Consider the following 144,179-nt stretch of genomic DNA (forward strand, 5'->3'; position numbering starts at 1 on the left):
AACATGTATCAGTACTTCATTTCTTTTTATTGACAAATAATATTCCATTGTATGGACATACCACCTTTTGTTTATCCATTCGTCACTTGATGGACATTTGGGTTGTTTTAACTTTTGGGCTATTATAGATTAATGGTGCTCTGAACATTCATGTACAAGTTTTTGTGTGGACATGTTTTTATTACACTTGGGTTTATACCTAGTTGTGGAAATGCTGGGTCATTTGATAACTCTGTGTTTAACCTTTTGAAGAACTTCCAAACCACCATTTTACATCCTACCAGTAAAGTCTGCAGGTTCCAATTTCTCCACATCCTCACCAACACTTGTTATTGCCCATCTTTTTCATTATAGCCATCCTAGTGGATGTGAAGTTGTATCTCTTTGTGATTTGATTTGCATTTTTTTTTTTAATTTTATTTTTTATTTATTTATTTATTTATTTTTGGCTGTGTTGGGTCTTCGTTTCTGTGCGAGGGCTTTCTCTAGTTGTGGCAAGCGGGGGCCATTCTTCATCGCGGTGCGCGGGCCTCTCACTATCGCGGCCTCTCTTGTTGCGGAGCACACGCTCCAGACGCGCAGGCTCAGTAATTGTGGCTCACGGGCCCAGTTGCTCCGTGGCATGTGGGATCTTCCCGGACCAGGGCTGGAACCCGTGTCCCCTGCATTGGCAGGCAGATTCTCAACTGCTGCGCCACCAGGGAAGCCCTTGATTTGCATTTTCCTGATGCCTAAGGATACTATCTTTTCATGTGCTGATTGGCCATTTGTATATTGTCTTTGGAGAAATGTTGATATATTTTAACATTTAAGAGTTGTTGATACATTTCAGTTACAAGTTCCTTATCAGATATATGATTTCCAAAAAACTTTTCCCTTTCTGTGGCTTGTTTTTTGCACTTTCTTGATGGTGTTCTTTGAAGCACAAACATTTTTAATTTTGATGATGTTGACTTCATCTATTTTGCTTGTGCTTCTGGTGCTATACCTAAGAAACCATTACTTAGTCCAAGGTCACAAAGATTTACACCTATGTTTTCTTCTAAAACTTGTAGTTTTAGTTTACATTTGTGTCTTGATACATCTGGGATTAATTTTTTTATATGGTGTGAGAGAGGGGTCCAACTTCATTCTTTTGCATGTTTCCAGTTGTCCCAGCACCGTTTGTGCAAAAAGACTATCCTTTCCCCATTTACTTGCCCTGGCACCTTGTCAAAAATCAACTAAGTGTGAGAGTTTATTCCTGGACTCTCCATTCCATTGATCTGTAGGTCTATTCTCATGCCAGTACCACACTGTCTTGATTAACATAGCTTTGCAGTTAAGTTTTTAAATTGGGAAGTATGAATCCTCTAGCTTGTTCTTTTTCAATATTATTTTGGCTATTCCAAGTCCCTTGATTTTCTAGATGAACATTTGGATTAGCTTGTCATTTTCTACAAAGAAGCCAGCTGGGGTTTTGATAGGATAGCACTGAATCTGTAGATCAGTTTGGGGGGTATTGCCATCTTAACACTAGTAAATCTTCTGCTCCCTAAACACAGGATCTTTCCATTTATTTGTGTCTTCTTTTATGTCTTTCAACAATGTTTTGTAGTTCAAAGAGTAAGTTTTGCACTTGTTAAATTTATTCCTAAGTATTTTAGTCTTTTTTGTAGAAACTTGTTCATTTCATCGGAATTTTCCAACTTACTGTCAGAAAGCTGTTTAAAAGTCTTGAATTAGTCAGTGTTCAACTGGAGAAACAGAACCGGTAGGATATATATATTGATTTATTGCAAGAAATTGACTCACATGATTATGGAGGCTGGAAGGCAGGTCTGAAATCCCAAACCACAGGGGAGACCTTCAGGAAAGGAAGGCTGAAAAATCTCAAGGCATGAGTGGAAGCTGCGATCTACAGGTGTCGTATCTTCTTCTCCCTCAGGGAAGTATCAGTTCCTCTCTTAAGGCCTTTCAACTGATTGAGGTGGGACCATGCAGACTATCTAGGATAATCTCTTAAAGTCAACTGATTATGAACTTTAAAACAATCTATAAAATTACCTTCATAGCAACACATAGGTTAGTGTTTGATTGAATAACAACTGTAGCCTAGCCAGTTGACACATAAAACTGACCATCATAAGCCTCTTACCTTTAAAAAATCTGTACTGTTTTTGTAGTTAATAATTTCCTTTTCATTCCTAACATTATTCATGCTTTTCTCTTTGTATCATGATTAATTTTGTCAGATATTTTTCTAATTTATCAGTCTTTCAAAGAACCAACTTTTGGCTTTCTGATTCCATTATGTTTACTTTCTACTCCATAAGTTTTTGCCCTTTATGACACAGCTCCAGAGCAGGTAGAAATTGGTGTCAATTACAGGAACACTACAAGCAAAAGGCCACACTTTAAACTGCAGGCTTGAGTTTTTTCCTTTTCCCTTCTACTTAGCATGAATTTGGACTGCACACCTATGTAAAAAAACAAACAAAAACCACATATACAGAAAAAAGCCTAATGACATACACAAAAATCTTAACAGTGGTTATCTCTGGATATTAGGATTAGGGATGATGTTCTTCCTCACGCTTTCCTGTATTAAAAAGTATATACTTCTAATAATTAAATACAATTCAATATTCTTTTTTAAAAAAATATTTTATTTGTTTATTTATTTTTGGCTGCATTGGGTCTTCATCGTTGGGTCTTTGTTGCTGCATGCAGGCTTTCTCTAGCTGTGGCGAGCGGGGGCTACTCTTTGATGCGGTGCACGGGCTTCTCATTGCAGTGGCTTCTCTTGCTGTGGAGCACTGGCTCTAGGTGCACAGGCTTCAGTAGCTGTAGCACGTGGGCTCAGTAGTTGTGGCTCACGGGCTCTAGAGTGCAGGCTCAGTAGTTGTGGTGCAAGGGCTTAGCTGCTCCACAGCATGTGGGATCTTCCCAGACCAGGGCTCGAACCTGTGCCCCCTTCATTGGCAGGCGGATTCTTAACCACTAAACCACCAGGGAAGTCCCAATTCAACATTCTTGATTGATCCTAGATTTGGGGGGAAAAAGGCTAAAAAGGGCACTTCGGGGGAAATTTTTTTATTAAATATATATTTATTTATTTATTTGGCTGCGCCAGGTTTTAGTTGCAGCATGTGAACTCCTAGTTGCAGCATGTGAGATCCAGTTCCCCAACCAGGGATTGAACTCAGGACCCCTGCATTGGGAGCATGCAGTCTTGCCCACTGGACCACCAGGGAAGTCCCAAAGATTTTTTTTTCTTAAAAGAAGTTTAATATTATATAGAAAAGGAATAAGTATGATATTACTTGGTTTCAAAGTTCTGATTTGTAAGTTAAACCAGGTCCATACAAAAACCTTCCTTCAACCAAACAAAAGTAGATTAAAAAAACCTTTTGCAGGGACTTCCCTGGTGGTCCAGTGGTTAAGACTCCACACTTCCACTCCAGGGGGTACGGGTTCGATCCCTGGTCCGGGAACTAAGATCCTGCACGCCCCATGGCGAGGCCAAAGGAAGAAAAGAAAGAAAAAACCTTTTGCAAATCCTTGGTGTTATCAGGTTCCTATGGATCTGAAATATAACACTCAAGGATTATATCCTTAAGTATTATACACTGTGGTAATAAGTAAGTTGAGGAAGTAAAAACAAAATACATGTCAATAAACATGCTTTCCAAAGTAATATAAATAAACTTTTACTTCAGGATCTTGAAATCAAAATTAATTCATACATAATTAATTCAGAATCAAACCTAATGACAAAGCAAGATGAACCAGCCAACAGCATAGTAACCATAGCTGATATGTATATAAAACATTACTATGTGCCAGGTAAGTGCTTTTACCTCATTTAATTCTCATAACAACCCTCTAAAGTAGTTACTATTAACATACCCATTTTACAGATGAGTGGACAAAGGCTAGAACTTGCCCAAGGTTACTTAGCTGGTAGTACTGCAGTGGTCCTTTGAGCCCAGGTAGTCTGGCTTTGAAATCTGTGCTCCTAACCTCTATGCTACAATGTTTCTCAATACCAGCTACTAACTAAACAATCAGAAATGTATTCCTTCCCAACCTTAATCATCATGAGACAAGGAATATCCTTTGGCTCCTACACATCTAAATTTTCAACATATTTTGTTCCTTCCAACCTATAAAACTACCCTTGATTTTGAGCCACCTGATTTTACTACTATCCCCCTACCCCAACCCCACCCCTTGTACTTTGCCCTCATTAAGTGGCTGCATTTGTATTAAGTTCTGCTTAGAATACTAACCAAAAAATGTATGAACTACTTAATTAAATCTTGTTTGTTCAAAATAAAAGAGGAGTTAAACACTTCCCATTACTCTTCAACCACTCTCTTATCGAGGCTTCAAAGACTTGCTCAGAAAAGTACTGCTGATGCTGATAACCAGAGTAGCTTACCAGGAACACATTATGCGCTGGGCTGCAATGCTATCAAAACAGTATCTTCAATTCTCTTCTGTGTGTATACTGTGTAATAGGATGGGGGGTGGTAGAAATTACGGTAATCAATATACAATATATTTTCTAGAAACACTTCCATTTCGTGGAAATACAATGTGAAGGCCATATCAAGCTAAATATGGAAATGTGAAAGTTTTATTTAAAAAAAAAAAAAAGGCTACACAAATAATTAAAAGTAATATATGAAGAAACTGCCAAAACAAACAAAAGGTCTCATCTACAAAATTATTTACATGTTTAGGGCCCATATTAAAAAAAATACATGGTCCCCTGGGGCCAGTATAGACATAGAGAGCAGTCTATGGTAACACACTTGGGAAGAGGACTTCTGTAGTACTTCCCAGTACATGACATGAACCAAACAAGGAAAACCCTACAAGGTACTTCAATGCTCAGAGGTTTTAAGACCTTGGCTTTGATGATTTTGAAGGTAAGAAACAACATCAAATCAGCTTCCAATAGGACATGACAGTGGCCTCCAGTCAGTGACCATGACCACAATGCTTCTGAATGGCCCTCCATTTGGGGACAAAGCAATCTGAAGACATGATAGTTTTTACAGATGCCCTGCTACCTACACCGATATAATTACTACATTATCTTATAAAGACAAACAGCAGTCTTTAAACTCTTTTAAAAATATATAAAGAGTTTCCTAAAGATTTTTTAAAAGGTCTAGATTCATCAAAGATGAGTAAAAAATCCATTACTTTCCTAAGTTCACTTCCTTACTCTATTCCTGATTAAATGCAAAAGCTGACAGTTTCTGATTTGTAGAAAGATCTAAAGGTTTTTGCTTTTTAGGCAAATTCAGATTCTCCTTCGTTCTTTCTTTCTGGTTTTCAGTTTCGTGACTATCCTCGACCACACGTTTTCGTTTCTTTTCTTCAGCTCCATCACTTGCAGTTCCTCCTTTGGCCTTGGCAGCCCATGCCTTTATAAAAATATTGCAGGAGAAAAGTTTTTAGGCACTAACAAAGAAATAGGAAGGACATGATTTTGTTACTTTTGCAGGCAACATTCCTTTATGTAAAGCAGCATAATTAGCACTTGAATTGTTAAACTAATCATTAAGGGTTCTCGTTTTTTTTTTTAAACAAATCTCTTATTACTTAATTGCAGGGCACCTTAAAAAATTTACATTCTACCTCTATAACATTTCAATCTAAACTCTGCTTGTATTTAACCATATTAAGTGCAAAACACTATAACTGCAGGTACTTTTTTAAAAAGAAAACCTTTTATTTTAAGATTATTATAGATTTCCATGCAGTTGTAGGAAATAATACAGAAAGCCACCATGTTCCCTTTACTCAGCTTCCCTCAATGGTGGCATCTTGCAAAACTGTAGTGCGCTATTACAACTAGGATATTGACATTGATAAAATCCCCTTTTTTATTTCTACTTGTTTGTGTGTGTGTGTGTATAATTCTATTGTAGGCTGTGTATTTACCACCGCATTCAGGATACAGAACAGTAGTTCCATAGCATGAGGATCCTACATGTTGCCCCACCCCACTCCTCTCCCAGGCCCTAACCCCTGGCAATCAGTTCTCTGTTCTTCATCCCCATCACTTTGTCATATCACGAATGTTATACACAGTATACGCTCTTTTGGGATTGGTTTCTACTCACTAAGCAAGAACCTAACAAGCTTCACTCATTTCATTTACCTCTTAAACCTCTTTTAATCTATAACAATTCCTCTTCCTCCTACTTTATTTTCCTTCCTAGTCATTATTGTTGAAAAGGGACCATCTGACCTGTAGTATTTTTCACATTAACAGACTGGATTTAAGAAATGTTTAAGGTTTACACTAAAAATATTGATTACATTTTTAAGTATTCAAAAACACAATCACAACTTTTGCCAAGTCTCTTCCTCTTTTCCTAATATGGTCTTATTCACTCAGATGTCATTTTATCTAATTCTTTACGATTTTTATCCTTTTATAAATACTTATAAAAAATGAGAAATACAAAGATGCTAATGAGATTCTAAAGGAGGCTAGAGGTGGTAAGACCAGTTTCTAGCTTCCTCATTTTGCAATACTTTTATTTGTAAAAACCAGCTTATCAAGGTAAGTAACTATGTCACAAGGTGCCCATGCTGCACGCAGCCATTCCTAGGGAAGGGAAGTCTGAGATTTATTGATACGACACACACAATCCTTCCCCTTGCAAAAGAAAGCTGCTCTTAGCCTTCTTTCACATGGCAGAAACTGACATGAGGAGCAATAGGTACAAGCCACCTGTCCTAAATTTCACATGAAAGGCTAGAATAGAACATCAGATTTTTCCCCCCAAAGCAGTATTCTCATTTAGTATTCAATGTGGAAGTAAATAGCATTTTAAGAAATTCTGCTTACAAGGACTTCAGAGTAGTAGTCCAAAAATGTGAATTAATTTCATTTTTACTTATTAATCTTTTTTGCTTTTGATAAGTAATGCACTTTTTCTTGGGGTATTCCCCTAACTTACAATATGCAGAAACTTATACGGATGTAAGCAGTACATCTGCCAAAAAATTAACCATCAGCACTAAATAATAATTATTATATATCCACAGGTTCAAAGCTGACATTTTGCTTGTTGTACTTCCTCTCCACCAAGAGTTTATCAGAATGTATTCAATTTCTAAAAACAGAAAAAGGCACTTTCTTTAAGAATTTTTAAAACCTGGGAATTCACTAAAGTCCCCATCTCAGTACAATTATCCTTACAAATGGGACCTAATGAAACTTAAAAGCTTTTGTACAGCAAAGGAAACTATAAACAAGATAAAAAGACAATCCTCAGAATGGGAGAAAATATTTGCAAATGAATCAACGGACAATCAAAGGATTAATCTCCAAAATATATAAACAGTTCATGCAACTCAATATCAAAAAAAAAAAAACAACCCAATCAAAAAATGGGCAAGACCTAAATAGACATTTCTCCAAAGAAGACATACAGGGGCCAAGAGGCACGTGAAAAGCTGCTCAACATCACTAATTATTAGAGAACTGCAAATCAAAACTACAATGAGGTATCACCTCACACAGGTTAGAATGGGCATCATCAGAAAATCTACAAACAATAAATGCTGGAGAGGGTGTGGAGAAAAGGGAACCCTCTTGCACTGTTGGTGGGGATGTAAACTGATACAGCCACTATGGAGAACAGTATGCAGGTTCCTTAAAAAATTAAAAATAGAATTACCATATGACCCAGCAATCCCACTACTGGGCATATACCCAGAGAAAACCATAATTCAAAAAGACACATGCACCTCAATGTTCACTGCAGCACTATTTACAATAGCCAGGTCATGGAAGCAACCTAAATGTCCATCAACAGAGGAATGGATAAAGAAGATGTGGTACTTATATACAACAGAATATTACTCAACCATAAAAACGAATGAAATTGGGCCATTTATAGAGACGTGGATGGACCTATAGATTGTCATACAGAGTGAAGTAAGTCAGAAAGAGAAGAACAAATATCGTATATTAACGCATATATGTGGAACCTGGAAAAATGGTACAGATGAACTGGTGTGCAAGGCAGAAACAGAGACACAGATGTAGAGAACAAACGTATGGACAGCAAGGGGGGAAAGCGAGGGCGGGGGGATGAATTGGGAGATTGGGATTGATATATATACACTAATATGTATAAAATAGATAACTAATAAGAATCTGCTGTATAGCACAGGGAACTCCACTGTACAGTAGAAACTAACAGAACATTGTAAAACAACTATACCCCAATTAAAAAAAACAAAAAAAAAACCCCTGGGAATTCACTCAAGTCTCAATCTCAGTACAATTAACCTTACTTACCTTCCTTTCTTCAGTTGACAATACTCTAAATCGAACCATTCCTTCTTTTATTATGTCTGCTTCATCTGAAAAGTCAGGATTGTCAGACAAAATATTACATCTGTTTTCTTCCAGCCACATCTGGAACCCGGTCTTTGGCCTAAAATAGCAGTTATGTAAAAAAATTTTATAATTAAGACACAGTCTTAAAGTGCTTCATGATTTTTCAGGTTAGTGATTAACCATTAGCATACCTATATATAAAGTAAAAGAGACACAGTTAATTACACTTGTTAATATTCATAATTACATATTACTTAAAACTGCCTAGAGACTGCAGGAATAATGAGCTGAAAAAATCCTTTATAAGATCAATTCAAAGGGATTACTCACATTTGTATCTTCCAAGTGCAGCAAAACTCTGAACTTTCAACTCTTTTATGAATGTTGACAGGCTCAAGGTCTCCAATCCTACTTAGCCCCTCTAGCCCAATATAACCCTTCCATGTATCTTTGGTAGCCTTTCTCCATTTCCCAAACCAGCTATTTGAAATCGTCACAACTTCTCTCAAGCTCCTCACCCCTGCCCTCACAGCTGACCTGGGAGTGTGGGTCCTTTCTTGTACCATTATTATGTAAAGCATGAACAGAGCATACTTGTCAGTTTTATTAGATTTCAGTTCTGACACAAACTGTCTTTAGGTCACAAGTGAAGATTTAATGCAAACATTTAATATTTACTGAACACTTTTTTTCTGTATAGCCTGTTGATAGTATAAAAAATGGAATCTTCTTAAATAAAAATTTCAGTGTTTAATATCTAAATTAAATTCAGAACAAAAGAGGAAAAATAAAAACCACAGCTATCCCTTCAAATTAAATTGGTTAACATGAGATATTGGTTAAATGAGATACATAACACTAAAAATGAAATGGTGACTTTTGCAATTTAGCTGATGTATTTTAAATAAATCTAGCATACAAGAGATCAAGAAATCTGGTAACACTGAGTTGGCGGACAAACAGGATATGGACAAATAGGAACTCTCATATTGCTGGGGGTGTACAAAATAATACAACATCCATGCAGAACAATTTTGCAGTATCTATCGAAATTACAATTGTACATTAGCTTGAACCATACAGGAATCCATCTTACAGCTATAGGTATATAATATTCATATAGTTATTCACTGTACTACTATTTGTACTAGCAAAAGACCAGCAACTACCTTTTGTCCACCAGTAGAGAACTAAATAAATTATGGTATAGCCATTCAATGGAAGTAAAAAGATTAAAGAAACTCTTCATGTAGTAATAAGAAATCATCTGCAAAAGCTATTAAATGAAAAAAATAAGGCACAGAACAATGAGTATACTACCATTTCTGTAAAACTAAAAAAAATAGATAAATCTAAGTGTACATGCATAGGATAATTCCAGAAGGCTATATAAGAAATTTGTGCAGTGACTATTTGTGGAGGGGAAACTGGGTGGACAGGGAAAAGATTTACTCTTCATCACACATCTTTTTCTATCTTTTGACTGTGTTTCTCCCATGTAACTATACTAACGATTTAAAAACAAACAAATGAAAAAATGAACTAATTATAAAATATAGTGTCCCAGCAAAACGTATCCACAATTTAAAACATGTATGCAGTTTATCAAAGCATACTTTAATAAGTAATATAAATAGACATTAATCAATATTTGTGGCTTCCCTAAAGTTACAAGTGTTCAGAATGCCTACTACCTGTGCCAATGTAGTATTTACATGAATGAATAATAGGGCCACATAATTTTGTATTGCTACTTCTGTATGCCTTTTATTGGAATACTACATCTTGAGAACACTAAATTTCTCTATGTACTGACCTTTGATTTTCAGTGTTTTGAGGACACACAGCTGAGGTTTCAGATGATGGATTTTTAGGATTTTCTTCTTTTACTTCCTCAGTCCTATCAGCTTGGGAAGTTCTTTTCTGGAAAAAGGATGCTGCAGATGCCTGTAAAAACAAACATAATGAATACCGCAACAAAATCTAGTATGATTTTATATGTTACAAGCAAATTTTGAAAAATGTGGAGAAATATTTATAATTATTTAGAATTCTTACACCAACATGTGAAGTCCCGAGAGGTTCTCTGTTGAAAATAAACATGTATAAACACACACACAAAACCCAAAAAAACTGCACCTCAAATTTCATGTATTCTAGATGAATAAAATTATATGAAATGGAAAATACAAACGGCAGGTCTATTTTACTGATGACAAATCTGTGATAAAATACCAAAACTGGGACAAAATCTGGGAGGCAAAATCAGAATACAGAACAAGGAAGGATTAGGTCCAGGTACTAAACCAGCTGTCATTAAATAGGGACATGCATCAGAACCACTTGGAAAATGAAAAAAAATACAGATAGATGCATGAGTCCCTGTCCTGGGTCTACATATTTTTAAAAAGTGATTCTGATGCAAAACCAGAATTGAGAACCATTGCCCTCACTAGACAATCACTTATAAACAACTGGAGCCTCGTGTCTCATACCTGAAAGAGTGAATAGAACTAAAGTAAGACAAACAGACTATGAGTTGTGTACTGCAGATGGGGGCAGGTGAAATCATACCTGCTTAGACTTTGGTTTTGGAACCAGAGGCTTTATAACTGGAGACTTTTCATAATTTGTAGCTCGATTAAGTGCAGTAGATTTCTTGGATGATTTGTTCATATTGTCTAAAATATTAGTTGAACGTACTGAATTCACTGAAATGGATGGCTCTTTGGAATTGCCTGATACCTAAAAAGCAAACTAATATTAGCATTTAATGTTTAAAGAAGAAAAAAAAAATGCCAAGAGATTTATTTTTCCTTTAAATTTCTGTTAAGTTTGTACTGTAGTCTCACCTTCGGAATTGAATATATTTGGTATAATCCAAATTAAGACTTATGCGCATATTCCCAAATACCACATCCCCAAGTTTTGAAAACCTTCAAAACTGTAGGTTCTCAGAAGATAAGTAGAAAATGTAACTCTTGGTCCAAGCAGGAACTAGTGCTGCTTTCATCTTTGTTTATTTTAAAATATTTACTTATTTAAATATTTTAAAATTTAATCTGTTGTAGTCTTTAATGCCTCTTAAGTCTGGGGAGGGTCATCTGGTAGTTTGGAAATATTTCTCTGTATGGAAATGTATTTAAATAATAGAAAACATCGCTGGAAAGAGTTTACCTTGAAGGGGTTTATTCGTCCTTGGTTGCTAGAGGTAGCTGCACCTTTCATAAGAAAGAAACCCTCACTTAATAGTGGTAAAACTCAGAAGACTTATGACTTCTATAAGAAGAATGGAATATTTTAATCTGTATTATATGAAAATAATGTACTTTGCAACTTTAAAACTATTAATAACTATATATGACCTCCTTCCTATTTCTAAGTCAAAATAAAAGCTATTAGATGATGGGAACTATCCCAATTTGCCACTATGAAATATACAGATACAATATGTAGAGATCCATTCTTTTCTCCTGTTACCAGGGAAGAATGGTGCCTTATTTTAGCTAGTTAATAATTCCTCTACGAATGCTCTAGATCCCACCCACTCCTGCTTTTCAAGAAACTTGTGCTATCAATGGCTACATGTGTCATCTTTGACTTTTCCTTCTTTATTGGCTCAAGTTTTCCAACTTAAAGAAACAAACAAAAACCAAACACGCTCTCTGCCACATCCCCTTCTCGCCCCCCACATAATTTTCTCTCACCTCCCCTAAGCAGCCAAATTTCTCAAGAGTTGTCTACATAGCTATTCCCATTTCCTCACTATCCATATGTTCCTCCATCCAATACATGGCTTCCAGCCCTACTACCCTGCAGAATCTGCTCTTGCTAAGAACTCAGTAAACTCTATGCGGCCAAAACTGGTGGATCTTTTCCAGCCATCACCTTGTTTGACCTCTCATCAGCACTCCACACAGCGGAGTGTTCCTTTCTTCTTGATACTATCTCCCCTTTGACTTCTGAGATACTGCATTCCCTGGCTTACCTCCTTCCTCATTTTCTTTTGATGGTTCGTCCTCCTCCTCCTCCTCCTCTCTATGCCTAACCTCATTTTCTCCTCACTTGGATCCTCCCCCAGTGCTCACTCACCCATACCCATGGTTTAAACTGCTATACTTATGTCAACAATGTTCACTTTATATCTCCATCCCAGAGATACTACTTTCCTGAGCTCCTGACCCAAACAGCCAATAGTAATTCATCGTCCTCCTATCTAAACCTACGTTTCCCTAGTGTTTCCTGACTCGGTAAATGGCACCATCATTCACTCAAGCACTCAAGCCAGAAACTGACAGTTATTCTTCACACCCTGAACTTCCATACTCTCTATATCATCTTCAGAAACACCTCTTCAATTCCTCCCATTCTTTCTACCATCAATCACCACCACCCCAGTCTATTCAATCTCACTTGGGACTACCTCAGAAGTCTCCTTATATGCAGTCCTCCTCTTCACAGTGTGCCATACTCTGCCCCTGATTAAAACCTACAACAGCCTCCCAGCAACCTCAGAATAAAGATCAAAATCCTACCATGGCCTACATGGATCTGCACAGTTTGGCTCCAAAACCATTCAGCACCCCTTTCTCTTTGCTCTCTGTGCTCTTCAGGCCTCTCTTACAGTCTTCACACATGCTGTTCCTTAAGCCCACATGCTTTTCTTCTGCTCCCACCCACCTTTGCCTGGCTGACTCATTCATCCTTTAGATCTCTGCTTTAAACATTCCACGTGGCGGCTTCCCTGGTGGCGCAGTGGTTAAGAATCCGCCTGCCAATGCAGGGGACACGGGTTCGAGCCCTGGTCTGGGAAGATCCCACATGCTGCAGAGCAACTAAGCCCCTGCGCCACAACTACTAAGCCCGCGTGCCACATCTACTGAAGCCCGCGGGCCTAGAGCCCGTGCTCCGCAACAAGAGAAGCCACTGCAATGAGAAGCCCGCGCACTGCAACAAAGAGCAGCCCCCGCTCGCCGCAACTAGAGAAAGCCCGCGCACAGCAACAAAGACCCAACACAGCCAAAAATATATTTTAAAAATAAATAAACATTCCATGAGGCCTTCCTTGGGGTCCCAAACCATCCCCCACCACTGACTAGATTACAGCCACCTGTTACATGCTTTTTTTTTTTTTAATTTATTTATTTATTTTTGGCTGTGTTGGGGCTTCGTTTCTGCGCGAGGGCTTTCTCTAGTTGTGGCAAGCAGGGGCCACTCTTCATCGCGGCGTGCGGGCCTCTCACTATCGCGGCCTCTCTTGTTGCAGAGCACAGGCTCCAGACGCGCAGGCTCAGTAGTTGTGGCTCACGGGCCTAGTTGCTCCGCGGCATGTGGGATCTTCCCAGACCAGGGCTCGAACCCGTGTCCCCTGCATTAGCAGGCAGATTCTCAACCCCTGCGCCGCCAGGGAAGCCCCTACATGCTCTTTTAATAATCTGTACACATGTAAAAGTATATTAAAATCAAACTTATATATATATATATATATATATACTTTTAAAAGCCAGCTGGTACTATAAGGTTTATGCAGGGATCAAACATGCATGTCTACTTGACCGCTGTAGCCCCCCACCCCAGGCAAATACTAGACACAAAATAGGCATTTAATAAGTATTTGTTAAATGACCACTGTTTCACAAACATTTCTGATTAAAAACAACAACAACAAAACAGGCCCTGAAGAGTAAGGTGTATTTGAGTAGATGTATCACTGTAAAACCTACTTCAAAATTTTCTTGATATTACAAAATCAAAATTTTCTTACCTGACTTAATAGCTGGCATATCAGAGGAATTTACACTTTTGAAAAATGGGTTTTCTCCTACAAAATAATTAAGATAAAACAATACAGTGTAACTGGGAAGATAAAGTCATCTTCTGTAATCAACAATCAGACAGGAAAGATGTCTTGAAAAAGTATGGGTATTCAATTTCCCTCAGCCAAGTAAAAGGGGAGAAGTCACACACATGACACATCTCATCTTTAAACTGCCTTAAAAATGTTATCTTACCATGTTTGTGTATTTCTGGTTTTTCTTCTATATCATCAGCTTCTCCAGTATCCCCTGAATCTTCTTCAACTTGATTTCTGAGCCTTGGCTGACTCCACTCTGTAGGAGTATTACTGTAACTAAAAGACAATGATATTATTCAATAAAGAGCTATAAAAAGACCAAGTCAACATTCAGGATGGTAAAACTCAAACATTTCTTACCCAGCATTCAACTTTTTTCTGAAATCCTCTTCTTCTTCTTCCTCTTCTTCAGCTTGGGTGGCTGCCGATTCTGCTGCTTTCTCTACAGCCAGTTCACTAAGTCTCTGGGCCAGTATTAATCTCCGAGAACGAGAAGCATATTTAATGGCTAAATTCACAGCATTTTGAGTCATTAGATCAGCAAGTTCCACACAACGAAATTCCCTCTCCAGTTTACAAGAAAGCTAAAGGAAAAAAAGGGGGAAAAAAGTCAAATTATGTTGAGTAAAACTTTTTAAAAATTAAAGAATGATATTACTAGTAGAACTGAGAAAAGTTTTCTAGATACTGTATCCCTGATTCTAAGAGGCACATTTTTACACATTTTAACATCTCTCTCTGAAGTTGAGAAGTGTCTTACAATTGATGGTGAGTCAGTTTAATTGGCAGCATTTCTTTCTGTCTTAGTGACTTAAATAAGTAAAATAATGGTGCATTTTACAATCAACAATGAAATATGACATATCATTTCAAGTTATTGGTTGCAAGGAGAGTAAGAGATTTATTTAAAAATTCAAAAATGGTCCTCCTAAATTTGTTTTCCTGCCCATTCCACCACCTGCACTCACAAAACAGGGTAGCAAATTGAAAGAAAGAATAAATTGTAAATGATTTGTTATTACTTTGCCTAGAATTGGCACACAAATGCTACTAAGTGAATGTGGGTAGGCAAATAGATTCATCCATTAGCTTTTTAAGTATGACTGTCCATGATCTCTAACTACCAGAAACAGTTATACAACTTCCAAATTAGCAAACAACCTCCTTTTTCTTGCTCTATTTTTTATACTTACAATATAAAATGAAAAACATTCATTTATCATGACTTTTTCTTTTGGTATGAATTTTGACGACTCAAAGTGAGGCAACTGAAGTACAATGTGAGGAAAACTAATACTTCGAAGACTACTAAAGGTCTCATAATTCATACAAGTATTACTTTGTTACTTAGACATGTCAAGTCTGACTCATCAGCACAGATGCTTTAGATATTTACCTGCATGTCCTTCTCAAGTTTTCCAGAATCACTTATCTGTAAGCAGTACTTCTCAATCAGGGTGGTACTCTGCCTCAGAGGGCATTTGGAAATGAAAGTAGTATGGTTTTCCCAGTAATTAGGTGGAACTATGGGCATCTGCCTGGGGGCAGGAATGCTAAAGAACTAACAGGGCGCTACTAGCACCCTGCTGAGGAACACTTCACCCCAGTGGAAAAGCTCCTCTAAGGCTAAATGTTAAATAAATCAAACATGTTTCCTTACATATGTTGTAGGAAATAAAAAGGTTACTAGTTCATGTTGGTGTACAAATGGGACTTTGTGAATGGAACAAAACTTACTCTATAGTAAACTAATTAAATTTCTTTAACACTAAATGCAAGGCAGTGTTGCATAGAGGTGACAGTAGTCAATATCACCTTTTGGAGACAAGTTACAATAAGCTCTGTGGTCTCAGATATCACTTTTCCCTCAGGAGTTTTTTTCCTCAACTTTAAAATGAAAAGTCTGGGCCATTTACTCTCTTAGGAAATACTGAGGTGCACTATGTATCAGACACTACATCAGTGCCTGGCATACAGTAGTGAACAGGACATGGTCACTGCCCTCAAGGTGTTTACAGTCTAGTGCAAGAAGAGCACAGAAGAAATTACATTATACTCCTCCTCATAAGCCAACCTGGAATGAGGACACAAACTTATAAATCTTATGTTTCAAAAAGTTCTTTTGTCTCTAAAGATAAATGTACTTAAATATCCAGGGGACCAAACCTGGTCACTGGGTACAGACAAACTTTTACCTAAGAGGATAACAAAAGGCAGGCATATCTAAAACCCTGATCAAAGTTCTTAAGACTGCTCAGCCTGCAGACCTAAAAGTCTACACTCAAACTTTATTTGCTGCACATGATAAGAGAGGAGCTAGAGCCAGTTCTCAAACTTTATTAATAAGCATCTGAATCACCTACAGGGCCTATTAAAACACAGACCAGTCGGCAAAAACAAAAAAGGGAGGTAGCACCAGAAGAGTTTATTTCCTCCTATGATCTTTGATACAAGGCAATGTCTTAAATATTTTAACTGCAACGTGAACTGGGAAACTGAACTTTTAAGGGAGAAAAACACCACCAGATACAACTTAAGAATTCTAGGTTGTGGAACCTGGTGCTAATTCACATACCATTAAGAAATATATGTATAACTGATTCACTTTGTTATAAAGCAGAAACTAACACACCATTGTAAAGCAATTATACTCCAAAAAAAAAAAAATTATCAGACAGAACTAGTAAAAGATCACTCTGAAGAATATGCCCCTGGAATACTTCCCCTACGTTTGGGTCATTCCAGGAACAATAGCAGGTACTAAACTGTATGGGTAAAAGTCAAAGGTACAATAAAGAGATGTTTCCTATACATAGGGGCTCTTGGGTACAAAAATTAAATTTCAATAATTGTAATAAAAAATGGGAATGATTAACAACCTCTAAGTGGAATTTTTATCCTATATAAGTAGAATTTAATATTCAGTTCACATCAGCACAGTATGATGTTAAAGACCAATTGATTAAAAAAAATAATAATAAATAAATAAATTCAACCTAGGGAAAAGCAATTAACTTTTCTTCCCCACTATACTTATTTTACTCACCGCAAGCATTTTCATTAAAAGTTCCTGTTGTTCTTTTATTGCTTGAATTTTAGTGCTCTCTTCATATTCATAACCATTTTTAGCTAAATAATCAAGGTGGTTGTGAAACGTAACTGAACGCCAGTACTGTTCCTGCAAAAGTGGAAAAACTGCTTAGAGCCAACTATCAGCTGAATACCACGCAAGTGTTAAACATTTATCATACGATACCAGTTTCTGAATAAAATATTTTCTGAAATATTCCTTTCTACAGCTTATTTTACAATTCTAATGTGATATTATGCCTTGACTTAATCTTCTATCCTTAAAAAAAAGAGGGAAATACAGTGACCCTTGAACAATGTAGCAGGTAGAGGCGCCTACCCTCTGTGTAGTTGAAAATCTGCATATAATTTATAGTCAGCCCTCCATATATATGCGGTTCCTCCATATCTGAGGTTCGGCATCCTCAGATTCAACCAATCTTGCATGGTGCAGTACTGTAGTATTTACTACTGAAAAAAACCCATGTATCAATGGACCCACACAGTTCAAACCCATGTTCTTCAAGGGTCAACTGTATATAGCATTTTAAAGTTTCCTAGCTATCATAGCTGATGCTCAGAGAACTTGGTAAACTAGATTTTTATAAGCTGATTTGTTTCTTGTTTAGAATAACTAACTGCAAGATAGCGAATGACTTTTGATGACACAGGGCTAGGAGTAAGGTGAGGCAAGCCTGGCGCCTAAGGGAACAAAATTCATGGAGGCACGTCCTCTTAGGCACTTGTCCAAGCCCGAGAGTGAGCGCCTTACCCTAGTGAGGCCCTGACAGTCACACCCATTTACCTCTTAGACAAAGTCCCTGGAAGCAGCCCTCTTCCCTCACAGCTACTGCTATTTCTTTAATTATAAAGTAATGAATACTCAACACTGGTCATCAGAATAATTTTAAATGTCTGTGTCACAGGCAGGGTATTATCAAACTCAGAGTGTCAAGGTAAGATTTGTGCATACCTCCATTTGTCCTTTCTCTGTGGCAGTCTGACAGTAAGGAAGCTTAAAGGATAATACAGCTACAGCAGGGCGTGGAAGGGTGGGAGGAAATCGAGAACCTTTGCAAGGAATACACCTGTCAGGAAAGAAACAGTCTCACCATAAAAACTTTCTAAAATATCATAAAAACTGCTACATTATAAATTTTCCAAAAGTTAGTAACTTGGAATATTATTCCAATAGCTGGCTTAATAATATACAAAAGATTCCTCTTTTAAAAAAGTACTTTAGGCCTGATTAAGTATCAAAATTATCCCTCCACGTACTTCAAGAACTTCAAAAATCCCTCCTCACATCAGCTTTATTAAATTAACAATCACTAAAAGTGAAATCAGCTCTTTTCAGATTTTCCTTAGCAAAATGCCCACTTTCAAAATACAGAAATTGTGCCATAAACACTTGTTATGGGATCCATGTTATAAAACAGACCGCCCTAAGATAAAATGCTGATAAAGCATATTCACTTTCATTCATCAGTTGGAAATACTTGGTACTGTTGGTAGAAAGTGTCATATAAGAGAAAAAGAGGGTGAAATGTCCAATAAGTGTTTATTATTAGATATTGGTGAGAGTGAAGCAGAAAATCCATTATCATTATAAAAAGGTTATACTGTATATCTGCTCTGCTAAATGAAGGGTTGCCTTATGTGGTAATAGTTCAGTTGGCAAGGACTTTTCTGACTAGAATATGTAAGGCACTCATATATGCCCATCAGGATGAGTACCAATGCAATTTATGAATTAAAAAGCATTCATCAGAGTGATTTATATACGCAGAATACTCTTTTAATGTATATACTCCAAATTATTTATAAGAAAAACATAATTGCACACTCTAAGTACTATAGACAAATTTTCTAATTTTTATAAAGTCATTTAAAAAACACAGACCCTTGTTCAATACTTCCTAACAGCCATCCGGTAATACAGCCTTTTCATCACGGCTTTAAGTTATGACTTTCTTGAAGGAAAATACTAAGTAGAAATTAGGCCCTTAGGTTTAAAATTTTTTTCATAAATATCTTCTAATATTATCAAATGTCCACTAGAATAGTTAAAAAATAAATAAGTGGCATTACCCAGGAATATTACATAGGCTCCCTTTCTAGTAAGATTTAAATACTCTTTCCTTCTTTTTGTGAAAATTTAATAAAAACAAACATGTTTTTAGAGTTCCAATATTTTTTAACATAAATCCTCATTTCTTTCTACCTCCTCCCCTTTTATGATTTCACATAAATCAGTGGTTTTCACCACATAGTATGAGGTGGCAATGTAAATACTCAGCGTTTGAAAAACCTCTTGTAGCAATTCTGTTATGCACCTATTCACAAAACCATTTTAGTCATGCAAAACGGAAGACAGAACATGTGCATTCAGAAAGGACGAGTGCAATTACATACACATATATGTACATTAACAAAACTAGGAGGAACATTGGGAGTAATCTTAATTGCCTTAACATTCTTTTTTCTATAAAGTGACTTACACTCTCCTGTTTAAAAACACTTTACAACTCTAATACTTTATTTAGTCATAGTAAGCGATTATCATAAAGAAAAATTGATAAGGATTTTACTAGTAGCTTTTTTAAAGCCACATTTACATCAAAGCAGAGCACCAATTCACATTTCTTATCCTTTTCTTAGCTTTAAAGACTTGAAGTAAAAAGACCTTTTCTCTGTTAGGTATCTCTTTCATGGAAGAGGAGGAAAAAACAAACTCATTTGACTGCTAATTTGATGGGTTTTGCCTACAGTGAATGAGTTTCCTGGAAACTGTGGCTAAACCATTTGGAGGATAAAATGTGAAAAAATAAACCACAGTTTACTAAGGAGACAAAATTACTTCAATTCCTTTCCAAACAAATCACAAAATTTGTTCTCTTATATTAAAGAGTTGAAAAATATCAAACTGGAGAAAACTGGGGCCAATGTCCAGATTAAGTTTCTAAGAGTTAGTGAGTTTTGCTTGTCTTCTGTGTTGCATGGGACTCTTTTAGTGTTCGATGGGATTTAACTCTTTTAGAGCACTGACTCAGGAGTAGATAATGATTTTACCAGCCAACTCTTCAAGGCTGCTGGCCCAATTTAACTTCATGTAGCATAGGACATGTAGTCACTACTTTTAGCAAATGCTTGTTAAATGAACATAACTTGCAAAAAAAAGTTTGTTTTCAAGTGCATTAAATAACTCTTAAGAGTTTTTAAAAACCAAAGAGAATGCCTGATATGATATGAAGTGCCTGCATAAAATATCGTTAAATAAATAAGTTCCAATATCAAAAAGTAAAGCAGAATAAGGTAAAAAAACAAAAACAAAACTAAACTAAACTAAAGAGAAAAGGAACGCTGATGTTTGTAGAAAGCAAATTAGATTGTGGCATGAAAATTAGTAAACTCTCAGTTATGTATTAACCAGTGGTGACAATAAAAAAAATCTTCAGAGGAAACCATAAAGACAGTTTCTGCTAAACTGAAGTTCATTTCAAACAGAGGTAGGAAATCAGATACGCTACACGGCAGTAATTAAGGGCAGGTGTTTTGTACTGATTCAAATGAATCTTTTAAAAATTATTTTTAACAAAATGTATTTCCTCACCAAAAAGAAAGCATAAATACTGCTGAATCTAGGTTAGAAAATGTATTTTAAATGGAAAGATTATAGAAACATAATCATTAACCACGAAATACAAGGCTAAATGCCTTAAAGTAGTGACAGTAAGAAAACTACTGTTGTTATTAACAACTGACATTCAATGAACACTCACTAAGGGCCAGGCACTGTTCTAAGCACTCCTACATCACTTCATCTTCACATTAGTTCTTTGAGATGGGTACTAGCTTCATCCTGGTTTTAGAAATGAGGAAACAGAGGCACAGAGAGTCTAAATGTCATGGCCAGGGCTACACAGTGAGCATTTCAGCCAGGATACTGCAGCAGGCTCCAGCACTGGACCATTATGAAATGCTGCCTTTCCAGAGGAGCAAGTGGTTTGCTATCTTTACCACGAACACTGAGAGCAAACGGAAGCGTTAAGAGATTTAAATAAATATAAGAATGAATTTCTTGATAGCAAGGATAATTAAGTCTCATTAAACACAGCAGCAGGCTACTAAAGATGGTTGTACAGTTTTCTTCCCTGGGCTTTCACGGACCTCTCTATCAACAGGAAGGAAATTAATCATCCTCTACATGTGTCTAAATGTAAGGAAAGCTAGTATGAGAAGTGCAGTAGGCCATACTGAGAAATGTAGCTTCCAATCTTTGAAAAACATTCTTATTCAAGTTGATTCTTCCAGAATAAAGCCAGGAAAAAATGAAAAACATCCTGATCAATTTATCACGGTATATACAAGTACATATATTTTTCAGCATTATCTTCTCAGTGTATCAAATGTCAGCCGTATGAGATTCCCCTCAGTAATTCAATTATTCCCCTAGAATAAGCCAGTCCTTAAGGGATAAGTTTATTCTTTCAATCTATTTATCAACTCAACTGCCACTGTTCCTGTATTTCAACAGAGAAAATATAGGAACTTTTTTGCTACTAACTAGCTGTGTGATCCCAAGTTACTTAATCTTTTTGGGCCTCAGTTTTCTCACCTGTAAAAATTGGGGAAAAGGACCAGGAGTAAAGACAGAGCACAGGAACTAGACCAAAAGAAACTGGTGGTTCTCACTTTTTTTATCCCTGTAGGGCTGCTGAGCTTTGCAAAGTGACTATGCATTCACACAGGCACCATGAACTGTCTACAGCATGAATAAAAGAGCTTCCACTTTATGTACAAGAATTTTCACATGCATGTATATGATGTAACTTACAATACAAATTTATGTTCAAATATAATCTTTAGGTCTATAGAAACTTTCTGCTATTATGGATTTTCTCTATCAACTGATACTCACTGTACAAGCCGCTATCATTTGTAGGTCATGAAATGCTTTGACATTTAAAAGGACTCTTATGCTTAAAAATGTCAGGAGCCACTGGCCTACACAATTTCTAAAATCCTTCCAAGTCTAAAAACTGTAATTTAGAGTCCATTATTTTTTTTTATCCCATGTTGAATTTTTTTTTTAATTAATTTATTTATTTATTTTTGGCTGCGTTGGGTCTTCGTTACTGCACGCGGGCTTTCTCTAGTTGTGGTGACTGGGGGCTACTCTTTGTTGTGGTGTACGGGCTTCCCATTGCGGTGGCTTCTCCGGCTGCGGAGCACGGGCTCTAGGCGTGCAGGCTTCAGTAGTTGTGGCTCACGGGCTTCAGAGCACAGGCTCAGTAGTTGTGGCGCACAGGCTTAGTTGCTCCGTGGCATGTGGGATCTTCCCGGACCAGGGCTTGAACCCATGTCCCCTGCACTGGCAGGCGTATTCTTAACCACTGAGCCACCAGGGAAGCCCTCCCATGTTGAATTTAAGTTAAATGTTACCAGCTGTAATTATCATGTCTTTTAATGAGAGTTAAAACTCTTCACAGATCTTAACTATAAAAGCAAGTAAGAAAAAAAAGCCAGCTGTACAAATTATTAGAGGGTGTAAAAATTGAACTTGATAAAATAGTTTTAATATTAAATGAAAAACCAAAATTATTCATTACAAATGAATAACTTCACATACTTCCTTAAGATAATGATATTAACAAACAAAATGAATCATCTTACTTGAATAAACATTAGATGGAGTAGTAAAAATCCTTCTAGGTTCAAAACTAAACCTCTGATTAAGATAAAATATGAATTCTTTCATTCAAGTTACTAAAAACTTGATTCCTGGAAACAGACATGTAAAAAAAAAAAATCCCTGAGAACAACCTACACTCTAAGAACTGTTAGAAACAGTTAACTAGGGACTTCGCCGGCGGCGCAGTGGTTAAGAATCCGCCTGCCAATGCAGGGGACATGGGTTTGAGCCCTGGTCCGGGAAGATCCCACATGCTGCAGAGCAACTAAGCCCATGCACCACAACTACTGAGCCTGCGCTCTAGAGCCCGCGAGCGACAACTACTGAAGCCCGCGTGCCTAGAGTCTGTGCTCCGCAACAAGACAAGCCACCACAATGAGAAGCCCATGCACTGCAACGAAGAGTAGCCCCCGCTCACCGCAACTAGAGAAAGCCCACGTGCAGCAACAGAGACCCAACGCAGCCAAAAATTAATTAATTAGAATTTTTTAAAAGTTTAATAAATTCCTTCTGATACTAAATATGTCAATAATGGACTATCTGGAGACTTTGAAAACACAACATACAGAAATTATAACCAGCAATTCCTCTATGATTTTCTACTAAGTTCAATTTCACATTAAGAAGACTATGTCTTCTCAAACATCCACACTGCCAACCAATGCCTTCAAAAATACCCTCTATCTTGCTTCAAAATCTGCCACCAAAACAGAAGGCATCAGACAGGAATTCCTGTCACCTTTCATCCACTAAATCTATCTGCATTTGCACCTATCTTCTTCCTTCTCATTACATCCGATAAAATATCTTTAAAAAAATCATGTATATATACATCTTCTTTATCCATTCAGCTGTCGATGGACACTTAGGTTGCTTCCATAACTTGACAACTGTAAATAATGCTGCTACGGACACTGGGATGCATGAATCTTCTGCAATTAGTGTTTTTGGTTTTCTTCAGATATATACCCAGCAGTGGAATTTCTGGGTCATTTCTGGGTTTATTTTTAGCTTTTTAAGAAACTTCCGTACTATTCTCCACAGTGGCTGTACCAATTTACATTCCCACCAACAGTATATGTGGGTTCCCTTTTCTCCACACCCTTGCCAACATTTATTATATGTGTTCTTTTCCATGGATTATACTTCAAATAGCAAGTACTAGTTTTTCAGCAGGATAAATCATAAAGACAGATTCACTGGGTCAAAGGGCATATGCATTTCTAATTCTGATAGTTCTTGACAAATTGCCTTCCGCGGGGATTGTGACCAACTTACACTCCCGTCAGCAATACATAAACGTGGTTATTGCCCCACAGCCTCACCAGCTAAGAGTGTTATCAAATTTTCAGATTTTTCTAATTTAATAGGTAAGAAGAGAAATCTCTTTTTAGTTCTGATTTGTGTTTAATCTTACTTCAAGTGACATCAATCATCTTTTCATATATTTGAAAGCCACTTTTATTTCCCTTTCTGATTATTGCTTCTTGAAATAGTCTCCACTTATAGTTTCTATGACATGACCCTCTCCAGGCGATTTTTCTCTTAATTGCTTAGCTAATCTTCCTTTTTCTCATTCAAAAGCTTCTACTCCAATAACTGACCTCTAAATGCTGGAATTTCTTTGGGGTTGGACTGATACCTTTTGTCTCTTTCTTCTCATTTATTACTATAACTTTATATACCTTCTATAATCTGATGATTCCCAAATGTATATAACCAGCCAAAATTTCTGAGTTTGAATCATATATTCCAATACCTTCCTTCTTTTTTCTTTTTAAAGTTAAGCATTTTCTCTCTTTTTTAAAAAATTTATTTATTTTTGGCCGTTTCGGGTCTTCGTTGCTGCGAGCGGGCTTTTCTCTGGTTGCGGTGAGCAGGGGCTACTCTTTGTTGTGGTGCGCAGGCTTCTCATTGCGGTGGCTTCTCTTGTTGCGGAGCACGGGCTCTAGGTGCGTGGGCTTCAGTAGTTGTGGCATGCAGGCTCAATAGTTGTGGCTTGCGGGCTTAGTTGCTCTGTGGCATGTGGGATCTTCCCAGACCAGGGCCCGAACCTGTGTCCCCTGCATTGGCAGGCGGATTCTTAACCACTGTGTCACCAGGGAAGCCCCCAATACCTTCTTGATATCTTCCTTTGGATATTGTGCAGGCTTAACACACCCAAGAGAGTATACATTTTTATCTTCCTTATTTCTATAAATGGTACAACTATCTATCTAGTAGCTTTAACTAGAAATGTAGGTGTCATTGATTCTTCTCTCATTCCCAACCCCCAAACTACCAGCAAATCCTGTTTCTATCTTGAATCTGCTTCTCCTCATTTCCACTGCCCCACACTAGTTCCAGCCTACTCTGAATGACAGAGTAAGTCCTAATCCTTGTGACAACTAAAAACAATACCCCACATTTCCAAACATCCCCAGAAGAGTGGAAAAACCCCTGGTTGAAAAATTGGTCTCCCTGCTTCCAGTCCTACCCTTGCCAATCCGTTTACCACATACATTTTTCTTTTTATAGTATAAATCAGATTATATCATTCCCCTGGATAAAACCCTTGAATGACTTCTTGTTATACTTCAAAGAAAATCCAAACTTCTCTATCATGGCCTATAATGCAGCCTATGTCTAACTTACTGATATCAACTTGGATTTATGTTCCCTGCTACCCCTTGCTTCTTTGTACTCCAGCCATGTTTACATCCTTTTAATTCCTCAAACACACCAAGTTCTTTCTGACCTCACAGCCTTTGTACATGCTGTTTACTCTGCATGGATTGCTTTTCAATCCATTCTTCCATAACAGACCCCCTTGGCCTCCAGGTCTCATTCTAAGTACTACCTCCATTAAGAGACTTCTATGACTGGGACTTCCCTGGTGGCGCAGTGGTTAAGAATCCGCCTGCCAATGCAGGGAACATGGGTTCGAGCCCTGGTACAGGAAGATCTCACATGCTGCGGAGCAACTAAGCCCGTGCGCTACAACTACTGAGCCTGCGCTCTAGAGCCCGTGAGCCACAACTACTGAGCCATGCGCCACAACTACTGAGCCCACAAGCCTAGAGCTTGTGCTCCACAACGAAGCGTAGCCCCCACTCACTGCAACTAGAGAAAGCTCGTGCGCAGCAACAAAGACCCAACGCAGCCAAAAATAAATAAATACATAAATTTATTTTAAAAAAAAAGAATCTTCTATGACCATACTATCTAGAAAATGCTCTTCTGTTATTCTTCATCATGGGTCTGCTCAGATTAACGGGTAGTATTTATTCTAAGTAGTAATTAATATTTACTTGTTTCTGTTATCTGTCTCCCCAGTCAGACTATAAGCTCCATGAAAGCAGAGACTTCTTTGTTCACCAAGTATCTGTACAATGTCACTGACAGTCTTTTTGACCAAGAAGATGTTTGGTGTCAAAAAAGAGGTAAATACTCAACACAATACTGAATAGAGACTATATGTACTGAGAATTCTGCACTTGCAGTCAACTACTAAATTTCTACTAGCCCACTCCCCTATAACAATAATTAAGCTAAAAATCTCAAAAAGCACCTAAATTATATATTCAATTCTAAATCAAAGTTTAAAATAAAAGGCTATAATAAAAGATGAAATGTGATGTTTACCCAAAATTCCCCTCCCTATCTGGCTGAAATAATGCTAGTCACACTAATAAACTTGTTTTCTTTTCATATTTTTAGGCCATGCAGCTCAGCCTGCGGGATCTTAGTTCTCCGACCAGGGATTAAAACCATGCCCCCTGCAATGGAAGCGCAGAGTCCTAACCACTGGACTTCCAGGGAATTCCCTTAGTTTCTATTTTGCTCAATAGGTTCCAAGTCAAGCAATTGGTTGAAAACTTCAAAGTGAATGTAAACAAATTCCTAATTTAGTGAATATGGAAAGTAAGTAAATGAGCTAAGGTTAAAGATTTTAAAAATACCTTTAAAGATAAGCATAATAAAGAATTTCAAAGTACTTTTTAAAAAGAGTCAACTAAGCATTTTCTAATAGCCCACCTCAGCTGCTGGGGATTTTCATGGATACCAACCACCCAGTAGTGATCAGATTTTCCTTTGCAGTGCTCTCTGGTGTTACATACAGGAGTCCATGTATGACCAAGTCCTCTGTTAAGCATTCGAACAATGCCTTCTGAATCCACATAAAATGGGGTACCTATATACCAACAGAAAAACAAATAACCTGGAAACATAGCTATGTATTTGTTAAATAAATCCTTTTTCAAATACACACACCAGTCAATCAAGTTTCAATTCAAAAGCAAAACAAAAAACAAACAAAAAAACCCAACCAAAAAAAAAACCTCCCCAAAACCAAAAAGACAAATAATCCAAGATTATTTCCCATAAAATTTCACTAACCACATAGAGTAAGACCTAACTGAATAAAAGGAAAAAAAAATTGCATGTGATGTGACTAAAATTTATCCAAAAAAAGAGGAAAAAAAAAACCCTGATCAATTCAGTGAAAACTATGCCACCTGCTGGAATACAGCAGTTTTTTAAAGCCAATTTCAGTAAAGAAGTTAAAATTGAATCTGAAGTTTCCTTGGTCAAGAGAGACTTGGAAAAATGAGGAGAACCTAATGCAAGGTGACGATGTAGAGAAATCTGTCCTTAGTACTCTTCTTCCTCCCCCCTCTCTTGGCCTTGTCACTGTTCTGTTCCCCAACAGTTCCCCACTGTTCTGCTCCTAGACTTACCTAGGAAACAAGTAAGCATCACTGTTTCCCACCTACTCTGCTCCCATTTCAGGAAGTACATGGCAAATTCCCTAATCATCCTTTTTTTATCTGTGACTTCACACCCCTCTTACTCTGCAAACTGCAGTTTCCTCAGGGTCTAGATCTGATTGGTAACTGGGAGAAAAAAATACAGCTATATGAATGGAAGTTATTAATGGTCACATTATTAAAGCATAAGTGACTAATAATATCCCAATAGAAAACACATCCAGAAATGGTTGGGTTTTTTTAAAGACAAACTGGAGTTCCCAATGATATAATTAAAGGGCATGAATCTCCAATAATAGAAATATTTAAGCCAGAAGACAGGGTTAACAGGTGCCTTAAGATAAGGTACTCCTCAGTGTCCTTCAAATCATCTGTCATAACCCACGATTAAGTGAGTCAACAACAGCACACTGTTCAGTAGAAATATCATATGGGCCACAAATGTAATTTTTAATTTCCTTCTGCCACATGACAAAAGGGGAAAAAAAAGTGAAGTTAATTTTAATAATATATTTTGTTAAATCCAATATATCCAAAATATTATCATTTTAACATGTAATCAATGTAAAAGAATTATTGAAATTTTTTACATTTTTTTTTCATACTAAGCCTTCAAAATTTGGAGAGTATTTTATAGTTATAGCACATCTCAACTCAAATTAGACACTTTTCAAGTGCTCTATATATAGCCACATGTGGTTAGTGGTTACTATAGTGGAAATCAGTAGAAAATTCCTGATTTTCATGTAGAATCTTCTAAAAAAGCCAAAACTTGAACACTGATTTGTATCTCCTTTTTGCTAGCTAATAAACTTTCAGAAAAATTTATTTCCCTCTTTGTAAGTTTTCTAATCAGAATTCTGATGAAGAGGGGATCTTATACACAGAAGAGTGGCTACCTCGCCTGGAAATTCCAGTTTCCAGTTCTGCCAGTATATTAAAATAAATAAATTTAAACATAAAATATAGACAATTTATCTTTAAGCAAATTAATTAGGAATAAATAATGAAGCAATTTTCTTCTTGAAAAATGACTTTAATATAAATGAATTTATCTTGCCTTCAGCTGAAAAGCCAACCCATACAAGGTAGGATTTCCTTGTAAGAGGAAGAGGATCCCCATGTAAAATTTGTTTTTTCTTTTTCCCCAGCTCTAGCAGTTGAACTCCAAGGCACTGATCCCCATCAAATCCTGTACCTAGTGAGAAAATGTAAATATAAATCAGGTATCAAAGGTTATTTAGCTATGATGATGCAGTTTAAATTATTTTCTCTGAATTGAATTTTATTTTGTGATAAATTCCTAGATTAATTAGCAGTACTTTTTATAGATAATCCACTTACCTGAGGCACCATTCAGGGATTAGAAGCAGAATAGTATGTTACATGGGCTATTTACATAAAGTGTTTATAAGTGGTAATTCATTCACTCAAGAAGTATTTAAAGAGAGCTTACTTTGTACCGGGTACTGAGGCTACAATGGTAAACAAGACAAAGTCAGTGTTCTCCTGAAACTCATATTCAGGTAGGAGAGGAAAAACTAATTTAAAAAGAAAGAAAATACTAAGTGTCATTATCAAAGATTAAAATACCAATGTGATAGAGTATCAGACTGAGTGGCTACTTTAGATTGGACAGACAAAGGTGGCCTTTTGAGAAAGTGAAATTTAAACTGAGATATGATTTGCAAGTTGGAGTCAGCCATCCAAATGATAGGCGGAGGAGCACTGCAGTAGACAGGGAAAAGCTAATGAAAAGGGCCTAAGTTGGGAACAAGCTTGGTGAGTTTGAAGAACACAATGAAGCCAGTAGGGCCAGAACCAGTAACAAGAAAAAAAAGTGGTAAGAGATGAGGCTGAAGAGGCAGGCAAAGGTCAGATCACGTAGGACCTTGCCACCTGGGATAACAAGTTTGATTTTTATTCTAAAGCAATAGTAAGACATCAGAGGATTCGGAGCAGAAGAGGTAAGTGATTGGATTTATGTTTTTAAAAAATCACCTAGGCTGCTATGTGGAGAATGGATTGTGGCAGGCAAGAATTGAAGCTGAAAAGCTAGTCAGGAGGTTATTCCAACAGTCCAAGAGATGATGTCTGGGTTGCACTGGGGTTTTAGTGGAGATAAAAAGAGACAGATGTGCAATGTGTCGTGTGAACTGACATGATAATGACTTTGCTGACAGAGTGATGTGGGGACGTGAGGGAAAGAAAGGATAACTCTTAACATTTCTGGCTTGAGTAGCTAGATTGATAGTATGCTGTTTACTGAAATGGAAAAACTAAGAAGCAAGTTTGGAGGGAAAAAGAAAGCCCAGAGGCTTTATTGTGACCAAGTTAAGTATGAGATAAATATCAAAACTCTACATACAGATTTCAAGTCGGCAATTGAATATGTAAGTCTGGAGACACAAGGAGGGGGTAGGGCTGGTGATATTAATTTAGAAGTCATGAACACATAGATGTATTAAAGCCATGGGTGTTAATGAGATATCCCAAAGTAGTTTCTCAAACTGCATTTTTTGACCTGTGAGTCATGAAATCAATCCAGAGTTACAACCAGAATTTAAAGAAAAATGAAATCAAAGAGTAAATATTGTCCATGAGACTTGCATTCTAGTTATATCTGCAGGTATGTATAGAATAGCAACATAGAATATATTTCTCACTAGGGCTAAGCAGTCGAAAGACTAATAGCTCCTGACCTAGTGAAAGGAAGAGAAGGGGGCTGTGACTGTGCCCCGGAGTACTTCAGCTAAGAGGGGGGCATAGGAGTAGGAGCCAGCAAAGGAGCTGAAAGAGTTATCAGCTCCTAAGGAAAAAAAATGGGAGAGTGATGTCACAGAAGCCAAGAGAAGAAAGTATTTCTGGTGGAATTATTTAAATAAATAAGCATAAAAAGATCATCAGTAACCTTAATAAAACCAGTCTTAGCACAGCGATGGGGACTGAGGACAGAATATGAAGTGAGGAAAAGGAGGCAACAACTTTTAAGTCACATTCAAAGTTGCTTTGGTCCTTCACACAAGGAGTTAGTTTATTTTTTGAGGCATTTAAACTCTGATAATTCTTATAAGATATAGATATGGAAGCAATTAACCAAACTCTACCTTAGAATTCTTTCTATAGTACAGTTTTTCTATAAATAAAATGTTTTCATTTTCATTGCTATTAGTGAATACAACAAAATTCTGTACAAAGACTATATTGATTCAAATACTAAAATAAATGCAAAAGGAGATACAATCCAAAACAGGGAGGAGAAAAGCTTAAGTAATTTCCATTTTACTTCAGGTCATGGTAAAACTATAAAATAGTAGAAAAAATCTACCTCTGTGATAAACAATGACAAGCTGTTCTCCATGTCCTGCCACTGACACAACAGGCCCAGGGAGACTGAAGACCTCTTTTTGAACACCTCCAATGGTAAACAAGCGAAGGAGCAAGGCGCTAGTGGCAGCAGCAGCCCATCCCTGACCAAGACATATGGCTTCAATGTTTTCATTCTGAGGCATGTCTACTATCCACTCTTTGCTTGAATCCCATGAACTAAAGTGCAGGCAGTGAAGCTTGCTAAAAATTAAAACAAGACAGAAACAATCAAACTTTTACATTTGATATTTTACACATATATGTAACTAATCATTACACCCAGTAACAGTCAAATAGTTTATTTTTCTATTATACACAAATAATACAAAAATGGCTTTAAGAAAGTAATTATGAAATATCCTTAAAATGAACTATGTTAAAACCATTAATAGTCATGTTACTGAAGAATATTGAAAGATACAGGAAAATGCTCACAATATAATGTTAAATGAAAAAAAGCAGGATAAAATCAGTAGAGTGTGATCCTAGGCTGCAAATACACAAAAAATCACAACCAAATTTTTAAAAGGGAATGAAGCATCAAAATGTTAGGCAAGAGTCCTCTCATTGCAAAAACAAAAAGAAAATTTAATATGGGAGAACAAAGAGAAAAAGAAAAAATAAATTCATAATCCCACCAGCAAGATTACCAACCACTGCTAACAATCTGATTTGTGTTTCCAGTCTTTTTTCTTTGCATATTTACATACATGCAAGTTATTATGAAACTTAAGCTTCAAAATGTAGATACCATAGTATTTAGAATCAGAGGCAGTACTGACTTCCTAAACAGTAATTTTAAATTCAAAATTAAAATAAAGGGAGATGAGGGACTTCCTTGGTGGTCCAGTGGGTAAGACTCCGTGCTCCCAGTGCAGGGGGCTCGGTTTCCATCCCTGGTTGGGTAACTAGATCCGGCATGCATGCCACAACTAAGAAGTCCGCATGCTGCAACTAAAAGATCCTGCATGCCGCAACGAAGACCCAGTGCAGCCAAAATAATAAAATAAAATAAAATAAAGGGGGATGGGATTTCCCTGGTGGTCCAGTGGTTAAGATTCCGCGTTTTCACTACCGAGGATGCGGGTCAATCCCTGGTCAGGGAACTAAGATCCCCCAAGCCAGGCAGCTCAGCCGGAAAAAAAAGGGGGGTAGGGGTGGACCTAGAGATTATCATGTTAATCGAAGTAAATCAGAAAGAGAAAGACAAATACCATATTATATCACTTATATGTGGAATCTAAAATACGACACAAATGAACATATCCACGAAACAGAAACAGACTCACAGACATACAGAACAGACTTGTGGTTGCCGAGCGGGAGGGTGGGTGGGGGAGGGAAGGATTGGGAGTTTGGGATTAGCAGATGCAAACTAGAATATATAGGATGGATAAACAACAAGGTCCTACTGTATAGCAGAGGGACCTATATTCAATATCCAGTGATAAACCATAATGGAAAGGAATATGAAAAAGAATATATATAACTGAATCACTTCTCTGTACAGCAGTAATTAACACAATATTGTAAATCAACTATACTTCAATAAAATATTTAAAAAATAAAATAAAAGGATAACATTGTATATGACTGTGAAATAATATATCTAGGAAAACAAAGAGAAGAACAATCATCAATCAGGAAATCATAACAATCTTAACAATCTGAAATCAAAATTGCACATGGAGCCAAGGGGGAAGGGGGATATGGGGGGATGGATTGGGAGTCTGGGGTTAGTAGATGCAAACTATTATATACAGAATTGGATAAACACTGAGGTCCAACTGTATAGCACAGGAAACTATATTCAATATCCTGTGATAAACCATAATGGAAAAGAATATAAAAAAGAATGTATACATATGTATAACTAAATCACTTTGCTATACAGCAGAAACTAACATAACATTGTAAAACAACTGTACTTCAATTAAAAAAAATTGCCAGGGAAATAAATGTTCTAATTATGTAAGATATTCTGAGTTAGAGACACTGAGTCAACAGTGATTATTTTAGTAAACTGATTTAATTCAATAATAAAGTATTGAGTTGATTTTACAATGTGTAAAATTAGGAAACCAATTAAAATATCAAAATGACCCAATTTGGTGTTTCTCAGGCTTTAATGCATACTCTGTCACCTGATGATCTTGTTAAAATGCAGATTCTGACTCAGAAGGTCTGGGTTTGGGTCTGTGATTGTGTGTTTTCAACACGCTCCCACGTGACCCATGCCCCTAGTTTGTGGACCATAATTTGAGCAGCGAGGAACTAATGTATCCAGTCAGAAGGAATTTAATTTCAAATCACCTGGGAGTTAGTAAAATCTATGATCAAGTGTATAACCACTATGATCAGCTGAAAAAATTAACAGGGCAAGCTGGCTGAAATAACAAAGCTGAATAAAATATTTTTTCTTCTTTAAAAAAAATACAGATTCTGCATCCATTGCTTTTCCATCATAATTTTCTTGTCTCTATATCTACCTACCTACCTGGCAACCAACCAATATATCTAAGAAGTCTAAAGTTTTTTAAGTTAAAAAGTCAAAATGACAAATAGTACTAATAACATTTTTAGTGTGTTTTTCCTTTTTTTTTTTTTTTTAAAGAGAAGTTTCAAATCTAATCTATAGTGACAAAACCCACATCAGTAGTTGTCCAAGGCTGGGATTAGATTAACTGTTAATTGTTAACAGTAGTTATATCTGAGAGTAGAATTCTGGGGGGAATTTTCATTTTCTAAAAACTCTGTACTACTTAAGCTTGCTTGTTTACAATTAATCCGTGTATTACTCTTATGTAAGAAGGGGACAATTAAGCAAAAACAGACATATGTTCTGAGGTATTACAGGTGTGCTGCTATTTGTACTAAACTCTTCCTTCTGAAATTCCATACTATAAAAGACATAATTTTTTTTTTTGTCTTACAAACTTTTTGTACTGAATTTCAACATTTTAGTATAACAGTTCAACAGTAACAAATTCTTCCTAATAATCTTGAATTTACCTTGCTAGTTCATCAGTGCTTTCACATGCCAACAAAACAGCTTCATGGGAAAGATCTGCTACTGTATAATTCAAAGTGTTTGATAAGTGTGTTGCATGGTGTATGGAGGTATCATGGAACTCCACATCTATGGCATTGTCTTGCTCATCATTATAGCAGCGAATAATTCCAATAGAGTTCCACACCTACAAACATGTAAGGTTAAATACAGGTCTGAGAAAGAGTAAAGTTCTTAGAATCAATAGACTAAAATACTACAAATTAACAAATAATGTAGTCTGTATCAGGGATTAAGTTATGGGAGCAACCACAGCTTACTTACCTCTAAATAGTTTCAGGTAATAGTAGTAACATCAGAGCAACAATTACTAATTATTCTTTTCCTCATGAGAAGAAGGTACATATATACTTATTTATTAGCAAATGGAATATTTTACCTAATATTTTTAAAAATTATATTACTGTCATAAAAAAATACTTTACAATTCACCTTTGAACAACCGAACAGTTAAATTCCTCAAACAAAACATTTCAAAAAATGTATTTACTTACAAATATGGATATAAATGACTGCATATTTCTTTTGGTCCAACTAACTGGTTTATAGTTATGGCATAAATATATACATTTTAAGGCAGCATAGGACTTCCCTCGTGGCTCAGTGGTTAAGAATCCGCCTTCCAATGCAGGGGACACAGGTTCAAGCCCTGGTCTGGGAAGATCCCACGTGCCATGGAGCAACTAAGCCCATGTGCCACAACTACTGAGCCTGCACTCTAGAGCCCGTGAGCCACAACTACTGAGCCCACGTGCCACAACTACTGAAGCCCACGTGCTCTAGGGCTCATGCTGCAACTACTGAGCCCGCGTGCCTAGAGCCTGTGCTCTGCAACAAGAGAAGCCACCGCAGTGAGAAGCCTGCGCACCGCAACAAAAGAGTAGCCCCCACTCGCCGCACCTCGAGAAAGCCTGCTCACAGCAGCGAAGACCCAACACAGCCAAAACTAAATAAAAATAATTAATTAAACACGCACGCACACACACACACACACACACACACACACACACACAAAACAGGAATTAAAAAAAAAAAAAAGGCAGCATAAATTGATACCATTTGGAAAACTTGTCTTCCATTCATGTACACTACAGGCTCACACTAGGCAGGGTAGGCCCTAGTGTTTCCTTTCCTCTACCACAAATACAACTATAAAGTACTTGACAATATTAGAAAAATGAAGATCTATTACTTGATGATGATCACTGACGGCAATAAAAAGGTTTGTTTTTTTTTTAAATAAAACAACACCTTTAATATTTATCTACAAATTTATGCCAGGACCATACCATTTAAAAAGGACAACCGTCAAAGTCCTCAATGGAAAACCTCAAATAATCAACAAATAAAAATATTAAACTTTTTTAGCGCTCAAACTTAAGACAAAAAGTTAATATAGTCATTCATCCATAAATATATATTGAATGCCTATTGTGCCATACCTTGTTCTAAGTGCTATCAGTAAACAAAACAGAAAAATCTCTGTGCTTGTGGAGAATATATTCCAGTGGCATGGGGAAAAGGGGCAGATAGCTTTTTTTTTCATAGCACTTATCACCTTCTAATAGTATACCATACCAGTGGTTGCTTTCTAAAAAACACCTTCTAACTAGTGTTCTGGAATCAGTACAATCTCCTATATAAAAACTAATATGAGAAGTAAAGTTTGGAAGTATAGCCAAGAGGTACTGCAAGATATACAGTCACATTTATTATGTTCATTATATGTCATTTTGCAAAGCAGAATTTTATTTAACACAACATTCAATAATAAGGTTGAAATAAGATTAAAACTGTGAGTTAACCATAAAATAAATCAAGCACAAAATTATAATCAACCAAAGTGCTCCAGGCCAGTTAACCAAGGTTTTTAAAAAAATATTTTTACCAAACAAAATTAACTACAGCGAGATAAAATGCTTAAAAGTGAGATAAAACTATTTAAAAGTTACATGTAGATGCAAGGCTTACCATGAATCTGTGAGTGAGATGCAAGGGTGTAGAACCTGACTGGAATGGCCTTTGCCGGGGCGTTGGCATAGGACCATCATAAAATGGCCTTTGGGATGTTACAACTGGTAGATTGTGAATGCTGCCTGCCTGATCATCTTCCTCCTCTTCTTTGAGAAAACTAGAACCAGTTTTTATCATTGTAACATCTAGAAAACAAAGGATTATAATTAGAGAATCATAAATACCTATTACCTTGAAAAAGAAAAGCATTACGAAATCTAATAACCTTGTCCATTCATAGTTAATAATACTAACATTTTAATACTATTTGCCTCTTTCACTGTGTTAACATCTGCAGTGATAATTTGAAAGCAATGGAGGGTAAAACTGCTGGTACCTTAGCATGAATCAAAGCAGTGGCACCAATCTGTATTAGTAGTCAGTGTATTGTTAACCAATTGCAGTAAAAATAGTAAAAATATTAATTTTATTAAATCTTGATCTTTGCATAGATTTTTTAAAAATGTTCTCTGTGTTAAAATGGGAAGTGTGCATAAAGAATTGTGATGGGGGATTTCCCTGGTGGTCTAGTGGTTAAGACTCTGTGCTTCCAATGCAGGGGTTGTAGGTTCGATCCCTGGTCAGGGAACTAGATCCCACATGCTGTGCAGCACGGTCAAAAAATTAAAAAAAAAACAACATGCTGCGTGGTGTGGCCAAAAAACTAAAAAAAAAAAAAAAAAAGAACTGTGATGGTTATCTCAAAAAACAAGCATTTCTGCAATTGAGTTGTAAGCTGAACTAGCTAATTTTTTCACGTAACACCATTTTTACTTGAAATACCAGATAAACTACGGTTATACCAACTCAAGTATGTGGCAAACATTTTCTTAAAAATGAAGTGAGCTGGTCATTTAAGAAAAATAACTGACAGAATTTGTGGTCAATGATAAAATCTGAGCTTTCAAGCGAAAATCAGAATAGTGAAAAACGTGTATCTGCCACCATGAGCTTGATTGCTTTGTAATATTTAAAAACTTCTGATGAGATTGGCGATGATACTAACAAATATTATTCTGGATAACGTGTCAATATTAGGAAGGTCTGCAAAGCTCAGGAAACAGTATTTTCCAAATTACCAATGCATATGTGAAAAAATCAAACATGGTAAAAGATCCATTCAAGTTAGACCAATGGATTTTAATGTAATAATAGAGTTGAAAAGTTCACCAAAAAGTTTTCAGATTCCACATCGCAAGTAATCTTTAAGAAACTATCATTTGTTGCGTTTTGGTGCAACATCGAAGAATATCCGCAATTCTTTCAATAGGCTATTAAAATACTTCTCCTTTTTCAAACTACATATTGTGTGAGGCTAAATTTTTTTCACATACTTCAAACAAAAACAAATATATGGCAGTAGACTGAATCCTGAAGCACATGAAAGAATCCAGCTGTCTTCTATGCTAAGATCTGCAAAAGGGTAAAATAATACCATTTTTCTAGAGTTGTTTTATTTTCATAAAAAATGTTATTTACGTTTACATATAATGAGTTTATTAATGTTACTTTAAAGTGAATAAATATTTTTAAAATTTCTCGGTTTTAATTTCTAACATAGTAAATAACAATAAATATAACTCCACAAACAATTTTCTTTGGGGTCCTCAAAAAATTTTAGGAATGTAATGAGCTCCTGAAACCAAACATTTGAGGAGTGCTATCCTATAAACCCTATATGCTTTAAATGCAGCACAACTTACCACTGTACACTGGCATTTCACTTGGTAATGTTCAAATGTGTTAATTTTAGCATATAAGTTTAATAGTCACTTCATTTAAAGGTTTTTCATTACAATCCCAATATCTTTAACAGATACCAGGTAAACTTAACAGGTAAACTATTCAGGTTACCTATTTCTTTTTGTTTAAAAATTTTAATATTTATTTATTTATTTAATTGGCTGCACCGGGTCTTAGTTGCCACGTGCGGGATCTTTAGTTGCAGTACCCAGGATCTTTTAGTTGTGGCCAGGTTACCTATTTCTTGAGTTAGCTTGGTAGTTTGTGTCTTTCAAAGAATTTGTCCATTTTATCTAAGTTGTTGAATTTATGGACACAAAGTTGTTCATAATATTCACCTATTAAACTTTTGTTATTAATAGCAGTGCTATCTTACAGAAATATAATGTGAGTTACATATGTAATTTAAAATTTTCTAGTAGCCATATTTTAAATAGTAAAAAGAAACAGGTGTAATAAATTGTAATAATATACTGCATTTAAAATATAATTTCAACATGTACTCAATGTAAAAAATGACCAAGATATTTTACATTCTCTTTTTTGTACTGTCTTCAAAATCTGGTTGCATTTTATACTTAAAACACACCTCAATTTGAACTAGCCACATTTTAAGTGCTCAAAAGCCACAAGTGGCTAGTGGCTATCATATTGGATAGTGAAGATCTATGGGATACATGGTGATGATACCCCTTTCATTTCTTATATTAGTCATTTGTGTCTTTCCTTCTTGACCAATCAGGATAGAGATTTATCAGTTTTATTGATCTTTTCAAAGAATAAGCTTTTGGTTTTATTGACTTCTCTATAGCTTTTGGTTGTCAATTTCATTGAATTCTGTTCTTTATCATTTCCTTCCTTTTGCTTGCTTGGGGTTTAATTTCCTCTTCTTTTTCTAGTTTGCTAAAGCAGAAGCTTAGATCATTGTTTTGAAACCTTTTTCAACATACGTATTTAATGCTATAGCTACATTCTAACAATCCAGTACTGACTTTAAATAATAGTTTTAATAAAAAATTGAAAATATTGATCAGTAAGATGGATCATCACATTCACAAAGTCAATTCATACCAACTGAGTTTTCATCATCTTCTAGGATATGACTTCGCTGTCTAGGACGACCTGAAGCCAGCATGAGGTCATCATCATCTTCCTCGTCATTTATAATCCCTTTTGAAAAAGAGCGGGTTTCGACTGCATTGTCATTTAGAAAATCACCAGCACTACTTGTATCTTCTCCATCAAAAAGATCGTTATAATCCTTTTCTACTCTGCTAGATACCTTGAACAAATGAATACAAATTAGAAAGTATTAGTGAACTACTTATATAAACACAATTACTCAAAAGGCAATCTTTTAATATGCACCTATAAACTCTACCAAGTAAGCAAGTGCCTTGGTAAAAATAATTAGCAAATATGTTTATGAGGATTGTATTTATATTTATATAAGACCTAGTCCTTACTTTAAATGCCTTATAGTCTACGGATAAGGTGTAAGTATAAGACAGACATGTAAAGAAATACATGTGTATACCCAAATATAAAGCAAGATTTTATTCCTCACAATCATTCTCCAGAAAAGAAGTCACCTATGAGTCCTTACAAAGTCTCTCATTATACGATATTCTTTCATTTACTTTTATTTTGAACAAGATACTGCTTAGGTAAGATGTTTACTTTAAATGATCTCAGTTAAAGCTCGTCTTTGGGGTATTTTTTGATGCTTATAGAAGTAAACAAATAGAACCAAAAGAAAAACAAAAGTGGCAAATAAATTCAACATTAATCATTGATTCCTAGGAATATGAACATATCATTGCAAGTACTGAATGTCACTGTAAACAATTTTTGAGATCACTTTAAAAAGTGAATAGTAAGCAGATACATTGTTGTAAGGATCACAATTATTCCTATAGAATGAATAAAAACTGTACAATGTTAAGTCAATGGAAACTTATAGTTGGGTATAAAAGTCTAATGAGAACACCATTAATGGATTCAAAAGGGACTATATCACAAATCTTTTAGATGGAAGTGCATATAACTGTGTTCTGGAAAGTTGACATTTAAAGAAATGAGAGAACAGAAAAAATACTTCTAAATTCAAAAGTTTAAACAAATGATTTGAATAATTAAATTAATGACTATTGATAAATGCTATAAGAAGATATTTAACTATTTTATCCATAGTCCTAAAAGTTTATGGACTCAAGTTGGTTAAAAACTTTTTTCGGACTTTATCAAAAATGAGGGTTTTAACTTATGGTGAGAGGTGTTGTAACAGAAACATGTACTATGAGGAGTAAAAGCAAAAAGGAGAGAGTGGGCAATTCTGGATAGAAGGGTTAAGGTTTTATAAGAGGTGACATTTGAACTAAAATTTTTTTAATTTTAAAAAATTTTATTGACATATAGTTGATTTACAGTGTTGTATTAATTTCTGTTGATTCAGTTATACATATATGTATTCTTTTTCATATTCTTTCCCATTATGGTTTATCACAGGTTACTGAATATAGTTCCCTGTGCTATACAACAGGACATTGTTGTTGAACTAAAAATTATTTCTCAATTTAATTTTCTTTTTTATCAACATTAGACATGCATATAAATTAGTCAGTGTTATAAGGTTTAATATAAAAATGAAAACAATCCTCTGCACAGCCTCTGACTTACTTCTCTGCTCTCAATTGTTTCTTTTGATACTTTCCTCCACACTTGTAAATCATATTCCAGTGAAATTTTTTGATTTTTCAGTTTTAATTATCTATTTAATAGACATTACTAACTTATTTCTGTTAAGGAAGATGAGGATTTGGTGCCATTTTTCAACCACCACTACTCCCCTTGTATGCATATACACCATTCTCCTACTCCTGTCCACCCAATATAGATATATTCTCATTCTGCTTGGATCAATTTACAGTATTTAGATTTATTATGACCATGTAAATGCTATTCATAGCTGAACCCTAAAGCAAAGGAAATAAAAGCAAAAATAAATAAATGAAACCTAATTAAACCAAAAAGCTTTTGCATAGCAAAGGAAACCTTTGACAAAACAAAAGGACAACTTACTGAATAGGAGAAAATATTTGCAAATGATATGACCGATAAGGGGTTAGTATCCAAAATACATAAACAGCTCATACAACTCAACATCAAAAAAACAAACAACTCAATTAAAAAATGGGCAGAAAAGCTGAATAGACATTTTTGCAAAGAGGAAATGCAGATGGCCAACAGGCACACAAAACGATGCTCAACATTGCTAATCATCAGGGAAATGCAAATCAAAACCACAATGAGATATCACCTCACACCTGTCAAAATGGCTATCATCAAAAGGAACACAAATAACAAATACTGGCAAGGATGTGGAGAAAAGGGAACCCTCCTACACTGTTGGTGGGAATGTAAATTGGTGTAGCCACTGTGGAAAACAGTATGGAGGGTTCTCAAAAAACTAAACATAGAACTACCATATGACCCAGCAATTCCACTCCTGGGTGTACATCCGAAAAAAACCAAATACATTAGCTGGAAAAGATACATGCACCCCAATGTTCATAGCAGCATTATTTACAGTTGTCAAGTTATAGAACCAACCTAAGTGTCCATCAACAGCTGAATGGATAAAGAAGATGTGATATAGACAGACAGATATTGGAATACTACTCAGCCATAAAAAAGAATGAAATTTTGCCATTTGCAACAACATGGATGGACTTAGAGCTTAAGGTATTATGCTAAGAGAAATAAGTCAAACAGAGAAAGACAAATACTATATGATATCACTTACATGTGGAATATAAAAAATATAACAAACTAGTGAGTATAACAAAAAGAAACAGACTCACAGATACAGAGAACAGACTAGTAGGGAGAGGGGTGGGGGGAGGGGCAATATATGGGTAGGGGATTAAAAGGCACAAACTATACTGTATAAAATAAGCTACAAAGATATGTTATACAACAGGGAATATAGCCAATATTTTATAATAACTATAAATGGAGTACATTCTTTAAAAATTATGAATCACTATATTGTACATCTGTAACTTACATAATATTGTACATCAACTATACTTCAATAAAAATAAAAATAAAAAAAAGAATCTCTCTGTTTTGGTTTTTTCTTACACGGATTCCCCAAAGATCTTCCAATCTCCTGCCTGAAAAACATAAGACTGGCTGACAATGCTCTGGGAGCCAAGTATGAAAAGTGAGCTGGGAATTTCAACGTTCAAGTATATACACTTTCATTTAATCCTTTTCAGTACAGTATTCCTCCTTCATCCAACACCACTCAATTGTACCCAGTGTCCCTGGATCAGTGACCTCTGTTTTACCTCATCTTAGAGAAGAAATCTCCAGCTTTCTGCCAGAATGTATACAGGGGTGAAGGAGGGCAGTTACCTAGCTGTGCCCACTGTTGCTGAGATTGGAGAGATCTACTTGCTTGTTAAATCAACCCTCCTGTTTTCAGCCCCACTTCTTTTTTTTTTTTTTAAGGTAGTTGTCAGTCATATTCTTTTTTCCCCCCATAGCTTATGTATTTATTTATTTATTTTTATATTTATTTTTGCCTATGTTGGGTCTTCGTTTCTGTGCAAGGGCTTTCTCTAGTTGTGGCAAGCGGGGGCCACTCTTCATCGCGGAGCGCGGGCCTCTCACTATCACGGCCTCTCTTGTTGCGGAGCACAGGCTCCAGACGCGCAGGCTCAGCAGTTGTGGCTCACGGGCCTAGTTGCTCCGCGGCATGTGGGATCTTCCCAGACCAGGGCTCGAACCCGTGTCCCCTGCATTAGCAGGCAGATTCTCAAACACTGCACCACCAGGGAAGCCCCCCAACTTTTTTTTTTTTTTTTAATATTTACTTATTTATTTGGCTGCACCGGGTCTTAGTTGCGGCACGCAGGATCTTCAGTTGTAGCATGCAAACTCTTAGTTGCAGCATGTGGGATCTAGTTCTCTGACCAGGGATCGAACCCGGGCCCCCTGCATTGTGGGCGTGGAGTCTTAGCCACTGCACCACCAGGGAAGTCCCTTCGGCCCCACTTTTAAGTACCTACTGCTACCAAATTCTGAATCTTTGGGGACTCAAGCAAGCTAAGTGGCACCTCAGGGGAAATAATGAACCAAAACAAGGAAGTATAAAACAAGGCAGCCTGTTTAAAGCAGTTCAGTCAGGCTGTGCAGCTAAGCATAAGAAGTATATAGTTAGCTCTAAGAGTTAAGGCTAATTCATGACAGAAAAACTTAGGCTAAACTAAGTTACAGTTATTAACTAATTTTCATCTATAAAACATTTATTTAATTAAAAACACCTAGAACACCAGGATACTAAAATATTACAGTTTTTTACAAAGGTATTCCTTGGAAAGCCATGAAATATTAATGGATATTATATGGAGGGAAAGAAGTTCTTTAGTAAAATGTATTTGGGAAACATTAGGTTAAACAAGTTTAAACATTCTTTGTGATAGAGCATTACTGGGCATCTAATAACATAAATTATAATTTTCAAAGAAAGTAATGTAGTTTGTGGTGTTTCCCAAATTCATATGACCACAGAAAGACTTTGAAGAAACTGTTCTACCCTATTACTTATTACCTTACTGCTTGACATCTTTCCATTGGGGTCACAAACATTCTCCAGGACTCCTAGATTTCCTTCTGCATCAGTATAAGCTATTTGACCACAAGTAGGATGCCATGACAGGCCACAAATTGCGTAACCTTTCTCATGTTTCACCCTAAAAATTAAAAAGTGAATTCTTAAAACACTGTCAAGAAAAATACAAGCTATACATTTCTTTAGGTAAATTTTAGTTAGAAAAACTTTTGATAAACATAGCTATATGTCTGCATTTTAACAATCTAATGATTGCAGATTTGAAATGTTTAATAATAAAAAAAACAAAAATCTGATAGAAATAAGCAAAAAAGAGACAAAAGATTTACTGAATCATACCTTTCCATGCAATCTTTGGTTTCCACATTCCAAACTATAATTAAACCATTAATACTCCCTGCAGCTAAATATTGTCCACAAGGAGACCAGGTTACTATATTTAGAGTCTAGTAAAGAAAAACAATAAATAAATAATAATTCATATAATTTAAAACTAAAAACTCATTTTATTACCAAATTCAAATTTTTATTGTATGCAATTTCTAATTAAATCTGATACACAAACAGCAAGACAAAGTTTGCTTAACTTTTTAACTTTCTTTTTCAATAATATTCAACAATCAACGTAATAGCAGCTATTACTTTATCACAAGAAAATTACACTAGCACAATTTTAAAAGCAAAAGCTAAAAAATGTTTTTATCCTAGAAAGAAACACAATACAAGTTATCCTCTTAGCAGTCACCATCAAGATGAAGAGAACTAGGAAGTGAAGTGAATCGTACTAAGCCATTGCTGACCTACTGGGCATCTGTTTCCTAACTGCAAAATGGGTATGTATGAGAGAAGGGGGTGGGGGGAGGGAGAGAGAGAGAGAAAGAAACACAGACTAACAATCTTTCCTGCTCTAAAATTCCAGTGTCTATAGTCACAAGTCTCAATGAAACTCACTTAACAATAAACATTACTAATAATGTGAGAATTACCTATTCTAATACTATGCTAGGGTTAAATTTGACTTCTTATAAATTAAAAGATTTTTCTTATCAAATTTCACAAAGGAGAAAGGTCAGATAGGACCTGGCAAAGACTTATCTACTAGTTATTCACTAAGTGAAGAAAGGCTGAGGGGTAGAAGGTGGACACATGCACAGCAGTCCGGAGTTGTTCTCCATTTCCAACAATATTTAGCTGTAATTGTATTAAAGCAAAGTATGCATTAAATATTCCCATTAGCCTACTGAAAGTATCACTTACAAAACCTACCTGAGAGATGAAATTATCTGAAAGATCAAATTGATTACTCCAAGTTTCTCTTCTATATAGCTTAACAGATTTTTCCACAGGAACTGCTAGTAACTATTAGGAAAGATAAATGATTTAAACAAAAGTTTACACTAAATTAAATTTAAAGAGAAAAAAAAGCAGAAAATTCATCTAAATAAGACTACAAAACATAAAAGCAAATTTGTATTTTAATTGGCAACTAACAAAACTCAGAAAGCTACTTAAAATTTTGATAAAGAATGGGTGATGATCACTGTATTGCTTGCACTGAAAGACAGAGAACTTATAGTTACTAATATTTTTAATACTATTTCTTAAGGAATATAAGCCCTTTGGATCTAAAAATTCATCTTATTTGCTGGAAGGAGAGAAACAGAGCCAGAATACTTTGAATATCTTTGGAAAAGGAAACATCTTCTTACATATACTTCCAAAAAACAGATTAGTAGAAAAAATAAAACTGACATATTCTTTCCATGCTTATCAAAAAAAGAAGAAAAATGTATTATTTATGAATAGTAAAACTATGTTTAAAAATTTTTTTTAATTAATTAGATTAATTGATGTTTCATAAGCAAAGAAGAAATACATACTGGATTTCCCAACTATCACTTTAGTGCAGAATGTACCCTTAAAAGTTTACATGACACAAAAGGTCATACATTGAAAAGAAAGTCTCCCTCCAATCCCTAAATCCTATTCCTACTTCCCAAAGGCAAAAAAACATAAGCATAGACTATATAAGAATGCATATGCACATATATACAAGTAGACACACAATTAAACAGTAGCATTATCTACTATCTATACCTACTGCTCTACAGCTTGATGTTTTTAATATATCTAAAGACTGATTATTCCATGTGAAGACACACAGATATACCTCATTCTAACAGTTGCAGAGTATTCCATTTTCAGGAATAAATTCCACAGTTTATTTAACCAGTTCTCTATTAATGAACATTCAGGATGTTTACAATCTTTTGCTACTACAAACAATGATACAACATTTTCATTATACATACTCTGTACTGCATATGTATAAATATGTTTAGAGAATATATGCCTAGAACTAGTACTATTGGTCATTCGTTCTAATAAAAACTGCCACATCCTCTTCCACACAGTATATATCAAACTTCTGATCTTTGACCATCTGACAAATGAAAAATAGACAATCATATTTCAATTTGTATTTCTTTTAGTATGAAAGGTTGCATGTATTTTCATATGTTAAAAGCCATCTGTGTATCTTTGTCTGTACACTGTCTGCTCATGTCCTTGTTCATCTTTTTACTGGGATCTTATTGATTTATAAGAACTCTTTGAATATTAAGGAAATTAGCTCTGTCATATTGTTTCAAACTTTTTCTCAGTTTATCATTTGTCCTTTGACACTGAAATATTTATTTTTTTACTTTTCATATTGTCAAGTTTATAAATTTTTTCTGGAAATTGTCACATATACAGAGAAGTTAAAAAGATGATACAGCAAATACCTATATAATGAGATTCACCATGTGATAGGAAGTCTCCAAGATGGTCCTTGGTAATTCTCATCTCCTGGTATTCATGCCCTTTGCCAGTACATTTATTAAATCTCCTTTTCTCCACCTTTATAATACACTAAATTCCCACATATACTGGATCTATCTCTCTGTTTAATAGATAGCTGTCTATTCATGAATTAGTATCACACTTTTAATCCCCATAGCATTATAATGTTATATCTGATTGAATTAGACTTTACCACTTTTCTTTTTCAAGACTTTCGCTTTTCCATATGGCTTTAGAATCAGTTCTATTTGGTCCCCCCAAACATCTTACTGATATTTTATATTGAATGTTTCAGAACTATAGATAATTCAGGGAAGAACTGACATCTTTATAACAAAAATTCATTTCTAAGAATAGGATATATTTTTCTATGTGTTTTTCTAAATGTTGCCATTTGCAACAACTTGAATGAACCTAGAGGGTATTATGGTTAGTGAAATAAGTCAGACAGAGAAAGACAAATACTGTATGTTATCACTTACATGTGGAATCTAAAAAATAAAAATACGTAAATAAAATGAATAAATATAACAAAATAGAAACAGACTCAGAGATATAAAGAACAAACTAGTGGTTACCAGTGGGAAGAGGGGAGGGGGGAAGGGCAAAACAGGGGTGGGGGATTAAGAGGTACAAACTATTATGTATAAAATAAATAAGCTAAAAGGATATATTATATAGCACAGGGAATATAGCCAATATTTTATAATAACTTTAAATGGAATATAATCTATACAAATTTTGAATCACTATGCTGTACACCTGAAACTAATACAACGTTGTAAATCAGCTATACCTCAATAAATAAATAAATAAATAACAAAAAGAATGGGATATATTTTTTCTATTTAAGTCTTCTTTTACTCTTCTTTGTAGCATGTTTAAATTTTCTTTACGTAGCTCTTTCACATTTTTTGGTAAGTTTATCCCTAGTTATTTTATATTTTTTTAAAATTTTTAAATCTTTTTTGATTTCACAGTTAGTGCATTATTTTCTCTCACCATATTTTCTAAATGGCTATTGTTTGTATATAGGACTATAGGTTTCATATATTAATTTTGCTTCCAACTACCTTACTGAATTTTCTTATTAGTAATATTTTCCCCCAGTTGATTTTCTTGGGATTTCCTCGTATACAAGCATTTCATTTGCAAATAATGAGCATTCTCCTTCCCTTCTTTCCAACCTCTCATATCTTTCTATTGTCTAACTGTATCAGCTAGTACCTCCAAAATGTTAAACACTAGTAGTAAGAGTTGATGTAACAAGACTGTTTCCAAAGTTGTCCCATTAAACAAGAATGTAAAGAAAAAGGTAAAATCAATTCATTCCTGCCAAATGTACTCTTCAAAAAAGAACCTTTAAAAAGTTGAAATGTTTCTTACAGCATTTCAATAATAATTAATTTGCTTGGAGCTCTAAAATTTATAATCTAAATGAAATAGTTACAATTAAAAAAACTATTCTTACATTCAAAGATAACAAGGACTGGAACATATAATTAAAACAAAATAAGGGACTTCCCTGGTGGTACAGTGGTTAAGCCTCCGTGCTCCCAACGAAGGGGGCCCAGGTTCCATCCCTGGTCAGGGAACTAGATCCCACATGCATGCCAGAACTAAAGAGTTCGCATGCCACAACTAAGGAGCCTGTGTGCGGCAACTAAGACCCAGCACAACCAAATAAGTAAATAAATAAATATTTAAAAAACAAAACAAAACAAAAAACAAAATAAGAGTCACTCACCTTCCCACTTTTTGGCTGCCAAGCAAGTCTGCAGATTGATTTTGCATTTATCACATCATTGCATTTTTGCAGCAGTGGCCAACTAATAGCACATGTCTGATTTAAAAAAAAAAAAAAAACAAGAAAATTTAAGTCTTGTGACTGATAATAATCTTTTTAAAAAACTAAAAATGAAAAATAAAATGCCAAAAGAAAAAAAAGAAAATTTATTTCCCCTTATGAAAATTCTCCCAAAAAAAGATATGCAGCACTGAATACATTTAATAAGTGGTTTCTTCAAACTGATAGATAGCTCGGAAAAAAGCAACTTAATTCACTTTAACCTAATTATAATATTTGATTTACCTAAGTTACTTTAAGTTTTTCACAGTTATAAAGAGCACAAGTCTTAAATAATTAACTCAAATAGGAGTATTTCCTATGTAGAATAAGCAAACAGTATACTCACTGAATAAACGTACACAAACAAAAAAAAAACCCCAATACATTAAAATCTTAAAGTAACTATGAAAATAAACTTGAGAGATCTACTACGAAATGTTAAGGTGTCAAAGTCAATCCTTTTAAATAGTTCAAACGTGAGGGAAGAAACTGTGGCTATGAGCTGAAGCATATCTGTGAGGGATGTTTTTCTCATCAGCCGCATCATTCCTAGAGACGCCAAGCCTTCTCTGATTGCCTCAGGAAGAATTCATTGTTCCCTCTGCCAATCCAGAAAGCATTTTCTTCATACCTCCTTTAAAGCTATTACCAGGCTGGGTCAGAGTAAGTTATGTGACTCTCCAAATCAAGTGTGGCCCATGCCTTACTTTCGTATCCCCAACATCTGGGGACCAACATATGGTAGTTAGCTTATAAATATATAATGATTGAATTTCCCTTTGTGATTGGATACAGAATCAATTAGTCTTCAACATATTTACTTTTGCTTAGATTGTTGGGGAATTTGATCACAAAACCAGTATTTAATGCTACTCAAAAGAAACAAACTATGAAGAAGAAGAATTATTAATTTGGTCCAATAATATATTATGTAACGCCCAATATATGATGGAAATAGGCAAAAAGTTTTAAATTCAAATTGATGAGCTTACCTGATCTGAAATTTGCCACACCTTGACAGATCCATCACAACTAGCTGATGCCTGCAGGAATAAAACAATAGATTTCTCTATAGTTACAGCCATAATACTATATGGAGACTGGTTCAACTGATAAATTAAAGAGGCTTTTAACAATTGTGTGAAGCTTTTTGCTAATTCTCTTACAGTTTTAAACATATTCATAAAAAATGCAAAAAGAGAGGGAAAAAAATGATTACCAGAAAGATGTCCTTAGGGTCAAAGGAAAGACTTAAAACAGGTGCATCGTGTCCTCGAAATGTTTTCTGTTGGCTGCAATCCACCACATCCACAACTTTGACTAGAAAATCACTAAGAACAAGAGTAACGTACATCAATAAATGCCAATACAAAAGGCTCTCAAAAGCTATGACCCAAATATTTCAAAGTAATAAGAGTAAATGCCATAATTTCTTTATAGCAACATGTGAAATTTGGCACCCATATTACCTTTTAGTTTTGGTCTATAAAGATGCTAAAAACATAACTCAAGATTTCCCATATGTTAAAATATAAATACTTTTAGAAAGTGGCTTCCTTAGTTAGATCTTAAGCTTCTATTAGTTGCTAATCTAATTACAGCCACAACCATTTTTAAAAGCACTATGCCTTTTACTCCAACTCAGCAATTCACCAATTACATTTTTTTCCTATGACAAATAAACAACAAGAAAAACAACAAAAATCCTGATTGTACAGTCTAGGTTGTACCTAAAATAATTTTTAAAATTTTGTATCCAACTATCATCTTTCCCCAAACTTTTCCAGCATTTACTGAGCAGGCTGTCAGCAAAGCAATATACCTCAATTCACAAAGAAGTACAAGTTGTCATCAAAAACCTTTACCAGAAAGAAGACTTGAATATAATAATTAAATAACAACAACAAAGAAGGAACAGAGTCCTGAAAATGTTACCCTGAATCCAATGAATGAGGCCATTTTGTTCTAATATTATTTCATTTTCTGATATCAAAGAGCCTTACCTAGATCCAGCAGCAATTTTTGCACCATCCCCATTAAAGATCACATGGTTTGCATTTGTGGTGAAGCGAGTCAATATACCATCTGGAACTCCTTCAGGAAACGTGTGCACTTGAACAGTATTGTTAGATACTGCAGTGACCAATTTCCCATTCTAAAAGAAAAATGAAAGAAACATTGGCAAAAATTAGTTAATTAATTGGGAGTCTCTCCATAGTTAAAAATCCCGTAAAAAACAAAAAAAAACTTATAAATGTAGTTCATGTCAAGAGAAAAATAATCAATATATAATTTTTCTGAAATGGCTATTAGCGAGAAAAATTTACTTGCTCCCTTTAGAAAATTTAATTCCCTCTTCATCAGCCAAACTTTTAGCCTCTGATTTCTCTTGTACTTCCGGCAAGAAAAATATTTAAATAGTGTTTTTGTGGATTCCCAAATGTCATAAGAAGGAGACTCAGAACAAGAAAACATAGCTAATCTCAATGAGGGAAGAGCACAATGGACACTATTAGTATTGCCCTGTGTTTCCAGAAAACAATCATTAGATGTCTTTTCAGAGTAGGGTAAAGTCTAAATGCGAATCCATGAATCCATGGCTCCTTTTTTTTTTTTTTTTTTTTTGGCGTACTGCAGGGCATGCGGAATCTTAGTTCCCCAACCAGGGATCGAACCTGTGCCCCCTGCAGTGGAAGCGCAGTGTTTATTTAGTGTTTTAAAAACACTAAATAAATAGAAAGTTTTAGGATCCGAAAATGATCTGCAAACACCGTTGTTCTGCACAGCTTTCAGCTAAGAATCATAAACGGTCAGGGATCTGCCCTACCACCTTAATTTTATTACTTACCCAAGAGGAATTAAGTCCTGATGGACTAAATCATAGTCTACCAACCTCATACACAATTCGATATATCATATGGTCAATTTATTAATTTATATTAAATGATAACTACCAAAGGAAACAAACTACTCAAGTTTGTTAATGAACATACTTTACCCTATAGCAATAGGTCTCAGCCGTATTTGCGCACTTAGGACCCTTAGCTTATCTACAGCGTCTGCTCCCTTTCTAATGGGAAAAGAACCTGGTAATACAATGACATGTTACCATATAGCAATATTTGGGGAAATGTATACATCTGTTCAAATAACAGTATAGATGATTCAAACTTGAACTGTGATAAACACCTTCAAGTTCAATTATTGGAAAACTGGTGAAAAATACTGTTTATGCCTACATTGCAACTACTGTATATAATTAAATTCATAATAAACTAAATTCACAATGTTGAAGTTAAGCTAACAACAATTTAAATGTGAAAACCAGAAGAGAATCAACAAAAAGCTATAACCAACTCAATACAACACTGATGCTGCTAAGTGTTCTTTGGCAATACTGCAGAAACACCAACTATTTATTTGTGTGCATGTACAGAAATTTTGCAACCTTGGCTGTGCTTCACTTCGCAGACAGATTTCTTCGTAGAATACTGACTAAGCATCCTCAGTTAGCTCTAGTGAAGAATCTTGGTAATTCTTTAACAAAACGTTAACTAGCCCTCTATTCATGTGAAAATGTTAAAGTATATAACTGCACTAACTCACCTGGGAGACCTGAATAAAAGGCCTTGCTTTGAAGTCATTTTCATACAAACCTTCTGGGAAATCAAATCACTACCAGTGTACGTAGCAAAAATTTTTAAAAAAGAAACCATGCAAAGGATCAGAGCTGTGGTCTGGATCTGGTCAGACTATTCTTCTCCCTGGTAGATAGGGAGGAATGGAACCCAGCACAGGATGACTTGGGCCCACTGTGTTCCTTACTATGTCATTTGACTTTCCTCTGAGCTTTGATTTTCCCAAGAATAAAATGGAGATAATTCCACGTACCTCTCCTTACCTTTGTTAAAGACAACGTAAAATACTATGCAAGCGTTAACTATTACTACCTACAAATATGTTGATATATCCCAGTTTCACTATTTTGGAGGGTGATTTTTTTTCTGCTTTGTTCTCAAATAAAGCACCTAATTGTACTTCCCTATACCACTGAATCCATAAAGTACGTATTTATAAGCAATTAGGCTTTAAATGAAATTGTCAACTTTGCATGGCTATTTGGTAACATCATTTCATTGAAGAACTGTAAACTCCATTCCTAAAGCCAAACATTTTAGCACTGAATATGAGCCTTGTAGTCGGTTGAATAGTGGCCCCTAAAAGACATGTCTAAATCCTAAGCCCAGGTACCTGCTACCGTAGCCCTAGGAAACTACCATAAGCCCACTTTCATTTTTTTCTTCTTTAAAGTCTTTTTCGTATACAAAAGCAGTACATACTTATTGTAGAAAAAAAAATACGAAACTGTCCTGAGCAGACAGTGAGTTTCCCTACTCTTGAGAAGTAATTTCCATTAACATGTTGGGGTTAAGTCTTTTTAACTTTATTCTATACATATGCAAATTACAGATATTTGTGTACTTAAATCCTTTATTTTAACAAACATAAGACTATTCTGTATGACTGTTATGAAACTCTATTTTTCATTTTTTCAATTAACTGTAAACATCTTTCCAAATGAAGGTATACAGCACTCCCACATTTTTTTAGTGGCTGCATAGTATTACATTATATGACTACCAAAATATATAAAATGTATTCTCTATTCAGGGACACTTCAATTGTTTCTTTTGCTATTATAAACAATGGTTTTACTAATATTCGTGTCCACACAAATGAATGTGTGTACTTCCTTAGGGTAAATAGCCAGAAATGACTGTGTGCATTCTAACTGATACATCATATCAATTTATTCCAAAACAAGTTCATCAGTTATACTTCCAGCAACTGTTGTGTGAAAATACTGTGAAACAGAAAATATATATTGGTCTCTACCCTCAGTTCCTGGCACAGAGCTCCTAAAACCCTTGAACTGTCCTAAGTGATAAGAGCACCAGGAGCATCTTTTGTTCCAAAATTTGGTCTTTGACTGATTCCTGACACAAAGCTCCCAAATCCCTTGGAACCTTCTGGGTGACAGGAATGTCTTTTGTTCTAATGAGGTGCATCTTGGTGGGCTCCTGGATAGCTTCAGGATGGTGGCTGGTCACCAGAAAGATCAAGTCATGATCAGAAGCTTGGAACTTTCAGTCCCACACCCCTATCATCCAGGAAGGGGAGAGGGGCTGGAAATGAAGTTAATAATCAGTCATGCCCATGTGATGAGCCTCCATAAAAATCCCAATAACATGGGGTTCAAGGAGCTTCCAGGTTGGTGGTGCACCCCAACTCCACATCTCCATTCTCCAGACCTCACCCCATGTTCTCTTCATCTGGCTGTTCATCTGTATCCTTTATTATGTAATAAACTGGTAAACGTATTTCCCTGATTTCTGTGAGCTGTTCTAGCAAATGATCTTATCCAAGGAGGGGGTCATGGAAATCCACATTTGCAGCCAAGCTGAACAGAAGTTGTAGGTAATATGGGGACCTAATACTTGCGACTGGTGTCTGAAGTGGGGGATAGTCTCGTGAGACTGAGACCTTAACCCGTGAGGTCTGAGCTAACTCCAGTTAATGTCAAAATTGAACTGAACTGTAGGACACCCAGTATTGCAAAGAACTTATTGATATGGGGAAAAACCCATATATCTGGTGTCAGAAGTGCTGTGAGCATGGTAGTGTGAGAGTAAAGGAGAAACACAGGAGAAGAGTTGTTTTTCCTTTATAAATACTTCTCCAAGCCCTCACTATTACTGGGATCAGGAATATTTTTCATCCTTGTCAATCTTACAGGAAAAAAAATCCAATTGTTTAATTTGCATTTCTTTGCTCATTAGTGAGATTTAGCTCATATTTAATGTACATTAGTCATTTATATTTTTTCTCCTGCGAATACATTTTCCATTATATATGACCATTTAAAAAAAAGTATCTAAAGACCATCTCATCTACCTTAATGAGTCTGGGTTTGAAAAAAATATGAATTCTGTAGAAAGATTTTTTTTTCCTATCCAAATACAATACACGCAACTTAAAATTCATCACAAATAAAAAGGTTAGATACTTAGTTTGCGAAGTCCTTCTGAAAACATATCTCCATTCTCCAAGTAACCTACATCTCATTCCTATATTTACATTACATAAAACATTAGAAATGTGAAATAAGTATGTATCTTGAAAAAGTTAATGAAACAGTCCTTTTTTCCAGTACAATTCCTCAAGTTATCTGAATTAGTGAGCTAGAAATCTGAAACTGCACTGAGTTTTCTTTCAAAGAAAAAAAAAGATACATTTAAATCTCTTAAAAGATAAAGTATAATTTCCTGCATATATTTTAATTGGCTCATCATTACTATCCATTAATCACCTTTAATAAACCATTCAGATTTTACCTGTAAAAGTTTTGGGCAAATTATGGCATTATTACACATTTTTAAATATTATTATTTCATAAGAAAAACGAAAAAGTTTATCTGTATTCAAAACTTCTATAAAAATATTTTTCATCCAAGTATAAAACATCACATGGCAGTATCATTTCATATCAGTTGCTGTAATTGTTTTAATACCTTCAAAGCACATGAATATGCTTTTTCTCCAACATTAATGGACTTAGGATCATCATCATCCAAGTCTTCCCAAATCCTCACATCACCATCACTTCCACAAGTTACAATACAACTGTGAAGGAAACACACTCGTTATAAAGTCACCCAGTTTTAGGCTTATTAATTTTTCTGGAATGCTACTTTATCTCTTTTCTAATAAAATCAAGGTATTAGCCAATATGTTTCCTCATTTTTCATACATAAACCTCAATAACAAGGACTGTTAACCTCCTATTCTGTAAAATGAAAGGTAAGTTTATGCTTTCTACAGTTTCTCCTTGGCATAAAATTCCTTATATATTTGTAACAATGTAAGAAAAATGAATGTAATCTCTGTAACAACAGGGACCAGGTCTACTTTGCTTACCATTGTGTCTCTAGCACAAAGTAGTCTCTGACAAATAGAAGCTTTGATAAATGTTGAATGAATAAATGGATGAATGGAAGAGCTCAATTAACCAAAGCTGATTATTCAAATGGCAATCTGTCAACTTGCAAATCTTGTTTTCTGAGTGCTTTTCTTCATTCGGTATGTGTCCTCTCTGGGCACATACAAAAGCAAATAAAATACAAAAATAGGGCTTCCCTGGTGGCACAGTGGTTGAGAGTCTGCCTGCCAATGCGTGGGACACAGGTTCGAGCCCTGGTCTGGGAAGATCCCACATGCTGCAGAGCAACTAAGCCCCTGCGCCACAACTACTGAGCCTGCGCGTCTGGAGCCTGTGCTCCGCAACAGGAGAGGCCGCGATAGTGAGAGGCCCGCACACCGCGATGAAGAGTGACCCCCACTTGCCGCAATTGGAGAAAGCCCTCGCACAGAAACGAAGACCCAACACAGCCATAAATAAATAAATAAATAAAATTAAAAATTAAAAAAAAAAAAAAAAATACAAAAATAAAATGGTAAATGGTGGAGTCTCGATGTGCAACTGATCCCAGGTTAAGATGGAGCAGGGAGCCAAGGGCCTAAGCCAGTGGCATGTGGCTCTGCACCAGTTCACAGAGACCCGCCCACAGCATTCCCACTCAGGATACTGAGAAGTCAATGTCCATCTTGGACGTGTCTTCATCTCCCGGAAGCAGTGGAGTGCACACCTCTTGGAACCATGGCCCATCAGGCATTCAACATGTTCCTCAGTGCACAGAGCTGGGGAGGATCGCCTTGGTCTCTGCTGAGGCACCCAGGCAGAATGCCAGTGAAATGGGGCCACACTTCAGTATGTCGCTGCCTGACCACAGTGTGAGCTACTGCCCTCAAGTGACTTTCACTCCTTCCCAGATGATGTACACTCAGGGAATGTCTCCTTCCCAGCCAGGAATGATGATTTCCAAGGGGCCCCAGGTGATGCCCTTAGGAGAGCCCAGGATTCCAGGGGTGGCCCCAACCTTTGGTGGAAATCTAAGGATGCCCCCCAGGGGGCCGCCAGTCTCACCTGCCAGTGGAATCCCAATGATGTCCCACATCAGAATGTGAACAATGCCTTATTCTGGCCTCCCAACAGTAACTTCTAACAGAGGCCCTTTAACCTAAAACATTATTGGATCCAACCATGCCTTCCACTGAGGCCCCGGCAATGCTCCCCTCTTTGGATCAGATGTTGCCTCCTAGAAACCCCACAACTTTGGGATGCCCCCAGCTGTATCCCCATTATTGCTGGCTTTGGAATCCCAGGGCTCTTTTGTGAGCCAGCCAGTCTCCCAGGAAGACCCCTTCCTACCTAAGCAGCCCTTACCTGCTCCACGGAGAGTGGAGCAGTACTCTGGGGCCCAAGAAAGGGCTCCCAGGAGGAGATCCCCAGTTTCAAGGCCTTACCGCTGCGACTATGAGAACTGTGAAAAAGCTTATACTAAGCACTCCGACCTCGTGAGTCACCAAAGCAAACACACAGGTGAAAGGCCCTATAAATGCATGTGGGAAGACTGTACTTGGTCCTTCTTCCGTTCCAGTGAACTTAGAAGACATACTCGGATACACACCAAATACCGACCACATAAATGTGACCAGTGCGGCCGACAATTTATGAGACCTGACCATCTCAGGCAACACCAAAGGACTCATATGTGGGTGCCAACATCCCCAGACCCTCCGGCTGACAGTGAACATATGGCTGGTCCTCCTCCTGCTCCTGGTTTTTAGGTCAATCTGCTCTTCCCCTCATTTTGGCTTCTCTGCCCAGATCCTGTCTGCCTCTGACCAGCTAGTCTCTTTGATAGGTGTAGGCTTTGATGAAGACAGAAAGATTATGAGACAGTGTGGAAGCCCATATGAGCTCTGGACCTAGTCGGGGCCCCTCAAAAACTGTCTTGGATGTCCTCACATCTCTGGGGCCACCTACTTTTGTGCCAAGTTCAGCCACATGGGAAGATGGAGCAAAGTAGATTGGGAGCTTTAGAAAAAGCTCTTTATCTTATGTCACTCCCAGCTTGAAACCCTTTAGCCACTCTCCTTTGCCTGCTACATAAAATCCAAGTTCCTTATCTTGGTCTTTGACAGTTTCCAGAGACAGACTATGTTCAAATCCTGAATTTACCACTTACTAGCCATGTGACTTTGGGAAAGGTCTTTGATCATTATGCCAGGTTCCCTCTTCTGGTAAAAGAATAACAGTACTGGACTGTTGTGAACACATCTTATGTACAAAATCAGATTCTCTCCGGCACTCACCAGCCTCATGCCCAGGGTTTGTCTCCTCCCATCATTTCCAGACTTGGATGGAATGCCCCCACAGGACATGGGATCTGGCACCTCAAGTAGCCACTAGCAACCCAGGAATGTGGAAGAGTTAGTGTTCCTGGGGTAACATTTGACTAATGGGAGACGGGAGAAATCCAGGCCGATAAATTCCCTCTTCTTCCCTCCCTTCCCTGAACTGGTGCAAGACACCATTTCTCCCAATGGGGAGACCTCCCAAGTAGCCAGTGGACACACCTTCTGCGCCTCTTCCAGGCTTGTCATGAAGCAGACTCAACCTATCACCTGGCATTGCCTCCCATTCTTCCTTGCGTCGAGTCCCTTTTCTCACTCTCAATGCTCTGTATTTGCATCACCCAAATAAAACATTGGTACTTAAAAAAAAAAAAAAAAAAAAGGTAAATGGGGGGACTTCCCTGATGGTCCAGTGGGTAAGATTCCACGCTCCCAATGCAGGGGCCCCAGGTTCGATCCCTGGTCAGGGAACTAGATCCCGCATGCATACCACAACTAAAGAGTTTGCATGCTGCAACTAAGAAACCCGCAGGCCACAACTAAGAGCCCCCATGCCACAACAAAGGTCCTGCGTGAAGACCTGGTGCAGCCTAAATAAATAAATAATAATTTAAAAAAGGTAAATGGCAAAGAGAAGCCATATAAAAAACTATGGATGTTCAGAAGACAAAACTTAATTCCCACTTGGAAAATCAGAAGGGTTCATAAGCAAAGTATTTACATTGGAAAATTAAAGGACAGGTAGGAGTAGATATGCTGAGATTGGTGAAAAGGACAGTTCCAAACAGACAAAACTACATGAACCAAAATATGAACTTAGCAAAGCATAGGGGAGTTTACATGGAGCAGGCAGGCCAGGAAATTGAGGGAAAAAAAAGTAGATTGGGGTCATCCTATTTAAGATGACCTTAAGGCCAGAGTAAGGAGCTTGGTCTCGGTTCTATAAGAAATAAATAAGAGGACTATGAGTCTCAGTTTGCCCAGGACGTTCCTGATTTATGCATCCAGCTGGTTTGGCATTCGTCCTGATTTTTCACTTTAAAACACATTAGTATTAGTTGCATCAAAATTGGTGAGTTTGACAGACTTCTTTGCACTTCCAGCTTCTGCCATGATCTTGTTTGGTACTATAGCATGTGCAATGAATAGTGTTCTCACCTCAACATGTAGGTAAATCTGAAAGACAACCAGTGATAACCCATCTCTCCCTTTCCAACCCTTTCTTGATGCAACATAACACCTCCTTTCAAGGACAATAGGTGTTAACTGATAAATAACTGGAGTCAGACATGAGCCCCTAGAAAGAGCAATTTCTTTCCATCTCCAGTGGTGATGGGAGGAGCATTTCATATCCCCGTCCCTACTGGCTATTTGGTGTATCAGCTAGGTGCACCGAGGGAGATGTTACAGGTGCCAGATGGAGACGCCAGTGGGAAATTACCATGAAATAATAGCGGAATTAATGAGAAATATATGGAAGAAATAGAGTTAAGCAGTCCTTTGAAGGGCTTTTGGAATAGTCTGAACATTCTTCCTACAATGTTTTGTCATTTACTGTAGGAATAAAAGTAACTACATATTAATTTTATTGTTGGCTATGTTTTCAAAATTTTGCAAAAAAACAAAACAAAACCCTTTCAGTAATGAGATGGAAAAAAATACATCAAGTACATGTTTAATAAAAAATTAAACACTAAATTTCTGCTTCTCGAAAAGTTCATAATGAAAGTATAAGTTGAACTAAATGTTAGTTGACATTCACCATGAGGGGGTGTGGTAATAACACCAACCACAACAAAGTCAGTAGACACAGAACTCCTGAAGAAGCATCAGCATCTACTTCATAACGTAGTAGTCACCTCAAGACTGCCTGAAAACGTTGCTTCTGCAGTAGCACAAAGTGAGTCTGCATCTTGTCAAGCATGACTTTTCATAAGAATTCAGTGCTATTCAACAAAACTTTCTGAGATAATAGAAATGGTCTACATCTGGCTACTAAGCAATTAAAATGTGGCTAGTGTGACTGAGGAACTGAATTTTTAATTCAGCTAATTTTAACTAATTTAAACCTAAATAGCCACATGTGGCTAGTAGCTACTGTATTGGACAGAGCAGTGTTAAAACAAATGACAGTTGTTTAAATTAATTTTGTTCATATTTCATTCTAAGTTTTCTAGTGCAAGTATGAAAAGTAAAGTAATAGCTATCAATATGTTGTCTCCCTTAGTAAAAAGACTTTCCACACAGTTAAATGATACTGGTTTTATATCAATGTTATCAGAGGTTTTAAAAAGAAAATCAGTCAGATATCCTATAATGGTTTGGTTCTCCCTTCAGTTCATGGAAACAAAGTAAAGCTTCTGGAAGTTCATTCCATAGAAATTGAAATATCTGACATTACTGGGGGTTCTATCTAACTTCATTTGAAAAGTTCAGTGCTAAACATAAAATTCTTAATTTTTATAGTAACAATACATATTTTGCTAAAGTACAGCACTGTAGTAAAAACAATATTCTTACTAAATTAAGAAATCTATGTCCTACTGTATAGCACAGGGAACTATATTCAATGTCCTGTGATAAACCATAATGGAAAAGAATATAAAAAAAAAGAATGTTGATACGTGTATAACTGAGTCACTGCTGTACAGCACGGACTGGCACAACATTATAAATCAGCTACACTTCAGTTAAAAAAAAAGAAATCTATGGAACACAAATGTACTTGGAATTGGAATTATAATTCATAACTGTGCCCAATGAATTGTGACAATGTACCAATCAAAACAGAAGCCATAGTTGTCAAGTTCTTAAATAATTTTATTTATACCCAGAATAACTGAATGAAATTTTTGTAACAAACTGATGTTAAATACACAAAAATACTTCAACTGAAGACGATACTTTCTCTGCTGCCTATCATCCATTAGATTTTTTAAATATTTGAGTCTGAAGAGTGATCCTATAAAAGCTGTCTTATAATGATGGTATTATTATTATTATTGGAAGCAAGTTCTCTAAATCTTAGTTTCATTTTGTTCAAAATCAGTTAGAAATCTTTAATCAGAGTATTCAACTTAAGCCTTTGAAGCTTTTAGTGAAATGCAATTAATGATAGCAGAGCTTGTACAGAAGAGACACTGAAATTTAATCTCTACAGAAGCAAATGAGAATTGAACAAGTTGTATATTAAAACGTGAAATGGGGGCTTCCCTGGTGGCGCAGTGGTTGAGAATCTGCCTGCCAATGCAGGGGACACGGGTTCCAGCCCTGGTCTGGGAAGATCCCACATGCCGCGGAGCAACTAGGCCCGTGAGCCACAATTACTGAGCCTGCGCGTCTGGAGCCTGTGCTCCGCAACAAGAGAGGCCGCGATGGTGAGAGGCCCGCGCACCGCGATGAAGAGTGGTCCCCACTTGCCGCAACTAGAGAAAGCCCTCGCACAGAAACGAAGACTCAACACAGTCATAAATAAATAAATAAATAAATAAAAGACCGTGAATTTCTTAAAAAAAAAAAAAAAAAAAAAAAGACTGCAGTTTCAAGGCTTTAAAAAAAAAAAAAACGTGAAATGGTGAATGACTTAATTTTGAAATTCTGTGATTGCTCTTTGGAATATCTTGACTTTTGGGAACAATCTTTTGATACACCTCTTCTTTTTAATTATATAAATTTATGTTCTGTGCCAAAATGAAATGAAGTAGGCTTAAAATTTGTGAAACATTCAAGGGAATCATGAGTAGAGAGAACTTACTTGATGAATTTTGTCTTTAAAAATACTGTAGGCCTTACTATCGAAAAAGGGTATTCTAAAAGCAGGTGAAAAGACAGAACCTGTAAAAATACTGAAGGTGAAATACTTATCCATTTCAGGTAAGGCAAATTTTTAAAAATTGAGACTCTTCCATTTAGTAGAATTTGCTCTAAGCTTACCAGGTATTGAGAACCTAAAAAAGAGTGTTTTCTCATTGAAAAATATTATGATATAAAGAAAAGAATTAACTGAAGGTCTCACTTCAAATTTATTAACCATAAAATGCAACTCTGAAGAAGACTGCAGCCAGTTTTATAAGAAAAATAAATATAATAGTATAGTGAAAAAAACATTTTTCAGAAAAATATCAGCTACATCATGTTAGACAGACTAAAAAAATTGATTAAAGTACATGAATATGTGCCAAGAATGACTATTTTACTTATGTTAATGTTTAGATTGTACATTCAATGTAAAGAAAATTTTTTTAATGTTTTAATGTCAAATTTTTTTTAGGAAAAATTGTTTTGAAATAGTTTTTGAACAGAAATATGTTACAGACCTACCAAAACAGAATAATTTGTCAATCAAAAAATAATTCAAAAAAAACTGTACTTTTAATTATTGTGAAATCCTTCTCCCCATTCTCAATGGTGTGCTGGTTTAGGTGATAAATTAAGAAATCCACTGTAAGTTTCAGAGCAAAGGACTAATTTTTTTTTTTAATTTTTTTTGATGTGGACCAGTTCTAAAGTCTTTATTGAGCTTGTTACAATATTGCTTATGTTTTATGTTTTGGTTTTTTGGCCTGCAGGCATGTGGGATCTTAGCTCCCCCGCCAGGGATCGAACCCACACCCCCGTCTTGGAAGGTGAAGTCTTAACCACTGGACCACCAGGGAAGTCCCATCTTGGAAGGTGAAGTCTTAACCACTGGACCACCAGGGAAGCCCCAGCAAAGGACTACTTCTATCATGCCTTTATCCTCTTTATGACATAACTCTAAGAAGCCAATGATTACCAAGGCATTTCTCACTATCTGGATCCTCCATCCTCCCACAGCAATGTTCTTTCCCTAATCTGACCACCCCTCCCTAACCCTTCCACTGGGCCTCATGAGATTTCATCATCAGGCACCAGCAAAATCAGCTTTTTTCTGAACATTCCTCTGAGGACACCATTTCCTCTTCAGCCCTCTTAAGTGGTGGCTGATTTCTTTTCTACATCCCTCTGGGATCTGGAGGTGGGCCTTTCCTGCACTTCATTACCACTTCCATTCTACTGCCACACCCTACTCTCTCTTTTAAAAAAAAGGCCTGAAACTGTCATCAGACCAGCTACAAATTCCTCAAGAGAAATCCCCCTTGCTCCCTAAAGATTTTTGGCACAAGGCTCATTGTTATTTCTTCTCTAACAACACTATTCCTATCATAATTCTTAGTATTTTCAATAACCATGTAGATGAAACCTTCTGACACTCGATCTTGTCCTCCACCCCATCTCAGACTCCCATGGTTACAGCCTAGATTCTGTCTTTACCAACATTACAACTGCTTCATAATCTCAAATTCAAGCATTCTAATCACTTATCGTTTCATCTTATACCCTTAATATCCTAACTCCAACAATTTTTAAATTCTATTAGGATCTACAGTCTATGGAAACTACCTTTCCCTGTTTCTCACTCCCTCAAATTCTCACATCCCTCCTAATCTGGTTTAGATTCCATAGTCTGTCATTAAAATCACTCCTTTGCATTACTCTCAAATCCCTTGCCCTTCTTTCACTTTGTCATACTTACCCGGAAAAACCCGAACCCTGGTTAAATCCAACTCTCTACCTATTAATAAATTTGCACTTACAGAGCTAAATAGGACTGGAGAAAACACATAACCAGGTTGTTTGATCTCACTTTAAATTCATGATCACTAATTTGAAATAGGTCTTTAGTCCTGCCCTGCAATCCAATTACATTTTCCTAGTCCATTCAACTTTCCCTCTCTACTAACCATCTATCTCATATCTACTTCTCTTTCTTCAAACCTCTACCTCCTGTCCACTCTCGACTAATGACTTTACTTCCTATTTCACTCAGAATACAGAAGCAATCTATAGACATTATTCACATGTTCTCCCTATTCCTCCTAGGTGTTCCTTCCCTCTTCTTATAAAATTGACCATGTTCCTATCTTTGGCCAATCTCTCCTGCTTTTCACTGTATCGTAGCTCCTCTCATCTACTCAAAGACACCACTCCAGCAATTTTCCCTCTTTCTACTCTAACAACAGCTTATCATCCCTCTCTGTTGGATCATCTCCACTCACATATATGCTGTAATCTCTCTCACCTTAAAACAAAAATCACCTTTCCTGACTCCACATTCCTATCCGACTACCCTCATTCTTTGAGTGTCATCCTCATAAAACTCCAATTCCTCCCTTTCCATTCTCCTGAATCCACTGCAACAAAGCTTTTATTAACACTCTTAAAAAAAAAAAAAAAAAAAAAAAAAGCTCAAGCTCATCCATAGCCTCCATATCACTACAGGCAGCATTTGCCATAGTTTATTATTTCCTCCTCCTTAAAATACTTTATATTTGGCTTACTGATACCATTCTTGTGTCTTGGTTTTCTACTTTTCTAGCCATCCCTTCTTATTCTCTTTAGCTGGATCCTCCTTCTCTTACTTAATCTCTAAATATTCTGGAGTACCCAGGGTTTAGCCCTCGAACCTTTTTTTAAAAATACATTCACTCCCTCCCTAGGTGGTTTCATCCAAGTTCATAGCATTAAATATCACTTTTATATTGACAACTCCCCCATTTAGATTTTCAGCCAGTACCTCAATCCTGAATTCCAGGAGGTATCAGCTGAAGATGTAGATTTCTATCTTCTAACTCAAGTTTCTTCTCTGATCTTTAGACCCATTTAACTGTCTACATCTCTAGTTGGATTTCTCAAAGAAATCTTATACTAACTAACTAGGTTCAAATGCAAACTCATAATCTCCACTCCCTGTTCTACCTCTCAAATATGCTCCTCTCCAAATGTTTCAGGTTATCTCCTAATGGCCAATTACTTCCCCAAATATCCAGAAACGCAGATGTTATGCCAGAAACCTCCCTCTTCTTCATCTTTAATATCTGATCCATTCTACTGATTTCACCTTTTAAATATTTCCTAAATATATCCTCTTTCTCCATACCCATGTCTACTCTAGTCCAAGCTTCCATCACACTCAACCAGACTAATACAGATACCTCCTAATAGTCTCTTTGCATCCATTCCTGCTCCTTTTCCAATTCATTCTCTATGTATCTTTTCAAAAACAAGACTGATCACGTCTCTCTGCTTCAAATCTTTAATACCTTCCTACTGCTTTTAGGATAAAAACAGGATTCCTTAATAAAGCCAAAAAGGCCTTGGACAGGATGACCACTCCCTACCTTCACAAATTTCTCTCTCACCAATCTTTTCATCACTCTCTACACTTTAGCATGGCTAGCTTTCTTTCAGTCCTTTGAGAATATCATGATCCCTAACCCCACTAGAACTTTGCAGAGTGTTTCCTCTGCCTGGAATGCCAACATCACCACCCCACTGCCACCATTACCCATCTCTTTATACTTCTGAATGTCTAACTCAATCTTCAGATCTCATCTGAAGAAACACTTCCTCAGAGACGCCTTCCCTGCCTTCTCAAATTAGACCAACTTCCCCTCGTAGATGCTTATCACTGCATATATCACTTAATATTTCTAAGTGTAATTCTAAATGTACATTTATTTTTGCGATTAATCTGTACTCCATGTCTGTCAATCTACAGAGACTTTAAGGTCAATAAGGGAAAAGACTGTGCTTTGTTTGCGCTATTGTATCTCTAGCCCCAGGGGAGTAGACATGCAAATATTTGTTCAATGAATGAATCAATATAGGAGTGACAGCAGAAGCCATACAACTGGACAGTACTGCACAGGAATGGGATTTAGAAAGACAGAAGGGATGATGGAAAAAATATTCACATATTGAGGTATGGGGAAATCACTGTGGCTTATGCATGATTTAACTTAAATCTTATGCTAACCAGATCAGCCTGTCTTATGGCCTGTCAAACATACACCATACACCTGCTTTAACCATAAAAGAAAAGAATACACTTAAAAATCAAAAAGGAGTAACTACCGTTCAGGCATTCAATATGGAGCTGGGTGGCCACTATGGATACGGTTTTAGACACGTTCCTGCATTACTGAGAACTTGAATTTTCTGAACTGTATCATACTCAAGGATATCATCAGCGGTTCTCAAAACAATATCTGAGAGCAGCTGCCAACTGCAACCTTATGGTCTCAAGGTCTCCCCTTATAACTAGGCATCATATTGGACCCTAATCCTTACTTAACAAGCACCCTTACGTCTTGCAACTCCAATTATAATTCTCACAAACAACTTATGTAATTTTGCAGTCGGTGCTGTTATAAGCCTCCCCCATTTTGTAGTCCGACAGAATGCAATTCAAGTGCTTCTTTAATCTGTGTCTCCTGGGCTATAGTCCTCAGATTGGCTCAAATAAAACTCTTTTCTATTCCTCGCACAGATTGTTTATTGATTATACCCCTCCACAGGGGTTAGAATAACCCTGAGAAAATATCACCATTTAGGAATCAAGCAGAGGAAATAAATTAGAAAAAAAGCCGTCAGAAAGTTAAAAACAATTTAAAAAAGGAAAGAGCATCACAAAACGCAAGGGAGGATAAAATACCAAAAAGTTAGAATGGGCCACTAAATTTGACAAGCAGGCAGCTACCGTTCGGACAAAATAACTGATAATGTGAGCTGCAGAAAGGAAGTGAACAAAGGGGAAATGTAGGGAAAAGCTCATATCATTCCAACTCCTCTGGAAGTAAGATTTCACACTTGTTGCCTTTCTTGATATACTAAAACTGCCATGCTGGTCCGAATTAAGCAGTAAATCTAAGAACATTTATGTGCCGTTTTAGATATCAACCTTTTTTCTATTTGGACGAGTAATTTTAGGCAGAACTGCTTACATGACATACAAGAATAACTGTTCTAATGTTCACACCTGAAACGTTCTTTTTGTTTCTCAAAGTACCTTACCTCCCAGAATCATCAAAACAGACATCTGTGTGTCCCTCTGTGTGCCCATATCTCATCGGCTTCTGTGTAGCAGGCATTTTTTCCTTTACCTATCTGAAAATGTTTTATAAAAGTTAGTATTATTTTAAAGGACAGAAAAGCCGGGGGCTGAACAGGAAGAAGGGAGGTTAGTCTCCTGCGGGACACGCCCTCGGCAGCCCCTTTTCCCCCACCCGAGGGGCACAAACAGGGAATAGGGATGGGTCTGTCCAACACTAAGCCGTGAAGAGGACACACTTCTCTTCGTTGGGCCGCACGCACGCGGGCAGCGGGAGGGAGCACTCACCGAAGCTCCGCGACTGAGGAAAGGCGACGAGGAGCAGCACCGGTGGGGTAGCAGCACCAATGCAGGGCGCTTCCCGCGCTCGGCGTGCTCCCACACTGCGCCTGCGCCGGCCCGCCCACGCCCGGCGCGGTCCCGACCCAGGTCGCTGGGCGGTGGCGTCAGCTGCGCGCCCGGCGGCTGGGAAAAAGCCGGTTGCTGGGGGAGTGAGGAAGAAAGGGAGGGACCCGAACACGGAAGTGGTGGCAGCGCCGGCGAAGCAGGTGGAGGCGGTGACTGCGACGTCTGAGATGAGAACCCCGCACCGAAGGGTGGGGGCTTGCAGACGGGCATCCGCCTTAGAGGACCTACATGAGGTGCCGGAGTGGTTGGGTCTCCCTTCTCCAGCTTAGCGAGCACCCAGAGTGATGGCGGTGGTGATGGCGGCAGTCACTCGGACAGCCCCAGTTAAACTGCGCTCCGAGAGGTGAGTGGGGGAAGGGTGGTTGCTGCTTGGCCTTGCCCAGCGGGGTCTGCTTCTACTTTCCGGGCACTCCTCACAGGCAGCCATATCCGGGTCCCCGTACGGGTCCAGCCCCTCCTTGGGACCCGGCTAGAGAACGAGATGTTTGGGCATGTTCTTTCGAGAAAAGGAAGCCGAGACCCTTCTCAAGCCTTTAATCTTGGCATCCTTGGCGCCTTCATCTTGTCATTTCTATACCGGTAAAGGAGGGAAGACTTAATCTCAGTTCATGGTTCCTGGAGGTCTGGCGTGTACATTAATGCTTATTCTATAGGACATTTTACATATATCCCTTAAGAAGAAAGTAATTCGGGTTTCCCTATTCAAACCCAACCTAAAGTTCACTGAAGTGCATATTTAGATATAAAAGAAGAGCTAGAACTAAAGTATATTGTTGAATACTTCCTTCGATCCTTACAATCTTTGCTAAGGTCTTGGCCATTAAGTTTATGCTCTGCTTGGGTCTTCACGTTCTCCATGTTGGGAGACCGGTCTCTGATTAAAACCTTCACAATGATATTTTTCGTGCTACCCACCTTCTAGTCTCAATCGGAACTTGTTTATGACATAAGAGAAGCGTTTTTCTGTTGTAGAGTTTTCCCCATTGTTATTCAGTCTAGTTCCATTGGGAAAAGTTGCAAACACATTTAGACAAACCGTGGTATAGTTCTTACCGTGGTGGCATTGTGAAGGGTGTTGCTTTGAGTACTAGGGCTCCAAATAGGCTTGCTAGACACTGAGGTTTGGTACGTGAATGAAGAGGAAGAGTGATTGGCTGAAAAAGAACTTGGGATTTGTGGAAAAATAACCAACCTATCCTTGATTTCCCACAAGAGCAAAAAATACCTGAGATGATTCTTTCCGCGTGACTTAATTTTATTTGGAGAGCATTCGTTGTTTAGATAGACTGATTTCTAATTTTTTTTAAATCCAATTATCACTGGATAGACGGGTTCAAGAAGAAGTCCGATAATACATCAAATAAATCATCATGAGATTTCAGTGTAGTGCTTTTCAGAGCTCAGCATAAGAAGAATCTGCCAATTTGGAACAAGATTTATAGCTATAAAATGCCGTAACTATAAAATATGTAACACCATGTGACTTTAAAACTATGAATGGTGTTTGCGCTTCTCTCCTTTCACTCTGCTTTAGCAATGAACACGTTTGATTCATAGGGTTTTTTGTTTTGTTTTTTTGTTTTTTGGGGTTTTTTTTTACAAATTTCACATGTATGGAAAGAGCTAGGGCCTTAGAGTTGAATTAAACCCTAGATTTTAATTTTGACTCTGACAGTTACTCGTGTGACCTTGAATATACTTCTTTACTTTTATTGAATGTCAGATTCCTCATCTCTAAAATGAAGATGACCCCTTCTTCCATAGAATTGTTATAGTATATAGAAGATACTCATGGATGTATAAAACTAATTGTCTTGTGTTATTAATGGGGTACTTTGGGTGGGCATTTAATGGTTTCATTTAAAATGGAGTTGTCTGAATCATTATCCAGTAAATTTTTTCAAATGTTAAAAGATGTATTCTTGCTTTTGCCAGTATGTTTTCATGTGTCCATTTCTGTTTCAGTCAGATTTTAAAAAGACAAATTTTAATGTCCTCAGTGAATTCATGATCTTGGTGAGGGAAACAGACATTCAAATAATATGTACAAGACAATAGTGTGGTAATGAAATGTGTAACTTAAATCTTAGTTAAATTGCCTGGTTATTTAAGATAATATAGCTTTTAAAAAGAAACCAGTGTAGCTGTCCGTCACCAATGTGGCTGTCAGGTACATGTCTCATAGGAGTGGATAGCTGAATGGACTCACTGAAAATCATGCCAAGGTCGCAGCTTCAATTGCAGTGAAGGTTAGTTACCGTTTCTCTGTTGTGACCATGCTTAGTACCCTTAGGCTCACAAATATTGTTGTTCTCAAGGACAGTAGGGTGAGAAAGCATGAATATATTACCATTCTACTTGTGGCAGTATTATCTATATAAATAATAATGACATATAATCTTAGTTTACCCAGGAAGCATATCAGTATTGCCTTATGAGAGGAGTTTTTTAAATTCCTTTTTAATAAAATATGTATTGATATTTGATGTAAACATTATTAATCCTATAAAAGATAAGGCTAGAAGAAGAGAGTAATTACAAAACTGAGAACAGAGTATTGAAAAAAAACATTGAAGGCAGTTTAGAAATCTGAAGATTTTTATATCTCTGAAAGTGTCCTGAATCTTACCAGCCTATTTAATTTATTTTTAGGGTAAATAATACTTGTGCATGTATAAACTTTCTAAGGTATAAAAGGGAATACAGGAAAGTCCTACTCTCAACCTACCCAGTTCCTATCCCAGTTTCTAATATTTGACTCTTGTGTTGTTACAGTGGCAGTGGATCCTTACCACAGCGAGACAGATATTATCATTGTTTTATGAATGAAAAAACCCAAGGCTCAGAAAGGTTGTGAGTTGTCCAAGGTCACACACCTAACCAACTGTCTGAACTAGAAATAGAACCCAGGTCTATTAACTTCTGATCCAAGTAGTCTACCATACTGCCTCTCCAAGTCATAACTGTTGCCATAAAACTTAGAATTTAGTTTTATCAGAACATGAGAACAATCTTATTTAATTCTAGAATAACATTATGCTAGTTTGTAGGTAAAACTTGTTAACCCAAGCTTAAATGTAATCATACATAGTTATCATAAAACTATGAAAAGAATAATCTATGATCAGTTTTTTTTTAAAAAACTTTGCCTACTATTTCTGTTGAAATCTGTTTATTTACTAAGTTAGCTTGTAAGAAATTACAAACTTTTGGGGGCTTCCCTGGTGGCGCAGTGGTTGAGAGTCTGCCTGCCAATGCAGGGGACACAGGTTCGAGCCCTGGTCTGGGAGGATCCCACATGCTGCGGAGCAGCTGGGCCCGTGAGCCACAATTACTGAGCCTGCGCGTCTGGAGCCTGTGCTCTGCAACAAGAGAGGCCGCGATAGTGAGAGGCCCGCGCACCGCGATGAAGAGTGGCCCCCCGCTTGCCACAACTAGAGAAAGCCCTCGCACAGAAACGAAGACCCAACACAGCCATAAACAAATAAATAAAAATTAAAAAAAAAAAAAGAAATTACAAACTTTTATAATTAAGTTTGGTTATTTACACCCATACTACTTTTCAAGAATTTAAAGCTTAAAAACACTTTTTAAAAGAACATGTTTAGTATCAGGAGTAATAGAAAGTGCTTTATGATATTTCAGAAATGCCAAAGCATCCTCAGCCTCAGGTTTTTGAGATATGTTTTTGTCTGGATTTTTTAGCCTTATATGTAGCCTTTGTTTCCTTTCATTCTTTTTCCTTAATTTTGCCACTTTCCCATCTCTCATTTTTAGAAATTAGCTTATTCTACATGGAAGGTTCTGAGAAGACAGAACGTTTTACAGAACGTAGTATGTATTCTCATTAAGCTCAGTGTATGCTGTTTTCATAGATTTTAATCCTGGCAGTAAAAACTTGGGGCAGCTGACAGTATCCAGATTTAACAATGTGAACACTGAAGCTAAATGAGATTCTAAAAATCAGGAGAGATAGCTAGTAAGTGACAAAGTCTAAATTTTAGATCATGTTTGATGATTTAGCAACTCATGCTGTTGTTTCATCTGTACCATGCTTCATTTTTAAATATGGTATAGTGAAAAACTAGATTGTTAATTTTTTATAGATCTTTATAACTTAAAAATTTCCTCTTTAGACTAAATTGCACTCATAGAAAGAAAGACTACAAGGAAATTGGCCAAAATGTCTAAATTGATTGCCTCTAGGTAATTGAATTACAGGTTTTTTTCCTCCTTTTTGAACTTTTCTGAATGTTCCATATATTTTATAATGAGCATATATTATTTTTATAATTAAAAAATTACAAATTGAAAGGAAGAAGTACATCTGTACAATCCAGTTTATTCTCTAAGAGTCACAATCGAATATCTTAAATATTCTGGTTTCTAAGATTCTGTTAAGGTTCTTGCGCTTTTAATTTTTTTTTTAATAAATTTATTTATTTTATTTTTATCTTTGGCTGCGTTGTGTCTTCATTGCTGTGCACAGGTTTTCTCTAGTTGCGGCGAGCAGGGGCTACTCTTCGTTGTGGTACATGGGCTTCTCATTGCGGTGGCTTCTCATGTTGCAGAGCACGGGCTCTAGGCGGGCGGGCTTCAGTAGTTGTGGCTTGTGGGCTCTGGAGTGCAGATTCAGTAGTTGTGGTACATGGGCTTAGTTGCTCCGCGGCAGGTGGGATCTTCCCCGGACCCGGGCTCGAACCCGTGTCCCCTGCATTGGCAGGTGGATTCTTAACCACTGTGCCACCAGGGAAGTCCTGGTTCTTGCGCTTTTAGAAGTTTATAGTGCCAGCTCTTAGTTTTCTGTTCCCTCTTCACACTAAATTAACCCTCTTCAGTGACAGGTCCCAGACATTTCTCTTTATCTTTAGCTAGCATGCTCAGGGAATGTACACTTATTTTAATGTTAGCCCAAGTTAATGTTTCTCCCACAGTTTCTTCCACAGAACGGCTCTATGATGAGTTAAATAAAGGAAACTGTGGCTTTAAGCAGGTTTCTTAACTGAAGGACCTCTTGGAACCTTTTGCTAAAGGTGCCTTGTAATCTTTCAGAGGGGAAGTGATTCCCGAACTTGTTTAATAAGGAAACCTGTGTTTCTCTAGAACATGTATATATTAACATCTTTTAGCACTAGTGTACACAGGAGTTCAAATTGGGGGACACTGACATAAGCAAAATATAATTAGGAAAGTAAGTGGAGAAAGTTTGGAGAAGGGAAGTAAGGGTGTAGTGGTGCTAATCAGTGTGTGTGTGTGTGTGTGTGTGTGTGTGTGTGTTTATGTTTGTTTGTTTTGCCAAATAAATCCAGTTAAGTCCCAAGAGCCATGGCTTGGTAGCATGAAAAAGGAGATATTTTAAAATATTTACTGGAAAATGAACCTCTATTGCTTTCGTAATGAGAAAAAAACACTCTATAGTTCAGAGATGTTTCTCATTTGAACAAACCCATTTTTTATGTTTTTTCATTAACATTCCGAGGAATTTACCTATCTTGTACTATCCAGTATATTCCATTCATGGACTCTTAAGTGTTCCCGTAGAATCCGACTCAAATATTAGGCGATGATCAAACATCAAGGGCTCTAACCCACAGAATCCAATTCAGATAACATGCACTATGACCAGAATGCATTCAAGGAGTTGGGGACACATAATGGCAGGTACACTTTGGAATCACAGATTGGATAAGGAAATTCCCAGGGTTCAATAACTTCCAGAATAATAATTTATTTGTGAATTCTTTGTAGTATAGTAAATTATTCTTTATAACATCAAATTTCATATTTACATGAATTCTGGCCTTAGGTAGACATCAGCATCATAGACACAGTAGTTCAATGAATGATTAATATGTACAATAATGCTCTATTATCCAACATCATAGAGAATACAATGAAGTTTCTAGATGAATGAAGTTTAACCCTTTAATTACTGGCTTTAAAAAAAGTTTTCAATGGGAATTTGAATTAAAATCACCTTCCCAACCTTATTCAAGAGTACTAAGTAAATGTTACTTAAATCTGTTGTTAGCATAGAAGGGTCACATTGGGTATTCATTCCTTTATCACTGTTCAGAGCAATTGATTATAGAACCTGGGATCAAATGGCTAGTGAATCCAAGAACTTGATTTTTTGAAAAAGGTTTAAATAAACTTGCTTTAGACATTTGCCTCTTGCTCATTAAGAAATAACAATTTTAAAAAGTCACTGTGTATTCTCCAGGGCATTGTAACTTAGATGCCTTCATAAAAAATTAATTATTGAATCAAGAGTCAAAGCAACTTTCTCCCAAGTGATTCTTTCATCCTCTTTTAAAAAAAAAAAAAGAGCTTCTTTGCAGTTACTGACAAAGATTGTTGATTTGTGAACACTTTTCAAAGTATCATCGTTGATTTCTATACTACATAAAGATGGTATTAAAGTCACTTTTTTCCATTTTGTATCTCATCTACTACCTCATTTCTACAAATTTTATACAAGTTTGTATAAAATTCCAACAATTAATGATGGGGTATTTGAAAGGACTCATTCAGGTTCAGAACCTTACACTTTTTTTTAACATTCAGATTTTACATGTATAGGCAAGACACCAAAAGCACTTTTTTAAAACTCATTTTTAGTCTTTAAAAATAAAAAATTTTGGGGCTTCCCGGGTGGCGCAGTGGTTGAGAATCTGCCTGCCAATGCAGGGGACACGGGTTCGAGCCCTGGTCTGGGAAGATCCCACATGCCACGGAGCAACTGGGCCCGTGAGCCACAATTACTGAGCCTGCGCGTCTGGAGCCTGTGCTCCGCAGCAAGAGAGGCCGCGATGGTGAGAGGCCCGCGCACCGTGATGAAGAGTGGTCCCCACTTGCCACAACTAGAGAAAGCCCTCGCACAGAAACGAAGACTCAACACAGTCATAAATAAATAAATAAATAAATAAAAAAGAAAAGAAAAAAATAAATAAAAAATAAAAAAATTTTTTCACTAAAAATTAATAATGTTAACACAACATTGTAAAGCAATTAATACGCCAATAAAGATGTTTAAAAATTAATAATGTTATTTTTATTGAGAGCAATGTGATTGAATTTTTTTAATTTTATGAATTTTGATTTAATGCAACTTTTGGAAGAGATTAGATCTTTTGCCATCTGTTTGAAGTGTAAGGATGCGAGAGTTATATGCATGATGCATTTTTATCATTATTATGATAAAATCATGTGATAATGAAGGAAATTCTGAATATCTTTTTTTCTAAAAAGATCTCACCATAGCATAAGTTTTTTTTTTAAGTTACCTGAACCATGAAGAGACCAGTTAAATGTTTTGTTTTGCCTTTTTTCTTAATGTATCTGCTAAGTAGCTTCTCAGAGCCACTTATTATCCCAATAAAGGTCATCAAACTTAGAACACTTGTCATTTTGTAAAAGAAAAATACATAACTTGTCTTAAAATTTCAGCAACTTAAGTACTTTGCCCTGAGATAACCAGCAAACCTCGTGTGTTATAAAATTTCTGTGATCATGTCTATTTACAAAGTATTGTAAAGATTCTCTTACGTAAGATAATATAATCCACAAATGTATTCCAGCAACATGGAATCAGTTGCGGTGCACTAAAAGTACACAAAGAAATGGAGAGGGTTGCCATCAAGTCCTTAGCTTTTTGGAGCTCCCACTCTTCCCTCAGGAATAGCACCTCATCAGACAAATAACCATCTCACAATGAGTGATGGGAACATTGTCAATCATATATTCAATATTCATAAATTTTAAGTTTTCTAATTTTTAGACAAGTATAAATAGAAGTTAAATTTTCTTCCTACTTTGAAGATTACAACATTAAGTGACATTCTGGCCCATATAGTGATGCGGTATATTTTACCAAATATGTTTTTTACCATAACAATTTATAAAAGTGGGACTTCTGAAGCATGAACTCAGTTTTCTATCACAAGAATGCTATGTAAAATTTATATAAGGCTGTAGTTCTTAGATACAAAAAGATAACCAGTCAGAAGAAGATTTTCTATGCATTAACTCTTTAAGTACAGGTAAATGTATGGAAAATTCATCTAGGGCAATGGCATTTTTTGCTTTATTTTATGGATCCCTGTAGCATTAGCGTATGTAAGAACAATTAACCTAAAATCCAGAGATACTTGATGGATTGCTACCTATTATGTACAAGTTGGTAAGCCTTGCTAAAGTAAATCTGTTATGTTAGCATGTAAACTTGTTTAGAGTAAGGCTGGAAATCAGTTCTCTGAGGGAAAATGTCAAATTGTTCTATAGCTTCATGGTCTGTTGAGTTTCAGCTATATCTAGTGTATCGATCCTTTTTTATTTTGAAACATTAGTTATCATCCTGAAAATTATATTTGCTCATAAACTTAATAGTTAGCATGGGCTAGAGACAGAGGTATTTCTGTGATTTCTTCCTTTATGAACTATTTCTATAAAACTGGCGTGGGTGCTATAATAAAACATATGTTATATCTGTTTCTTTTTTTAAAAAAGAAAAAATATGTTAAACTTTATTGTATACTTGGTACATTTAGAATCTGAGCTAAGTATATACTTCACACACATTATTTCATTTAATTCCCACCAGCCTAATGAAATAGATAGCATCAGTATCTCCATTTTACAGATGAAGAAACTGAGGTTTCAAGTTCATATGGCTAGTACAAAATAAACTGGACTCAAACTATATTTCTAATGCCTGCCATCATTGTGCTATGGAACTGCATCCTTGTCATGTACATGTACAGAGATACTGAAAATGTTATAATGGTTACTGCTGGGTGGTAGGTCTATGGATAGTTTTTACTTTTTTCTTCATAGCTTTAAATTTGAATTTTTCACAGTGAGTATAAAGTACTGTTATTTTTATTTATGGTCATCAAAATGATATGTGTACATAGGTTCAAGTTAAATTAAGCTGAAAAGCTTAGATAAGCTAAGAAATGCTGCATTCCTCTCCTACCCATCTCAAAGGCTTCTACTTTCATAATTTCTGTTTCTCTGATATTTATCTTCACATTTCTAAATCATATGCTTATACTTCTCTCTTGATGCGTCAATTATTAGACATTATTGGTTGAGTTCCTCTTCTGATTGATGAGGATTTACCTCTCTTTTAGTCTCCTTACTCTCTTTCCATTCTCTTATTACACAAAGAGCCTTACGTCCCTATGTGGTTATATGAACTAGTTGCTCTCTAGCAGCACCAAACACCCTGTTGTCTGGAAACTTCCCTTCTTAATCATCCCAGGAATTCACATTTCCTTTCTCATATGTTAAATACCTTGTTTCCTATGTTATGCCATTTGTTTTGGGTTTACACTCTAATTTTAGAAGAGCACATCCTCCAATATGAGGTAAAATTGTTGTTACTTTGCATGTCTGAAAATTTCTTTATTTTATCCTATTTGATTGATTGTTAGGCTGGTTATCTTCAAGGTTGGAAACTATCCCCTAGCTTCCACTGTTACTTACTGTTGAGAAAACAGATGCTATTTTATTTACAGTCCTTTGTGACTTTTTTCCCTCAGGAAGGCTTTTTTTTTTTTTGGCTGGGTTACATACATAAATCGATTGATTGAACACTGAACACAAGGTCTACTCTCTTTAACAGATTTATAAGCATACAATACTTATAGTATTGTTGTCTATAAGGTAGGAAGACTTTGGTATCACCTCTTTATCTCTAGGGTTCTAACGTTTTAGAATAATGTAACTTGGTGTGTATTTCCTCTTGTGTGGGGCACTTATTGTGCTCCTTCTGTATGGAGACTCGTCCTTCAGTTCTGGGAAATTTTCTAATATATTTTCTTTTATAATTTCCCTCTCCATTTTGTTATTTTCTGTGAAGTGTCTGTATTGATCCTCTAATTTTCTTATCTTCTCTGTCTAGTTAACCATTTTTTCCCTGTTTCCTATTATTTCCTCAGCTTACCTCCAACTTTCCTATTGAATATTTTTTTTCCTGCAATCATGGTTTTAATTTCCAAGTTTTTCTTATTCTCTGATTGTCCCTACCTCATTTTATTCATTGGTGTAATATATTCTCTTAACTTGGAAGAAATCTATTTTATTTCCTGCTGCTTTCATGGTTACTTTTTTCTCCAAGTTCTTTGTTTTAGTCGCTTGTTTATTTTAGAGGCTTTCCTCAAAAGTCTGGTGACCTGTCATATTCTAGAGTAAATGAAGCACAACAGTGCTGCCTGAAAGCACTATGTAAGTAGGCTGGGCTTATGGATGGATGAGCTTCACAGCATGCTGGGGTGGCCCTCCAGCTTTTTATTGGAGGATTTCCAGTTATCAGCATCTATAGGTCTTTTCTCTTTGGCCATTCTGTTTCTCCAGCATAGTATCTTCCAGTCTCCTATTAGGAGGTGTAAGTTTGGCTGCTGGAGTTCTAGAAGCTGGATGGAAGAAGGGAGCAGGGAATTTTCTTTCTGATTTTAGTCCCAAGCCTCCCATCTATCCTCACCATGCCTAGTATCCAAAGTCCTGAGCCTCTCTGGTTCAGTTTCTCCAAATAACATTGATAAATTTCCCATCTCCTCTAAGTATGAGAGTAACAACCAGAGAGATCTAACTGCACGTATGCAAATTTTCAACCTACCTCCCCATTTTCTGCCCTGTTCTCCATCCATACTTTCTGTAGCACCTGGTACCTCTGGGTGTCCTGGACTTTGCCTGCTCTATTGGCTTGCTTCTCATCAACATTGCCTTTGTGCCTGGTGTCACCTTCCTCTCCGCTGCTGAATCAGTCATTGCTCCTCTGTTCATTTTCTGTCCTTGTATTTTGTCACTCAGGTTATAGATATCTGCTAGTTTCATTGAAGATGAGGTTTGTTTTTATTTCTCATTTTCCCTTGTTTTGGGCTGACTTCTGAGAGAAAGATGGAGCAAAAAGATTTTCACATAGCCATTTTAAACTGGATCATTATTTCTTTTATAATTAGAGAAAAACAAAACTATTTTCTTTTTGAGAGGAAATCAAGTTATACTACTCATTAAGAAATTTAATATGGAAAGCAGCAATTATAACTAAAGGAAGCATTGGAATCACTAAAAGAGTTTATAGGAGACTTGGTTGTTTTTGAAGGCAGAGAGAAGTTAAGAGCTAGCAATGGAAGCAGGCCCTGGTAAAGGTGGGAATGTAATCAAGAGCAGAGGTATGGGGTGGGATAGGGAGGGTGGAGGGATACGCAAGAGGGAGGAGATATGGGGATATATGTATATGTATAGCTGATTCACTTTGTTATACAGCAGAAACTAACACACCATTGTAAAGCAATTATACTCCAATAAAGATGTTTAAAAAAAAAAAAGAGAGAGAGTAGAGGGACAGACTTAGCTCTGATATAGAAATAAAGGAAGATGAAGATGCTCACACCCAGTGGAGTAAAGTTGATCATAGAGTTAATAATCTGCTATTTTGATATTTTTAAAGTAAATAAAAACACCAGGTATTTTAAACCTTACATGATATACTTCTCACATTATTATGCTGAATAAAAAAGTTGAAAGTATGTAGTGTTAACAAAAAAATATCTGCTTGGGGTTCCTTTTTAATTTTTTATTTGAAAAATATAAGTGTAAGCTGTTAGTAACAAGTGTCTCTTCTGATCACTGACTCTTCATATTCTTCAGCCTACTTTGTAGCTTCTGCCTGTTTATTTTTGTTCAGTGGAATTTAGTCAATGAACAACCAAGACATGCTGTTGAATATAATTTTGGTATACTAAGTGATGATGTTTCTTTCAAATTTAGATTTTCAAATATTTTTTCCCCTGTGGATTTTAAATGATTATGTACCAGTGAGCTCACTAAATCAAAATAATAAGTATAATCACCCGATGCTATTCATTGTTTAGTAATGGGGTACTTTATATGGCAAGCCTGTATCATTAGTTCACACTTTTAAGTACTTCCCAATCATATTTGCCTCTGCAGATGCTTGTTTCAAACCCTACTGCTATGAAAATAGATTCACATAGCTCTAAACATTTACTTGACTCTTGGGATTGTTAATGTTCCTCTGATATAATCAGAAGCTTAATCATGATCAGAATGTTGAGTACAACTGATTTTCTCAGTCTCAAAATTCAACTTTCACTTGTAAAATATTTGAGATTATAGAATCCCTCCCCCCAGTTCTGGGCTTAAATCTTTTTCCATCTAAGATAGTTTCTACCTACAACCAATCATTACTATTAGTCTTTTTTTTTTTTTTTTTTAAACTCTACAGCTTTTTTTTTTTTTTTTTAATTTATTTATGGCTGTGTTGGATCTTCGTTTCTGCGCTAGGGCTTTCTCTAGTTGCGGCGAGCGGGGGCCACTCCTCATTGCAGTGCGCGGGCCTCTCACTGTCGCGGCCTCTCTTGTTGCGGAGCACAAGCTCCAGACGCGCAGGCTCAGTAGTTGTGGCTCACGGGCCCAGTTGCTCCGCGGCATGTGGGATCCTCCCAGACCAGGGCTCGAACCCGTGTCCCCTGCATCGGCAGGCAGACTCTCAACCACTGCGCCACCAGGGAAGCCCTACTATTAGTCTTAATAAAACTTTATTTACATTATAAATTCTAGTGTATCTAGGCAATTTCATAGGAAAGGCATTGTCCTATAGAACTTTATCTGCTTGTTTTTTGAAATTATCAAGAAGAATATAAGGAAGTGTGTGTGTGTATAAAATAACAAATTTTTATCCAATTCCAAATTTTCTACAAACTGCCTAGACTGATAGTGAAGTTGACCAAATATTTAAATGAGTTGACAAAAATTGCATTGGGAATTCTTGCATGACATTCCTACTATTCAGTGGTGATTATTTATTTAATAAATTCTTAACAGCTTTTGTAACTTAAAACTGTTCGTATTTTCAATCAATAGGAAAGAAAACAAGGAGAGAGAAGGAGGGTAGTGGTCATCAAACACCAGCTCGTAGGTTTCTCATCTCTTAACAAAGAATTTCCTGGTCTGCTGTGAAATTAAAAAATAAGGGGAGGAGAGATTGGCATAAGATGTACCTCAAAACCAGAAATTGTTCACATTTCAGACATATATTTTGGCTGAGAGGATGCTTAGCTTTTTTGATTCACATCGAAACCAGCTGTGGGAAAAGAACTCAGATTCTTGACTCCATGGCACTACGGAATTATTAGCATAAGGTAAAGTAGTTTATTTAAGTGGGAAGAAAATATCTTGGAACTGCCTTCCAACGTTTCCAGTAGTTTGTTTTTAATGTATTAATTATCCTTTTTTATCTTTTCATCTTATGTATAATTGGGGCTTGATATATAATCTATACAATGTTAATGACAAACGTTTAATGATCTTTTTTTTCCTTAGATATATCCAGAAAGTGCCCAGAAGAAACATTCTACCGGAAAAACTGAAAGAGCAGTATTTATAACACTGGAATTTGTGGACAGTTTGTTAAAATGGCAGAAAATAGTGAAAGTAATAGTAAAAATGTAGATGTAAGGCCCAAAACTAGTCGGAGTCGAAGTGCTGACAGAAAGGATGGTTATGTATGGAGTGGAAAGAAGTTATCTTGGTCAAAAAAGAGTGAAAGTTGTTCAGATGCTGAAACAGTGAGTGCTGTAGAGAAAACTGAAGTTCCTTTAAGGAGCCAAGAAAGGAAGCACAGCTGTTCATCTATCGAGTTGGATTTAGATCATTCCTGTGGGCATAGATTTTTAGGCCGATCTCTTAAACAGAAACTGCAAGATGCTGTGGGGCAGTGTTTTCCAATAAAGAATTGTAGTAGTCGGCACTCTTCAGGGCTTCCGTCTAAAAGAAAAATTCATATCAGTGAACTCATGTTAGATAAGTGTCCTTTCCCACCTCGATCAGATTTAGCCTTTAGGTGGCATTTTATTAAACGACACACTGCTCCTATAAGTCCCAAATCAGATGAATGGGTAAGCACAGACTTGTCTCAGACTGAATTGAGGGATGGTCAACTAAAACAACGAAGAAACATGGAAGAGGTCAACTGCTTCTCACATACCAGTGTTCAGCCCTGTGTCATCACCAATAACGATTCTTCAGGTAGAGGTGGTTCTGGGACTGGCTCTATAATGAACCTGGCTTCAAATAACAGTATAGAAGATAGTGATATGGATTCAGATGATGAAATTATAACACTTTGCACAAGTTCCAGGAAAAGAAACAAACCCAAATGGGAAATTGATGAAGAAATCCTGCAACTGGAAACACCTCCTAAGTACCATACCCAGATTGATTATGTCCACTGTCTTGTACCAGACCTCCTTCAGATCAATAATAATCCATGTTACTGGGGCGTTATGGATAAATATGCAGCTGAAGCTCTACTAGACGGAAAACCAGAGGGTACCTTTTTACTGCGAGATTCAGCACAGGAAGACTATTTATTCTCCGTTAGTTTTAGACGCTATAGTCGTTCTCTTCATGCTAGAATTGAACAGTGGAATCACAACTTTAGCTTTGATGCACATGATCCTTGTGTCTTCCATTCTCCTGACATTACTGGGCTCCTAGAGCATTATAAGGACCCGAGTGCCTGTATGTTCTTCGAACCACTTTTATCCACTCCTTTAATTCGGACTTTCCCCTTTCCCCTGCAGCATATATGCAGAACAGTTATTTGTAACTGTACAACTTATGATGGCATTGATGCCCTTCCAATTCCTTCTTCCATGAAATTATATCTGAAAGAATATCACTATAAATCAAAAGTTAGAGTACTCAGGATTGATGCACCAGAACAACAATGCTAGGAAAAGGGTAGGAACACGGGAGTGATTATATACATATTTTCATTTAATATTTTATTTTTCTTATTATGCCACTTTGAATTTTTCTACAGGGGCAGTTGAAGTCCAAAATAAACTTATGCCCTAAATTTTACTTCCAGATCAGTTTATTTTTCTTAGGATACAATAATTGTTTAACAATAATAATTGTTTAATAATTGTTACACACTAGGAATTAATGGATATTTTTGACTAGGTGTTTGGTTTTTGTTTTCACTATGTAGATTGTATACTTAATTTTTTTCTTTTCTTAACTGTAATTTGCATATGATCCAGGGATATTTGAAGTTGGGTAGGCATTGCAAACACAGTTAAATAATCTGTATTTCATACTTTTCTTTAAAAATAATCCTGTCCTTTCTTACATATAAAATGCTTTGTTATCCTATGCCATTGGCATTCCTATACATAAGATATAGTTTCCCCATCATCGTTTTCAGTTGTTTTAAAAGTCTTCAGTAAAGCTGAGTGTGTTGTAATTTACAGTCCATACTAATGTAATTGACTTTTATAATTTACTAATAGGGATGTTAAAGGTTAGCAAAATGGCTTAAAATCAAACTTCATGTGTTTTCATTTTAAATATTAACTGTAAAGCAGAATTACTAAATTTGATTAATCAGGTCAGTAAGAATCAAATGAGGACATGATATTTTGGGGGTGAATTTATTCTTCTATAATGTGGCATGGTCATTTATTATTCCTTGAGTAGATCTTTCTCTCACACTTGGAAGAGTTACCATCTTCAGAACATAAGTATTGTTCCTTTCTCACTGGAAGCTTTAAAAATAATGATAACACTATTAGTAACTAGTAGCTACTAAAGTAATAAAGCAACTGAGGTTTTTCTGTATTTACTTATGAACTGTTGCTTCTGCTTAGCTCTTTTTTAGAAACTCTGAGCCTGTTAGTTTGGAGAGATGCCACAGTTTATAAACAGCCACAAATTTCCATTGGTAACCAAAGAGACCTAGGTAGTTTTTCATTATTTTAAATTGAGCTTGAATAAAGATTCAAGAAGTAAACATGGAGCCCAGTATTCAGGGAGCTTAATATTGGTTTTGATCTTCAGGTTTCAGATAATTATTACTATTTTCAGAACTAGCATGTCTTCAGTATGGCTTCAAAAAAAGGGAAACATTTTGAGAGCTATGTGGCTTATGCCATACTGAACAATACTGGGCACCAGGCGTAATATTTTGAATTTAACATCCCCAGAACAGGGAAATATTTTTAGAAATGTTATAAGATAGATGGTATGATAGCCTACTCTTCTTTCTTAAAGAATCAGTGAATAATAAATTTCCTAGACAGTTATTCCTTCTGGTGAGTTGTTTACCCCTTTGTACAAGTTGGCATTTTTAATATCATAGTAATTGATTTCTTGATGGTAGTTTAGCTCTAGTAGGAAGCTGCTTCTACCTGGATTGAAAGAAATTTGACTCAGATTTCCACGTTAGAATAGATGTTTCTTAAGTATCATTGCTTTTATGTTGAAGTAGCATTTCCCTTTCCTGCAGTTCTGCTGATAACATAAAGATGGCATTTAAAAATAATTGCTTTAAAATAAATTTTTAGCAATTATCACAAAATTAAACAAGAAAATCTGTTACCATTGTCTTCTAGCATATTTTTTCTCAGTGATCTCAAGATTGTCTTGGTTCCAGTGAGGGTTAGCTACTAAAATGGCACCTCTCTTAGCAGTGATGAGGCTCAGGATATCAACACCAATGTCAGGATAAACATCTCTTCTAAAGATGATATTTCCCTTTTACAAAAGTGGGACAGTCTCATACTACCTCATCTTTATTGTGGCGCTTTTGTAGATCACTGAGAAGCTTATCTTATTTACCAATATAGCACTTCCTAAATGTCCATCTTTGGTGAAAGAAAATTAATAGTATGGTAAGACTCTACCCATAATTATAGTTTTTTATCAGAATTTGATATTGAGACTTTCTGTTTCTATGAAACAATGTTGTTTTAAATATTTTTCTTTTAAAAATAACTTTTTATCAATACAGAAAAACCTAAGGAATGACTAGCTAATGAATATTCTGTTAAAAGGTAATTTTATAAAGAAAAATGAAATATTACGTTGTCTTTTATAATGGTAAAAATTAGTATTTATATGAAAATCAAGATCTAAGTAGCCTTTCATATATTCAAACTGGTTGCTTGTGATATATTTTCTCTGGCTTTCTTATTTTTTCAACTTCAAGGTATTGATAGCTGTTAACATTTTCAAAATACTGCCATTTATATAGCCTTGAAGTAGGTGATCTAGTAAATGAGAGCAGGAAGGAGACTCATTTATGCTGAAACGGTTTGTATTTTTTCCTTTGGTATTTGCTACAGAAAAGAAATTGGGAAAGTAGAAATGTAAGATTTGAGAAAGGAATTGTTTACCATGAAGGAAAAAGAAGAGTAATAATAAATTTTTTAAAGCATGAAGGGATTGGAATTTAGAAAGGTTTAACCCTTTCTCAGTGACTTGTGGACACATTTGGAAGAGCATTTGGTATTCAGAAACTTAACTCATTAAAAATGTAATTACTGAAGTTATGTGTAAGTAAATGAGTATAATTTCTGAGAGGAACAATGTGGGAAGATACGAATATATCTAAATATATTGGTTTGGCCAAAAAGTTCGTTCGGGTTTTTCATATTCTATGGCAAAACCCGAACGAACTTTTTGGCCAACCCAATAAATTTTGTAACTAAGCTGGACATGGTGAGCGTTTGAAAAGTGTAAATTTCAGAGTTGAGAAAGCATTCAGCATGGTGGAAATGTGTGGCACTTACTGGTGAGAGAGGATGGGGCTAAAAGAAACAAGATAAAATATTAAAATTAAGACTTTAGGCATTACCTCAGGGGAAAGCCTTGACAGTGAAAGGGGACTACTTGATCACTAATAGCTAGTCTGGACCAGACACTTAAATGTGCTTTGGGACTCATCCTGCCCTAACCAGGAAATAAACTTGACTTTTCTATTTCTCTCTGAAGCTTTCAGGAATACCCCCAAGCCCCCCTCTCCTTTTTTAAGCTACAGCATCTTGATCATACTATAATTCCTGAAACATGCTGAATGGATTTTTTAGGTTCCTTGAGCATTTTTGTATGAAGAATCATATCTGATCTTTCTATAACCATGCCATTCACTTAAATAATTCACTGAGGGAATGGTTTAATTTAAAGGAAGACCTAATAGGAAGAAGATTAAAGGAAGCTTTTAGTCAGTCTGTGGCTAGATTTATTGATTTGGTGATCAGACCTGTGTTCCTTCCTGAATGTCAGCTAATGGCAAACTGTGGTCAAAAAAATGGCTTTCAGTTAAAAGTTTTGACTTCTTATTGTAAATAATATAAAGAATGTCTAAGTAATTAGAAATCCTTTTTAAAAAAGTAGAGCAAATGTGGCAAAAAGGACTCATATCATTACACAAATTACATTTCTTTTTATAAGAAAAACACAAACCATTATCATTTATTCATGAGCCAAAGCCATTAGGAAGATAAATCAAGTTATCAGCTTCCTGTCTCTCTGAAGTTTGGATCATTTTATAGATCCATGTAATAGAGAGCTTCCTTCGTATGAAACAAAAGCCTTGAGACCTAACTCTTACAAATATACTCTTAGTTTTCATTAAAAATCTTTTTTGTCACTTTTAGCTATAATCAGAGTCAAATAGGTTATATATTGATTTTGGTAGAGCAAATTTCACAGGAAGTGGACTTAATTATATAACATTCCTGGAGATAACACAAGGGAAACAGTGTTTAAATGTAAAATAGATTGTGTGTTAGGTAATTTAATGCCCAAATGAATAAAAGATTTTAAGTCAAGCAGATTATTGTTTCTACTTCGGAAGAAAATCTTTACAATCTTAGTTTTACATAATCAGTTTTACATCCATTTTTATTTCTAAAGATTGAACAGAAAGCACAAGAGGTTTTTCTTTTTTAATGGTCTACTAGAAATGAGCAACACTACAGGAGTCTATACTATTCTTAACATGTGAATATATTAGAGACAAAATGGAGGTAATTTTGGAAATGGTTTGGCTTCTAAATAGAAATGTAGACTAAATAGAATAGTAGACTAATGGATATAACCCAATGGAAAGGAATTTAAGGCACATGACTCCTGTTTCAAATAAAGCCAGTCTTTTTGATTTACTTTTTAATTTTGAATAGATTACTCAATCCTAAATCTTTCTTTACTTTCATTTCCTAGCACATAAAATATAGATAATAATACTTGTCTCTTGACTTCCTGAAGGTTAATTCTTCCGTTAAGAGGTGACCCTTGGAGCATACTTGAAAATAATTTCTGTACAGCTGTTAAGTACTAATGTGATGATAGGTTTTCAACATATTCCCTTAGTGGACCCTGCAGATTCACATTCACTTCTTTTAGTCTGTAATAGGCTTTCTTGACTTATTTGACAGTAAAGATAATGTTACAATTTGAATTTATGGTTTAGACTCTGCAATTAGATGAACAGTTGCAATTTCCTCCTACCCTTAATAAGGTTTGTGTGAAATTGATGTTTGCCTAAGTTATTTTAAAAGTTGATTACATTTGCAGGAAGTAAAGATAATCACTTTTGCCATGGTTATAATCAAATCTAAGCTTTCAGACTTGAGGGTGTAAAACTCAAGGAGATTTACTTAAATTATGCTGACTTTGCTAGAATTGGATAAATTCTGTATAAACCAAGTACGCATTCGATATATACTTGAATATACAGAGTTTAAGTAGTAACTTCACAAAGCTATTAGTACTCTTATCAGGCTTGTATCCACCCCTTACCCAAAAAGAAGTAGAGTGTTCCCATTTTTATTTCTAATCCTGAAGTTGAATGTTTCTTCTTGGATGTGAGTTCAAATAAATTGATCTGAATAAATTTTCGTTTCTTATTAATTAAAACTTCATATATAATATCCAAAGGCTTTGCAGTTTGTTTTAAAAACATTGTACTGTATGTTACCTGGCACATTCAACATATATAAGAGAAATTTTAAAATCTGTATTACACATTTTCCTTTCAGTTTTTTGTGTCATTTTGGGTCTTCCAGAAACATGTCAAGATGTGATTAAATGTGCAAGAGATTTATTGAAGGGGGATGGACACCTATGAAGAATAAAAGAGAATGGGACTTCCCTGGCGGTCCAGTGGTTAAGACTCTGGGCTTCCACACAAACACACATACACACACAAAGAATAAAGGGGAAGAGAGCAGGAGAAGGTGGGGAAATCTTCATACCACACTGCAGGTCTGACATCTGTGAAAAGAAACTGAAGGAAGCATTGGGTAGGGTGGGCAGTGTAGTTCTAAAAATGCTAGGCGAGGATGTAGTTCCCAACAGGTTACCTGTAGGAGCCCACATGGGACAGGAATGGCCTACCTCTAGAACTCCCGCCATGCTCAGTTATTGACTGGGAACATGGGAAAAGCTGGAGGCTGTCGGTCACTCTAATGCACGTGAACAGGAGTAGAGTGAGACACTCAACGTGGGCACAAATTTTTTTTGACCATAAACTCAGTAATGAAAATAATTTTTTGTGCAACATTTAAAAATCCGAATGCAAAAAAAAAAGCCCTATGATGAGCAAAATATCAAAAACTTAAATATAGCACTATTTTGCTGACTTACTGTTGCCTCAGGCTTCCTATGGCACTGCTTTCCATGCCACAGGGCACTGCTGATTCACTGCCTCCCATTAGGGCAGGGTAGGTAGTTCACACTAGTGATATCATTTTCCATAGACCACTGCCCCTAACCAAAAACATGTCTTACCCAGGCTTAGGTATTTGAAGTTTCTCTGTTGCTCATTTTTCAGAATGAGAATTATGTGTGCTGTGGAGTAAACCCAAACAAGTCTTCGTTTAAGAAGTTTATAGTAAAATGTCCACCCACCGATCCACTAACAGCAAATGAAAACAAAGAAGTAAAATGTTGTAAGAATATTGCATACTTTTAATTTTTACATTAAAATATATGTATGTGTGTATATTTTGTACACCACATAATTATGACATCTTCATTACTAGCTAGCATGTTCCCTGACGGCTGGGGCCATGTGTCAATCAATCATCTTTTGGACCTGACACAGAGTAGGTAGGTAAAGGTTTATTCAAAACTGAACTGTGGGAGAAGAAATACTGATCAGAAAAAAATCTGCAAAGACATCCGTAGTTAATATCGATTTGTCAAGCCATTTGCAAACGTCTTCCCCTTCCTGTATTGCTTTTAGCTCTCTCCAATTTTGGCCAACGGATCAGTGTCCCAGGGTTAGGCTGCATTCACACCTAGCCAGCTTCGAGGCCTGGCTCTAAAGACCGCAAGCGTAGGGAATCCAGAACCTGCCTTCAACCTTCTCTTCAGGAGACAAGTTAGCCATTTCCGCCAGGCTGCCCAGAACGTCACCGGCCACTGGCGTTTCCTCCAGACTGCTCAGAACTCCGGAACATTGGGGCGCTTTCCTCCCGCCCACCGAGAGAAAACAGCCGCCCGGGAGCGAGCGCAAGGAACAGCCGCGCCGCCGGGGCCGGGCGGGCCGCAGTGCCACCCGGGCCCTGTAGGGGGCGCGCGCGGCCGGGGCCGGCCGACCGGAGGAGAGGCGGAGCGCGGGCGGGGGCAGCGCGCTCGAAGCTCAGCGCTTCCTGTTCCGGCGCCAGGAGGAGTCGCGCGCTGCTGGTGCTGCTGCCGCCTCCGTCTCCGTCGCCGCTGCCGTCGGTCGGGCTGCGCTCAGTTCTTCAGCGCTCAGTTCCCTCGGACCCATTGCCGCTTCTAGACCTTGCTGCGGGTTCGGATCTTGCCGGGTGAGGCTGCCTCGGCGCTGGCGGGGTCGTGGAGGGGAGCAAAGGAGCACGCCCAAGCGGGACGCGGGCGCAGTAACGGAGATGCCTGAGTCGCCTCTTTCGGGGCCGGGGGCTAAGGGTTTTTCCCCGTCGTTTTCCTCCCGGCTGCGGGATGTCGGCTCTCTCGCCCCCCAAGGAGAAGGCGTCGGAGGCGGGTGACGTCGCGCCTGATGGGTTTCTCCGCGCGTGACGTCAGGCCTGGCTGGGGGCGGGGCGGGGAGCGGCCTGGCCCCTCCCCCACCCCTTCCCGGGCAGGCGCGACCCGCTCGGAGGCCGGTTCGCTCCGGTTGATCCCGGACTCCTTTTGTTCGTTTGGCCCTTTAGGGCTGCCGGCCTCCCGCCCCTTGGCCCTGACCCCCTCCCCCACTCAATAATTTCCAATGAAAGGGAGAGGGAGGCCTAAACAGATTCTTGGTGGAGTCTGTGACGCTAGTTTAAGATTTTTCGCATTGTGACGTTTTGGTCATTATTTTCTAGAGGAGTTGCTAGCAGATACCTTAGATGAATACCCCTGACAGAAACGATGAGAAGTGTTGAGTTCTGTAATACTCCCTTTTTTTAGGATTTAGGAGCGCTTGGTGGCTTTGGACCGTTTTCTTCTGAAAACCAAGAGTAGTGCTTTTAATAAATGAGGATTCTAATGTTGAAGCATCGAACCGTACTCACCTGACTGAAAAAAAATTTTTTTATAGCATTGCTACTAAAGAAATACACACTCGTACACGTGGTGGTTGTATGGGCCTCATTACAGGGGAAGGTAGCCTTCAGAAGTCTTTCAGAAGTTCTTTGTTTAGGAGTGTTCATTGGGCAGGGAGAACAGACATTTTTCTTGCTACTGGTGTCTTGAACCTCCTATTCAAAACTAGTTTGTCTCAGAAACTTGAGCTGTGTGTACTGGAATGTCCTTTTCCTCTCTCCAGGAGGAACGGAGACCCAGAGACAACCCCTTAACCGAAATCCTTGCGACCAGTGTGTTTTGGAATTCAGACATCTTTGGATTTTATCTTTAGATTTTAGAAAGACAATAAGGTGCAAAGATGAGAGGTCACACCAGCAGAGTCGGGGCAGCATCCCCTAATCCAACAGTAATATTTGTGCAGCGAATAGGGGAGAATTAATGGAAACTGTAAATAGCCTCACGTCAGGTTTTGCCACCAAGTAAGTTTTATGCCAAACCTGGGAGCATTTATTGCATTTTCAGAGGTTTCTGAACTGAGAACTGTAGATAAAGGTTTGTGGGCCTATCGTAGCAATTTGTAAAAGCTAACATTTGTTGAGTTTTCGCTATGTGCGGGACAGTGACCGAGAGACTTGTTTATTATGTGAGTCTCTCAGCAAATCTATGAGGTGGATGCTACTCCTGTCTGCTTTCACCTCTGGGGTTTGCACAGCTCGGCTTGCGCAGAGCCAGCCAGTGAAGTGCAGTGTTACGTAGTCTGTCATACTGTTGGCGTTCACTCTTTTAACCATAAGCAATATGCCCGTACGCAGAGGAAGACAAGATAATGTGTCTGTTTTCCGGGCACTTTTATTATAGGCACTTGATTTACCAGTCCCATTTAGTCTCTCCTGTGACTGGCCCGTTCTTTATAGTTGAAGTAACAGGTTCATTCAGGTGAGCTGACTCAGACATTCAAACCTTGGTCTAGAGACTCTCTGCTAAGGCTTTCATATTCCTCCGGTTTCTACATTCTAACCAATCTGAACTGCTTACACCAGGGGCCCCCAACCGCCAGGCCACGGACCCATACGGACCCGCACGTCCGTGGCCAGTTAGGAACCGGGCCGCACGGCAGGAGGTGAGCTGCGGGTGAGCGAGCGAAGCTTCATCTGCCTGCCACTCCGCATCGCTCGCATTACCGCCTGAGCCATCCCCCCCACCCCTACTTCCGTGGAAAATTTGTTTTCCGTGAAACCGGCCCTTGGTGCCGAAAAGGTTGGGCACCGCTGGCTTACACTTACCAAAGATCTCCTGTCCCCCTCTCAGCTTTTGTACAAACTGCTCCTTTCCCTAGGGCCTATCGCACCCCATTGTTCTCCCAGACTGCAAAGGCACCACTCCTCGGGACTCCTCGTCTGATACTCCTTTCCTTGATTCCTTTAGGAGCTTTTCGAGGTGCTCCCATAGTGCCCTGCGCTTACCCCAGGTAACCTACTGTTTAAGTGGTAGTTCTCCGCCATACTGTGAACGCCTTTAAGCGTTTATTCCATGCAGTACTATTCATTTCCCCAAGGCCCAACGCAGTACCTGGCACTTATGTTCCAATAAGTATCTGAATGTAGAAAATACGGCTGACATGAGGTTGTGGGGAAAAAAATTTTTTTAATTACATGTTTTTAAGTAATTTAGAATGTTCAAAAACTTGCAGATCCCCAATTTCTTGAGTTGCCCAAATGTAAATTAGTGTATCTGATAAACGCCAATACTAAAATTTATCCTATATGTTCATTCAAAATTTATATTTTCAGTACAATATGTTACCACTACTGTATCCTCTCTCCATACTAAACAAAACCATGCAAAAATCCTGATTTCCCTTAGTGACTCTTAATAAATATGTTACTTGTTTATAACTGTAGATTATTAAATATTTTACTTGTCTGTGAAGTAGTCGGGAATTATAACTGTTTTGCTGATGGGAAGATGGTCTCTGGTTAAAAAGTTTGACTTTGTCAAAAGATTCAGACAAAAGGATTGGTGTCCATGTTTCAAAACTGTGTAGTCCCATACTGTTTATGACTCCACTACAATTTGATGGCCTATTGAAATATTCCTTTTCCAATAGTCACTAGTAATTTATGGAGTTCAACTTTTTTAAACCTCCCCATGATAGAATTACCATTTTTACTCTAAAGGCCATACACTTACAGAAATGTTTTACTTTTCTAGTGCATGTTGAAAGAAATTTTGTACTCTTGTTTTAAAATTGCTCCTCAGAAAATACAATGATTGGGCTTCCCTGGTGACGCAGTGGTTTAGAATCCGCCTGCCAATGCAGGGGACATGGGTTTGAGCCCTGGTCCGGGAAGATCCCACATGCCGCGGAGCAACTAAACCCGTGCGCCACAACTACTGAGCCTGCACTCTAGAGCTCGCAAGCCACAACTACTGAGCCCTTGTGCCACAACTACTAAAGCCCACACGCCTAGAGCCCATGGTCCGCAGCAAGAGAAGCCACCGCAATGAGAAGCCCGTGCACCGCAACGAAGAGTAGCCCCTGCTTGCCACAACTAGAGAAAGCCTGCGCGCAGCAACGAAGACCCAACACAGCCAAAAATTTAAAAAAATAAAAATACAGTGATTATTCTTCACATAATGTGTACTGCCATAAAGTATTAACGGAAAGTTTTGGAAGTGATAGATAGCTTTAGATTATTCTGAAAAGAAAAATTATAATCTTCCTTGATTTTACACTTTTTTTTTCCTAGTTCAAGGTTGCATTGGCCTCATCTTAATTAGCATAATCCATATGTTTGGGAATCGTTTTTTAGAAAATCTAGGGTTTGGAGAATCCCCTGGTGGTCCATTGGTTAGGACTTGGCACTTTCACTGCTGGGGCCCCAGGTTCAATCCCTGGTAGGGGAGCTAAGATTCCACAAGCCACGCGGCACGGCCAAAAAAAAGAAATAAAAAAAGAAAACCTAGGGGTTTTTGTGGGGGTTTTTTTACATTCTGCAACTCTTCTCATATTGGAATAGTGATGTCCAACTCTATTTTTTAACCTTTTTATGATGAAAGTATTCTCCAAATAATAAATTGGAATGTTTCCAATTAATATGAACACTGTTTATTCTAGGCATGGAGAGCAGGTCACTTTACTATGCAGTTCTGTAGAACAGGAAGTGACTTATTTCTAATCCCTTTGGTCAGGGCTTTATTATTTCCTCTGTCTTCCAGGATTTGATTTTGAATTTAAACTTTTGAAAGCCAGAGTTGTGAATCAGTTTGATATTATTAACTAATGGAATACGATATTTTAATGTAATGCTATGATTAATTAACCATAGGTTTTCAAAAACTAAGAGGAAGATGAGTAATTCTGAAAACCCAAACTGTAAGACCACGTGAGATTCAATGAGTTTCTTATTTGGTTAGGTTTTCTGCTCCAGAATTAGTGTGAACTTTGATACAGAACTATTTTCTGTTTCGAAAAGGCTCACCCTGTTTGAAAAGAATGTTAGTCTTAGGTAGACTTTAAACCTGTTGTGCACGGATAAACTTTAGTCCTAAGAATTTACTATTTTGTGATGTGACATTTTAGTATAAAACAAACCTTAACATGGGAATGACTAGGTAATTGTATTTGCTATACATTCATGATGTGTTTTTTAATATTATGAATTAAGAGCAGGGTTATAGCAGTTGCAGCAGTAGGCTTCCTGTTCATTTTCTTTATCACTCCTCATGATAACCAAATCATAAATAATAAATCTATAAATGCAAGGATGGCTCAATATTAAGCAATATATATGTAACTATATTGTGTATTGATGGGACAAAGGAGAAGAACTGCAAGATCAACTCATTAGATGCCAAAAAAAATCATCTGAAGAAATTCAGTGTTGGATTTTTTATTTTTAACTAGCAAAATGGGAGTAAATAAGTCTAGCAAAATAGGCATAGATAGAAACTTTCTTACTGTAATTTTTTTTAAATCTCAAAACTAAAAATGAGTCATATATAAACATTAGAAGCATTGCCAGGAGAGTTGAGAAGAAGACTACTGTGCTCACACTATCTTATTTAATATTTCATTGTTGTTTAAGTCCTAGCTTAGGCGAAAGAGAAAATAGGTGTAAATACTGCAAAGAGAAGGTAAAATTATTTTTTGCTAATGGCATAATTCTTTATCTGCAGATTCCAGAGAGTCAACTGAGAGACTTTCAGGATAAAATAATTCAACAATGTCACTAAAAAAAAAAAAACAATGTCACTGCTTACAAAAGTAATACACTAAAATTTGAAAGGCTTTTCCATATATGAACAACCAATTAGAAAATATAATGGAAGAACGAATTTACAACCACAAGAAAATGTTTACCATTTAGAAATCTAACTCACAAAAAATGTGTAGGAGTCTTGATTTTTAAAAGCTACTGAGTGATAATAAATGACAGTGATGGGAACTAGGAAGACATACCTTGTTCTTGAATGAGAATATTTTATACTTTAAATGTATGAAATGTCCCCTAGATTAATCTGTAAATTTAAAGTGTTTTTTGTTGTGTTGTTGGGTTTTGTTTGTTTATTTGTTTTGTTTTTTTACAAAATGATCTAGAAAAAAATAAGCATAAAATATTCAGGAAAATCTGAAATAAACAGTAATAGTTGGTCATAAAATTTGTTTAAAATTTAAAGCTGCCCTGATAAGATGAGATGTTATAGTGTGGATCAGTAGGAAAGAATAGAGTTCACAATACCTTTGGGAAATGATGGAGGCTCTCTGATTTGGTGGTTAAGAGCCTTGGCTCTGGGGCTTCCCTAGTGGCGCAGTGGTTAAGAATCGCCTGCCAATGCAGGGGACAGGGGTTCGAGCCCTGGTCCAGGAAGATCCCACATGCCACAGAGCAACTAAGCCCGAGCGCCACAACTACTGAAGCCCACGTGCCTAGAGCCCGTGCTCTGCAACAAGAGAAGCCACCGCAATGAGAAGCCGGCGCACCGCAACGAAGAGTAGCCCGCCCCCGCCCGCCGCAACTAGAGAAAAGCCCGCGCACAGCAACGAAGACCCAATGCAGCCAAAAATACATAAATAAATAAATAAATGTATTTAAAAAAAAAAAGAATCTGCCTGCCAATGCAGGGGACACAGCTTCGAGCCCTGGTCCGGGAAGATCCCACATGCTGCGGGGCAACCAAGCCCATGCACCACAACTACTGAGCCTGCACGCCTAGAGCCTGTGCTCTGCAACAAGAGAAGCTACTGCAATGAGAAGCCCGCGCACTGCCAAGAAGAGTAGCCCCTGCTCACCACAACTAGAGAAAGCCCACGCACAGCAACAAAGACCCAACACAGCCAAAAATAAATAAATAAATTAAATAAATTTATTTTAAATATATATATTTTTTTTAAAAAAAAGAGCCTTGGCTCTGCAGTCAGACGATACCTGGATTTGAATCTCTTCTCTGCTTGTCACTAGCTCTGATCTTAAACAGGGTAACTTGCTAAGCTTCCTTTTCTCCAGCTGTACACTGGGAGTGGTAATAGAATCTGCATCTATTAAACGAGGTTATACAACTAAAGCACTTAGCATGGTGCCTGTTCCATGATATATTTACATATATGTGTGTATGTATATATATTCAGTGTTTGTTGTCAATAGCAACTGTAGAATGTGTTAAAGGTAGCTTGTCAAATGGGTTCAAGCCCTGGTCCGGGAAGATCCCACATGCCGCGGAGCAACTAAGCCTGTGCGCCACAACTGCTGAGCCTGCGCTCTGGAGCCTGTGCTCCGCAACAAGAGAAGCTCCCGCTCACCGCAACTAGAGAAAAGCCCGTGTACAGCAACGAAGACCCAATGCAGCCAAAAATAAAAATAAATAAATAATAAATAAAATTTTTTTTAAAAAGGTAGCTTGTCAAGTCTGTTGAAAAAGATAGATTATTCAGTAATTGTTTGAAAGAACAGAAAGATTTTAAACAAGTTAAACCATAGAAGTACTATTAGAAAGTATAGGTGGATTTTTTTGTCTCATATGACAAACATCTAATTTCCTTAATGTCTTACAAAGCATTAAAAAAAAAAGATGTACTACTAAGTAGTAAAATGATCAAAGGCAAAATAGAGTCCATACTGTGTTATTCTATTTATATGAAGTCAAGGAACAAGCGAAAACTAAGAAAGTGATTGCTGAGTGGCAAAGGGGAATTGATTGGAACGTGGCACAAGTAAACCTATGGAGTGAAGGAAATGTTCTGTTTTGGATGGTTACAGGGGCATATGCAACTGTCAGAGCTTGTTTACCTGAACACTGATCCGTGCATTTTATTGAAAGTTAATTATACTTCAATTATAAAAATTGATAAAAGTGGTCCAAGGGCATGAGCATATTCACAGAAAAAGAAGTCTAAATGTGGTATTAAATTTAAATGATGCTCTACTTTCCACTTAATTAAAGAAATGTAAGTTAAAACAAGATGCCAATTTTTAACCTATCATAATGGAAAATGATTTATAAATTTAATAACATCCAGTGGTGAAGAGGAGTTTTAAAAAGGTAGAGTGTAAATTGGCATGGGCTTTTTGAGATGGATTTTAGATGACCTTACCTGTTGACTGTGTATTTCACTTCTATACTTTTTCCTGGTGATAGACTCAAAAAGATAGGTGTTTAAAGGTGACATGTTCACTGTGTCATTGTTTAAAACAATTCAAACTGTGAACAACCTAAACTGCCACCAACTTGAGACTGTAAACTAAATTATGGATCACTTTTATATGATGTGCAGCCAGTAAAAAGGGATGAAGTTTACAGAGGTGTATGAACTATTATGGAAATTTTTCCTGTATAAAGAAAATCATTATATAAATGATTAAGATTCCATTTAAGTAAAAATAGTGTATGCATAGTTCCTTAAAGAATATATAAGAAATTAAACACTGGTTTTGAAATATTCCTTCTTTCTTTTTTTTTTTTTTTTTGTTTGGTTTTGTTTTTAGGAAAATGTCTGATGAATTTTCGGTAAGTTGATGCATTTACTCTTCATAAGTTTTTTGGCTCTTAGAAAAAAGACATGGTCCTAACTGTGGGCCCTAAGTCTTCCAATGTAAAAGATGCTTTTTGTGATTCTTGGTTTTTGTTTTTGTTTTTTTAGCATGTGATTTTGGTAGATGATTTGCCTTAATTTACTTAGCTATGTTTGAAAATGCATTCTGTTGTATTTATTTCTTTATGAATCCTTAAGTAAAAAAATTTTTAAAGGGTTACTTCTGTTCTCTTTTAACCTGATAGTGTTAATAATAGCCAACATTTATTGAAAATTATATACCAGGCACTATGTTAAGTGCATTAAATGAGTTATCTCATTTAGGCCTCAGGTTAACCCTAAACTGTTGTTTTGAAAATGAGGAAACTGAAGCTCAGAGAGGGTATGTAACTTACTTGAGGTAAAGCCAGGATCGAGATCACACTATGTTGATCAGTTGTATTTAGAAAACTTGAACTTCTCTGAGGAATTTGCATTGTAAAGCTGCTATTCGAGGTAACTCCTAAATTTTGTATTAAATGAGTTGTTTTTTAAAAAACTGAACAGCTTGGCTTTTGAAGAATCCCTGACCCTATAGCTTACTATCCTTTATGGGTTTGTAATTATGTTTGGCATTGCTTGTCCCCAAATAAGGTCAATAAGACACGCCTGTTTTGTATTCCAGTTGGCAGATGCACTACCTGAACACTCCCCTGCCAAAACCTCTGCTGTGAGCAATACAAAACCCGGCCAACCTCCTCAAGGCTGGCCAGGTTCCAACCCTTGGAATAACCCAAGTGCTCCACCTTCTGTGCCATCTGGACTCCCACCAAGTGCAACACCCTCCACTGTGCCTTTTGGACCAGCACCAACAGGAATGTATCCCTCTGTGCCTCCCACCGGACCACCTCCAGGACCCCCTGCACCCTTTCCTCCTTCTGGACCATCATGCCCCCCACCTGGTGGTCCTTATCCAGCCCCAACTGTGCCAGGCCCTGGCCCCACAGGGCCATATCCTACACCAAATATGCCCTTTCCAGAGCTTCCGAGACCATATGGTGCGCCCACAGATCCAGCTGCAGCTGGTCCTTTAGGTCCATGGGGATCCATGTCTTCTGGACCTTGGGCACCAGGAATGGGAGGGCAGTATCCCACCCCTAACATGCCATATCCATCTCCAGGGCCGTATCCCGCTCCTCCTCCTCCCCAGGCACCAGGGGCTGCACCACCTGTTCCGTGGGGCACTGTTCCACCAGGAGCCTGGGGACCACCAGCACCATATCCTGCCCCTGCAGGATCATATCCCACACCAGGACTCTATCCCAGTCCCAATAATCCTTTTCAAGTGCCTTCAGGACCTTCCGGTGCTCCACCGATGCCCGGTGGCCCCCATGTGAGTGTTTAATTTGTTATTTAACATGCAGTAATAGTCCCATAAGCACAACTGAAAGATTGTCTCCAGTTTTGGATGGAAGATTAGAAAGCTTTTAAACCTTTTTTTAAAAGGTGTGCGTATATTAAAAAAGAGTAAATTTCAAACTTCAGGTAAACTTAGGTAAAGCATTTAAAAGGATGAAAACACAATATTCCTGGTACTAAAAATAGAAAAATTCCCCAAATATCCCCAAAGACTTTGTAATGTAGTAAGCAGTGTCCTCAACAGCATCCTTGAGGTAAACTCAAAGATGTGTTTCATTGGATTTTTTTTTTTTTTTTAACATTTCTCAGTACTGTTTTATAGCATCACACCAAAGCACAAGTTCACTAAAAGTAATCTCTGCCAGTCTGGCTAGATATAGAGGTAGATTTTTAGAGAATCCAGGGCAGTGAATGTGTAACGTTGCCCATCTTTAATGCAACTGTCCATAGTGTTTATCAGCCAAGGTTTTGTTAGATCCTTAACAGTACTGAGCTCAAGGTTATACCACTCTCTGCATTGCCAACTATATGTAATGCTGTGTGCTTTACTGTCAGCCAAGCTGGAGTAGGGTTGACATCTTAGTTGAGGACCCTTTCTTGGGCGTATGACCAAATAGAAAAGCACCCAGTTTCCCCATGAACTGAGCCAAGTCAGATGCTCCACAGGGGCGAAAAAATCTATTTATTCTTAACAAAGTACTAATCAGATCTCCAACCAGGTTAATCGAACATCCACCTCAATTGTAAAGGAGAAATACCTTAATAAAGTGCCCCTAAAACTTCTTTTCGTTAGTGTAACTTTCTGCTCTATATATATTGTCTTGAAAAATTACTTTTGTAAATTGTATGCCAGAATAAGTGAGGTGATTAGCTGTTTGGCTTTATTAAGCAATAAGTTTATTTTAAGCCACAGCAAGGAGTTAATAAACTCCATTTACAAAATCTAGAAGTTTACTTTTTCTTTTTTCTATTGCAGTCTTACCATTAAGTTAACAATGGATGAAGAGATGACGCTTTGCTTTTTGAAGTACATATATGTATATGCACTTGAATGCATATATAAAAATTGCTGTTTCACTATTCTTAGAGGGCATTCATGAAAGAACAACTCTTGCACCTCTCAGAAGATATCTGCCTCTTGTGCTTGGATGTATAGTACATCTGATGGAAACAATCAGATAAAAATGTAAAAGTAAATCATTCAAATGTGATTTTTATTCGGTTTTTATGGAAAGTTAAGTATATTGAATAGCTCTTTGATACAATTTGTTTAAAACAAACTTTCGATTTGTTTAAATTATGAAACTAAATACTTATATTATCACTTTTTCCCCTAAATAAACACACTTTGAAAACAATCACATTGTCATAATTTAAACAAATGATGCCTCTCAACATCTTGAGCTGCTCTATCTGTAGGATAAATAAACCTGGTCCTTCTGAGGTTATCTTTTGGATATACATTTTAAAACTGTTGGTAATTATTGTCAGATGTTGAGTTCATTTTTATCCTTGAGCTTTTAGTAAAAACTTTACTTCATTTTGAGTTCCACCTGATTTATTTTTAGCCATATGGGTCATACAGCTCTAAAATCTGCCCTTTATGGAAACTGTTTTCTTTTTAATGCAGGCCAACATGTATATGTAAATTATATTCTTAGAGAATTGGTGATCTCTTTGTACTTGTAGAATAGATTATGATGTGTCCATATTACTTTGGAAAGAGCTCAAGGAAGGAAATATTTCTCTCCTTTGTCTTGAACCTCAAACTAGAAGAGACCCTAGGAACTGCTTCATAGTAACAAGTAATTTGCATTCCCACAAAACACTCTTCTACAGGACCCTTCCTGTAGCCCCCTCTCCCTCGGTTCTTTAGAAGGAGCACTTCCCTTAATTCCATTCTGATGTGGAAAACTGGCACACTCTAGGGGTCTGTCACAAACACAGAAGTTATGTTTAGAGAACGTTAGTCATACAGACATGACTGTTCTCTTTGTACAAGTGTGATCGAAACACGTTACGTCTTTCAGAGTCTGGTTAAGCTATGTCATCGTCTCTTGCATAGTTTTCCTGGATCTGTTTGTAACGTGCTTATGGCTAACAGTTCAGTTCTGTATTTGTTGACAGGTAAGACAGGTAAATAGGTAGAAGAATGAGTGCCATCCTCAAAAATTATTCTCTAGCTGTAACACTGAGAATAATCATAAAGTGTAGATCTCTGCAATTGAGTTTAAAGCAGTGTGACTGTGTTACTTAAAAATAAGTGTTGTTTGTAACCTCCAGAATAGCTTTTTGGCACCTTATCTTTAAATCCGATTTTTAGATTTGGGATAGAACTGACCATGTTATTTGTCAAATTTTGAATGTATCCATTAGGTTACTAAAATGTGACTTTCTTGACCAGTATATGAGAGATTTATGCTGGAGCTCTTACCTTTGCTTAGAAATAAAATATTTAGTAGTTTATTTCTCTTATAGTTAAAATGTCAAGAATGCCAAATGCTGCCAATTTAATGGTTTGATAGCTACCTCCTTTTAAGAAAGCAAGATTGTCACCTTTGAGAGGAACATTCAGTATTTAGGCCTCCCTTAAGTAGATGATAGATTCAGGCTTTCAGAATTGAAACTAATTTGTTTAGATATTTTCAGACTGGGGAATGTTAGACAGCCCTTTCATAGTGGCACCGTCTTTTTTTCTTTCACTTCTTTACAGGGACAAGTGGCAGCTATCTGTAACACTCTTGGAATCTGTTGTAGCCTTCAATTTATAAGGCAGTAGCCTTAGAAGGTGTCATAGCTTAACTTATCAATCAACATCATAATGTCAGCTAACTCTGGAGGGATGAAAGGCAAAGTGAGATGGCAGCAAAGGTATCTCTCCTTTTGGTTATTTTGGTTGTTCTACCTTGGAGTAAGTTGACAACTCTGGCTTTAGAAAAATATTTAACACTAGAGAGGATAACGTTTGACTACAAGAAGAATAGGTAGCAAGTTTGGGAATCTGTTATCGTGGAGTCCATTTACTATCAGAGAAAATCTTATGCTAAAGGATTTGAAGGGCCATGAATACAAGATTTGGAATTATTACCCCTTATAAGTATATTAACTGCTGGTGACCCATACTGCCCAGTGTGCCCTAGATGATACTGCCATTTTAAATTTGGCTTTTCGAGGATTTTCCAACTGATTTTTGGGAAATTTTTTTTAAACATAAGAATTGAAATCAAAGGGAATAGAATTTGCTTTTACATTCTTTTTAATTTTCAAGCATCATTTCTCAACTTGAGGGAGGGGCATCTCAATTCTTGTGGGTACTTGGGGGCAAAAGGTATTTTTAGGTTCGGGGTGGAGTTAAGAAAAGCAGAAGTTGTTTCAAGGGAGGAATGGAGGAAAGCATCTAAGAAGGTTTTTGTCTTTACAAGGGAATAATGTTGCTTTTAAAACAAGTTATGCTAGGCTGAGATTGGTTTGTGGAAGAGACTGCTTGTTAGAAAGTATGTTTGGTCTTAAGGGATCATGGAGTACGGAATATGCTGGCATTTGGACTTTCAGAGCAGGAATTTTAAGGTAAATTTGATGGAGATAGTTGAGATGTGTTGAGTAATAGTGTTTCTGAAGTTAGAATCTTAGATTTTGAAATGTTGAGCCTAAAAATGACAATGAAAAATTAAAGTATAGACCTTAGGTCCTCATTCACACACTCAGTCCTCAAGAATCAAGGCTCCTTAAAGGAGTGCTTACAATGCCTTGGCTTGTCTGAACTGGACCTGGCCTGACACTTTTTCATGCTTTTGAAGATGGCTGTTTACAGCTGTGACTCCATAGCCCTGTTTTCTGTAAAGTAATATATTGATTATTTGGGAATAGACAATACATTTTTTTAATTACCCAAGGGCCTCCTTCGTTCTTTGTCAGTTTTACTGGTGATTGTTTTCAGTAGAGAATAATAAAAGGGCAGAGAAGAAAGGGGGTGAATTTTGGGCCTTGGTCTGTCATACCACTACAGTGGGATATTGGAATATTTTCTAGGAAAGAAGTCAGTTTTTCCCCTGCTTTTTTCACCTCACAGTTATTAGTGCTGCCTGTTGTAGTCAGATGTACAGCTTTTGAAACTATTTGTGTGCATCAACATAGCTCTACTCATAGAGTTTAAATTAAAATACTGTGCCTAGTTTGCATATCAATCAGTTGCCTACACTTCCAAAAGATTCGTGCCAGTGTCTTCCTTCCTCACCCTGAATAATCTAGTGCTAGATTTATAAAATGCCTGGTTTATAAACCTTGGAAATTAAACCTAGGCACAGACCTTCAAGTGTTCAAGTTTTTGAAAAGCGTAAGGCTTGATTCAGATGAATCACACTGATCCACTGTACTGTGCATAGAAAGTGGTGGGTGGCTTTCAGGGAAGACTATAATTTTATTTTAATAAAGCAATATTTAGTATTGAAGACAGACACTGTTTTATTTTCAGAATTCTGCCAAGTAAAACAAAAATTGCCAATAAAATAATCAGTATTAAAGAAATGGCCATGCAAGCTTCTGGCAATAGACAGCATCTGAAAACTGCATTCATTCAGCAGACTCTCAGATGTCCATGATCCAGGTGCTTTGCCAGATGCCAGAGATACACGGAGATGAAGAGAATGCCTGTCTTTCAGAGGCTTACAGCCTAGGGGGAGGCATTACAGAATTGATGAGTACATCCAGTATTAGTTTACCTGGACAAACATATTTTAGTGTTGCCGCTGGTGGAATTTATAGACTAGCCTTTGGGCATTTAAAGAACAAAGTAGGGCATACCTTTTTTTAAAGTAAGAAAATGCTTTCAAGACTGTAGTGTTTGTCAGTGCAACTATCAAGAGTGCAAAGTAATGGGATGTTTTTTTTCCTCTAATTTTCCCCTGGATAAAGGCACTTTCACTGCCTGTCACTGATTAGTAGATCCTGATTTATTGCCATTAAGTAAACTTGACTTCTTATGCGTGTTCTATAAAGCATTTTTTTCCTTGATATTTTTGTATTTTTTCTTGATATTGTGATTTTTTTCATTGACTTAATAATGACAAATTTAATGTATGTAATTGTCTATGCATTTTAAGTTAAACTGCCTAAAATGTGATTTGACACATACACATTTGTTTGTATTATGAACTGTAAGCAATCTGTTTGAGATGTTAGGTTTTATCACCTGCTGCTGTATTTGTAAACAAAGACAAATGTTGCTTTAAGACATAATTATAATTAGGAATAGTCTATGGATGTGATACTTGACATTTTTTAAGATAAACTTGTTTGCTTTTGTGTATTACACCTGAAAAGTTTTTTTAAAAACGTATTTTCATGGTTTCACAGTTTTTCCATTTATTTTCATCTTTAGGCCCAATTCTGGGCTTCCCAGAGCAAGTCCAGAGCTTGATTTACTGCAAATTTGTTGTCATAAAGAGAGAAAGAAAAACAGCCCGAGACATCCCTCTGTATGTGATCTGCCATTCACTAAGGAATTTAAATGGGCTGCCTGGGAACAACCCCTCCTCCACAAACCATCTTTCAGCAACACATTGTCCACTGTGAGGATTTCCTCTTCTCCCTTCAAGGCTAGCCTATGCTTTGTAACCAGTTTATCTATACATGAAGTCAGGGAACTTTCCCTATCTGCCCCTGCTGCCACCACCCTGCTTTCTTTTATGAAAGATACTGCTATGCCTGTAGTAAGGGTCACATTATTAAACTTGGTGTATAGTTGCTGTTTTCTTTCCACAGGGGGTTTGCTAGCCTTTCTTGAAACCCAGTGTGAGTGGGGCTATAAACAAGTGAATAATTTGTGGTATATTCTGTTTTTGGAAAGGATTTCTGCTTTTTGCCTTTGGACAAAAAAACCATAAATTTTTAAAGTTGTATTTGATGTCTTAACTTACCTCCTAAAAGTACCCACCTAAGGTGGAGCTGTGAAATAGGTAGTGAAATATAAGATCACTCTGGAGCAGGGCTGGGGGTTTCCCATCGTGAAATGACATTCCTTTGACAAACACATTCTTGCCTGGGTACCTGACACAAGCAGGTTCTTTTCTTACCACCATTTTAAAACTTAGCACTAGTCCTTTTGCAACAGTCCTTTTGCAAAATAGAATCCTAACTGTAAGTTCATTTATTTTAGATAAGACAAGGCAATAGAATTCTAATACCAGAAGAGAATTTGGGCCTTCTCATAGAGTTTGTTCCTATCGCGTCTGAACAGTATTCTCAATGAGGGCAGGTTTTTATGTCGATGCGTTAAACAATTTCTTTTCATACTATATCTTGCAGTTCTCTGGGATTCCCAGAACGAGGAGGAGACAAAGCAGGTTCAGCTTAGTTCCTCTCTGCTTTCTCTAGAGCAATTCACAGTTCCACTGTATGGCAGCTTGGGCTGCCATAACAAAATATCATAGACTGGGTGGCTTAAACAGTATAAATTCTTCTGGTTATGGAAGCTAGGAAGTCCACGATCAAGGTGCTAGCTAGTTCAGTTCTCAGTTTCGATGAGAGCTCTTCCTGGCTTGCAGACGGCTCCTCACTGTTTCCTCCCATGTGGAGAGAAGCAAGCTCTCAGTTGTCTCTTTTTATACAGACACTAATCCCATCATAAAGGTCCCATCTCCAAATACCACCATGTTGCAGGTTAGGACTTAAACATGGATTCGGGTGGCAGGGGCACAATTTGGTTCATAGCACTTACAGATAAGGTGTTTGAGGGGACAAAAAGTTTTGCCGCTTTTAAATTCTTAAAACTATTGTAGATGACCACATCTCCTAGTTGAGGTTAGCTAAAATCAATCAGATTCACAAGTGTAATAGAATCTCCATCCATCTAGAATTCTAAGCTATGCTTAAAGTGTTAGTGTCACACAAGAGGATTATTTAACATTTTAAGTTTTTGCTCTGCCTTGTTTTATATTAGGCCTTATTTTTTGAGATGGTCATTTGGACGAGCATTCCTTAAAGATAGGTAGGTAGATTTAAAAGACAGCCTTTTTTTAGGGATAAGGAAATCTTTAAAAGAGGTTAAGTAAATCCCAAGGTCTCCTTACATGACAATGGCATCAAAACAGGGTTTGTCCACTAGATTATATTTTGCTCAGATATCCAGTCCCCTTTATATGCAGTTCCTTGATTACCAATCTAGACCCTTGCCTTTTCTCTTCCACAAGACATCCTGACTTGTTCTTGTCCCCTTAACCACTGAGGAGATTCCAAAGCTATGGGAAAACTAGGAAAACACTCAACTGGTTAACTTTTTAGATAAAGAGGCCAAGTTAAACTGAGCTTCATGTATTGTCCTACTTCTTACCCAGCTTCATTACCTGGGAGCTAGTAACTATAGTTCTTCTGTACACTTTACATACTTTAGCTCATGGAACTCTTAGCACCCTGCATTTGAGATATACACAATCTAGGAGAAGACAGAAACAAGTCTAGTTGACTGTTTGAATGCACTGTCCCAATTAGGATACAACAAACCTCTAAGACAAGGACAGTTCTTAATCCTCATTTTATAGATAATGAAACTACAGCTAAGAGGTAGAGAACACATAGCCGGTATGTTATGGAACTGAGAATCCTAGGTGTGACCGATAGCAAAGCTTTGCTGTGTTCCACTTGGCTGCAGAATGCTGCTTTCCTAAGAACAGTTTCTCCATCTTACACGTGCCTGCCATGGTTGCCTTAGTGCTGTAGTTCTGCTTCCAAAATTGTATACCTGGAAAGTCAAATCCATCTAACATGTATTGAATGTTATGTAGCAGACCTTTTACACAGTTTATGTCATTGAATAAGTTTCATTAGGTATTCACCTTAAAAATCTAGTGTTTGTTTGAAATGTATATCCTTAGTGTCTGGTGAATAAGCACAGTTCTTAAACTGCTAACTTGGAGAGTTGTATTTTCACAAACAAAGACAAATAATATTCAAAGATGTAGCATTCAGGAGTAGGTTAAAATATGGATGTGAGAATTGTTACAAAAGGTACTGGATGATCAAATCACTGGTTTCAGCCCTACCGATTATTGAAGACACTGGTTATCCAGCTGCCCCAAAGTGGGGAAAGCTTGGACAAGGCTGTCAGAGCGGCTGAGACAAAAGAGGTTTCTGTTAGCAGTAGATGAGCAGCCAAGATGAACAGGAACTGTACAGAGGGTGGGAGAGTCCAAGGGAGATTCTACCAAGTATGGCTTGACGGTTCTTTTTTTAAACTTGCCGATGCAGGACATGCTAAGTTAAGACATCTAAACTGTTGCTTAGTTACTGCAACACAGAAAAATCCCAAGTACTAAACTTAATGAATACCTGGATCCCTTCTTGACTGCTCAAAGAAATCTTTACTAAAAAAGCCCAAACTACATGACCAACAATCAGGACTCAGTACTTGGGCTCTTTATAGAAGGGGGATGAAGAGGATTAATGTGAACTAGGAGAAGCCTGTTGACAAACTTCACAAGACTTCTTATCCGAAAGGTGGTAACAAGTCTCCACCTCTGGCGAGTCTGTAATAGAAACCTGATCAAATTCTAGAATGCAGTTTTTCATGGTTCAGTGAGCAGCACAATTGCTGGGGATTCAAGGACAGAGTTTTTAGCTTTGAGCTCAGCCTGGCAGTGTGATTTGGTGCAATTGACTAGCTTCCTGTGCTGATTTACCTTATCTATAAAACAGATAATAATGCTCAAAATACTCAAAGCACCAGGAGGGAAAAATGGAACATTCTTTCTTGGAGGGATTCTATTTAGTGTATTAGCATTAACTAAAAGATTACACATCTAATATATAGTATCACTGTTAATGCTTTTTTTAAAAAATCAGATTGTCAAGCTTGAAGGCTAAAATTTACACAATGTGATGATATATTTATTAAACACAAAGATCGCCTTATAAGTGGTCATACATGCCAGTTTGCCTGGAACAACTCTGGTTTATGTTGTCCAGGTGTAATTATTAACAGTACCCTCCTTGCATTCTCAAAAGTGTCCCGGATTTAAGGATAAATTATATGGTTTCTTAACTATAACAAAATAGAATGCAAGTGAAGATTTTCCATGTTTGTTTCCTGAGATAAAAAACATCCTAAACATGTTTTAGCATAGAATTAACCTTTCCTTCACATATATAGGGTGCAACTTATACTGCATCTTATAAAGGTGAAGAAAAATATCCCAGTCACTTAATTGCAGCCACAATTGTCTTCAGAAAATCCCCAAAGAAGAGAGCACGTTCTAGTCCTAGAACAGGAAGCCATGCCTTTTTTAAATAAAGAAGCTAGATAGAGAAGGGGAGATGGGAATAAGGCTTCCTACTTTTCTGGGCATCTGTCCAAAGGTTCTTGCCTCATAGCCTCAAGTGTGTCTTTTTTCCCCCCCATTCTGAAAGCAATTTCCCTTAAAGCTCCAAGTTCTTTCCTAACTTTATCTTCTCACAAACTCAGTAACACTGAAAATCATGTCCAATTTTGGGGGTCTTTAGCTGCTACATACAAACATCACCAAATCTCTGGTAGAACTGCATTTCATTTCCTCCAGTCCTGGGCTGACATGAGTGTTTCTAATTCACAGTAATGGTGGAGGGGAGGGAACAGTGAAATTATTATTTCATAGGGTCCATTAGTGGCAGGAAATAAATGATGAAAACTTAAGCCATTTCAGAAATATCTGTTGGCTGGAGTAATAGTTTTCCATTTTTTGCTATTTAAGCACATTTTTTAATACTAGAACTTGGGATCTCCTGTAAGGATTCAGTGCTTCAGGGGTTGCCACGCTAGTCTTCATCAAGCTGTTGGTAGAGTGTCTGCTGCCACGACCAAGTTCTCACAAGGTCTCTCACATGGTTGCATGGCGAAGAACTTGGAGTTGCTGGAAACCATGTTTCCTCGGTGCTGGTGTGCTAGCACACTCCCTCGCCCCTCCTGCAGTCTGAGTCCTGCCCTTTACCACAGGCAGCGCCTTCTTAGCTTAGCATTCCGACAGCACTGCCATAAAAGTACATGTCCCCCATGGTGGTAAAAATCAGTTTTGCACGTTGACCACAATTTAGTGACACATCTCTTCTCAGCACACTATTATGCTGCAGTGATTGTGAAGTTAGAATCGGAAACAGCTCACTGAAAACATCCGTTTGAATAGAAAGTGAAACCTCAAAATAAGTTTGAATATCCATTTGCTGCTAGTACCTTTCATAACAAAGTACTTGGGAATCACATCTGACTTATTCATCAGAAAATTATTGCTCTCAAACAGCCCATACTCTGTATAATGAAAAGCATATTAGCATTACCGGGGGGAGGGTTGGAAGGAGATGCAATTGGGATGGGTACATGGAGGGCTTGTTAGAGTCTGATAATGTTCTGTCGAGTGAAGTGAGGGCTATACATGAGTATTCGTTCTATTTATTTAACTCCAAAGATATGTAATACTCTTTTGTATGTACAATTTACTTGTTAAAGCATATGGGGCCTGAGCACCTAATATTGAAAGGAAACCCCAGTTTCACCCAGACTCTCTTTGAGAAAGGTAGAAAGGCCAGGCTTCAGTGTGACTGATTACTGAGACATGTAACAGTAGCATAGGGCCATGCCTAGCGTCAGTTTTTCCTTTGTCCTAATAACTGAAGATCTCAATTGCTTTAGGAGACAGATGGTTGTCATTAAGAACACAAAACATAAAGGGTCGGGGCTTTCCTGGTGGCGCAGTGGTTGAGAATCTGCCTGCTAATGCAGGGCACACGGGTTCGAGCCCTGGTCTGAGAAGATCCCACATGACGCGGAGCAACTAGGCCCGTGAGCCACAACTACTGAGCCTGCGCGTCTGGAGCCTGTGCTCCGCAACAAGAGAGGCCACGATAGTGAGAGGCCCGCGCACCGCGATGAAGAGTCGCCCCCGCTCGCCGCAACTAGAGGAAGCCCTCGCACAGAAACGAAGACCCAACACAGCCAAAAAAAATTAATTAATTAATTAATTTAAAAAAAAAAACAAAACAAAAACATAAAGGGTCTGCATAGTGGTCCATTCAGTCTAGCATCCAGGCTGACAATGACAACAAGAAATGTTCTGTGAAAGAGCATAACTGGTACCTAAACCCAGCATGAGACAAGTGGAGAGGCGATTGTAAAACATTCAATTCTATAAGGCACTGTGTTAGGCTAGTACAAAGAGAATCAAAGAATAAATATAGCCCCTCCCACACAGGAGGAGATGATAGGGATGGTACGCTCCATGGTGATATTAGGATAAGTGGAGAAAAACGAGGAAAACACAGACTGAGGATGAGGTGGTGTAGGACAGTGTAAAGAGCACAAGTTCTGGAACCTGACCAGTCATATATACCGCTTACCAGATATGTCACATTGGGTGAGTTACTTAACCTCTTGGTGCCTCCATTTCCTCAGCTATAAAAGGCGGATAACAATAATTCCTAACTCCATAGGGTTTTGAGAATTAAATGAAGCAATCCAGGTAAAGCACGCAGTGCTTGACGTCATAACCACTCAACAAATGTGAATGTACCATGGGACCTGGAAAGCACTTTTCTAGGTGTTAATAGTCTAGCAGAAGAAAGAGAAAAGTGAATAGGTCGTTTTCATTCGGTGTGATGTTCCAAATGCAGGAGGTGCCAATGACTCAGAAGACCCAAGAAGCACCTGAGAGTTAAGCGGCTACCATGTTTTGAGCACTACAGCCTCCTAAGGGCTTGAATCACGTGATCCCATTGAGTCAGGGGGTAAAATTCAGCTCTGTGAATGCAGAGCCGCATTCTTTCCCCTTTGCGATGCAGATCTCCATTAGTGATTCAAGGCATCTGGCACTTCAGAAAAAGTCCTGTCTCAGAGAAAATGAATACAAGAGGGAGACTGTCCTCACCTCCAGCCTGTTTGCCCCTGGCCACATTTTCCTAATCACATCCATACTCTGTTTGAAAGCAGATGACTTTGGGGTAGGCTAAGGAATGGGTATGTGAGTAAGTTTCCGGAGGGATGTGAGGCAGGCAGGTACTCTGGGGAGGAACTGATTGAAGCTGCTTGAGTGTAACTATTCTACCGCTGAGGAGCGGTAGAATAGAGCCTGTGTTCCCAACATTCCAGAGAACAGCTAGCCCCACCCTGGAACGGCTTTCCCAGCATTATTTCCCAATGACGTCAGCAGCATACCTGCGAACACAGCTTGCTTCATGGCTGCCCACAGCTACACCATTCCTTCTTGCTGGGCTTTGGGAGTACACAAGAGCTATTCATTACAGAGTCTCAGGCCACTAGGAACTCTGAACACCTCATTTTTAAACAGAGAGCCCTGCTTTTCCAAGGCTACTTTGCTCCAGATTACATGAGAGACTTTAGCCCATATACAGGGATGCCAACTACTACTTTGATCAGGGAATAGATAAGAGAGGCACTTCTTGGAATGAATATGGGAGGATCTGAGCCTTGGATAAAGGGAATTGAGAAGACTTTGACCTAAGGCAAAGGAAGACAGAACAGTCCTAACTTAAATGAGCAAAAATGTATCAGCACATAGAGTTTTTCATTCAACTGGTATTTTTAAAAATTTATTTATTTTATTTATTTATTTTTGGCTGAGTTGGGTCTTCATTGCTGCCCGCGGGCTTTCTCTAGTTGCGGGGAGCGGGGGCTACTCTTTGTTGCGGTGTGTGAGCTTCTCATTGCGGTGGTTTCTCTTGTTGTGGAGCATGGGCTCTAGGCTTGCAGGCTCAGTAGTTGTGGCTCACGGGCTTAGTTGCTCCGCGGCACGTGGGATCTTCCCAGACCAGGGCTCGAACCCGTGTCCCCTGCATTGGCAGGTGGATTCTTAACCACTGCACCACCAGGGAAGCCCTCAACTGGTATTTTTATTAACCACTTGCACTGTGCCATGTGCTAGTAATTCAGTAGTGAACTAGTCAGTTTCTGCTCTCACGCAGCTCACAAGCTAGTGGAAGAGACAATCATTAGAGAACATTAATTGCACTTGTGATAAGTGATGGGTAGAGAAGCATAACGTAGTTTGTAGGAGTCAAGTAAAGCTCGCCAGAGGAAACAACATTTGAACTGCCATCTGAAGGGTGAGCAGGATTTAGGCAGGAGACAAATTGGGAGAAGGGTGCCAGGAAGACAATATAAGAGGGGCAAGAAGGCAGTCCTTGTGCGCAGGGAGGGAGGGAGGGAGGGCCAGGAGTGGCAGTACCTGCCTCCATGTTGATGATGGTGGGGCAGAGGATGTGAAATGGAGCACACACAGTACGGTGGAAGCCTTGTGATTGGCTCTACTTCTTTCCCCCGTTTTGTCTACTAGATTAAGTCAGCTGTCCTCCTATTGACAAATGCAGAGACTCCAATAAACTCAGTTTCAAGTTCTTTAGAATCCCTTGACAGTCCAGGGTAACCATACCAGGGAGATCCTTTTCATAGAGATCTGGGTTTCCTGAGGTCTCATTAAACTAATATTTTCCCAGCCTGGTGGAAGAATAGGTCTTCATTTCTTTTTATTTTTTTTTAAATTTTTTATTAATTAATGAATTTATTTATTTATTGGCTGTGTTGGGTCTTCGTTTCTGTGCGAGGGCTTTCTCCAGTTACGGCAAGCGGGGGCCACTCTTCATCGCGGTGCGCGGGCCTCTCACTATTGCGGCCTCTCGTTGCGGAGCACAGGCTCCAGACGCGCAGGCTCAGTAGCTGTGGCTCACGGGCCTCGTTGCTCCGCAGCATGTGGGATCCTCCCAGACCAGGGCTCGAACCCGTGTGCCCTGCATCGGCAGGCAGATTCTCAACCACTGCGCCACCAGGGAAGCCCTTCATTTCTTTTTTTTTAATTTCTTCAACTTTATCTTTTTATTTATTGATTGATTGATTGGCTGCGTTGGGTCTTTGTTGCTGTGCGCGGGCTTTCTCTATTTGCGGCGAGCGGGGGCTGCTCTTTGTTGCAGTGTGCGGGCTTCTCATTGTGGTGGCTTCACTTGTTGCGGAGCACAGGCTCTAGGCACGCAGGCTGCAGTACTTGTGGCACGTGGGCTCAGTAGTTGTGGCTTGCAGGCTCTAGAGTGCAGGCTCAGTAGTTGTGGCGCACGGGCTTAGTTGCTCCGCGGCATGTGGGATCTTCCCGGACCAGGGCTTGAACCTGTGTCCCCTGCATTGGCAGGCGGATCCTTAACCACTGCGCCGCCAGGGAAGTCCTGGTATTCCTTTTTATAATCTTAATATCTTTCAAAGTGCCTGCCTATGCAGCTATATAAGCCAATAGTGGAAGAATTATTGTCAGCACTATGCTGACTGGGGGATGGGGAGTCCATCCCTGGGTTTATTCCAAAGGAGAAATTAGAGAAATCCTTGACTGAATAATTTGGTCAGTTCACACCTGAACAACCCCAATTTCCCTATCTTGCTTCTTACCATAGATTTATTTCTTTTTTATAATATTTTTTATAGATTTTCTTTTTTATTTTTGGCTGTGTTGGGTCTTCCTTGCTGTGCGTGGGCTTTCTGTAGTTGTGGTGAGCGAGGCTACTCTTCGTTGCAGTGTGCCAGCTTCTCATTGAGGTGGCTTCTCTTGTTGCAGACATGGGCTCATGGGCTCTCAGTAGTTGCAGCACGTAGGCTCAGTAGTTGCAGCATGCGGGCCCTAGGGTGCAGGGGGCGGGGGGGGCTTCAGTAGTTGTGGCTCGCAGGCTCTAGAGTGCAGGCTCAGTAGTTGTGGCACATGGACTCAGTAGTTGTGGCTCGCGGGCTCTAGAGTGCAGGCTCAGTAGTTGTGGTGCATGGGCTTAGTTGCTCCGCAGCATGTGGGATCTTCCCGGACCAGGGCTCAAACCCGTGTCCCCTGCATTGGCAGGTGGATTCTTAACCACTGCACCACTAGGGAAGTCCCCACAGATTTATTTCTAACCCAGAAAAGCTGAATGTCTATACCTTATAAGGTACACAAGGGAATTTCAAATCAACTGCTTAGTCTATGACTGCCTAAGGAAACATCTACATTTCCCAGCCCTCTTTAAGGCCTTGCACAGAGCAGTCCCCTAGGGAGCATTTCCCGGGATGTGTTCTATAGAACACTAATTGCTAGATATATACCTCAAGTAGAGTTCCATGGGTCAGTAAGTTTGGGGACACTACGTGTACTATCACTCATGGAAATGTACCCCTACATGAGTGCGTTAAGGCACTAACAAGTCCTGCAGTAAAGAAACCCAATAGTTCCCACGTGTATTTAACTACAGGAACTTTTTGTTTGAATAATTATATTTCTATGGCAAGACTACAAGAGGGTATTGCTTATTTTTTAAGACTTATTCAGAGTACACCATGTCCAAAGTAGGTGAGTGTGTCACAGAGAGATGAAGGAATAACAGATGGGGAGAGTTTAGTACATTTGATGTATAGTTTTAATTATTTAATTCTGTAGACGATAAGAAATGGATGGATAAACTCATAAGATACATCAAGTAAAGGTCAGAATTAGTAAATAGAACATGTGTGGGTTAAACATTGATGAAAAAGGGCTAGAAGAACCAAGAGTACATGAGGTAATAAACATACATGAGGGGCGCCTGGGCACTAAATATTCAACAATATATTCAATATCAATATTCATGAGTCCTTAATTCGGCCACCCATTAGTGATACCTAGTCTGGCTCCATGTGCCCTCCATGGCTGTTCAACAGACGATTTGACAAGCTACAACTGTGGCTATAACTTCATGTCTCCAACAGAGCAAGTATGTATCACTGACATAGGACCCCCTAGCTCGAACCTCAACTCTAGTCTTTATATCTGCATTGCCAGCAAGCAGGGAAAGCTGATACAGCACAGAAAGAGAAAGATAGAAGTCCTATGAACATAGCACACCCCAGGATTCCAGTAGCACGGTCCTATGAATTCCACTTGTCCCTATCCTAAGTGTTTAACTTAGCCATTTCCACTCCCTTGTTTCTCACAGTGTGTTTTACATTGACTTAATAAACTTTGTGATCCAAGCATTTCTATTTGGTGTGTGATCTTTTATATTCCATGAACCCTGGGATAGCTTGCCTAGTAGTGTATTTAGAGGCTACTATTGGATGAAGGTAATTTTCCACATAACAGAGTGACACACACACATAGATTTTTTTAAAATTAGCTAATCTAGTCAATAGCATTGATAAACCTAGGCTAGATTGATCAGGAAAAAAAAAGGAAGAAAACACAAATTACCAATATTAGGAAAGAGAGAGATGACATTTCTACACATTCTGCAGATACTAAAAGAAGAATAAGGAAATATCAACAACTTCATGCCAATAAATTCAACAACTTACATGAAAGTGGCAAATTCCGTGGAAGACAAACTATCAGTGCTCACTCAAGATGAAATAAACAATCTAAATAGCCCTATCTTTTAAAGAAATTGAAGTTATAGTTTAAAACCTTCCCATAATTGTACAGCCACTTGGAAAACAGCCTGGCAATTTCTTCAGAGGTTAAACCCAGAGTTACCATATGACCCAGTAATTCCAATCCTAGGTATATACTCAAGAAAAATGAAAACATATGTCTACACAAACAACTGTACACAAATGTTCATAGCAACATTATTCATAATAGCCAAAAAGTAGAAAGAACCCAAATGTTTATCAACTGATAAATAGATGAACAAAATGTGGTATATCCATACCATAGAATATTATTCAGCCATAAAAAGGAATAAAATACTGATATATGCTATAACATAGATAAACCTTGAAAACATGCTAAGTCAAAGAAGCCAGTCACAAAGGACCACACTGAGTATGATTCCATTCATATGAAATGTCCAGAATTAGCAAATCTGTAGACGTAGATTGGTGGTTGCCAGAGCCTGGGGAGAGGGGGGAAGTAGGGAATGACTCCTAATAGGTACAGAGTTTCTCTTTGGGGTAAAGAAAATGTTATGGAATTTTGATTGCAGTAATGGGTGCACAGCTCTATAAATATAGTAAAATCCACAGAATTGTACCCTCTAAAAGGGTAAACTTTATGCTCTATGAATTATGTCTTAGTAAAGCTATTATTAAATCAATCTATGTAATTCACCATATTAAAGACTAAAAAGGAAAAAAAATCATAATTGTATCAATAGACACAGAAGAACACTTGGCAAAATCCAACATCAATTCTTGATTAAAAGAAAAAAACCTCTTAGCAAACTAAGAATAGAAAGGAACTTCCTCAACCTGTTATAGGGCATCTACAGCTAACATCATACTAAATGGTAAGAGACTGAATGCTTTCCCTCTAAAATTAGGAACAAGGGAAGGATGTCTGCTTTCATCACTTCTATTTAATATTGTACTGGTTCAAGCCAGTATAATAAGGCAAGGAAAAGAAATAAAAGACAATCAAATTGAAAAGAAAGTAGTAAAACTATTCATAGAGGACATGATTGTCGATGCAGAAAATCCTACGGAGTCTACAAAAATAGCTTATAAAAATAATAAGTGAGTTTAGCATGGCTCCTGGATATAAGTTCAATATATAAAAATCAACTGGATATCAATATATTAGCAAACAACTGAAAACTGAAATTAAAAATTGTACCATTTACCCTAGTACCAAAAATGTCAAATGCAGAACAATAAAATTGACAGAAGTGCATGTCCTGTACACTGAAAACTACAAAATATAGCTGAGAGAAATTAAAGGAGACCTCAATAAATAAAGAGCTACTCTATATTTGTGGACCAGAATACTCAGTGTTGTTAAGATGTCAATTCTCCCTGAGTTTACATATAGATTCAATGCTATTCTAATCAAAACCCCAGCAGGTTATTTGTATAAAACTTGACAAGCTAATTCTAAATTTTATTTGAAAATGAAAAAGATCTAATAGCTAAACAACTTTGGAAAAGACACAGTAATCAAGACAGTATAGTATTGGCATGAAGACAGATCACTGGGGGAAAAATAGAGTGTGGAAACAGACCTACACATATATGGTAAATTGATTTTTCAACAAACATGTAAAAGTGATTTAGTAGAGAAAGGATTGTCTTAACAGTGCTGAAATATTGCCTATCCAAGGGGGAAAAAACACTACTTTGATTCATATCTCACACCATACACAAAAATTAACCTAACATTTATAGACCTATGTAAAACTTAAAGCTATAAAACTTCTAGAGAGGGTTTCCCTGGTGGCGCAGTGGTTGAGAATCTGCCTGCCAGTGCAGGGGACACGGGTTCGAGCCCTGGTCTGGGAAGATCCCACATGCTGCGGAGCAACTGGGCCCGTGAGCCACAACTACTGAGCCTGCGCGTCTGGAGCCTGTGCTCCGCAACGAGAGGCCACGATAGTGAGAGGCCCGCACACCGCGATGAAGAGTGGCCCCCGCTTGCCGCAACTGGAGAAAGCCCTCGCACAGCAACGAAGACCCAACAGAGCCATAAAAATAAATAAATAAATAAATAAATAAAATTTTTTTTAAAATGCGAAAAAAAAAAAAAAACTTCTAGAGAAAAACATAGGAGAAATCTTTGTGACCTTGGATCATAATACCAAAGGCATGATCCATGAAAGAAAAAACTGATAAATTGTATTTCTTTACAATTAAGAATTTCTGTTCTTTGAAAGACAGTGCTAGGAGAATAATAAGACAAGTTACAGACTTCAAGAAAATATTTGTAAGTCACATAAAGGATTTATATACAGAATATGTTTTTAAAGTCTCAAAACTCAAAAATAAGAAAACAAAACCCCATCAATATTGGGCAAACAATTTGAACAGATAATTCATCAAAAAGATACATGGATGGCAAAAAAAAGCACATTTTAAAATGCTCAACATCATTAGTCATTAGGGAAATTAAAATTAAAATCATAAAGAGTTACTACTACATACCTATTAGAATATCCAAAATTAAAAAGACTGATCATACCAACTATTGTCAACAATGTGGGGCTTCCCTGGTGGCGCAGTGGTTGAGAATCTGCCTGCCAATGCAGGGGACACAGATTCGAGCCCTGGTCTGGGAAGATCCCACATGCCGCGGAGCAGCTGGGCCCGTGAGCCACAATTGCTGAGCCTGCGCGTCTGGAGCCTGTGCTCCGCAACAAGAGAGGCCGCGATAGTGATAGGCCCGCGCACCGTGATGAAGAGTGGCCCCCCCTTGCCACAACTAGAGAAAGCCCTCGCACAGAAACGAAGACCCAGCACAGCCATAAATAAATAAATAAATAAATAAAAGACTTGTACACAAATGTTCATAGAAGTTTTATTTCTAATATTTCAAAACCGAAACAACCCAAATATCCATCAGTAGGCGAATGGATAAACAAATTGGGGTATATCTACTTAGCATTTGATATACTCAACAGTGGAAAATTACTGAGCAACTGATAGATACACTCAACAATATAGATGAATTTCAAAATAATACTGAGTGAAAGAAGCCAAAAAAATAGTGCATACTATATGATTCCATTTATATACAATTCTAGCAAATGCAAGCTAATCTGTAGAGACAGAGAGTAGATAGTGGTCGCCTGAGGACAAGTAAATGGATTACAAAAGGATATAAGGAAACTTTGGGGGTTATGGATATGTTCATTAACTTGATTATGGTTTCACAGATGTGTACATGTTAAAACTTATGACATTATATACTTTAAACATGTACAGTGTATATTACATCTCAATTACTTCAATAAAACTGTTTAGGGAATTCCCTGGTGGTCCACTGGTTAGGACTCCCAGTTACCACTGCAGGTGGCGCGGGCTCGATCCCTGGTGGGGGAACTAATGTCCCACATGCCTCGCGGCAAGGCCAAAAAAAAAAAAAAAAAAAAGGAGTAAAAAGATCAGAGAATAGATAGAGTTTTCCAAAATAAATGGAGTACTTACTTAAAAAATAATAGCCAATATTTATCGAACATTTTTAAATGTCAAACACTATGCTAGTTAAGAGTTACTACTTCCTTTCATTCCCGGTAACTTTATGAGGGAGGTACTATTGTTTCCATTAAGTAGTTCACTCAGATTACACAAGCCAGTGAGATGCTAAGCCAGTATGTGAACCCTGGACCATTTGACTTCACTACCCACAATCATAACCACTTGATAACATGATTCCATGAGACCTTCAGGGAATTTGAAGTCCAGGGGAGAGAGAGACACCACCCCTCCCCAACTACAAGAGAATAACTAAAGGGGAAAGAAAGAGAAATTTTAGTAAAGCTGAAACTAATCTCTTACAAGGTTCCAAACCAGACCATTGGCACTGCATGGGCAAGGCTCTAAATACAGAGTCCTGGCGCTTCTGTAGGGCCACTGGAGAAGAAAGGGGCTGGCAAAACATGGGAAGCCTCTATGTAGACCAAAGGAGATTGGACCGTGCACACTCGGTGCCGGCAGTCCCACCAGGCAGGGCTCCTCCAGTTTCTGCCCAAGTGAAAGACAGTCAGAAGCAACTGAGCAGACATTGCCTTATCCCATTTCAGGAGTACCAAGAGAGGTGTTTTTTTTTTGTTTTTCTGTTTTGTTTGCTTTTTATTAATTTTTACTGGAGTATAGTTGCTTCACAATGTTGTGTTAGTTTCTACTGTACAGCAAAATGAATCAGCTATACATATACATATACCCCCTCTTTTTTGGATTTCCTTCCCATTTAGTTCACTACAGTGCATTAAGTAGAGTTCCCTGTGCTATACACAGTATGTTCTCATTAGTTGTCTATTTTATACATAGTATCAATAGTGTATATGTGTCAATCCCAATCTCCCAATTCCTCCCACCACCCCCCACCAAGAGAGGTTTTTAATTGAAAGACCTAAGATTTAGAACCTTGGGTGAGTCCTTTCACCACTCAGTATTCCTACTTCCTCATCTCTAAGATGGGAAAGTTGAACTAGGTGTTGCTGTGGTTCCTTCTAGGTCTCACATGCTCTGTCCCAGCCTGTTATTATGGTTTTCCCAAAGAGTATGAAGGCTCTGATGGCCATTCATGAAGTGTCTAGTAAGGTGACTTGACTTCTCTCGGCAGCTCTGCTGACTACAGGGAAATGTACTGCAATTACAAAGCAGCATCATTAAATGACTAAAAAGGAAAATCATTAACTTCAGATGCCTTTATATTATTAGTTACTTTTCTGATTACCAAAGTAACAGAGGCGAATTATAGACATTTAAGAAAATTCAGACTGTGAGGAAAGAGTTAACACAGCAGGTCTGGTTGCCTACTCCCTACCTGTCTTCAAGGACCCATGATTAACCCTTGGCCAACCGCTAGGAATGTGGGCTTAGAGTGTTCTTTTTGTTAGTGATTGATGGATTTGTTATACACACCTGGAGCAATGGACTGTATCATACCTGCTTGTCAGGTTGCTTTGCACAAACATCAAAATCTACGATCTGCACCTGGTTTCATCGTTAAGGTCCTGAGTTTCGGTTGTCATGGTTGGTTGCATAACAGGATATACCTATGTGACCAGCTCCCCATAAAAGCTTTAGACTCTGAGATTCAAACAGCTTCTATGGGCAAAGACATTTCACACGTGTTCATAGTCAACAGTGAGAGAAAGAGTACTCCTATGTGACCTCAGAGAAGGAAGGACTTTGGAAGCCTGTTTTGAACCTCTCTGGGTGCCATTAATGCATGTCCTTGTCCTGCTGCTTTTGCTCTGTACCTTTGTTATCATAAATCTCAGTGAGTATATAACCTGCTATTGGGTCTTGTGGGTCCTTCTGATGAATCACTGAAGGAAACACAAATATATCTGTGTATATGTTTATGTATATATTTTAAAATATCTATGTATATAGATATGTTTAAAACCAAAATCCCTCCACCTAGATATAACCATTTGGCTAACTTTAAAAACAGGTTTTGACTGCACAAAGATGGCATGTAAGGCGAAGAAGGAAGCCCCTGTCCCTCCCAAAGCTGAAGCCAAAGCAAAAGCTTTGAAGGCCAAGAAAGCAGTGTTGAAAGGCATCCACAGCCACAAAAAAAGAAGATCCGGACGTCATCTACCTTCCGATGGCCCAAAACACCGAGGCTCAGAAGGCAGCCCAAATATCCTTGGAAGGGCGCCCCTAGGAGAAACAAGCTTGACCACTATGCCATCATCGAGTTCCCCCTGACCACTGAGTCAGCCATGAAGAAAACAGAAGACAACAACACACTGGTGTTCATTGTGGATGTCAAGGCCAACAAGCACCAGATTAAACAGGCTGTGAAGGAGCTCTATGACATTGACATGGCTAAGGTCAATACCCTGATCAAGCCTAATGGAGAGAAGAAGGCATATGTTTAACTGGGCCCTGACTATGATGCTTTGGATATTGCCACCAAAATTGGGATCATCTAAACTGAGGCCAGCTGGCTAATTCTAAATACCAAAGTTTTCCCTATTAAAAAAAAAAAAAAAAACAGGTTTTGACCTACTAAATCATCGTGCGAAACTCCTTCTAAATTGTCAGAAGGCAAACAAAACTGCTAATTGATGATAAGTTGCACTGTGGCGTGAAGATTAAATTTTATGGAAGCCCCATATTAAGACTTAAAAGAATAATTTTGCTGTTTTTAAATAATTACCAAGATTTACTGTACTTTGCTTTTGTGACATAATAATGGCTTAGTTCATTAAATTGGAATCCAACTTTTAAGCTTGATTGGGTTCTGATGGGAAGAAACAGGACACTCTATAAGAAATTGCTTTATAATATCCCCCAGGAACAGGCAGTGAAAAGCAGAGACTGCCTGTACGTGAGAGTTTGGGGAGACAAGGGGGGGAGGTGAGCAAGACCAGCTCCGCTGCCATGTACCCCTCACTCTGTAAATCCCCTTCTTTGACAATGCCCCTCAATAACCTTAATAATAATAACTAACATTTATTGAGTACTTACTCTGAGCCAGACACTATTCTACGCACATGTTTTGTCTTATTTAATCTTCATAATAGCCTATTCAGTAAATATTACTATTTTCTCCTTTATACAAATGAAGAAACCAAGGCTAAATATAATTGAGTAGCTAGTAGATGAAGCTAGTAAGTGAAATGGGACTGGAACTTAAACCTGAACTCAGAAAGTCACCTGCTATATACTTCATGTCTCTTTACATTCAATATATTCAAATGAGATGTCACTGATATAAAATGGAATTCGGACTAGGTTTTGTATTAGTCAGGGTTCTCCATGGAAACAGAACCAATAGGAGAGATATATATATATATACACACACACACATATATATAGTATATAATATACACACATACATACAGTTGAAACGCTTGAACAATGCAGGTTTGAACTGCATGGGTCCACTTTTACCTGATATTTTTCAATAGTAAATACTACAGTACTACACGGTCTGTGGTTGGTTGAATCCATGGATGTGGAGGAACTGTGGATGCGAGGGCTGACTATATACTGGATTAAACTGCACATTGTTGAAGGGTCAACTGTATACACACACAAACACACACACAGTTTTATCTTAAGGAATTGGTTCACACGATTGTGAGGGCTGACAAGTCTGGAATTCGTAGAGCAGGCTGGCAGCCTGGAAATTCAGGGAAGAGTTGATGTTGTAGTATTGAACTCAAAATTTGCAGGCTGGAAACACAGAGTTCCTATGTTGCAGACTTGAAGGAGAAATTCTTTGGGAAACCTCAGTTTTTGCTCTTAAGGATAAGGCCCAGCCACATTCGGAGAGTAAAAAAAAGTACTGACTTAAATGTTAACCACACATAAAACCAACCATCATAGTTCTGATCTTTCGTTTTTGAAGAGAAAAGGAAGGGTGGATCCCCAAATGTGATTCACCCAAGACTAACCCCAAGGTGAGCCTGCCCCCGAACGAACAACCAGCCCGGGGTCACAAGCCCCTCGCCTTAGCCACAGCCATGCAAGTGTGGCCTTGGCCAGAAGAGGGCACTGCCATCTACTTGTGTGACTCTGCTTGGGAACCAACAGAATGGAAGAGGTTTTGACACGACTTTCAATTAATTATTAATTTTTACAGCCCCTGAGTTAGCATAGTACAACCTTTGGGAGAATAAATGGCTGTGAACTTTTAGCTTCACTGTGAGACCAGAGCACCTCCCTGACATTACTCAAACCTGACATTCAATAATGCAAGAGGGTGTGGAATGCTCGTGTCCTTTGGCTTTCCTGGTGCCTTAGACCTGGTCCAGCTGGGCAGAGCCAAACCAAACAGTTTTTCCAGATCAGGACAACTCAGGGTGATGCAGAGGAAAAAAAGAAGTTGGGCATTTGGGGACTGAGAGGAAAAACTGGGAGGACCCCTGGGGCTCCAGGCAGGTGAGGAATCTTCTGGTAACATACAGAGGAGGACAGGCTTGGGAGGTTACTCTATGTGTCTGGGTTTGAGAGAATAATATTACAGGCCCCTCTGGCAATACCACTCTGTCTAGCAGAGCAGTTAATCTAATCTCTGGATTCTTCATTGGAAATGGAAATTCACATCAGTATAGTTGTTCTTTAGTTCTCATTAATAATTAAAAGGCTCCCTCCCCTGCTTCCATGTTAATGACAGCTTCCATTCATGCAGCTTGAGACTTTGCAGCGGGCTTTCCCACCCACAGCAAGGAATAGAGCAGGTACTGATTATTTCCAGTTTACAGTTGAGGAAACACAGAGGGTGAGTGGTTTACTCTGGCTCCCCTGTAATCCAAGCCTGGGAGGTGACCAGAGGTCTGGGGCCTGATCTTAGCCCTGTGCTCTGTCCCCTATCAATACTACATTCCTGGGCTTCCCTGGTGGTGCAGTGGTTAAGAATCTGCCTGCCAATGCAGGGGACACAGTTTCGAGCTCTGGTCCGGGAAGATCCCACATGCTGTGGAGCAACTAAGCCCGTGCGCCACAACTACTGAAGCCCGCATGCCTAGAGCCCCTCCTCCACAACAAGAGAAGCCACCGCAATGAGAAGCCCGCGCACCACAGCAAAGAGTAGCCCCCGCTTGCCACGACTAGAGAAAGCACACATGTAGCAACGAAGACCCAACACAGCCAAAAATAAATAAATAAATAAATTTATTAAGAACCCTGTGACCCAGCAATTCCACCTGTAGGAATGTATACAGCAGAAGTGCGTGCCCATAGGCACCAAAAGGTATGTGCAAAACTGTTCATAGCAACATAATGTGCAATAGCCCCAAATGAAAATCAACCCCAAATCCCACCAACATAGAATGGATAAGTTGACTGTGGTATATTTCTATCATGAATTCCATGTGGTAATGAGAATAATGAACAGAATCTATGCAAAATGTGAATAAATTTCACAAATATATGTAAAGTTCAAAACAGGCAAAATTAATATAAAGTGTTGAAAAGTTAGTGGTTATACCTCAAAGGACTAGTAACTGGGAGGGGGGGATACAGGGGTCTACTGGGGTGCCAATAATGTTCTACTCCTTGACCTAGGTAGGAGTTACGTGGGTGACATAGGTGTGTTCACTTTGCACAAATTAACTAAGCTTCATGTTTATAATTCATGCACTTTTCTGCATGTAAGTTACACTTCAATGAAAAGCTTTAAAATCCTGATTTGTCTAAATAAATTACTTTTCCATGAGCAACTTTAGTAATGCTCAAACGTAGCTCATCCCTGATTAAAACAGACTTGTTTGTTGCTCTGCTCTGACAGTGACCACACCACCATTCCCCAGAGAGTTCCCAAAGGGTTGAGAGAGCAGACCAACATCTGCCTTTGCATTTGTGCGTGCAAGAATACATTTCAGGAGGCTGCCATATGGGAAGTTCAGACCCTGCCTCCACTACTACAAACATATGTTCATTCTGTGTGTCCAGAAAGTAAAAAAGAAGGAAACACGCAAGCAGGATAAGCCAAACACAGCAAACATCTCCTCCAAATGGCAAAGCTCCCCTGCCTGTCCCATTTTTAACAGCCAATGACACTAGCACTATCTTGCAGGAAAAACAAGAGCTCTAACCCCAGCATCCCAAAGATGCAGATGGCACCTCTAGACAAGAGACCCAAAGCACAGGGCAGCAAACTGAAGCTGTTCAAAATTTCATGGTAGGGCCTGATGAAGTCATAAATGGAACCAGGTTTCCTGTTTCCCAGAGTACAGCCTGCTTCTCATTAGCCCTTATTGCTTCTTACAGGACCAGGGGGCTTGCAAATCTTAAAGGACAAAAGTACAACAACACGTTAGATCAAGGACTGGTTATCTCCATCCATGGGCCAAGGACATTTAGTCTAGGGCTACACACACACACACACACACACACACACACACACACACACACACCATACTCCCTGGCTCCCTCTGCTGCTTTGGAGAGCCTCTAACACCACTTCAGCTCCTTGTATCTCCTATGTCAGTTCCCAGGGGCAAAAGAGTGAGGATCTTGAAAACCACTTTGATAGGCGGCCACTTTCAGACTTTCTCCAACTGGATTGCATTTGGAAAAGCTGGCCTTCTTTCTTCCCTCCCAAAGGTCAGAGGGACACTGGCCATACTATTTGCACCTTTGCATGATGTGGTGCTGTTGTCAGAACTCTGGAAGCTGGGCCATCAGGTGTACTTGACCACAACAGCAGAAAAATAGGACGAGAACAGAGGTCAGGACTGAGCCTGGTCGTGCTCCTCCAAAGCCTAAATGAGTACTGGACGTAGCGGAGACACCCTAGGGTATGCATAGTTGAAGCCCAATGCCAGGAGTTTTCTGGCAGTGGCAACACTCAAAGTCAGGTAGATGGCAAAACACGCACACCAGTGAGTTCACTGCAGCACCGTCGTCATAGAGAAAAATGAGAAGCAAGTGAAGCATCCAACAACAAAATGTGTTACATTACATGATATCATTATATACAATGGATTATCATGCAGCCATGAAAAAGAATCAGGCAGCTCTACACTAACTAACACAGAAAGTGGTCTACACTTTAAAGTTAAATGATAAAGGCAAGTTGGCAATAACTACATATAGCATGATTCCATTTATATATTTTAAAAATCCTGTATGCATACACACACAATCTCACACACGCTAGCACTGTTAAATGATCTAGAAGGATACACACTTATCAGGTTACCTCTGGGGAAGGGAATGGAAGTAGGAGGTGAGGGGGAATCTTTCCAAATTTGCCATTTTTGTTTCTATATTATTTGTTTATGCTGTACCAGTAGCTCTTCAGTAATTTAAAAAGCAATCTAAAAACCCAAGGCTATGGGAATGGGGTATGGAGGAGGCACATCTGATGGGGGTGGTCAGCACAGCCAGAGGTTTCTGTGAGTCAGGACCAAGGGCTGGGAAGTAGATTCACCCAGAATTTTGGGAGAGGCTCCAAGCTCCTGATTATGCATAACAGATTTTTCTCCTGTTTTCCCTCTTTGGGATCATGTGCTCTTGGTTCTCTTTGGGTCACTTCCAACCCAAGGCAGCTGGAGGAGAAGAGCCCCTCCCTAGAAAGGCCCAGGGAGGATGGCTGGGGCCCATTTGGCCTGAGGCCTTCAGAGGAAACCTCCTTTTCTCCTTGGTGCACATTTCCTTGGGGTTCTTTTCCTGGGCCTTTGCCACCATTGGACAAGATCTCCAGGGGCTGAGGAAAAGGGCCCCTAGCACTTGGCCAACCTTTAGTCAAGCCTACTGTTGTCCTCTTGGGGAGGTTTTTTTAAAATATAAGCCTCAAATATAGACATACACATTGAAATATAGAATAAATGCTTTGTTATGTTAGCAAATGATCGATGCTGGGTAAAATGGAAATTTTCACCCATTCTGGAATGAGTGTAAATTGGTTAAAATCCTTTTGAAAAGCAACTGGACAATATCAAGAGTCTAAAATATTTTCAGGGACTTCCCTGGTGGCGCAGTGATTAAGAATCCACCTGCCAATGCAGGGGACATGGGTTCGAGCCCTGGTACAGGAAGATCTCACATGCTGCGGAGCAACTAAGCCCATGCTCCACAACTACTGAAGCCTGTGTGTCATAGAGCCCTCAGGCTGCAAGTACTGAACCTGCGTGCCGCAACTACTGAAGCCTGCACACCTAGAGCCCGTGCTCCGCAACAAGAGAAGCCACCGCAATGAGAGAGAGTAGCCCCCGCTCCCCGCAACTAGAGAAAGCCCGTGCACAGCAACAAAGACCCAGTGCAGCTAAAAATAAAAAAATAAAATAAAATATTTGCATACTATTTTATCCACTAATAAAACTTCTGGAAATTTCTCCGAATGAAATACATAATGCCTCAAATAGCAAAACTTATGTGAAGATTGCTCTCATTATGTTTCCTTTTATAATAGCTAAAAATTGGAAACAAACTAAATGTTCAACAAACAGCAGGCGACTGGTTAAATATGTGTGCTCGGGACTTCCCTGGTGGTCCAGTGGTAAAGAATTTGCCTTCCAACGCAGGGGACACGGGTTCGATCCCTGGTCGGGGAACTAAGATCCCACATGCCTCGGGGTAACTAAGCGCGCGCGCCACAACTACTGAGCTTGCGCGCCTCAACTAGAGCCCGTGTGCTGCAAACTACAGAGCCCACGCGCTCTGGAACCTGCGTGCCACAACTAGAGAAGAGAAAACCTGCACGCCGCAACTAGAGAGAACCTCGCGCGCCGAAATGAAAGATCCTGCATGCCACAACGAAGATCCCGCGTGCCGCAACAAAGACCCAACACAGCCAAATAAATAAATAAATAAATACATTGGATTATGGGTTTTTTAAAAAAAAAATATGTGTGCTCCATGGAACATTGCACAACAATCAAAATTATAAAGAAAATTTGTAATAATAAGTTCAAATGTACTAGTGATGGCCTTGTAGCTTTTTTTTTAATACAAAAGTACTTTTGTACTTATATAAAAGCTCATTTCATAAGAAAGAATAAACATGTTCAGGCCTCATCCCAGTCTAATTAAATCAGAAGCTCAGGAAGTGGGGCCTGGACATCAGAATTTTTTTAAGTTTCCCCAGATGACTCTAATTGAAGCCAAGGGTGACAGAGAACCATTGGCTTTAGATCAAAGTGAGACCACCCACTTCAGTTGTGGCCCAGTCCAGCTCAACTGGATGGAGTTCTACATGGGGTACTGAATGGCTTATGTTTCCCTGGCCTTGTTCCCAAATATAATGACTGGTGGTTTGGGTGGTGGGCCTCCCCAGTAGGAGGCTAATCATAAATTTGAGATTAGGGCCAAATAGCTTTACACTTTATCACAACCAGCGGGCCGGCAGACTCATTAGGAAGTAGATAGTTCAGATAATCTCAGTAAGATGCATGAAGTCAGAATGGGGTGAGAGGCATGGCAGAGGCAGATCCTCCACAGCTAGGCACCTGAGCTAAAGAGTTGGAACCAAATCCCGTAATGTATGTCACCTGTCGAGGAGGGGATGCAGCCCTACAGAGCCCCTGGCTGCCTGCCTGCTGGTGTCAACCTCCACAGTCTTGCCAGCAGGGATAAAAGCAGAAAGCTTTAGAAGATTTGCCACTAGGAGATTCTAGTTTCTACAGGGCTCTTTAGAAGAAGCTGTGACAGCAAATTTGCTGTTGGGCCAAAGGAAACAAATGAAAATTTAATAGGAGAGAGAAAACTCAGGAAAGGTAGACAGCAAAAGGGAACCGTCAGCAGAATATAATGACCCCTTTATGGCATCCAGGCTCCCTGTTGCCTGTAATTCCACTATGAGATTAATTCCACTTGGGTTATTAAGAATTGCCCCTTCATAGCTAGCTGTCCTCTTTGAAAATGTGGACTCCTAAAAGGAACGACACTTTGATTCAGTGACAATTTAATGGAATTAGCTCATGATTTACTCAGCCAATTTGAATGCTTACTCTGGGCTTGGTACTGCACTGGGAACTGGGATATAGTGGAAGGAAGACCTCATTAAGGTGACTAAGAAGACTCCATTTATTTTATTTATTATTTATTTATGAATTTTTATTTTTGGCTGCGTTTGGTCTTTGTTGCTGCTGTGCGCGGGCTTTCTCTAGTTGGCGACGAGCGGGAGCTACTCTTCGTTGCAGTGCACGGGCTTCTCATCGCGGTGGCTTCTCTTGTTGTGGAGCACGGGCTCTAGGTGCGTGGGCTTCAGTAGTTGCGGCACGTGGGCTCAATAGTTGTGGCTCACAGGCTCTAGAGCGCAGGCTCAGTAGTCGTGGCGCACAGGCTTAGTTGCTCCGCGGTGTGTGGGATCTTCCCGGACCAGGGCTCAAACCCGTGTCCCCTGCCTTGGCAGGCAGATTCTTAACAACTGCACCACCAGGGAAGTCCCAGAAGACTCCATTTAATTCAGAAGTATCTACTGAACATGTCTTGTCACCGGACAGGGAGCTGGTGCTGAGGCAGGAGGAAAACAACAGTTACCTCCCTCAAGGAGCTTCTAACCTTGCTTGGGGAAATCCAAGCACACAAAAGACAAAACAAGCAACTGTTTATTAAACTGCTAATATAATCAAGGGCCAACATGAAGAGTGGAGCTAAGTGCCTTCATGTCAAATAGCCTTTTCAGAAACCCTCATGATTAAATCACACTAAGTCTTTTCATTAGGGAGCCTGGAAAATAAGCTATTATAACCCCACTCTTTTCTAAATATTAACACAAGTGTGACTTTCTGGTTCTGAAGCCTCACCTTAGTTTCTACCCTACACACTATAGCTCTGGCTAGGCTGAGTGCTACTTAAGGGGAGTTATTCATTAAGCATTTACAGGGTGCACAGGGTCCACCCACTTTCTCTGCCTGTGCCCCCAACTCTGGCCACTTGCCATGTCTTGGTGGTGAGCTGAGTGGTTTCACATTGACTAAACACACACAAGATACATGGTTTCTGTCTATCACAGTCATGCTCACAAGGCTCCAGCTGTCACTGGGAAGGAAGAACTGTGACTGTCACCCAACTGCAGTAAGGAAGCAAGATTTAGGAACGGAGGAATAGGTGTGGCTCAGAATCTAGCCATCAAGCAGGACCAGACAGGGAGACATTACCAAGTGTTGAGGTGCTGTGCCTTTTAATGAAACTATCATTAGTAAATTGTGTTATTCTGGAAGCACATTCCAGGCCAGATATTCTTTGGAGCTGCGTCAAAAGTCCAGTAGGAATGAGGAGTGTAGACTAGTGCAGGAACTGAATCAGCATCTAGCCTCTAGGAGGAGCAGACTCATTGGCACCAGAGATTGCAAAAGATTGGAAGAGGAACTGCAAATCAAATCTGGGATTGCCAAGGAAGAGCAGCACAACAAAATCTAAGTCCAGACACTGAGGTGGCATGAGCCTTGGAGCGGGAGAGCCCAGAGTAGAGCACAAGATGAAGATGGGGGTTCAAAACCAGGGCAGCCAACTGATGTCTTCAGACTAAGCAAAATACTGGAAGAGTGGTTGCCACAGGTGGGGGGGAGGACTGATTGGGAAGAAACACGATGGGACTTTCTGAGAAGATACAGAGATGAATGTCCCATATCTTGAAAGAAGTGTGGGTTATGCGGGTACAGCTATTTGTCAAAAGCCGTTGAACTGTATACTCAGGATTTGTGCATTTCAATGTATGTAAATTTTACCTAAAAAAACAGTAAACAAATCGAACCCTGGTTAGGTTTACTTTTAGTAGTGCTAGGAATTAGCAATTCTGAAACTACAATCTGTGTATTCTTGGGCATGAGGTAAGTGGGAGTCTGATTTCCAATTGTTGGGGAGAGAAATTACAGATACAGAAAAGGTATTTTTTGCATTGGAATTGGAGTTATCCATATAACTATATATGGCTAATATATCTCTATATATGTCTCCAATATATTTCTAATACATTATTAGAAATAATAATCTATTTATAGATAGAAAATAATCTGTGTGTTTATGTAGGTAATATAATCTAATTCTGTCTGCTAAAAGGGACTAGAAGTAATGACACAGTAGGAATGAGCATATTGAACCCCCAGACCTTGGTTTCTAAATACCATTCCCCACGGAAGGAACCAGGGATCCTTGAGAAATGGCTTGTTCCAGGGTTGGGGGCAGGAAAAGTACAGGATGAGCCTGGAGCATCTTGTTGAGCCAAAAAGTAAAGAAATACTCAAAGAATCATGTTGAAAGGACTCAGAAGCTAGCTTGATGGGGCTCCCACTGGCCCAATCTGGGACAATCTCACATCAAAATAAATAATATTTGTAATGGATTATACCCCACTAAATAAAATAAGAATCCATATTGATATAAATAAATAAATGAACAAATAAATACATGGAGGTAAAGGGAAACCTCTTCACTACAGTAGAACACCAAAATGACAGAGGTAGAAAACTGATAGGGAAAAGTTTGACAAAAAATTGGATAATTACTGGACTTCCCTGGTGATGCAGTGGTTAAGAATCCACTTGTCAATGCAGGGAACGCAGGTTCAATCCCTGGCCTGGGAAGATCCCACATGCCGTGGAGCAACTAAGCCCATGCGCCACAACTACTGAGCCTGCACTCTAGAGCCTGCGAGCCACAACTACTGAGCCCGTGTGCTGCAACTACTGAAGCCTGTGTGCCCTAGAGCCCGTGCTCTGCAACAAGAGTAGCCACCACAATGAGAAGCCTGTGCACCGCAACGAAGAGTAGCCCCCGATCACTGCAACTAGAAAAAGCCCATGCACAGCAATGAAGACCCAACACAGCCAAAAAAATTTTTTTTAAAAAGTCTCAAAAAAAAAAAAAGGACAATTACAGAGTTGCAAAGTATGCCCCCCAATTACTTATTGACTACAAAGGAAAAAATAATAACTTCACAGTGGCAGAAAACACTTAAGTCATCAAACCTAACATCTCTATATTGGTATAAACCAATATCTAATACCATGTGCCTCGGATTGGGATGCTTGGAGAAGGACACACCAACAATTCTGTGATATTCCTGCCAAAAATGCATAACCTGAATCTAATCATGGAAACATGAAACAAACTCACATTGAAAGACATTCTACAAAATAACTGGCCTGTACTCTTTTAAAATGTTAGGGTCAAGAAACATAAAGAAAAGCTGAAGGAATGTTCCAGAATAAAGGAAAATAAATAGATCTGACAACTAAATGTTGTCAAAACAAAACAAAAAAAAACAACCCAATCAAAGAATGAGCAGAAGACCTAAATAGACATTTCTCCAAAGAAAACATACAGATGGCCAATAGGCACATGAAAAGATGCTCAGCATTGCTAATTATTAGAGAAATGCAAATCAAAACTACAATGAGGTAGTGACTACCTCACACGGGTCAAACTGGCCATCATTAAAAAGTCTACAAATAATCAATGTTGGAGAGGGTGTAGAGAAAAGGGAACCTTCTTACACTGTTGGTGGGAATGTAAATTGGTGCAGCCACTATGGAGAACAGTATGGAGGTTCCTCAAAAAACTAAAAAATAGAGTTGCCATATGATCCAGCAATCCCACTCCTGGGCATATAGCCAGACAAAATATAATTTGAAAAGATGCATGTGCCACTGTGTTCATAGCAGCACTATTTACAATAGCCAAGACATGGCAACAAACTAAATGTCCACTGACAGATGAATGGATAAAGAAGATGTGAAATATATATATATATATATACACATACATACAGTGGAATATTACTCAGCCATTAAAAAGAATGAAATAATGCCATTTGCAGCAACATGGATGGACCTAGAGATTATCATACTAAGTGAAGTAAGTCAGACAGAGAAAGACAAATACCATATGATATCACTTGTATGTGGAATCTAAAATACAATACAAATGAACACATCTATAAAACAGAAACAGACTCACAGACACAGAGAACAGACTTGTGGTTGCCAAGGGGTGGGGGAGGGGAAGGGAAGGATTGGGAGTCTGGGATTAGCAGATGCAAACTGTTATATATAAGATGGATAAACAACAAGGTCCCACTGTATAGCACAGGGAACTAGATTCCATATCCTGTGATAAACCATAATGGAAAAGAATATATATATGTATAACTGAGTCACTCTGCTGTACAGCAGAAATTAACACAACATTGTAAATCAACACTATACTTCAGTGCAATTTTAAAAATGAATAAGTAAAATAAAAAGATCCTCCCCAAAATGAAAGAAAGCAAACAAATCTATGGGTGTGGTCAGGAACCAGGCAACACTCTGGCACTAGCAGCCAAGAGGCCTGCGTTTCCTGCTGGGGCGGGAGCCAGTCCAAAGTGTGGTCATTCCAGGGACTGCAGGAGGGGAGGCGTAGCCACCCCATGGGGTAGGCTTAGTGGGCTGGGACTCGTGTTATGTAAATTTTGTCATCCACTAGACCACAAACGGGGGTGCAGTTCCTGGTAGAGCATGGAACTTATACCATCATGTCCTGAGAGCAGAGAGGCCTTACAGCTGTTTCGTGTCAGATGATTCATAGATAAGATGCAGCAAACAGAAAATCATTGGGAAATGTGTGAACTGTGGTCAGATTTCATCTCTTTTCATAAAACTGACTATTGTTTACGTCTACTGCTTTTGTTACAGCCCATCTAGAGGTAGAAATGTGTTTGCATTTTTGCAAGGAGGCCTGAATTTTTAAAATCTGGTAAAAGAGTTTAAGGTTAAAAGAATTTAAGGTAAAATCAGTTAAGGTTTTCCCATTTAGCAGTAGCAGGAATTAAGGCATAAGCTTTCCCTAAGCAATTCCTTTCCAGAGAGAAGCATGTGTTTAAACGTAATTCATTAATATCTCTTCTGTGGCCATTATCCAGTGTTTGGCCTTCTGCCACAGCTCTAGAGCACAGTGATTTCTTTTTCTGTCATCTCTTTTTTTTTTTTGGCCAGAGACTCTGAGAATCTCTAAATTGCTAATTCTATGATTTCCTCTGGTTTGCCCCCAAAAGCTTAACAGTCAGATTTTTTTTTTTCCAGTAAATTGAATGCGCCACAAATCTAAGACCAATTAGCTGAAAATAAGACAGGCTTCTTCACACAACCCCTAGGTGGATATCACCACTGCCTTTATTCAGAGTCAGAGATAGCCACTCTGCTATCTCTGACTCTGAGAAAAAAATGGATCACAATGGATCTCACTACGGAAGTTCTTCCTAACCCTTAACTGGTGCCTCCCAGGCTGTGCCGGGGAAAGGCCAAGAGTGGCTGCAGTATTGGGGAGTGGGATACACCGGAATTCACCTTCCCTTTCCCTCTGCCTGCCTGTGGGGAGTGTTTCTGACTCGCGTCCCGGCTCAGGCAGGGCTCTGGTGGCCTAGGCATCACCTGGCCGACATTAGAGGAGGCGCTGCCCCAGGAAGGCCTGCAACACACAGCTCATTAGAGCGAGGCTGAGTCGTGGGGTATGGAGGCTGTTGGGTCCCATTCTTGCAACATAACAAGCAAACAGAGTACTGGCAGAGAAAATCCAGACTGTGGAGTCTGTAAAACTTTTTCAAGGCCAGTTCACAAAGGCATTCACCAGGTCTGTGAGAGTGAAATAAAAGGTTAACAGAGCCGGTCAGAACTGCACAAGGTCAGGTTAGCCCGGGGCTGACCTGAAAGAAGAGGCCTCTGGAAAGGCAAATACCTTTTGGGGTCTGAAGTCTCCAGCAGAGGGAGGGCATGAAGCCTTACTTAAAAAAAGGGCTAAAGGGACTTCCCTGGTGGCGCAGTGGTTAAGAATCCACCTGCCAATGCAGGGGACACGGGTTCAAGCCCTGGTCCAGGAAGATCCCACATGCCGTGAAGCAACTAAGCCCGTGCGCCACAACTACTGAGCCTGCGCTCTAGAGCTGCGAGCCACAACTACTGAAGCCCACGCACAACAAGAGAAGCCACCGCAATGAGAAGCCCACGCACGGCAACGAAAAGTAGCCCCTGCTCGCCACAACTAGAGAAAGTCCACACACAGCAACGAAGACCCAACTCACACAAAAATAAATAAATTTATAAAAAGATTTTAAAAATAAATAAAAGGGCTAAAGATTGAGAAGCGACCTCTCTCGGGGTGACCTGGTAATCTCTTACAAGCCTCTGGGCTCCAGCTTTAACTACTCTTGGTCTTGAACTCCTACCAGGACAGAGTTTACCAAAGCAGGATGTAGCCCTTCATACCCTGAATACCAGGCAGAGAGGAGTGCTTTGAAACTGAGATCTGTTTCCAGGGCAAAATTGGTTCAGACCTCTGAAACTGGAAGATGAAAATCCGGTACATCTGAGAAGCAGGTTTGCTGGAACCTGAAGGTTCATGTAGAATAATTGAGACAGGCCTAACTTGTTTTCTTTGTAGCTTAAAACCACTTCTTTCAGGCAATGATCTGAAGGGGAACACCTGGCCCTGAGACCAAACTAAGCATTCATCCTTATGAGGAAATGTTTCCAAAAGATCAAATAGTAGGAGTCCATGCAAGCCAAGAATGCTGAGGCTAACACACTGGTGCCATGGCCACACCCATCTCCAGTACGGACACCATCTCCCCAGCAGGACATCTTGAACCTGGCATTTAATATGCTATGAGAAACATGAAACATGTTTTCACTCTCATGATCAAAGGATGAGAGATGCTTTCTGCCTTCTTTTTTTTTTTTTTTTTGGCCATGGCATGCAACTTGCGGGATCTTAGTACCCCGAGCAGGAATTGAACCCGGGCCCTTGGCAGTGAAAGTGCCAAGTCCTAACCACTGGACCGCCAGGGAATTCCCGCTTTCTGCCTTCTTGCCTTTGGTTAGTTTTCTCCCATTTCCCAAGCTTGGCTGAGGAAAAGAAAAGGAAGGAGAAACCTCGAAAGAGAAGAAACTTCCTCCTGTCCTCTCACAAATTTCTGTTCTGCTCCTGTGGCTGCGGAGCCAGGGCCTGCAATGGGTAGTCTGCTCACTCACATTCTGGTCATTTTCTTTCTAAAGTAGGATGACTAGCACCTCCACTTGTGTTGAACGTTTCTGTCCAGGGCCTGTGTATAGTCCTGCAGATGTGTCGCTGGCAGCAAGGAGGTGCCAGGTGTGGCTGTGTATGGTGAGATGCAAGTGCCTCTTGCCTCTGGGAAAACAAGTCAAAGGCATGCCTTACTCAAGGTAGGCAGACCCCCTCTAAACCCAGTATATTTTACTGTATTATGGGATGCAGAAGAGATGAGAACTAACATTTGTTGGGGGCCAGCTAAGTGTGCTGGACACTTTAGTTATATTCTCACTTAACCTCGCAACAACTCTGAGGCAGGCGGCATTATACCCATTTTACAGATGAGGAAACTGCGGCTGCATATTTGATAAGGTACTAGATGCAGGACCTTAGGTAACCAGCAGAGTTAGGACTTGAACCCAGGTGGTACATGCAGAGGCCTGTGTGCTTTCCAAGGGGCCGTGCACGCTGTGCTCGTCTTTTCCACTGGCTTGACCTCCAGCCATTTGGTCATCTCTGGTCACCCAGAGCATCTTCAATCTTCCATGAGTTTTTGCATATTGTCAGGAATGATGGAGAGGTCACTAGTGATTTGAATTTGATTTGAATTTCACCTTCTAGCTATATTTGATTTGAATTTTATATTTTAAATATACCTGGATTTCATTTTTAACATACATTTAAAACTATTTTTTAAAACTATAATTAAAAACACAAACATGCAGCTGTGTTAGCTATCAAATCATAAGACAATGGAAAACACTGCCACATAAACTTTTTTTTTTAATATCTTTATTGGAGTATAATTGCTTTACCATGTTGTGTTAGTTTCTGTTGTACAACAAAGTGAATCTGCTATATGTATACATATATCCTCATATCTCCTCCCTCTTGCGTCTCCCTCCCACCCTCCCTATCCCACCCCTCTAGTTTGTCACAAAGCATCAGCTGATCTCCCTGTGCTATGCGGCTGCTTCCCACTAGCCATCCATTTTACATTTGGTAGTGATTATATGTCAATGCTACTCTCTCACTTCGTCCCAGCTTCCCCTTCCCCCCTGTGTCCTCAAGTCCATTCTCTATGTCTGTGTCTTTATTCCTGCCCTGCCACGAGGTTTATCAGTACCATTTTTTTAGATTCCATATATGTGGCACATAAACTTTTGCTGACAAGTTTATGAGCAAATCTTGGGATAGAGCTTCTTGGGCCCTCCCTGCTTCTCTCTCTTCTCCCTCTCTCTTTCAGCCAATTGGACTTTGAAGTATAATTTACCTACAGTCAAATGCACAATTCTTAGGTATACAGCTCATGAATTTTCATACATATATACTCCATATAACCGCCACCCATATCAAGATATAGACAATGTCCAGCACTGCAGAGAGTCCCCTTATGCCCTTTCAAGTCACTGGCACCCTTCCCCCATCACCATCTGACTCTACCACCATAGACTAGTCGGTCATGTACCACTGATTAGGAAGGTTATGGGTCTGCACTGACCTTTTATGTCTGTTCCTGTAACAAAGTTCCCCAAAATGCAGCACTCAGTCACACCAGACTCAGGAGCATCTGTTTGGTCCCTGCTCTTCTCAGGCCTCAGTGATCTTTCACAAGTGAATGCATAACCTGTCACCTGGCTCTACTGCTTATAAAAAGTGTTGGGTAGTTCATGTCTGACTTTTGTATCCTGGACAAGAAATTCAATAATCTTAATTATGATTATCTGGAAATTTTTAAATGTTCTGGTACTCCTTTTTTCAAACTTCTGGATCAGTTTAAATAATAGGTGATAAGGCAAGCTGTTTCTGTTTTGTTTTCTAATAAATATTTGTTTACTCTTTCCAACTAAAATAATGTATAGAAGTAAATTAAATGCTGAGCTTATGTAAGATTGCAATGGTCATATCTATATTAATTGTTCCAAATTTGGTATTCATCAAGACAATAATTTTTCCTCAGAGATTAACTTTATAAGAAGTGAATGCTAAATAAGTTTTAACTTTAAATGTATACAAAAAAATTATTTAAACATTAGAAAAAATTAGGGTTCATATAAGATTTGTCTGAAAAAGTTATAATACTAAAAAGTTGCAACCGACATCCTGGGACATAATATTTCTGGACATAGAAACTTGATGGCCCTTAAAGTAGCTGGATTTTCTCTTCTTGACATGCAATTGATCTCAGGCTTACATTCTTCTGGACCGCCCTTGTTCTTTTCCTATCCAGCTTGAAGTGATTTCTCTATTTGTGGGAGCAGTGGAAACAAGGTAGTTAATATTCTACCACTTTCACCAGGACAACCCTACCAGTCCCCTTCCATGTAAGCCTGGTTTTTGAAAGCCCCTTTTGGAGAGTGTGTGTACGTGTGTGTGTGTGTGTGTGTGTGTGTTATTAACAGCATTAAGGATTGCTGTTCTTATTCCGTGTAGGTGAGAAGTATTTTTCTATTCTTAAAAAAAAAAAAGTGAGACCGTTCTCAAAAGTCATTTCCTGAAATAAAGTGGGGAGGGAAGGCATGGGCGTGAGGGCAGTGAGTCATCAGAATGCAGCTTGGGGAGAGCACGGGGTTGCTGGCATGAGCTGGGGGAGCCTTGCTTAATCCTGCACAAGCCTCTCCGATCAGTGAGCTGAGCAGGATATCAGGCCCTTCTGATGTGAGAAGAGGGCCTCGTGAGAGGTCCAGAGGGGGCTGATGTACAGGATGGTGGGCAGCTGGGGGCAGCTGGAAGTACAGGGGGAAGGCAGACAGACAGGTCCTGGGATTTCGGCGGGGGCCACTCAGCTGCTGGAAAATGAGGTTCACAAAGTTGCTTGGACTGTGTGAATCTGGACTTAGGATAGACCGAGCCGTAACACTTGGTTAGGTAACATACACTTCAGGCACCCTGCACAGGAATGTGAACTGGATCATGGGAAAAGGCAAGACTTTGAAGGTGAGAAGTGCAAGAGGGCAGAAGGAGCATAAGGGGGCAACTCTACAATCAGTGCACCAGCCTGCGGCCCTGAGAGGAATCACGGGGCTCCCAACTTGAACTTGATTCAAGCAATTGCAGAGAAGATGGGCCAAAGGGCAACCAGGAGGCCCTAACCAGAGGAAAAACTGAGGAGGAAGTTCTGAAAGAGGTTGCAGAATCCATGGTCAGGCAACTAGGGCAACCCAATTCTGCTCCCAGCTAAAACTGGAGATCATGACTCTAGCAGCTGACCCTGTAGGTGGTGGGTGAGTGGATGATATTCTAGATAAAACCTAACTGACAGGGACTTCCCTTGTGGCACAATGGTTAAGAATCCGCCTGCCAATTCAGGGAACACGGGTTCGAGCCCTGGTCCGGGAAGATCCCACATGCCGCGGAGCAACTAAGCCCGTGTACCACAACTACTGAACCTGCACTCTAGAGCCCACGAGCCACAACTACTGAAGCCCGCGTGCCTAGAGACGGTGCTCTGCAACAAGAGAAGCCACCGCAATGAGAAGCCCACGCACTGCAACAAAGAGTAGCCCCTGCTCTTCGCAGCCAAAAAAATAAAATAAAATAAACAAACTAACTGACAAGTCCCACTAGAGCTTTGAAGAAGGAATTAGGAAAGAGGGACCACGAGTTGCCTAGTCCCACTTGTATCAAATTTAGAGTAAGTCTCACATGACCAGTGACTTAGCCTAAGTTTTGCTGTGTTAACTGCTCTGTCATTTGCTACCTTTGCTATCTTCTATTTCTCAATAATTAGGAGTGCACTGCAGTGAATAACAGTGGTCAAGAAATCAGACTGCTTGGCTTCATACTCTAGCTCTGCCACTTATTAACTGTGTGATCTTGGCCAAGTTTTTTTGTTTTTATTTTTGTTTTTGTTTTTAGCCAAGTTTTTTTTAATGTCCCTGAGTTTCTACTTCTTTATCTGTGAAGCTGAAATACTGATAGAAACAACTCATGACATAAATGTGATTAAATCAAATCATGCATGTAGAGCCTTCGGCACAGGGTAAGGGTTCAATAAACATTTGCCCGTTGTGATGATGGGGCTAGAAATAATAGCACTAGGAGTAATGATAGCGACAAACCAAATGGCAGTCAGGGACTTGTTTCAGGGATGGGAGAGTGGAAGAGAAGTTGGGAGTGGTGCCCTACAGGTTTGGGCTTCCTTCTGTGGTTAATCTCCGGGCACCTCATCATCCCAGGTTGGTTCCCTTAAGCCTGCGCATAGCTCTGGAAATACTCCTTTCCTTCATTCTCTGCACTGGAAACATGACAGTGGATTCCTTCTCTTGCTGGGACCCTGACTGATCCAGTACCTGATGGTGGTGGTGTGTCTTTCCATCAGTCTTTTGTGCTAGGACTCAAACCAGCCCCTTCTTCCAACTTCCCCCCTTGGCTGTGGGTACCAGCATTTTCCCAAGCACCCAAATATGACTTTCAGTCATCCCTGACTGGTTCTTCCCTCTCCCTGAGCCCCCCACAATGCAACATCCTGAGACCCTACATTCCCACCTCACAGAATACCTCACGTCCTCCCCTCATCTCCCTTCCCATGGCTTCTCCTTCCCATTCAGGTCCTTCTTCCTGCCCCCTTGGGCTATGACAAGAGCATCCTAACTAGACTCACAGCCTCCAGTTTCCTCCTCCGCACCCCTAATTCAGCCTCTGATTTGTCATCAGATTAGTCTTCCTAACTCTGGGGCTTTCAAAATTTTTTGGCCATGACTCACAATAAGAAATATATTTTAGGGACTTCCCGGGTGGCACAGTGGTGAAGAATCCGCCTGCCAATGCAGGGGACCCGGGTTTGAGCCCTGCTCCAGGAGGATCCCACATGACGCGGAGCAACTAAGCCCGTGTACCACAACTACTGAGCCTGCGCTCTAGAGCCCGCGAGCCACAACTACTGAGCCCTCGTGCCACAACTACTGAAGCCCATCCGCCTAGAACCCGTGCTCCGCAACAAGAGAAGCCACCGCAGTGAGAAGCCCGAGCACCGCAATGAAGAGTGGCCCCCGCTTGCCGCAACTAGAGAAAAGCCCGTGTGCAGCAACAAAGACCCAATGCAGCCAAAAATAAATAAATAAATTTTAAAAATATATATATATATATTTTTTACCTCACAACCCAGTACACACATACAAAACACACAAAGCAATACTGCACTCTGATATTTTTTTTTATCGTGAGACCCACGAAATTGACTTTGTGAGCCACTAATGGATCATATCCCACAGTCTGGAAACACTGCCTCCCACAAATCACATCACTACCCCAGTGAAAGATGTCAGTAGTCCCCATCATTGACTGAATTTAGTACAAGTTGTTTAACCTGGCATCAAAGGCTTCTATAGGATGCCCTCAATTTGTCTGCCTAAACATTTCTCTCCCTACCTCCATTTATGTCATTTTAACCTCTCTGAGCTTTTGTGGTCTAATATCTAGAATAAGAACAAAAATATTTCTCCAGCATGAAGGCCAGGGGTAGACCAGATGATAAGTTAAGTTTCCTCTTTAAGGGTTATAATTCTGGGATTGTAAGTGCCCAATATCCAGTAACCAAACATACCTCCTCTCTGGTCTCCATACACTCCCGGATCTATGTCATCTACGCTCCTATGGCTCCCTTTAGCCATCTTCCTCCATCTCCCTCTATCTTCCTCTGTTGAAATCCCATCAAAGTCTAGCAAGGGCAAAGGACACAGGAAGGAAGGATCAGAACATACGTGAGCAATGCAATTAGTCCCCTAAGAGTGGAGCCACGAAGGCTGGTATGTTACACACAGGTGGGAAGAAAGATGAAACTAAAGAGGTGGGCTAGGCTAGATTATGCCAAACCGAAACCCTCAGGCTGAGATTTCGTCTTAATTTAGAGGTCATGGGGAGTCACTGAGAGTTTCTGAACAGGTGTGATATGACCAAAGGTGAAGTTTAAGAAAACTGATTTGCCTGGAGCTGGGGCATCAGAGGATTTTCAGTAGTAAAATTGACATAGCCTAGATGTAGTTGGTCTCATGACAGGCCGGGTCAGGGATGGATACCAGAAATTCAGGCAGGCAGCATCAAGGAGGTTCAGCTTTGGCCACAGATAAGCATCCTGGAGAGCAGAAGTAATATGGTGTCGAGTTATAAGGAGCAGACTTGAGCAGAGGGCCAAGAGGGTGCCTGGCTTCTGCCAGCTCTGGCAACACAGTGCAGGGGCCCAGCCAGGAAGTGGGACTCATGGGCAGGAGGCCGGTCCTTGACAGGGCTGGTGAGAGCAAAGCTTCTGGCAAAAAAAGAAAAGGAACCACACCCTTTACTCAGATCCTGTATGTGACAGCTTCTCTGCCAGGCACTTTTGCACACTGGTCCATCTGACTCCAAAGCCTGAAGTCTGAATGACACCACACTGCTCCCAATGTCTCTGAGGACAGGAAGCGAACTCTCTCTCCTCCTGAGACCTGGCACAGTGCTTATACAGAGTAAGCCTAGATAAATATTTGTTGGATCGAACTGCAAAGAGATTATCATTCCTATCACCCCATGGATATTGCTGCCGGTTCATCTATCTTGACTGGTGATTCTTGGTGTCCTGGGCCTTACACTGTTTAACTGAAAGAGCCTGAATACCAAAGCTCTGTGGCTGATTATACTGATACTCTAAATTCATTAACCTAAATGTATTTCTAGATGAAAGGCTTCAGGTGTGGCTTCAACGACTGACTATGTGTGAACAGCCAAGGGAGAAACGAACATTAGTGTCGTCTTTCATCCCAAAGGCTTTGCGAGGCAGCGAGAGCTCAGCTCTGCAGCAAAACATGAACTATAAACCATCATGAGATTTGTTTCCCCTCGTGCAGTGGGAGAAACCTGCACTATCATTATGTCTCTTTTCACGTGCCCTCTTCCAGATATATCTTGGTCTCCCCACCACCCAAGGTGCTCAGTAGATGAGTAGAGCCGTTCGAGGAGCAACCAGGGTTGGGAGGAAGCTGAGCCTTGTGCTAGAGCTGCTGGGCTCTGTGTGGAGCTCACTGCAGCTCTGGCAGCCCTGGCAGGGGTGGTAGCAGCTGGCTGTGTTCCCTTGGGGGCAGTACATTCTCGGGGGCGAACAGGAGATATATGACTGCCAGGAAAAGGGTGTAGAACTGTTTCTCTTGGTAAACTGTCCATAATCATGTATTATTCAGACTCCCTGCCTCCTAGTTATTCAGTCAACACTTACTTACTAACAGCCCCTCTGTGAGCAAGAAAGCAGAGTGAAGGCAGGTCAATTCCATCTTTGAGGCTCCTAGTATATTTAAAAAATGAACAATGGCTAAATAAGATTTTAAAGTCATAGTAAGTTTTAATGTTTGTGCATTTAAAATTAAAATTATATGGTGAATACTGTCTTCTTTCCCTCCTGTAACTACAGCTTTGTGTCTGAACTCATAACCTCATTTGCAGGTAGTGCAGAAGTCCAAATTTGAGGCTCTTTATCAGTATGGGAACTGGATCTCTTGCCCCTAAACCCCCAGGCCTCCTGCCTTGTTGCCTACCAGGTCCAGATGCACAGAGGACTGAACCACAGTTCATATGGCTTTGACTAACATCAGACCGTCCACTGCTTCCATTCAACCACAGAGGCTCCCTTTGACTTCAAGTCTGGAGCTTTGAACTGCCCTGAGGGGCTACACCCAGATGCAAGACTCTGTCCTTGTCTGAAGCATGTCTCCTGGGTCGTGAGAGTCTTTACTGCCAACTCAGCCAATAAACCATGCTACTTGGCTTGACTTCTATCTGTTTTCCTTACATGCACTTAAGCTGTGAGGACGCCCTATTTCTAAATGCTTGGACACACTCACCTGTAGCAACAGGAGACGAAGGGATTCCCCAGAGAGGCTCTTATGCTTAGGCACATGACACACACCTCTAAACCCACTGAGCCAGGAATAGGAGGTACCCTGATGTCCAAACACAGAAGCACATGATTTGATGCCATTGTGATAATATGAAGAACCGCCAAGCATCCTCTTTTAAAAAACAGCCAAAGGGACCTAACCCAAAACATTAACACATCTACTCCGTAAGATTTTGGCTTTAGGGAACGATGGTCAGAGGGACCCATTTCTTTGGGATGGCTGAATCTGCCTCTTGTCCAGCTTTGCGAGGACCCACCCTGGGGGCTCCTACAAGGCCAACTGACCTCCGAGTCAAAACCACGTTGGAATTTCCTCACTCAGACCTTTCCTCTAAGAATCTCAAATCTGTTTCAAGAGAATTAAGGAGTTAGCAACCAACCTGTAGAGTCCCCATAAAAAAAAAACAAGGGTTCTGTCTCTTCAAGAAGTGGGAAATCTGAGGCCCTGGGGCCTGTTCTGTGTCCTGGGGTGGCAGACTTGATTCCTGCCCCAGAGTTCTCTGACAGTTGAAAATATAAAGAGGTGGTGAGAGGGGCTTCCCTGGTGGCGCAGTGGTTGAGAATCTGCCTGCCAATGCAGGGGACACGGGTTTGAGCCCTGGTCTGGGAAGATCCCACATGCCACGGAGCAACTGGGCCCGTGAGCCACAATTACTGAGCCTGCGCGTCTGGAGCCTGTGCTCCGCAACAAGAGAGGCCGCGATGGTGAGAGGCCCACGCACCGCGATGAAGAGTGGTCCCCACTTGCCACAACTAGAGAAAGCACTCGCACAGAAACGAAGACCCAACACAGTCATAAATAGATAAATAAATAAATAAATAAATGAACGTGAATTTCAAAAAAATAAAAAATAAAAATAAAGAGGTGGTGAGGAACGGGGAGTGACGCAGTTAGAGCGAGCTGTCTAAAGATCTCAGTAACCTGGAAACTACTGACATGTAAAAGTGTCTACCCTTCAGAAAAAGCAGATAAGCAGGTGAGAAAGAGCAGAAGGAATAACATAGATTCTATAGTATCATTAAAGGAATAAAAATATTTTTTTCAAGCCTCATCTTAATTATAAGGAGGTACAAATATGATGACGTAGCTGCCAGAATTATGTTCTTTTGGCAAAAAGCTATGCAATTTTGGGGCTTCCCTGGTGGTGCAGTGGTTGAGAATCCGCCTGCCAATGCAGGGGACACGGGTTCGAGCCCTGGTCTGGGAAGATCCCACATGCCGTGGAGCAACTAAGCCCGTGCGCCACAACTACTGAGCCTGTGCTCTAGAGCCCGTGAACCACAACTACTGAGCTCGCGAGCCACAACTACTGAAGCCCACGCGCCTGGAGCCTGTGCTCCACAACTAGAGAAGCCACTGCAATGAGAAGCCCGCACACCACAACGAAGAGTAGCCCCCGCTCGCCGCAAGTAGAGAAAGCCTGTGTGCAGCAACGCAGACCCAACACAGCCAAAAATAAATAAATTAAATAAATAAATTTATTTTTTAAAAAAAAGCTATGCAATTTTGTTTCCTCACAGGCTATGTCAAAGGGAAATCACTGAAAAAAATTTTTTTAATCCCAAAGGGAAAAAAAGACACAAGTGGAAGAAACACTTTTTTCCCAGACCTGATCACACTTATATTTGAAAAAATAGTGCACCTCTATTTACTTTAGAAAGTTTCCACCTATCAGAGAAATGCTAGAAGACAGAGCTGGTTACTCTATGTTTGTCTGGGTGTTATCTCTTGAAAGAAAAGTATAAAGGAAGTACCATGTCCATCATTAGTCACTGAGCTTTAGAAATCCTTAGTCACATGACTTTTAGTGTGTATTTCTAAAGGA

At 38.6% G+C, this 144,179-nt stretch overlaps 3 protein-coding genes and 1 pseudogene across 5 annotated transcripts; 3 read left to right on the forward strand and 1 right to left on the reverse strand.

Moving 5' to 3' along the window:
- Positions 1-4,598: 4,598 nt before the first annotated feature.
- On the reverse strand, positions 4,599-66,899 carry WDHD1 (WD repeat and HMG-box DNA binding protein 1). Its single transcript, XM_036840117.1, has 26 exons — positions 66,778-66,899; positions 66,453-66,545; positions 54,833-54,944; positions 50,264-50,415; positions 49,480-49,591; positions 49,253-49,303; positions 48,159-48,254; positions 44,834-44,926; positions 43,907-44,013; positions 43,547-43,688; positions 38,998-39,208; positions 36,142-36,329; positions 34,113-34,297; positions 31,060-31,301; positions 28,792-28,929; positions 26,998-27,154; positions 18,259-18,373; positions 17,263-17,394; positions 14,577-14,800; positions 14,374-14,492; positions 14,127-14,183; positions 11,540-11,583; positions 10,937-11,107; positions 10,179-10,309; positions 8,321-8,459; positions 4,599-5,423 (listed from the first exon to the last, which is right to left on the reverse strand). Exons 2-26 carry the CDS (start codon positions 66,527-66,529, stop codon positions 5,223-5,225), a joined length of 3,396 nt encoding a protein of 1,131 aa, XP_036696012.1. The 5' UTR covers positions 66,530-66,545; positions 66,778-66,899; the 3' UTR covers positions 4,599-5,222.
- A 55-nt stretch (positions 66,900-66,954) lies between these two features.
- SOCS4 (suppressor of cytokine signaling 4) lies at positions 66,955-86,645 on the forward strand. 2 transcript variants are annotated; one of them, XM_036843854.1, is made up of 3 exons: positions 66,955-67,240; positions 79,789-80,066; positions 80,248-86,645. In XM_036843854.1, exon 3 carries the CDS (start codon positions 80,340-80,342, stop codon positions 81,660-81,662), a length of 1,323 nt encoding a protein of 440 aa, XP_036699749.1. In that variant the 5' UTR covers positions 66,955-67,240; positions 79,789-80,066; positions 80,248-80,339; the 3' UTR covers positions 81,663-86,645. The 2 variants fall into 2 exon arrangements, with proteins under 2 accessions (XP_036699749.1, XP_036699748.1); XM_036843853.1 differs by lacking the exon at positions 79,789-80,066 and having other exon boundaries at positions 66,956-67,240.
- Positions 86,646-88,337: 1,692 nt separating this feature from the next.
- Positions 88,338-102,983, forward strand: MAPK1IP1L (mitogen-activated protein kinase 1 interacting protein 1 like). Of its 2 annotated transcripts, XM_036842893.1 has the most exons (5): positions 88,338-88,529; positions 90,673-90,715; positions 96,231-96,252; positions 96,942-97,649; positions 98,652-102,983. In XM_036842893.1, exons 3-5 carry the CDS (start codon positions 96,235-96,237, stop codon positions 98,661-98,663), a joined length of 738 nt encoding a protein of 245 aa, XP_036698788.1. In that variant the 5' UTR covers positions 88,338-88,529; positions 90,673-90,715; positions 96,231-96,234; the 3' UTR covers positions 98,664-102,983. The 2 variants fall into 2 exon arrangements, with proteins under 2 accessions (XP_036698788.1, XP_036698787.1); XM_036842892.1 differs by lacking the exon at positions 90,673-90,715 and having other exon boundaries at positions 88,341-88,529.
- A 16,551-nt stretch (positions 102,984-119,534) lies between these two features.
- Positions 119,535-120,004, forward strand: LOC118891167 (annotated as a pseudogene).
- The last annotated feature ends 24,175 nt before the right edge of the window (positions 120,005-144,179 follow it).

The sequence above is a fragment of the Balaenoptera musculus genome, chromosome 2 (assembly GCF_009873245.2).
Source record: "Balaenoptera musculus isolate JJ_BM4_2016_0621 chromosome 2, mBalMus1.pri.v3, whole genome shotgun sequence".
Lineage (NCBI taxonomy): Eukaryota > Metazoa > Chordata > Mammalia > Artiodactyla > Balaenopteridae > Balaenoptera > Balaenoptera musculus.

What these genes read in the sequence shown, in the direction of transcription:
- WDHD1 (XM_036840117.1), bottom strand. Translation starts at nt 66,529, where the DNA reads ATGCCTGCTACACAGAAGCCGATGAGATATGGGCACACAGAGGGACAC. An exon ending in CATATTCATGTGCTTTGAAG is followed by an intron (nt 50,416 to 54,832) that starts GTATTAAAACAA and finishes TTTTTCTTTTAG; the next exon opens with AATGGGAAATTGGTCACTGC. An exon ending in GAAAATCCCCAGCAGCTGAG is followed by an intron (nt 18,374 to 26,997) that starts GTGGGCTATTAG and finishes CTTTCCTGACAG; the next exon opens with GTGTATTCCTTGCAAAGGTT.
- SOCS4 (XM_036843854.1), top strand. Translation starts at nt 80,340, where the DNA reads ATGGCAGAAAATAGTGAAAGTAATAGTAAAAATGTAGATGTAAGGCCC.